The 121,896-nt window shown below is 42.2% G+C and overlaps 1 protein-coding gene and 1 pseudogene across 2 annotated transcripts; one reads left to right on the forward strand and one right to left on the reverse strand.

Moving 5' to 3' along the window:
• Positions 1-8,030: 8,030 nt before the first annotated feature.
• CWH43 (cell wall biogenesis 43 C-terminal homolog) lies at positions 8,031-65,436 on the reverse strand. 2 transcript variants are annotated; one of them, XM_043572690.1, is made up of 16 exons: positions 65,332-65,436; positions 63,319-63,510; positions 58,989-59,109; positions 58,452-58,606; positions 55,745-55,946; positions 50,817-50,905; positions 45,241-45,498; positions 42,759-42,881; positions 38,447-38,526; positions 31,553-31,658; positions 30,348-30,483; positions 28,555-28,704; positions 22,778-22,922; positions 17,870-17,931; positions 11,568-11,723; positions 8,031-8,295 (listed from the first exon to the last, which is right to left on the reverse strand). In XM_043572690.1, exons 1-16 carry the CDS (start codon positions 65,372-65,374, stop codon positions 8,217-8,219), a joined length of 2,097 nt encoding a protein of 698 aa, XP_043428625.1. In that variant the 5' UTR covers positions 65,375-65,436; the 3' UTR covers positions 8,031-8,216. The 2 variants fall into 2 exon arrangements, with proteins under 2 accessions (XP_043428625.1, XP_043428626.1); XM_043572691.1 differs by lacking the exon at positions 65,332-65,436 and adding an exon at positions 64,942-65,236.
• Positions 65,437-77,250: 11,814 nt separating this feature from the next.
• On the forward strand, positions 77,251-119,708 carry LOC122469395 (annotated as a pseudogene).
• Positions 119,709-121,896: the final 2,188 nt, after the last annotated feature.

The raw sequence follows: 121,896 nt of genomic DNA on the forward strand, positions 1-121,896 counted from the left end.
CGTCATTAACACATCTTTTTATACAATGCTGGATTTGGTTTGCCGATATTTTGCTTAGGAATTTTGCATCTGTGGCCATGATAGAGACTGCCCTTTAATTTTACCTTCATTTAACATTCTTTTCAGTTTTATATTGTACTAGTCTGGGTTGTCCAGAGAACAGAACAATAGGAGATGAAGATGGTAGATAGATAGATAAGAGAGAGAGATGATAGATAAGAGAGATAATAGATAGATAGATAGATAGATAGATAGATAGATAGAATAGCCTATATGTAGCATACATACAAATAGATACAGATACAGGTATATCTGTATGGATTGGATGATGCCCATTAACAGGAAATAATTTTGGCAAAGCACTTGGCTCAATAGAGGGTCAATAGTCTATTTAAGTTACTTGTATCTAAATCTGTATCTTCCATTGTTTCTGTATCTCTTGATATGCCGTATTTTCACTACTATTTAGTTCAAAATATTTTCTAATTTCCATTGTGAGCTCTTCTTTGACCTATGGATTACTTAGAAATTTATTATTCAATTTCCAACATTTATAGATTTCTCATTATCTTTTTGTTATTTGTTTCTGACTTGGTTTCATTGTCATTAGAGAATATACTCTATTAATTCAGTATTTCGACATTTGTTGAGTTTTGGTTTTGGGGACAGCATAGGATCAGTTTAGTAAATATTCCATATGTAAAGAATGAATAATTTGAAGCTGCTTGTGGCACTGCTCTGCACATGTCTATTGGGTTAAGTTTTACAGTGTTGTTCAAATTTTCTGCTTGTTCTGTCATTTACTGAGAGAGGTGTATTGAAATCTCCACCATGGAAAAGCCATTTAAGATGTAAGGTAGGTCCTGTGGTGCCTGGGTGGCTCAGTTAAGCGTCCGACTTCGGCTCAGGTCATGATCTCATGTCTCGTGGGTTTGAGCCCCGCATCGGGCTCTGTGCTGACAGCCCAGAGCCTGGAGCCTGCTTCAGATTCTGTGCCTCCCTCTCTCTCTCTGCCCCTCCCCTGCTCTCAATCCCTCTCTCCCTCTCTCCCTCAGAAAAAAAAAAAAAAAAAAAAAAAAGATGTAAGTCCTGAGAGCTTAATGAGAAAGAAGGAGACAAAGAAAAAGAGATAATCTGATCTGCAGTAGAAATTAACAGATATCCTGGGTGAATGTGGAAATCAAAGAAGGTAAGCGGGAGATTCCTAACCTACATGATGTGGAGGAAACAAAAGATTTGTGAAACAAGAGAATATCTATTCCATTTGAAGATGTTTAGGGTTTCTATAATGTAAACTCCTCTCTCTTTCCAAATCTTCAGTAAAATACAGTATCCACTGAAGCACATGGTGAGACTATTTTACTTTGTTTTGAGGAAGTCAAGGGAAGAATCGAGTTCTATGTTTACTTGTCACAGTCCATAGGTGGCACTTGCTGTCAGTGTAGATCTATTTGCTCAGAACTTTGGGTAGTACAGAGCACCTGCTGAGTGCCAGGCACTGACGAGGTGCATTAAATGCACCCTCTCCTTGCATTTACCTTGCTTTGTAGCATAACCCAAGTGTCAGAAATGCAAGAGCAAGAGCATCTATGAACGGAAATGTGACAGTGGAAGACAAATGAGAGAGACCATAAAAATGTGAACTTTGCCTTTCAACCTCCTACAATTCACAGAAGTCTTGGGGAGGACGCTCTCTTCAGGAGGGAGTGGAATGTGGATTCTGGCCATCTTATCCAGAGCTGGAAGGGAAGGAGACCTCACTTGGCATCTAGGCTACATGACTTTGCAGTATTGCTGTCAGGAGATAGTGTTGATAAAGCACTTGGCTCAATAGACGGTCAATAGACAGTAGTTACTCTTCAAGATGTCTTTGTATCTTTCTGTCTCTCCAAATTGGCAGTTAGGATCCAGAGAAAAGGGCAATGTCTTTTGCAGTTAAGTGACACCTCCTACCACCACCTCATGCTAGCAGAGAACTATGGCCCTGACACTAATACATTTGCTGTTGTCGGGTTCTCAAAGTTCCCCCAACATGAATAGGTTCAAGGACTATACTTGTTATCTATTGATGCATAACAAAATATTGCAGTACATACGTGGCTTAAAACAATAGTTATTGTCTGTTAAGAATTTAGGAGCAGCCAAGCTAGATGGTCGGGCCTAGGTCTCTCATGAGTTACAGTCAAGATATCACCTGGGGCTGAGGTAGAGTTTGGAGCTTGACTGAGGCTGCAGGGGCCACATCTCAGGTGGTTCACTGACATGGCCTTTGGCAAGGGGCCTTAGTTCCTCACCACTTTTCCTCAGGGCCGCTCATGACATGGAAGCTGGCTCTTCTCAGATCCAGGACAGTGAGACTAAGGCAGGAGCTGCAATATCTCTTACAACCTAAGCTTGGAAGTCACAGGCCCTCCCTTTCGCTTTACTCTCCTCATCAGGAGTCAGCCATTAAGTCTGTCCCAAACTCAAAAAAGAGAATTAGGCTCTACGTTTTCATGTTTATTGATTTATTTTGAGAGAGAGAGAGAGAGAGAGAGAGAACAAGCAGGGGAAGGGCAGAGGGGAAAGGAGAGAGAGAATCTCAAGCAGAGAATCTGCACTGTCAGCCCAGAGTCTGATGGAGGCCTTGATCCCTTGAACTCTGAGATCATGACCTGAGCCAAAATCAAGAGTTGGACACTTAACCAACTGAGTCACAAAGGCACCCCATGGGCTCTGCTTTTTGAAGGAAATGCCAAATCATTTCTAGTAATTTTGCTTTTTACTTAATTAAAAATTTTTTTATCTGAGTATAGTTGATGCACGTGACATTAGTTTCAGGTGTACAACATAGTGATTTGACAAGTATAGGTTATGCTGTGCTCACCACAACTGTAGTAGCTACCATCTGTCACTATACAATGCTATTACATCATCAACTGTATTCCCTGTGCTATGCCTTTTATTCCCATGATTTATTCATCCTACAACCGGAAGCCCATATCTCCCACTCCCCTTCACCCATTTTGTCCAACCCCCTACCCCCTCTCCTCTGGCAACCATCAGTTTGTTCTCTATACTCCTAGGTCTGATTCTGCTTTGTTGTTGTTTATTCATTGCTTTTTTAGATTCCACATGACTGAAGTCATATATTTGTCTTTCTCAGTCTGACTGATTTCACTTAGCACACCCTCTAGGTCCAACTATGCTGTCCCAAATGGCATGATCTCACTCTTTTTTATGGCCGCATAATATTCCTGTGTGTGTGTGTGTGTGTGTGTGTGTACATATCACATCTTCCTTACCCATTTGTCTATCAATGGACACTTAGGTTGCTTCCATATCTTGGCTGTTGTAAACAATGCTGCAAATTTCAAATCAGTGTTTTCATTTTTTTTCATCAGAAAGTTTTTATTGATAAATTATATAGGAAGTATAGAAATGATTTGTTGTATTTAAATATTTTAGCTATTTTAGTTTATAACTTTTTTTTTAGTATGAAATTTATTGTCAAATTGGTTTCCATACAGTTTTCATTTTCTTTAAGAAAATACCAGTAGTAGAATTATTGGATCATATGATACCTCTATTTTTAATTTTTGAGGAACCTCCATACTGTTTTCCACATTGGCTGCACCAATTTACATTTCCATCAACAGTGCACTAAGGTTCCTTTTCTCCACATCTTTGCCAACACTATCATTTCTTATCTTTTTTATTTTAGCCATTCTGACAGGTATACATGATACTTCATTGCAGTTTTGATTTGCGTTTCCCTGATGACTAATGATGTTGAGCATCTTTTCTGTGTCTATTGGACATCTGGATGTCTTCTTTAGAAACATTCAGGTCTTCTGCCCATCTTTTAATCAGATCATTTTCTTGGTATTGAGTTGTACAAGTTCTTTGTATATTTTGGATGTTGGCCCCTTACTTGGATATATCATTTGCAAAGACCTTCTCCCATTTAGTAGGTTGTCTTTTTGTTTTGTTGATGATTTCCTTTACTGTGTAAAACCTTTTTATTTCGATGTAATTCCCGATAATTTGGTTTTGCTCTTGCCTTAGGAGACATATCTAGAAAAACATTGCTACATCTAATGTCTGAGAAATTACTGCCTGGGTTCTCTTCTAAGGACTTTTACAGTTTCAGGTTGCATATTTAGGTTTTTAACCCATTTTGAGTTTATTTTTGTGTCTGGTGTAAGAAAGTGGTCCACGTTCATTCTTTTGCATGTAAGTGTCCAGCATTCTGAATGCCACTTATTGAAGAGATGGTCTTTTCTCCGTTGTATATTCTTGTCTCATTTATTGTAAATTAATTGGCCATGTAAGTGTGGGTTTATTTCTGGGTTCTCTATTCTATTCCATTGATTTATAAATCTCTTTTTCTGCCAGTACCATATTGTTTTTATTACTACAACTTTGTAGTATATCTTAAAATCTGGGAGTGTGATACTTCTAGATCTGTTCTTCTTTCTCAAGATTGCTTTGGCTGTTTGGGGTCTTTTGTGATTCTATGCAAATTTTAGGATGATTTGTTCTAGTTCTTGGAATTTTGATAGGGATTGCATTGAATCTGTAGATTGCTTTGAGTAATATGGACATTTTAGCAATATTAATTCTTCCAATCTATGAGCATGGAATATCTTTCCATTTGTTTGTGTCATCTTCAATTTCTCTTATTCATGTTTTACAGTTTTCGGAGTACAGGTCTTTCACCTTCTAGCATAAGTTTATTCCTAGATATTTTGTTCTTTTTGGTGTAATTATAAATGGAATTATCTTTTTCTCTTTCTGCTACTCAGTTAACAGTGTATAGAAATGCTGTCAATTTCTGGGTATTAACTTTGAATCCAACAACTTAATTCATTTGTTACTTCTAGTAGTTTTAGGTAGAGTTTTTAGGATTTCCTATGTATATTATTATGTCATCTGCAAATAGTAACAGTTTAACTTCTTTACCATATAGATGCCTCTTATTTCTTTTTCTTGTCTGATTACTGTGCCTAGGACTTCTAGTACTATGTTGAATAAAAGTAGCAAGAGTAGTGGACATCCTTGTCTTGTTCCTGATCTAAAAGGGAAAGTTCTCAGTTTTTCACTATTGAGTTATTAGCTGTGGATTTTTCATATATGGCCTTTATTATGTTGAGGTATGTTCCCTCTGAACCCACTTTGTTGAGAGTTTTTGACGTGAATCAGTGTTGAATTTTATCAAACGCATTTTCTGCATCTATTGAGATGATCATATGTTTTTTATCTTTCATTTTGTTGAGGTGTTATATCACGCTGATTGATTTCAACATATTGAATCATCCTTGCATCCCTGGAATAAATCCCACTTGATCCCGATGATCCTCTTAATGTATTGTTGAATGCAATTTGCTAATATTTTGCTGATGATTTTTGCATCTATTTCATCAGGGATATTGGCCTATAGTTTTTTTGGGGGGGGGCGCGGTTTGTGGTGTCTTCGTTTGGTTTTGGCATCAGGGTAATGCTCACCTCATAGAATTTATTTGGAAGGTTTCCCTCCTCTTCTATTTTTTGGAATAGTTTGAGGAGAAGAGGTGTTAATTCTTTTTTAAGTGTTTGGTAGAATTCACCTGTGAAACCGTGTGGTCCTGGATTTTTATTTTTTGGTAGTTTTTTTGATTACCAACTCAATTTCATTACTAGTATTTGGTCTGTTCAGATTCTCCTACGGATTCAGTTTTGTAAGATTGTATATTTCTGAGAATTTATCCATTTCCTCTAGGTTGTCCAATTTGTTGGCATATAATTTCTTATAGTATTCTCTTATAGTCCTTTGCATTTCTGTAGTGTCATAGTTACTTCTCTTTAATTTCTGATTTTATTTATTTGGGTCCTTTCTCTTTTTTTCTTGATGAGTCTGGCTAAGGGTTTATCAATTTTCTTTATCTTTTTGAAGAACGAGGTCTTGGTTTATTGATTTTTTTCTATGTTTTTTTTTCATTTCTATGTCATTTTTTTCTGCTCTGATTTTTATGATTTCCTTCCTTGTACTCACTTTGGGATTTCTTTGTTCTTCTTTTTCTAGTTCCTTTAGATGTGAAGGTTAGATTGTTTATTTGAACTTGTTTTCTGAGGTAGGCTTGTATCACTATATATTTCCCTCTTAGAAGTGCTTTTGCTGCATCCCAAAGATTTTGGACCATTGTGTTTTCATTTTCATTTGTCTCCATGTGCTTTTAATTTCTTCTTTGATTCCTTCATTGATCCATTGGTTGTTTAGTATTATGTTTCGATTCCATGTTTGTGTTTGTGCTTTTTCCAGGTTTTTTCTTATGGCTGATTTCTAGTTTCATACCATTGTGGTAAAAAAAGATGCAGGTATGATTTCAATTTTCTTGAACTAACTGAAGCTTAGTGTGTGGCCTAACTTGTGCGATCTCTTCTGGAGAATGTTCCATGTACACTTGAAAAGAATGTGTATTCTGTTGGTTTGGGATAGAATGTTCTATATATATCTGTTATATCCATCTGGTCTAGTGTGTCATTCAGAGACACTGTTTCCTTATCGATTTTCTGCCTGGATAATCTACCCATTGATGTAAGTGGGGTGTTAAAGTCCCCTACCATTTTCGTATTACCATCAAGTTCTCTCTTTATGTCTGTTAATATTTGCTTTATGTATTTAGGTGCTCCAATGTTGGGTGCATATATTTTTGTAACTGTTATTCTCTGTTGTTGGATTGATCACTTTATAATTATGTAATGCCCTTCTTGTCTCTTGCTACAGTCTTTGTTTTCTCTGATTTTGTCTATTTTGTTTGATACTATATATTTTTTTTCTGCTTTCATTTTCATGGTAAATGTGTTTACATCCCTTTACTTTCAGTTGGTATGTGTCTTTACATCTGAAGTGAGTCTCTTGTAGGAAGCATACAGATGAGTTGGGTTTTTTAAAATATATTTTGCCACCCTATGTCTTTTGATCAGACCATGGAGCATTTAGGCCACTTGTATGTGAAGTTCTAGCAGACAGGTGTGAACTTATTGCCATCTTATTGTTTTCTGATTGTTTTTGTAGTTCTTCTCTATTCCTTTCCTCCTCTTTTGCTCTCCTTCTTTGTGACTGATGAGTTTTTGTAGTGTTATGTTTGGTTTTCTTTCTCTTTATTTTTTTGTCTATGTCATTGGTTTTGGGTTTGTGTTACCATGAGGTTCATATATAGCATCCTAAGTATATAGCAGTCTAAATTAAGTTGATGGTCATTTAAGTTCAAATGCATCCTTAAAAAAAAATTCTTGGGTATTCTACACATTCAGAAAAACTGCTCTAGTAATGAACTATTGACGTGATCCCTGAAAGTATCATGTAGATACATTTTAAAACCCGAGGGACATAATATTTTGAATATGGCAGTGTGCTCAGTACATGTTTACTAAATAGATGTAAGGAAGCCCCTTAGATTGTGACATAAAACCTCTGAATTTCTCTCTCATATTTTTTGATCTCTATCCCAAAAGATAAAACAAGATTTAGGGCCCTTTCCAGTTCTAAGATGAAATGTGCCCCCATGAACATTTAAATTACTATTCCCCACAGAGATGGTGCTGTTGGGCTGAATTCTCTCCATCACCTACCTGCTTGGTTCTAGGGAAGAAAATGCATTCTGTGGGACCTGTGTGCTGAGGTGTGCTCCTTGACAGCCGGGGCCTGACTGCAGATAACACCACAGTGTGTCACGTACAGCCATGAGAGAAAAGACAGATGATTCTATCATAGCTCCAGCAAGAATGGTGATGGGCATGCTTCTCCTGATGAGTTAACAACAGTTATATGGACACATTATTCTTCTAACAATTAGACTTAATCGTTAAACATTTTTTTCCTTGCTTTGTCCCAGGAGGAAAATAAGTCTGGGTTTAATGTTTGTAAGTAGTCCTTCTAGCTCATCAGTAAATCAATTTTTCTATTTTAAGCATTAAAAAGGTAAGGCATTTTTTATTCTTTTGTCTCTAGTATTAAAACTTTCTATTACCCCACATTCTATATTTTATCAGAAATTTAAGAAAAGCAATTTGGAGAAATGCTTTTATTTAGTAAGATATTTAAATAAATTGATAGAATTTCCCACTGCATAAATACCATATTTTTTCAAAACTGAGGTTCTTTGTGTGTAGTTTCCCATTTTCATGCATCTCTCTTCTTATATACTTTTGTTTTCCACAGACTTGTTCAGTCAATGAATCCTGTTTTAAATAGGTCATAAAAAGTATTTGGGAGTACTCATATGAAAATGGTGATTGTTCTCATAATGGTGTCCTTCTTTATAGGATCCAAATCTAAAAAACAAAAACAAACAAAACAAACAAACAAAAACACATGTAACTGACATGTAAAAACCATTCATGAAGGTACATTCTTATATAAAATTTCAACCATAATCTACTTTGGTTTTACTTACCTATCATAAAACCAAGAGAGATGTGATCAATTTACAAATCAGTAAATGAAGACATAAAAAAGGATTCATGCATATGGGAAAGGCAGACTAAAATTTTAACCTTTGAAGTCCTCTTTCCATGTATATGAATCATTCCAAAAGCACAACCATTTAAGAATTATTAGTTGATAACATTGGCCGAAAATAAGCCTGGATTTTCTCTCTAGTGTTCAGTTTGCAAAATATCCATTTTATGGATGAGGGGATCATGAAACCTGAAATGTTATTCGTGTTACATTAATGCACGTGCAATCTACTTGCAATTTCAACTTCTTAGTCTTCTACAGGTGCTACAGAAGAACAGCTTACTTTACTGATGAATAATTAATTCTATAGCTCTTGTTGGTATGATGAAATATAAAAGGCACTAGAAAGGAACCTAAGACATGAGCAAATGAAGCCACTGACTTCCTTTTCTTCATCAGCAATCACAGCATCCAAATAACCTTCATAATACAGGAGATAGGAGGTCTGTTTAATTTGTAATCTCAAAACAATAATAAGGAATATTAAAATAGCACCTCTGATCTGCGATGACTAGAACTGAGTCCTAAGGAAGTAATCAAGGATGTGCCCAAAGTTCTAATTAGGAGTCCCCAGAAGACTTCTTATAATAATGAAAAGAATAAATGAGCAAAAACAACTCATTTGGTTAGCTATATTTGGTACATCCATATAATGGAATATTATGGAAGCATTTACAAATATTTTCAGAAGAATATATTGCTATGGAAGGAAGCTCATCATATAGTGTTTGGATGAAAAAAATCAGGTTAATACATAAAATGACTATACAGACATATGCACATATACATATATGATTCATACATTTATAAAGTTGGGATAATTGTGTGATATATAGATATATATGCACATAAAAAGCAGAGATGCACCAAAACTATTACCAGTGATAACCTCTGAATTGCTCGTCTCCCCAGTAGAACATAAGCTCCATAGGACAAAAATTTGGTCTTATTCACCATTTTGTCCTCAGTATCTAGCACCAGGCCTGGCCTCAGGCCTGGCAATGAGTACTTGTTGACTTAAAGAATGGGATTTTTGGTGAACTCAATATTCGTTGACTTTATTTAATACATCTTCATATATATATATATATATATATATATATATATATATATACACACACACACACATATATATATACACATATATATATATACACATATATATATGGAATTTTTAAATTAAGACACGCTTTCTACTTATGCTTCTGTTATTTTCATAATTAAACTGAGTGCGAAAACAGATCTAGCTCCCTTCACAGGTGGTTTGGATCAGTCTGCAGTTGTGATTAGCTAAAAATATTTTATTTGGACTTCTCCACACTCCTGGTATATGAGAATAAGGAAACAGGGAGACCTTTTTCCTTCCTAGATTTTCTAGCTTCCATATAAGAAGCCACCTCAGTTGACAAAAGGAAGAAAACTTCCTATTTCACTTCTACTGCGACTACTATAAATATTACTGTTGCTATTGTATCTACTGCCTAATAAGCACTCACCATGCACTATTTTTTTTCTAAACAATTTTATCGAAATGTGCCAAGAGCACACGGTCAGCACAAATGTATGAACAGGAAAAAACCCACATGTATCACCATGCACTATTCTAAGAGCTCTAGGTGTCGGTCAGACCTCAAATAACCTTAGGAGGTAGGTGCTACGATTTTTCCCGTTTTGCAGGTGAGAAACTTGAGGCTTAGAGGGATTAGCCAACTTGCCTGCAGTTACCCAGCTGTTTCTGACAAAAGTGAGGATTGGAACCGGGTAGCTTGACCCCAGAGCCCATGCCGTTCATGAGCACATTTCACACACTAGGGAAGAGATCAAACAGTAATGCAAGCAATCAAGACTTGGTTATATGGAGCGCCCAGGTGGCTCAGTCAGTTGAGAATACAACTTTTGATTTCCGCTCCGGTCATGATCTCACGGTCGTGAGATCGAGCCCCAGGTTGGGCTTTGCACTGGGTGTGGAGCCTGCTTGGGATTCTCTCTCTCTCTCCCTCTATCCTTGCCCCTCACTCTCTCTCTTAAAAAAAAAAAAAATAATAAAAAAGACTTGACTGTAGCTCTTCTTACATGTGTTCCCTATACTTCGGTACAGTTTTTTCTTGTTGTAAGGAGAGACAAGGAAGAAAAAGAAAATGGATAAATTCCATCACCAACACCACACCCCCCCACCCAGGCAAATAAAATGAAGTCTGAGAAGTTTCCATAATGACTAGCTGGTAAAAGTAGTATATATATCAAATAATAATAACATATATAGATATGTTCTGGCTTTGGTTTTATGCAAACATTTCTTCTCATTATCTAGTCATAGGAAGAAAAAAGAGCACATACTCCAAAGCACATAGTTTGCTGCAAGTAGATTTCTCAGATAGCCTCTATTCAGAACTAAACAAAATCCAATATATTTCACATGCTAGAATCTCTGTGGTGAAAACGAATTATCCACTCTCCGCAGGCTCAGTCTTAATTGTACATCTGAATAACGGGGAACGATTTTGTAAAACTCAAAGCTGACACCACCAAGAGGTCCTGCTGAGTCGGTCTGGGTGGGGCTCTCCACGTGAGTGGCACGTGCAGCCAGAGCTGAGAATCTCAGCAACCTAACGATGCTAACAGGCTTCCTCCCCAGTTGTTAGCTCTGTCACTCGCTAGCTATGTACCCTAATGAAGTTACTTCATGTTCCTCAGCCTGAACTTACCTATAAAATGAGGACAACAAGAGTACCAACCCAATGACGATTAGTTGAGGTAATACCCAAAGCACATAGAACAGGGCCTGGGACACAGAACACTCACAGATTCACTCTTGTGATAGTGTTGATGGTGATGGTGATGAAGAGGATGCCAATGTGATCTTTTTCACCTGAGCCTGAGACCATAACATGTTTCTCTATCCCAGAAAGCAGGGACCATAACTTCAAACCAAGTGGGATAGTATCTTTTTTACCATGAGATCCCTTACCTTGAATGAACCTCTAGAACCATACATAATTCGGAGCTCATTGTGAGATAGTATTTAGGTCTGTAAAGGGGATGTGGTGCCTCAACTGTAGTCAACAACATGAAAGAATTCACTCACCTAGGATTGAAATGAATTTCCTTAGGAACTGCCCTCTGGTCTGTGACTACTTTCTGGTTGTCTCTATAATTAATGGGGTCATCAGGGATCCTAAATTTGGCCACCTGAATTTCAGAGTCACTCAGTTCAGCACGGGAGATTCTTGCATAGCCCAATCTGTGGCAGAAATAGAAATGGTTTGCAAAGGTTTTATCACCAAATAGAAATCTGATGAGATCTAATAGATAACACCTGCATTATTAAGCCAGTTTCCCATTTATAACTCTACTCTGTACATCACTACAATTAGCTTGATTTATTACTCCAAATATTTATCAAAACATTGCTTTTACTATATAAATGAATCAGGAACATGCACCCAGGCTTAATTAACTAAACATACACTAATGAATATTCTGTCTCTACAAATTGCCTATCACACGATTATATTTTGCATCGAGAAAAGAAGTTCTCCACAATGACAGCAGCATATGCCTAAATTCTTTCTTACCTTTAAAATTCAAATACCACATGCATATTTTCATCCACATTTACAAGTCTAATAGAAAAGATTTTGTATGTCTGAAAAAAACTGCACATCCTGTTTTTGCTTAGAGTTGTCAGTTCTTCAGGAAATCAAAGCATTTTATAGGTATTATCCAAATAGTTACAGAGAAGCCCAGATGGAAAAATGAGGGAACCATAAGCAACCAAGAATTCATTTTTATTTTATTTTATTTTATTTATATCTGGTCTCTCTAAAAAATACCCTATCAGCTTCAGTTATTCACTTATTCGAGGAACAAAGATGTATCGAGTCCCTACTACATACAGGCATTGTTCCAGGTATTTGGGATAAACAGTGAACAAAACAAGGCCCTTGCCTTCATAGAGCTTTCGTTCTAGCTGAGGAGGACAGATTAAATATGTATGTGTACACTCTATCAGGTGGTGAAAAGGCCGAAGTCCCCTAGGGGGCTAAGCAGAGTAAAGAGGACAGGGAATGCTCAGTGGCAGAGGCTGCTATCTTAGAGTAAATGCTCACAGCATACTGCTCTGACCGAGTGCCATTTGAGCAAAAGTTTGAATGAAGTAAAGGAGCAACCCCGTACGGATACTGGAGGATGGGCGCTCTGGGGAAAAGGCATAGCAAATGCAAACATCCCGAAGGAGAATGTGCCTGGCTTTTTTGAGGGCCAGTTCCACAATGACCAGAGTGGAGTGCCTACGGGCAAACACCTTGGGGGTGAGTTTGCATGGGTGCTGGGGATAGTAGACGATACAACTTTCCTTGCAGACCACTGGAAAGACTTCAGATATTTTTCCGACAGTGAGATGGCAATCCAAGGCATTCTGTGCAGAAATGCAGTGGCTACTGTGTAGAGGATAGACTCCAGGGAAAGGGGGAAAGAAGGGAGACCAGGTAGGAGGCCACTGCAATAATTTCGGTGAATGCTGGTGGGGGCTTGAGCCAGACTAGTAGTAGGAGAAACATTTAAAACAAAACCCGTACCTACGTACAAAATAGAGGCAGGAACCCAGAGCTGAGACAAGTAGAGGCAGCAGGTCTGCGCACCACGAAGGGTACAAGGAGAGCCACGGCAGCATCGGAATGGGGTGGAAGCTGTCTGACAGGCTGACGTGTTTACTAAGCTCAGGTCCCAAATCCGTGCGGTACCCTGTAATTCTAGGTCACTCTGTCCAGTGAATCTAGGGTTTTTTATTGCTCAAATATCTAAGATCAACGTTCTAACTCCTTTCATGGACACTGCCTTCAAGGTCCTTCTAAAAGTCCTTGAAGATAAGGAACCTGACAACCAAATCATCTACTAAAACGAGGGATTTCTCATTGTCCATAAGTTTTTATTAAGTGCTTGACTGAGTGATGATTGAGATAACGTTTACAGAATTGGTCTTATGGACAGAAACTGAAAAACAGTAATCTCTAACTTCATTAATTTGGGTATTTTTTACATTTTAAAATCCAGGATGGTTAACATACAGTGTAATATTAGTTTCAGGTGTACGATCTAGGGGTTCAACACTTACATACATCAGCCAAGGCTCATCATGACAAGTGCCCTCCTTAATCGCCATCACCTGTCTAGCCCATCCCTCCTCCCCCAGCCACTTCCCCTCTGGTGACCATCAGTTTGTTCTCGATAATTAAGAGTCTGTTTCTGGGACTGCCTTTCTCTCTTTTTTCTTTGCTTGTTTTTTATTTGTTTCTTAAATTCCACATATGAGTGAAATCATATGGTATTTGTCTTTCTCGGCCCTCTAGCTACATCCACATCATTGCAAACGGCAAATTTCATTCTTTTTATGGACGAGTATTATTCCGTTGTGTATATACACCACTTCTTTATCCATTCGTCTATCAATGGACACTTGGGCTGCTTTCATAATTTGGCTATTATAAATAATGCTGCCGTAAATATAGGGATGCATGTATCCCTTTGAATTAGTGTTTTGTATTTTTCAGGTAAATATGATTACTGGATCGTAGGGTACTTACACTTTTAACTTTTTGAGGAGTCTCCATACTGTTTTCAGAGTGGCTGGAAACCAGTCTGCATTCCCACCAACAGTGCAAAAGGGTTCCTTTTTGTCTATATTCTTGCCAACACTTGTTATTTCTTGTGTTTTTTCTTTTAGCCATTCTGACAGGTGTGAGGTGATCATTGTAGTTTTGATTTGCATTTCCCTGTTCATGAGTGATACTGAGTGTCTTTTCATGTGTCTGTTGGCCATCTGGATGTCGTCTTTGGAGAAATGTCTGTTCATTTCTTCTGCCCATTTTTAGTTGGATTATTTGTCTTTGGGGTATTGAGTTTTATAAGTTCTTTATATAATGTTTTGGATACTAACCCTTTATCAGATAAGTCGTTTGCAAGTATGTTCTATATCTTCTCCCATTCAGCAGGTTGCTTTTAGTTTTGTTGATTGTTTCCTTTGCTGTGCAGAAGCTTTTTATTTTGCTTCTATTTCCCTTGCCTCGGGACACAAATCTAGAAAAATGTTGCTATGGCCAAAGTCAGATAAGCTCCTGCCTGTGCTCTCTTCTAGGATTTTTATTGTTTCAGGTTTCATATTTAGGTCTTTCATCCATTTTGAATTTATTTTTGTGTATGGTATAAGAAAGTGGCCCAGTTTCATTCTTGTGCATGTCACTGTCCAGTTTTCTCAACACCATTTGTTGAAGAGGCTGTCTGTTTCCCAATGGATATTCTTTCCTGTTTTTTTGAAGATCAATTGACCATATAGAGTTGCGGGTTCGTTTCTGGATTTCCTGTTGTGTTCCATCGATCTATGTGTCTGTTTTTGTGCCAGGACCATACTGTTTTGATCACTACAGCTTTGTAATATAACTTGAAGTCTGAAACTGTGACGCCTCCAGCTTTGTGTTTCTTTTTCAAAACTGCTTTGGCTATTTAGGGTCTTTTGTGGTTTCATATACATTTTAGGACTTTTTTGGTTTTAGTTCTGTTACATTTCCATCTGTTATAGACTAAATGTTTGTATCATCCCCTGAATTCATATGTCAAACTGTAATCCCCAAGATAGCCCTATATGGAGATGGGGTTTCAAAGGAAGTAGTTAAGTTAAATGAGGTCACAGGGGGTGGGACCCTGATCCAATAGGACTCTCATTCTTTTAAGAAGAGACACCACACAGCACGTGTGCCCACTCTCTCTGTCTCCAGAACAGTGAGAAAATACATTTCTGTTGTTTAAGCCACCCAGCTATATTTAGCATATATGTGTAAATATTTATATATAAAAATCTGCTCCCCAACTCTTCCAAGGAAAGGTGATAAAGGTCTTGGGCCACAAGTATACATAGCCAAATGATTAGCTATTATGGGCACTGGTATTATAAACAGCACTTTTCCTTGGCAACTAACAATATTACAACTTCAATTTATACCTATTTCGGTCTATATCATAAACTGTTTTCTAGAAATTCCCATGAAAACAACCACTTTGATATGAATGTAAACAGAAACAATGTTTTCAATCTGATATACATGTTACAAAACTAGTACTTTAGCATCTCCCTCCCCCACCTTAACCCTTTGGAAACCCCAAAATAATAGTCGACCTGTCTGTCCTGCAGCCATGTGGGCATGTTCTGGGCCTCTTGGACTTTCTGAGTTATTAGTGTAACCAGAATGATCCTGACATCTCAAGCATCTCCTTGTCTCACCCCAGTAAGCATATGAACCCGTAGAATTGTTCAGGACCTAATAAAGGTCACCATTATATTAAGTCATGGCCAAAGTTCTTAATTAGAGTCCACAGAACTCGTGACCTGCTGCCTTCCTCCCTGCCCATATACTCCCCTTACCTCTTCTCCCACCTCCATTTAGCTACACACACTCCAGCCCCACTAGCCTCACTTTTCTTTAGATACATCTGGCACTCTGTCTTTGGGCTTTTACACTAGCTAGTCCCTGGAGGGGTCTTCTCTCAGATAGCCACATGGTCCACTGCTTTAAATCTTAGCTCCAGTGTCACTTTCTCAGTAAGACCTACCCAATCCCCTACTTATAATGGCACCCCACCTCCATACTCTGGATGCTCTTTACCCTGCTCAATGTTTCCCCACCACACTCATCACTTCCTAAAATACAACATCATGGAATTATTGTGTTTCTTTCTCCTGCCAGGGTACAGATCTTTCTCTGTCTTATTTACTACTTATACCCCTGGTGTTCCGCATACATTATGTTCCACCAATACTTGTTGAATGACAAATAAGGTAAAGAACAGTTGGACATAATGGTTTGCTTTCACCAGACTATGACTCATAACTGAACAAGCCATGTCTCCAACGGGAGAGAAGCTGACCCTGTGATTCTGTATCATCCCTAGAAGGCAACTGTTTTCTTCCATAAATGTGGACCACAGATCTTAGAATGTTACTTAGGGGTGATCAGTTCAACATCGCCCCTAACTTCACCAGGTAGCCAATGCCAGGACACCTCTGGGTGATGAAGTGCTCTGTGCGGAGGAGGGTCAAAGGCCCAGGGAGGCCCATTCATAGAAGCCCACACCAGAGTTCCCAGCACTTTCCCAAGGAGGGTAGTTAGGGACCTCGGGCCAAATATCTCCAAACAGATTGTGTACTAGCAGGAGAGAGCTGTGAGCATCGGGGACTGTCTCCAGCATGTTCCCTCCACTGAAGAACCCTGTAAGTGGAGGGACCTGTGAATCGATCCGCTGTCCACAGGATCTGTCCCCACTTACCTCTCTCATGTCACCTCCCATCTCTCTCTATTCTAGCCACGCTGGCCTCCTCACTGTTGGCAACCAACACCAGGCATGTGCCACTCAAACTTTTGTACCTGCTCTTCCCTTTGCTGGCAGTGCTCGTCACAGGATATACGCAGGTGACCTTCCTCATGTCTTCCAGGCTGCTGCCCACCCTAAAGATCACACCACAGCCACCCCTCAGCCTGCACGCTCCATCCCCATCCTTCTTACCTGGCCTCACTCATCTTTTCGTCACATTTACCACCACCTGCCCTTCTCTTTCTTCGGTGCTTACCTTCTGTCTCCTTCCACTGGAATGTAAGCTGTATGGTAGTCAAGGGTTCTGTTTGGTTCCCGTGACAGCCTCACTGCTTAGAACAATGCCTGGCACGTAACAGGCATTTAATAAATACTTGTTGAATAAATGAGTGAATCCAAGAATAAATGACTAGTCCCTTTTTTGGTATTAAAACTGCTTCGGCTTCTTTAAAGGAAATACTACTTTCAAAACGGATTTACAAAGTTCCATATTTGAATTTTAAGATCCTTCAGGTATGTTATTTTGGAATATACATACCCTAATATATGCATATGTGGATAGTATTCACTTTTTGATATGGGGTGATTTTTTAAAAAATATAACTTACCTAGAGATCTCACCACAATATAGTAGTGATTCCAACAAGTGAGTTAACCTATCCCAAATTACATGATTAGAACTTGGCAAAGCTGGGATTCAACTTATTCCATGGTCCATGATGTTCCCACCATGCAAACAGTCAAAACTGGGAGCATTCCTAACATGTGTTAATATGTGTTTCTCATGCTTAATAACTTACACAGTATCCTTTTTATGCAATCAAGCTTAATTTACTCTGTCATGTATTCTTTCTTATATCATTAGACCATGCCTTGAAAAAATGGTTAAACCGTGTAACTAGCCAAATCAATGTGTCTAAAAAGTCACAAAATGACGTCTGTAAAGTTTTTTCCTTCCGGGATAGACCCAAAAGATCGCAGTCGTAATAGATAATAAAACAACAACAGTCAAAAACCTATGCTCACCTGATCAGCCCTCGATACATAATATATTCACACCATCTGTCTCGATCTGTGCTGTCAATATCCTACATAAAGAACAGAGAAGAGAATGTTTAAAGCATAAAAAACAGTGCTCTATTCTGAATTGCCAAGGAAATGTGTGAAGGACAGTAATAAATATGCTTTTGTGCATGCTGTTTTCTCTGCCTCACTCCTAATGATCTGTCAAGGTCCAAATTATTTATTCACCCTACAGACATTCCTGGAGCACCTACTGGGTGCCCATCTAGGCCCTCTACTGGGTGCTGGGGGCACAAAGGTGAAGGTGGTCTACAGAGAGGGTTAGGCAGGTGAATCAGCAATACAGGCACTGGCTTCCTGTGGCTTTCCACGTCCTTCATCCCAAGCAGGATTTACCGCATCCTCATCGTTCATGCCCTGCAGTACTTTATACACACCAGCTACACCATTCTGGACAGTTATTCGTTTCTAGGTCTCCACCCTCCCCTTCCTGAGCGGAGGGACCCTTCATCACGTTGCCGCCCTGGTACTTAGCACGAAGCCTGGCATTCGGCAGGAGCTCAATCTGTGTTTGTTAAATTGAATCATTGGAAATAAACACATTTGGGGAGTAACCATGAGTCTTTTAGATGTTGAAAGCTTAAGACCAGTGTTATTTTCATAGAGAAGCAGAACATAAACATATTCTTTTTCTGTAATGTGGTGGGAAACTAAATATGGAGCTTTTATACTGAACAAATTTCCATCTCCTTCTTTTTAAAAATCCTATCAATAAAAAATATACGTCACTTTTGATCATTTCTCAATTTTACTATTAAAATTTAACTTAAAATATGTTTTTAAATCACTGAAAGAAAACACATTTATTACCTATTTCTTCATTTTTTTCATAAGCTTAGTGGTGAACACATAGATGCTTGTTAATCTTTACTATTATTTATATGCCACACTCAACCCATTTACATGCCTTTGCATACATGGAAAAATTATACTACATTTTAAAAATTAAACGTTAAAATGTTAATGATGAAAAAAGCGGATAAAATTGAAAGAGTACTGTTTGGTTTGTCTTGGAAAGAAATAAAAATTTAGTCATTCAGCTGTATATACTGGGAACCATAAACTATGAATATGTTTAACTGTCATGTTTTTTATTAGATTTTTAAAAAGATGCTGTCAAATTTTAAGACTGCAGAATTCAAATACTCATTTCTTAAAGAGAAAAATCTGTTCATCCAAGCATTTATGATTAAAACTCCTCTCCGCATTAATAAACTTCCTAATAGAAAAAGCTATATGAGAATTCACTGCCAGTCTTGACACAGCTTTTGACCATGATAGTGGTAACCAACAGAGGATTAAATAAAAATCAAATAAAATGCCTCTTCCTTAACACCATCCATATCCCTTACACACACACACACACACACACACACACACACACACACAGACACACACACACACACACACACACACAGACACACACACACACTATACGAATTCCTTCTCTTATTAGGACCCAATTGTTTCTTAGACTTGCCCAATATGGTCATCTAACATTCTTTTATACTTTATAGACTATGTACTCACACGTTTATCTTATCTGATTTAATGCGTACAGCCAGATGCACATAGTACATATACATATACAGAGCTCCCACTTCCTGAGTGCCCCCTACATACAAGGTTGAGGGCCCTGCAGACATTATCTTATATTTCATCCTCATATCCACCCTGTGATACAACAGACATTACTCTCACCACTTTACAGATGTGGCCACTGAGGCCTGGAAATTTTAAATAGCTTGCCCCCAGGTCACACAGCTGGTAAATGAGGCACCTGTTGGGCTAGTGAGACCACATGGAGAGAGAGGCCCAGCCATTGACCAGCACTGAAGCCCCAGGCATGTGAATGGGACCATCTTCGAACCTTGGCCACAGCCACCAGCTGACTATACGAGTGAACCCAGGCAAGAACAGAAAACCCACAGAATCAAAGGAGTCTTAAACTACTGTTGTTTTAAGCCACGAAGGCTTGAAGTGGTTTGTTACACAGTGCTAAGTAATCAATACGGCCTCTGACTCCACACGTATCAGGATTTCCTTTTTTTCTTCTGACCTCTCTTTAATCTCTCTTCTGAAATAAACTCCCTGGGGCACCTGGGTGGCTCAGTCGGTTGAGCTGGGGTCATGATCTTGCAGTTTGTGAGTTCAAGCCCCACATTGGGCTTGCTGTTGTGGGCTTGTCGGTGCAGAGCCCTCTTCAGATCCTCTGTCCCCCTCTCTCTGCCCTTCCCCCACTTGCGCGCTCCCCAAAATAAATACATCTTTGATAATCTCCCTTCTCTTCTCTCACCATCATCCCCATGATAGCTACATCAGTGTTTATTTATTTTAGAGAAAGAGAGAGAGAGAGAGAGAGAGAGAGAGAGAGAGAGACAGAATGCAAGCAGGGGAAGGGCAGAGAGAGAGGGAGACACAGAATCGGAAGCAGGCTCTAGGTTCTGAGCTATCAGCACAGAGCCCAACAAGGGGCTCGAACTCAGGGACTGCAAGATCATGACCTGAGCTGAAGTCAGACACCTAACCGACTGAGCCACCCAGGCACCCTGATAGCCACATTAAATGCAACTTTATCAGAGGTTCTCTGGCCTTCCTTTTACACTTCTCTAACTTAGTAGCCGTATCATCCACTTCCGAGGCTTCCACGATTACCTAGATGGTGGCAGTTCCTTAATCTATTTTCTAGTCCTGACTGTTCTCCTCAATTCCAAATCCATATATCCAGCTGCCTGTTGGACATCTCCATGAATATCCCACAGATGCCTTGAGTTAGCCGAGAGCTAAATTTATTATCATCTTTGCAAAGCTCTTCTTCCTTCAGTATTCTCTTTAATAATGTCACCATCATAAACCCTCTGACCAAAGCCAAAATCGTGGGTCCATCTTGACTCCACTTCCTGCTTTATCCGTTGTCACAGAGATTCACTCATCTCCCCGATATCTGACTGTCTTTTTCCCCAGCTTGTAGTATTTTTAGCTGCTGGGTGTATCATCAAGATTTAAGAGTGTACCTCCTGACTTCTTATACATCCAGTCAATGAAATGTAAGTATGGTGTTGGAAGTCAGTTTCCTGGAATTTGCACTCTTAGCCCCTTCTTAATCCCTTCCTCTATCTTGCTAGCTAGAACATGGATGCTGCCATCGTGGACCATGAGGCAAATTTGGGAATAGAAACCTTGTAAAGTGATGCCACAGGATAGAAGGAACACATTCCTGAAACCATGGAGTGCACCAGGACTGGATCACCTGCCCAGAATTTTACATAAAGAAATACAGTAGTAAAAAATATTTTTAAAAAATTTAAGGGGCACCTGGGTGGCTCAGTCAGTTAAGCATCCGACCTTAGCTCAGGTCATGATCTCGCGGTTGTTGAGTACAAGCCTCGCATCAGGCTCTGTGCTGACAGCTCAGAACCTGGAGCCTGCTTCACATCCTGCGTCTCCCTCTCTCTCTGTCCCTCCCTTGCTCAGGCTTTGTCTCTCTCTCTCTCAAAAATAGATTTAAATATTAAAAAAATAAATAAATAAGGGGTGCCTGAGTGGCTCAGTTGGTTAAGCATCTGACTTCGGCTCAGGTCATGATCTCACAGTTCGTGAGTTTGAGCCCCACATCAGTCTCTATACTGACAGCAGGGAGCCTAGAGCCTGCTTCGGATTCTGGGTCTCCCTCTCTCTCTGCCCCTCCCCTGCTTGTGCACGTTTTTATCTCTCTCTCTCTCATTCTCTCTCTCTCATTCTCTCTCTCTCAAAAATAAACATCAAAAAAAATTTTTAAACATGTTTAGAAAAATAAAAATTAAAAAAAAGAAATACAGTTCTCTGCTATTTAAGCCACAGTAGAAACCCTATTCATACTATGCTCTTTCTCATGTCTTTCCAAGCACTTGGTAACATAGGTAAGCTTTTTTCTCTGCAAATATCTCAAGAAGATGAAGTTGAAAACAAAATGTAAAGGACCAAGAAATCTACACAGGACTTAATGGAATATAACAATTATATTTCTCATTATAAGTCACTGCATTTATTAGCATTCTAGTGTATGTATGTCTCAAGGATTTGATTTGTGTGTCAGTTCCCCAGAGCATGATTATATCTGGGTACACTGACAAATTCAGGTTTTGGACCCAAACAGGTAAGGACTAAATTCAGTTAGTGAGGCCCTATATAGCTGATCAGCCAGCCTCTCTATATATTTCATTCTATCTTTTACACTCAACATCATAATTAACTTGCATAATGTGTCAGATTATAGTTCCTAAACATGGCTACGATAACCCACTTTCCATATGGTATTCTTATAATGTGACTTTGATTCTCCTCCCATGGAGATGATGGGATTTCTGTTTCTCCTCCTTGAATGTGAGCCGGCTTCTGATGATGGCAGAGGTCACACTATGTAACTCAAGGCTAGGTCATACAAGGCAATACAACTTCTTCCTGGTTCTCTTTGAAACACACTCTGAGAACCCAGCCATCTGCAGGGAGGAAGCCCAAGTTAGCCCATGGAGAGAACCCAGGACCTCGCACCCAAAGCCTGAACTGGGCTCCTGGTCAACAGCCAACAGCAACTTGCCCCCTGTGAGTCATCTGCAAAGTGGATCCTCCAGTCCTCAGTTGAGCCACATCTCTATATGAAGCACAGATAGGCTATGCCCTCCCAGCCCTGTCCAAACTGCAGATCTGTGAGCAACCGAGGACTGCTGCTGTTTAAAGCCCCTATGTTTCTTGGTTTTCTATGCAGCAGTATATAATCAGAATACATATTAAATTGTTGCACTGGGGTTTTTTTTAACGTGAAGAAGAAACATTTTAGTTAGGAAATCAGAAATCCTATTAAGATTATGTTACCTTCACATTGCCGTGTTCAATGAGCTGTGTATAATCCCTGGAACCAGGTGCTGAAGTGATATATCCCAGAAATATCACTTGATTAGAGCTGCTTTTCAGTAGTTTTGAAACAGCAATAGCCTGAAGTTTCCTATCAAGGTCATCTCTAAAATGCAAAAAAAAAAAAAAATGTACTTCTTAAAAAAATGTACTTCATCACTGTACTTGCAAGACCATTTTTTAAAAGTACTAGGTATCTAAGTTCCCAAAGAGGATCTTCAAACAGTACACAACCCGAGTGATTCCTACTTGGGCAAATGACTGAATGTTATGCCAATGAACAAGACAGAGACCCAGTGCTTCAGCTGGGTAGGCTGACAGACTTTGGACTAAGATCATGATCTCTCCCCACAAACTAGTTGGAGTCAAGTTGATTTAAATACCTATTCTAAAATAGCGTTTGCTCAACTTTTCGTCAGAAGAAGTTATGTCAGTAATCTGAGACCTGATCACCAGTATTACTGCTAAAGACTAGGAGGTAATAATAATAATAATAATAATAATAATAATAAAATAGAATTTAAAAAGAGCAAGAAGTACTGGTAAGAGAGAGAATCCTAACACTCACAGAGCACACCAGGCTTATGTAACCTACTCAGCTCCATCAACTGAACACTTACTAAAAGCCTCCCGAGTTTCTCCTGGTCAAATCCTGGCTAAACATGAGGCTTCTATTAGTCTACGCACCGCTGATGTGTAACTGAGATAATTAGGTAGGTACATCATGCTTTTGAGGGTTTTACAGTTGGTCTGTTTGGGGAAAAATAGGGATATCATATTTGACATGATCCAGCCAGGAAACCTGAAACCACTCTAGGTGTTTCGAACAGGGTGAATTTAATATAGGAAACTGGTTACCTAGCTGATAGGAAGCAAAACAGGAATCAGTGAGGCAACCAGAGTTTAGCAACCAGTACCACTTGTTGGGCTAGAGGGACAACAACAGGAGATGATATTCCCAGCGTCTGCAAGCCAGCCATGGAGGAGGCAGCCCAGAGGTTGCTGGGGCTATCTAAGGAGGAGTTAGAGTCACAGGAGAGACTCAGCTGCAGCCAGAAACAATAGAGAAAGCAGAGAGAGAGAATGAGAAACACCTCTTCTTCTCTCCTCCTCCTGCTCTCCAGCCTTGCACTAATGTCTTCCATTAGCTAAACCTACCCAGCAGCCAGAAGGCAACAGACTCTGGGAAATGTGGTTCCCTGTGATGTGTAGCCAAGAGGGACACGAGCCAGGAATGGATCCAAGAGCAAATAGGCAGCAGAACCAACACAGGCATTTATAGAGAAAAGTAGCTAATAAATGACTGTTCGGTTAAAAAAAAAAAAAAAAAACAGGCAAAAAACAGTGACAAAGGCAGATAGACATCACCAAGTACTGAGAATATTGGAGAAAACTCATTGATGTAGGAAGGTAGGATCTGAAGGCAGAACTAAGCTTAGATAAGAATGTATAGACAGCTGAGTACCATTCAAAGATACCTTAAGAAATAGAAGAGTGAGGGGCGCCTGGGTGGCGCAGTCGGTTAAGCGTCCGACTTCAGCCAGGTCACGATCTCGCGGTCCGTGAGTTCGAGCCCCGTGTCGGGCTCTGGGCTGATGGCTCAGAGCCTGGAGCCTGTTTCTGATTCTGTGTCTCCCTCTCTCTCTGCCCCTCCCCCGTTCATGCTCTGTCTCTCTCTGTCCCAAAAATAAATAAACGTTGAAAAAAAAAAATTTAAAAAAAAAAAAAAAGAAATAGAAGAGTGAAAAGAATGACCATTTATTAAATATCTTTGATACTGAATATTCACAATAACTGAGACGCAGGCATTAGCTCTATTTTTTTCTTGTTTTATATATTAAATATAATTTATTTTCAAATTGGTGTCCATACAACACCCAGTGCTCATCATTAGCTCTATTTTTAAATGAGATTAAGTAACACGCCCATGGTTATTTTCCAACTGCCCTGTCTGGATCTGTTCTCAGTCCTTCTCTGTGCCCTGAGAAGCTAACCCAGGCAGATTTCATGTCCTGGGCTCCCTTTTCTGCTGATTTCCAGTTAGGTTTGGTCAACTACAGGCACCAGTAGGAGATAAAAAGGAGAGAGAAGTTGTGGTATTTCTTCCCCATTAGCTGCATTCTTTTTGCCTGTGGCCCCTCTTCCTGAATACTATAGTATCTCTTATCTCTTCTTTTGATCCTTCCAGCCTCTTGGTAAATAGTCCCTTATTTAGGTCTGCAGTGAATTCTGTTCCTTCTGATACACACAACTGGGATTCAAATCTGGTCTACAGAATTCCAAGGTCACTGTACCATTAGAGAATTCCAAGGTCACTGTACCATAGATAGTGTTTTCATACAAATATATTAGCAATATATTGGGAAATAATCTATGAATTTGGTTTCATATTTTCTCAGTCGATAAATTTTATCCAGTGATGATAATAAAAGTAAATAGTATATGTATGAGTACAAAGAAAGGAGAGGAAAGGAGATGGGGGAGAGAGAGGGAGAGAGCAAGAGAGAGAACACATTTTATATTTCCTTATCGGTTAATATGTGATCAGCCCCAAAACCCTATAATGTGGGCTGGAAAAAATAATTTCATCCCATTCAGAAATAAAAGGACTGGAACTCACTGAGGTTATGTTACAGCAGGACCAAAAGTATAACTACAGACTACCGGTTCTGTACTCTTTCTTCTTTGTACATTTCTGATGTTACAGAAAACAAAGTGGTGATGGACTGGTGGCTCAGTTAATTACATAAAACAACATTGATTTTAGTTAGGGTGTATACCTAAATGCTTCTAAGGAACGCTGCTATTTCCTATTTATTGGTTGTAAAGAGGTATTTGTGTAGTCGATAATTTTAAAAATCCCGTTGAATCAGCTAACAACATGCATAAGCATTCCATAATTCATTCCTAATATGACTTCGTGTTTCTATGCCATAATCAGTAGAGAACGAAATCTCTAAATATTTACTCACAGTAAGAATTTTGTATCTAGTATTGTAGAAAACAAAGGCAAATGAAAATATGGAATGATGGCTTCACGAATCCTTCAATGTATGAACGTCTTCATGTCACCTGTTGGAAGGCTACAGGGTTCATGGACAGGGCTTCTAAGGAGTGACACAGCACTGTGGCTCTAAGGGGAAAGACTGCAACTAGCACTGTGCCTGGGACACGGCAGATGCTTGATCTGCGTTTGATGAATGAATTCTTTTTTTAGCTGCCCAACACACCTTACACTTAGGGTTATCTGATTTGGCTTAATAACAATGGCCAGTATTAATGGAGCACTTGCTATATTCATGTAGTTTGCGTGAGATAATATTTCTCACAAGAACCCTATAATGGATTATTGCCCCTGATTTACAAATGAGAAAACTGATGCCCAAGGTGATTAAATAACCTGGTGAAGGACACACCTTCCATTAGTACTCAAACCAGATTGTCTGATTCCAAGCTCTGGAATTTCATGCTTTTAACCACTCAAACACACCACTTCCCTCCCTGGTGCTACATGTCCTCAGTAAATGTTAGCGAGCTTTGTCACTGCTGTCATTGTCATTGTATATATATGTGTGTGTGTGTGTGTGTGTGTATTAGTAAATCAAGTGAATAAGTGAGAACATGTGAAAAGTGTGGTTTTGATTAGAGAGCTTTAAATATGCACTTAATAGAGGGCGCCTGGAAGGCTCAGTTGGTTAAGTGGTTAAACATCTAACTCTTGGTTTTGGCTCAGGTCATGATCTCACAGTTCGTAGGTTCAAACCCCAAGTTTGGCTCTGTGCTGACAGTGCAGAACCTGCATGGGATTCTCTCTCTCTCTCTCTCTCTCTCTCTCTCTCTCTCTTTCTCTCTCTCTCTCTCTCTCCCCCTCCCCCACTTACACAAGTACTCTCTCTCTCTCTCTCTGCCCCTCTCCCCTGCTAGTGCTTGCTCTCTCTCGAAGTTTAAAAATTTTTTTTAAAAATATGTAGTTAATAGAAAGTTAGAAAAGGTAATCCTTTCCTCCTCTTTTCCAAACACATTCTGAGGGCTATCTTTAGTCTTCTCTTTCAAGTCTATTCTTTACATGTTGGAGGTTGGAGGGGGTTGAAGAGGGCAAGGGGGAAAAGCAAAGGAAAAATGGGAAGGACTTTATTCAACTGTTTCTCAGGTTAAGACCTTGCAACTTTAATCATAAAAGTGCTATTTTTTAAAAGCTAAGCCCAGGGCAATTTAAGGTCAGTGGAATGATTTTGGAATGCCTGTGCTTGCTACATGAAAATTATTGAGAGAAACAGAGGCATTTCTTCAAATAGCTTTCTAAAGAGACATGGACCATCATCTATATCATCTGTCCTCTGAACACCCTTTTTATTTCTAAGACAAGCAAGAGTCTGGTGAGTGAATGGCTCACATAATTACATTTGGATGGTTTGTTTGTATTGCTAAGTCTGATTTCGTTCAGAAAATATTCAAGTATACCTTCACAGAGCCACATGATGCTGTGAGAAAAAAGCGAGGTAACAGGAAAATAAAGGTAGCAGACACATTAGTTTTGTTTAGGTGAAACTTATAGTACAACCATGTTGTTCTAATGTACTGTATGTGACTTCAAAGCTCTGTGGCCTCTTGTCATGAACGTGGATAGGACCTATATGCCCTGTATTATAGTACTTTATGTTACCGTTTTCAATTATTATTACAGAATGTTTAGTATGGCAGAGTACAAATTATATACTTTTATCTTTGTTTTTAGATTACATTGTTAGCATCATTCATGATTTATTCAGTACTAAGTCACTGGTTGTAAATGTTATCCTTTGGGGATAAAATTCATTCCCCATTCCTCATGTCTCCTTATAGAAGGACTTGCTTAGAAAACCATGTCTGGCCTCTATCTCCCACCTTTTACACTTGGGGAAAACTTTCCTAACTAGTTGAGTTTGGCAGAATTAACTGGGCATGCTTGTCTCAAGTCCTTCCTCTCTCTTCTCCTTGGAGCCTGCCAGTTTGCAGACAGGGTATTTCTGGGATATTCTCTCTACCAAGGGGAGAGTTTGACAAGGCAGACATTGCACCTGCTGGTGGGTCGGCTGCTTTGGGGCAGTTTCATGTATTATTGGCGGATGAATTAGCAGGTCCACATAGACACAACTAAGCCATGCCATCCACATAAGTTTATCAGAATTAAGAGATACTTTGATGTCCCTGCCAAATTCCTCTACCTACCCATCAGTGGACTCTGAAAACATGAGGAAAACAGAGTATCATTTAGTACCCTCAAATCCTAACAGTACTTCCAACTGTAATAATCCTGTAGGAAAAGAATATTTCATTTTTCTGTAGTCCGGTTTACTACATGGTCCCAAGTACAGGCAGGCTCTGAGTTAGGTCTACCTAATGCCTCACTGGGTGACACTCTCAGACTAGTCATCTAACCTCTCTCAGTCCACAGTCTTTATCTGTAAAATGGGGCTATAATGGTACTAACATTATACAGAGTAAAGACTAAATGCAATAATGTACTTAGCACAGCACCTGCTCGGCCATTGCTGGCTAACACAGCCATCATTGCTGTCCCGTACCATCTCTAAGGACCACCCACAAATGTTTTATGCTTCATTTTTTAAAACCAGCTACATAAGGAAAAATACTTTGGGAGGAAAAAAAAAAGAAAAGTCACTGCGTTGAAATCAAAGTAATGTACTAATAATATTTCTTGGCATTTGTGTACTATTAGAAAGACCAAAGAAACCCACTCATGATTCCCAAAATGTGTCACGACAAAATCCACCAGTTTGTCCGAGATGTTAACAGTCATTGTTATAGCTGGTGCGATCTCGCCCTCTGGTGATGGAAGAAGGTGGTGCTCTGACTTCACAATTGGGTATCGGGACAAAACCATAATCCTGCATTGGAATGAAAAGAAACATGTGCATCATTATTGGTCCCACCATATCATGGAGACAGGACTAAGCACATGTGTTAAAAAGGGATGTGCTCAAAGCACTAATATGGCTGTCTGAGACAATACATTGCATCTCTGCTATTTAGCATATCTCTTTATGTCGCTAAGCACAATGCCATCAACTCCGTTTTATTAAATACTATGGAGACACAAAAAGGGCAGAGTTAGCAATACACAAAATCTATTTTCCTTAAATTGTTACTCTGGCAACATATTTGCATAAATAGTTCTAATATTAATCAACACATTTGGGAATGTACAATCCTGCCAGCAAGGACACAAAGTAACAATTTACAAAATTAGGAATTATAAACTGTCCAATAAAGATATGAAAACATGTTCTACCTCACTCTAAGTCAAAGAACTATATATAAAAAGGATGAGCAGAGCTCAGACCTCAGCCAGGTCTCTTCCCTGGTCCCTGGCTGCATGCACTCTCTCTGGCCCCTCATGGAGCCCCTCCAACAGGATGACCTCTACAGTGATGTCACCTGAATCTGTGCACATGTCCAGCTTACCCTGTCCCACTTGGCCCTCCATGCTGCACAGAACATCCTACTAGATGTCACTTGACTGTCCACAGGCATCTCAAATTTAGCACAATCTGTCTGCTCTGCCTAGTTGTCCTCGTCCCATTAAACAACATGTCCTATCAGGTATTTGGGTAACAAACATAGATGTTGTCTTTTATCACTTCCTGGCCCCTGACATCTAAACCATCAGTAAGTCCTGTCAGCTCTGTTCCAAAGTAGGTCTTAAATTTGCCCACCCCCCTTCTCCCCATGACCACGGCTCCTACTGTCATCTCTCACCTGTGCTAGTGCACCTACCTCATCACCTGTCTCCCTGCTCGCTCCCATCCTTGCCCCCAACGAGCTGTTCTAGGAACAGCTAGAAGGATCTTTTTGAAATGTAAATCAGATCAGATGGCTCCCATTTAAAATGCAGCCAATGGTTTCCCGTCAAAATTGAATTCCTCAGTCCCCAGCATGGATTATGTGACTTTCTAAGATCAAGGGCCTGCCCTTGACCTCATCTCTTACTGGTTCCCCCTCAGTGTCCACATTCAGGCCCACCAAGCCTAACCCTGCCTCAAGTCTTTGCACTGGCAGTTCCCTCAGCACTGCCCACGGCTAGGTCCTGGGTCCTCCTCATGGTGAGGTCTGCAAAGAGACCTTCCTGACCATCCCTCAGCATCCCCTGCCCCTCCTACCCAGTCATGTTCCTTTTCTACATAGCCCTTATCACGATGTCAAATTCCTATTTATTTCCATGTGTACATATTGATTTTCTGTTTCTTCACACCAGAATGTAAGCCCCGTGAGGACAGCATCCAGGTCAGACACGCTTAGCTAACCCTCAGCTCCTACACTGAATGGTTTATAATGCTGAAGAACTGAAAAAATCCAGCAGCTGGGCCACCATGAAAAACAGTCACGGAATATGCTATCTTCAGCACCTTCTCATCCCTCCCAGGAAGCACCCCTAAGGCATATTCATAGGACAAAGGAATGAGAACATCAACCTTCCGCTCTAAGCCCAAGCTTCCTGGTCTTCAGGGCTGTGTTCCCAAAGTACACTCACCCCCACGTGTGATCCCTTGTGCTTGGGCCAAAGTCGGTATAGAAACCCAACTTCTCCCCTAGCCACATGGTTAAGTCATTGTTCCCAATATAGGGCTTAGAAGCATCACTCTCCAAAATTGTTATGAAATCTGCACCTATTCAGAAAAAAAAAAAAAAGCATGTAGTGATTAACCACAGCTATGCAAAAACAGTTAGTAAAACTTTCTTCTTCAACCCTTTGCCTTTCCTCATAAATCAAAAAACAAAGTAATTTCTAATGAGTCACTAAAGTGAAATGGGTCAGGCCTGAGCCATAAGAGGAGTCTTCCCATGTTTAGAATGTAATTAAAACATGGGACACCTGGAGAAAACACAGAAAAGGATGAAAATGTATCTTTTACATTTTCAAATATTTTTAACATCTTTCCCAAGATTTCAAATGAGCATAATGTTTGTTTCAAATACGCAACTTATGTTCAGAAATACAAAGTGGTATGTAACAGCATTTTATTCCTGGGAAAACACTTCCATGGTATTGGCACAGAAGTAAGTTTACTGGTTTTCTCTGACTCGGACCAGCTGTCCCGCAGGGCCTATAGTCAAGAAGAAAGGCCACGGAAATTCCTTACTGGCATTAGAATCATATAGACTCTCAGCATAAGTATGTCTCAGGGGACATGCTTATCATTAGGAGCAACCAGAACAGTTTAGACCCTCACAAACCTTGCTCCACGTTCCACAAAGTTGATCTAAGAACCAAATACCCGCACCTTTTAAAGGATGCTTCATACAAAGAGGCGCACCCCAGGGCACAGAAACTTTAAAACTGGCCCTTAGGCTCTTGAAAGCAATGTGCTTCACAAATGAGCCCTCACTCTGACCCATTCTGCCTTTTGATCCGACTGCTTTTGGGTCCCCCATGGTGGGTCCCCAAGCAACAGAAAGCACCAGGAAGAGTATCTCTTGGAGCAGGGGCCTGACAAGAATTCCCTGCAGATACTCAGTGTGAGGCTTTGTTCAGGATCAACTGAATTGACTGCTCTCAAAGACAGATGTGGTTATGGTAGCTTAATCCTTCTGCAGCTGCCTACCAAAATGAAGCCTTTTTATGAGATTAGTTTATGATCCAGCAAAGCCTCCTCCTGTTCCTTATGATCTCGTTCAAAATAAAAATAACAACAGCAGTTTCTCAAAACCTGGAACTAATTCCGGTAAAAGGCTTACCTGTTTGACTGAGCAGCTGAGCCGATCCTTCTAGATTGGACCATCCTTCATTGTCATAGCCAAACCGAAAAGGCCAGATGGCAGCAGAGACCTCTGTGGCTGGTCCCTGAGGAGTAATTTTAATGGTAATTTACAATGACTAGGAACAATGGCGGTTCCAATCACCCAGCTTTCTCCACCTCTCTCTACCAAAATTCATATTTCAGCAAAGGAATTTTCTTGGTGAATTTTCCCACATTTAATTCATAAAACAGGGAGCTATTTGCTAGGCGATATTCTAATAATAAATCTTCTATGAGCTTCCAGCTTAAGCTTGGAAGTGAGGAGGAATATTTGGAAAGTGAGCATTTATAATAAGCATCATTTATAATAGCAAAAAATTAGAAGCAACCTGGCTGTTGTTTCAATAGGAAAAATAGGAAAATGGATAAATAAATGGTGTCACAGACCTACAATGGAATACTACCCAGCCCTAATAAATGAGACAGGGATGAATCTCATGAAAGTGATTTTAAGTAATAAGTTGCAGAATGTATATGTCAAATGTCATATAGGTGAAGTTGAAAACACGGAACAAACGATACTGTCGGGGGTTATCTCATAGGTAAGCACAATATAAAGAAATGTATGAAAAATGATAAACACCATATTCCAGATGGAGGTAACCCTTGCACAGGAGAAGAATGAGATCACAGAGGGATATACAGAGTCCTTCCACGTATTTGTAAAGCAGCCTGCTCATTCTGAGTTATACACATTGTTACTCCTCTATGGCACTGACAAAGCCAATATTCAGGAGCACAGCCGCCTTTGAGAGTTCATCTTTTGGGCTCATGGGCTCAGTCAGAGAATCACTGCCCAACCCTCACCATCCATCTTAAGCAAATACCTCACTGATCTATAACAGGGATCCTGAGGAATAGTATGGCTGCATTAGAACAAATCTATCACCGCAACTGGAAAAGCAACTTCGAGTGAACCATACAGGTTGAAGTTGGGAGGATGATAAGTAGCAACCTCTTGCAACGGAATGCCACCATGTAAACACTGGTGACTTGGTATGCTACCAGCAGTAAGCTGGGCTTTTCATCTTCATGCAAGGAAAATTATTCAGTTTAGTGAATGCCATATAGAGAGAAAGGAGCCATCATCAGGGATTTCAAGAGGCATGATTATATTCATTACACTATCCCTTTTCATGTAACTATGTAACTATAATTAACTCTGGATTTTACCACTCCAAAACCTATTATTCTCTCATTCTTCCCATGTCAGTAAACGCCACCACCCTCCATCCAGTTGCTCAAGCCAAAGACATCAAAGTCATTCTTGATTTCTTCCTTCTCTTTATCGAGCAACATCTAATCCATCAGGAAATCCTGTCAACTCTTTCAGAATACCTTTGACTCTGGAACAACACGAGAGTTAGGGGCTCTGTCTCCCTGCACAATTGAAAATCCATGTATAACTTTTGATTCCCCAAAACCTTAACTACTAATAGCCTACGGCTGACTGGAAGCCTTACCAATAACATAACAGTCGACTGACACACATTTTATACATTGTATACATGTATTATGTAAGGTATTCTTATAATAAATATAACCTAGAGAAAAGAAAATGTTATTTAGAAAATCATAGGGAAAACAAGACATATTTACAGTAGTGTGCAGCAGTTATCGATGCTGTAAGTTTGTATCATCTGTTTACAAGATGAATCTTGTGTGTCTTGTGTCTATATCAACATGGTCTTATATGATACAAAACACTATAGGTATTATACATATTACTAAGAGCAGACATCAAAAATGAAAAGATGAGGTGAGGGGTGCCTGGGTGGCTCAGTTGGTTGAGCAACCGACTTTGGCTCAGGTCATGATCTCACAGTCTGTGAGTTCGAGCCCCGCGTCAGGCTCTGTGCTGACAGCTCAGAGCCTGGAGCCTGCTTCCGATTCTGGGTCTCCCTCTCTCTCTGTCCCTCCCCCACTCATGCTCTCTCTCTGTCTCAGACATAAACATTAAAAAAATTTTTTTAGATAAAAAAAAGAAGGATGATGTGAAAAAGAAATTCATATTTACTTCCAGCTATAACAATTCATGCATTGATAATGAAGAAGCAGCAATATGTTTGCTTTATGGTAACCTAGTATAATCGATATGACAGCTTCATGCTAGCCTAGCCTATACAATTAATGAATGAATCATTAAAAAATTTTTATGGCATACAGTATTATAGTCATCGTTATAATGCAATTTTGGAAACACTGTTCCATTTTTTTTAACCACTTGTCTGTAATGATAGGCTGATACACAGTTTCTCCAATTATAAGAGAGAGGCATACTATATGCTAATATAAGTCTTTGAAAGCAGAGTTATAAAACAGTGGGAAAACTAAGACGTGATTAATTTTACATTACATACACTCACCTTATGCCTACGTAAGGATAGGCTGTCCACCTCCATGGGAGTCTTGCACAGAGTGTTCTGCATGGTGAATACTTTGATGACAGGGACACCAAATGTCTAAACAGTTCTTGCCGTACAGGTGGTAGATTTTCACAAAGACACACACACACAACAGACAGGTTTATTAGGTGTACAGCGTGATGATTACTTACAATTCATAAAGTGCAAGTGGATCATCATCAAGGTCTTCATCCTCATTGTGTTCATGTTGAGTAGACTGAGGAGGAAGAGGAAGGGGCGGGCGGGTGGTCTTGTTGTCTCAGGGGTGCCAGAGGAGAAGAGGTGGAGGAAGAGGAAGGGGAGGCAGGAGAAGCAGGCACACTTGGTATGCCTTTCTGGAAATGCACCGTAATTTCTGTCTGACTTCTTTTGCGTTTTCATGTCTCTAAAAATGTTTCTACATGGTACCAGTCCTTCTTCCACCGTGTGCTTTAGGTTCGGTGCCCTTATCGTAGAAGGGTCCGTGTCGCAAAAGAAGTCAAAAGCAGTCTTGACTCATTGGACCCCTTCTGCTAGACTGTCTAATGTCAGTTTGTCTTCTGACACTGCGTCCTCTACATCTTCCTCATCATCTGGCTCTGGTTTGGAAGCACTCATCTCCAGTGGGTCATCTGTTCATTCCTCTGGTGTGGTGTCTGTTACCTCTTGAAGTTCTCTAAGATCCGTATCTTGAAACGCTTCAGCCTCCACTTTTTTTTGCCATTATCCACAGTCCCTTTCGTGATTCCCTTGATTGGCTCTGTCATAAATCCTGTGAAGTCATGCACAACATCTGGGCACAGTTTTCTCCATTAGGGATTTATTGTCTCGAGCTTGATGGCTTTCGTGACTTCTTGTAAACAACGGCATCTTCAGTGATGTAATTCTTCCAGACTTTCATGATGTTCTATCTGTCAGGGCTCTCCTCCACAGCACTGACAATTCTTTCATAGAATATTGTGTGTAATGAGCCTTAAAGGGCCAGAGAACTCACCGATCTAGAGGCGGAATCAGCAAAGTTGTGCCTGAGGGCAAGTAGAGCACTTTGATGCCTTTGGTGTTGAACTCATGGGATCCTGGGTGGTCAGGGGCATTGTCTCATATCAAAAGAACTACAAAAGGCAGTCCTTGCTGGCAAGGTACTTCCTGACTTCAGGGACAAAGCATTAATGGAACTAATCCAGAAAAAGGGTTCTCATTGTCCAGGCCTCCATGTTATACAATCAAAAGACTGGTAGCTGGTGTTTATCTTTTTCCCTTCAAGGCTCAGGGTTAGCAGCTTTATAGATAAAGACAGCCCTGATAATAAATCCACTGCATTGGCACAGAACAGTGGAGTTAGCACATCCCTTCTACCTTAGATCCTAGTGCTCGCTTTTTTTCCATACAAACAGGTGTCTTTTGTGGCATTTTTTTCCACAATAGGGCCCTTTCCTCTGCAAGAAAAACCTGTTCAGGCTAATATCCTTTCTCCTCAATGATTTCCTTAATGGGGTCTGGGAACTCTCTGCTGCCCCCTGGTGGGCAGAAGCTGCTTCTCCTGTTATCTTGACAGTTTTTAAGCCAAAACCTTTCTAAAGTTAAATTCCCCAGCTTTAGATCCTTCCCCTGCCTTTTGCGCTAAGTTGTTACATAATGATCTCGCTTTTTCTCAAGTCGTAATGGAGTCTATAGGTATGCCTCTCTTACAGCAATCCCACACCTACCTAAAAGCTGCATTTTCAGTATGACATAGAAAGGTATTTCGCAAAAAAAAGTGTGAGGTTTTCACGCCTGCTGGTGTGGCCGCAGCGACAGCTTCATGAATCTCCTTTTCTTTTTTCCTTTTTCTTTTTACACTGGATCTTTTATTTCAAGACGGCTGGTGAATGTAGCTGCAGACCCCAATCTACAGGATATCAAGCAATTCAACGCTTTCTGGTCATGACTTTTCTCTGCTTCTTGGGAGCACTTCTAGCACCACTAGAGGCACTTCATATGAGTCCCATGTTGATGTTCAAGGTCTACAGTATTGTTTACAATCAAAACCACCTGGGAACCACGAGAGATCACTTTTTACTGTAATATGAAATTTACTAGGGACAAACTGCTCACCTGGAGATCAGCATCACACCGAGTTTTAAACTGATACGACGCTTGAGCTCGCCGCGATAGCCGCAGGAGGTGCGGTAGTACAGTATGGACTACGGGTAATTTGATGCAGTTATGATTTAATATTGCATCTGTATGTTTACATTTCTCTCCACTGCAAACGAGCCAGGTAGCCAGGTGCAGTCTGTGTGTGTGTGTGTGTGTGTGTGTGTATGTAAGTTTCAGTACATTGTAACTTTTGATAATAAATCTACTGACACTTTCTGGTAGTAAATGACAAAACAGACCAGTCTCTACGTATATATTCCGCATTCACAACACACCTTTTTCTTAATTTTTTCACTATTTCTACATTGTGTGGGTGGCCTGCAAGTATTTGCAAATTGTCACAAACCTCCAGTATACTTTCTTTTTTTTTTTTTTATGTTTATTTATTTTTGAGAGAGACAGAGACAGAATGTGAGTGGGGGAGGGGCAGAGAGAGAGGCAGACACAGAACCCAAAGCAGGCTCCAGGCTCCGAGCTATCAGCACAGAGCCCGCTGCGGGGCTCAAACCCACGAGCCGTGAGATCACGGCCTGAGCCGAAGTCGGACACTGAACCGACTAAGCCACCCAGGCGCCCCTCCAGTATACTGATTGAGAAAAGATCTGCATGTAAGTGGATCAGCACAGTTCAAATCCACACTGTTCGAGGATCAAGTCTATCCTCTAAGTCTGCCCACTTGTCTCCAATGGCACTGCCACCGCACCCATCCAAACCTCCATAGTCTCTCTCTTGGATGACTGAAAATGCCTTGTCACTTATCTCCTTGCTTCTACTCTACAATCCATTCTTCACAGAGCAGCCAACCTGCTCTCACATTTCTTCATGTTCCTGCTTGAAACACCCTATGGCTTCTACTGAAAGAAAACTAAAATCAGGACACCTCACTGTGCTCTGTAAGGCCCTGTATGATGTGACCCTTCCCGGCCTCCCCATCCTCATCTTCTGTGACTCTTCCCCTTACTCACTAAGCTTCAGCTGCACCAGCCACCTTGGTGGGCCTCAAACATGCCCCACCCGTTTCCCCTCAGCCCTTTACACACGTGCCCTCTGCCTGAATCCTTTACCCCTAGCTCTGTGATTAACTGGCTTCATCTCAGCTTTCAAGTCTCCACTCAAATATCACCTCCTCAGAGCAGCCTTCTCTAACCACCCAGTCCCGTTACTCTCTACTCCCTAATCCTCTTTGCTTCCAAGCAGCCTGATCTAAAGTGACAGTCTATTTCCTCCTCTGAATACCGTCTTTCTTCCCTACTAGAATGTAAACTCCATGAGGGCAGGGGTCTTGTCCAAATTGTTTATGTCTGTACCCCGGGAACCAGGCACACAGGAGACATTCAGTATGCATTTATCAGATGAATGAAGGAAGGAAGGAAAGAATGAAAAGAACAGGTATTAAATCTAACTGAAATGACTCCTTTTGAAAAGAGGAAGATTAGGTATCTTCATTTGACCGACATGCTGCAATGATAACAAGTAACAAAGGACAAAAGAAAGGGACCACGTAATGAATTATTCACTTACTAAGAAACCATTACTGAGTTCTGAGTGTGTGGCAAGCCCTTTGTCAGGTGCTGGACGTGCAAAGGTAAATAGGAGACGCATGCTCTCCGTGCTCAGTATAGCTTTTTATTTTCATGAAAAATTTGCCTGGTTGATGCAGATTACTAAAATTCAGAGCTGACCCTCAAATTCTGTTTTAGCCAAAACTGTAATTCTAACTGCATTATGAAGCACATCACACTTCATCAGCGCAGAAAGCAAGCACAACATGGCAATAACTTACTTTTTCTTCTACCCACCTATCTAGAAGAGAAGGGGACAATAAAACATTTAAACCTGTCGACCGCAAGCAGGGAAAGGAAGAACAGGAAAACTTCCATGACTCATCAATACACAAACTACCCATAATCTTCAAAATCAAGAATTATCTAGAAGATTGTTTTTAAATCAAAGGCTCTCATATTGTTGCCTTCAGCAATATCTGCCCATAAAAAAAGCCCATTATAAAGTAGTTCTTTACTTCATAGTTTAGATATATTAAATGATAGAATGGCAAAGATAACGTCATACAACAAAATTTTGAGCAGCTTGCCTTTAATAAACGGGTCTATCCTGTCCCAAGAACCCAACTTCATGAAATAATTCCATTATATTATTAGCCTGTGACCTAAGGGTTAAAGAAATGGGGTTCAGGGCCCTGAAGTCATGAGATCCAGATCTACAGTTCAAACACAATGATAAAGTGTATAAATATATGCATATACGTACATAACACATAACATTCTATATCCAAATTTTTCATTACTTACCCCTTTGCCCAATTTCCTCTCATAGGTTTTATGCCGTAGTCCTAATCCCAGTAGCCCCACACCAACAAGCAGCCACAAAACTAAACAAAAAGAAGAAATACTTTTTAAAAGAAACTAAGTTTGTCTTTTTATAAACAATTTTTTAAATAATGCTGCAATAGGGGCGGCTGAGTGGCTCAGTCGGCTAAGCGTCCGACTTCAGCTCAGGTCACAATCTCACAGTTTGAGTTCGAGCCCCGTGTCAGGCTCTGTGCTGACAGCTCGGAACCTGGAGCCTGCTTCGGATTCTGTGTCTCCCTCTTTCTCTCTGCCCCTCCCCCGCTCACACTCTGTCTCTCTCAACAATAAATAAACATTTAAAAAATAATTTAAAAATAAATAAATAATGCTGCAATAAACAGAGGGGTGCATAGATCTTTCCAAATTCATGTTTTCATTCTATTTGGGTAAATATCCAGAAAAGGAATTACTGGACCATATATATGGTCATTCTATTTTTAATTTTTTGAAGAACCTCCATACCGTTTTCCACAGTAGCTGTACCAACTTGCATAGATGAATGGATAAAGAAGATGTGGTATATATACACCATGGAATATTACTCAGCCATAAAAAAAAATGAAATCTTGCCATTTGCAACAACATGGATGGATGTAGAGAGTTTGATGCTAAGTGAAATGAGTCAGTCAGAAAAAGACAAATACCATACGATTTCACTCACATGTGGAATTTAACAAGAACAAATCAAGAAAAAAGAGACAAACCAAAAAACAGACTCTCAACTATAGAGAACACACTGATAGTTACCAGAGGAGAGGTGGGTGGGGGATGGATGAAATAGGTGAAAGGGATTAAGCATACTCTTGTGATGAGCACTGTGTAATATAAAGAATTGCTGGGGCACCTGGGTGGCTTAGTCGGTTAAGCATCTGACTTCAGCTCAGGTCACGATCTCGCGGTCCGTGAGTTCGAGACCCGCGTCGGGCTCTGGGCTGATGGCTCAGAGCCTGGAGCCTGCTTCCGGTTCTGTGTCTCCCTCTCTCTCTGCCCCTCCCCCGTTCATGCTCTGTCTCTCTCTGTCTCAAAAATAAATAAATGTTAAAAAAAAAAAAAAGAATTGCTAAATCATTATATTGTACACCTAGAACTAATATAGCACTGTACGTTAATTATACTTGAATAAAAAATAATTTTATGAAATTATTAAATCTATTAGGCAAGGATTTTGTGCAAAGGAGAAATGTCTGATTCCTGGGTTAATTTTCATATGCGACATGCATGTACAACCCATACTTGAAACTCAGGCTTCAGGGAATCTTCCCTGAAATGTTCCAAGGACCATGAGCTTAAGGTAAAAATAAATCATAAGTATGTACAAGAAATAATACACAAGAAAACAAGTCTCCATGGGCAGACTCCAGCAGGCAAAAAAATGATCCTGTAGAATCAAACCCACGAATACTTCAGATGTTGAAACTTCTAGAATCAGAATATAAAATAAGGATGCTTAACAGGTTTAGAAAAATAAAAGCGGTTATTCAATAGGATGATCAGGAACATGTGTGAAGAAATAAAATAGACTTCTAGAAATAAAACTACAAACTCAGTGGACAAGATAAGTAGCAGCAGACAAAGCTGAATAGAGAATTAGTGCAAGGGACGGCTTAAAAACAAAGGTAGATAATATGGAAGAGGTTAAGGGACATGGAGAGATAATAAGAAGATCCAACACAATCCAACTGGATTCAAAAAGGAAAAAGAGAAAGAATGGAAAAACAGCAATATTTGCAGAAATAAAACTGAGAATTTTCCACAGGTGATATAAGACATGACTCTTCAGATTCAGAAAGCCCAAACACTAACAAGCAAGGTGGAGGGAAGAAGGGGAGGGGGAGTGCAGAAGCAGGAATCCACATCCAACATATCACAGGGAAACTCTGGAACACCAAAACAAAGAGAAATCGTTAAGCGCTGCCAGGCAAAAAAGACAGATTATTTCCAAAGGAGCAAAGATTACACCGACAGCTGACTTCCCAATAGCAAAACCTAAAGCCAGATAACAGAGTAGTATCTTTCATGTGCAGAGAAAAAAAATAACATCCAAGTACTAAAAGAGCAGAAAGTGAAGATATAATTTCCAAACTAGAAAGAGGAGTAGGGAGGCGGAGGATAAGAAAAAGAGAAAAGGAAAACCCAATCCATGCAAAAGCAAGCAAGAAGAAAAATAGGGGGAAATCTACTTAAAGTAGAAAAAGCAAAAGCAAAGTAAGATGACAGAAATAAATCATAATGCATGAGCAATCACAACAAAAATAAATTACATTTTCAAGTTAAAAGGCGAGACTGACAGTCTAGAACAGGCACAATGGAGGCTGTAAAAAGATGGGTAGTTGCCAGGGTTTGGAGGAAGGAGGGAAGGATAAACAGGTGCAGCACAGGGGAGGTTTAAGGAAGCGAACCTATTCTGCAGGATACTGTGATGGTGGCTAGATGTCATTATACCTTTGTTAAAACCCACAGAACATACAACAGAGAGTGAACTCTAATGTAAACTATGGACTCAGTATCGGCTCATCAGTCGTAACAAATACACCACACTAATGCAAGATGTTAATAATGGTGGAAACTGTGGAGGTGGGGGTGTGAGGGGGTGTATGAGAAGGAACTCTATACTTCCTGCCCAATATATCTGTAAATCTAAAACTGTTCTAAAAAATAAAGTCTATTCTTTTCTTTTTTTTAAAGACAAAGTAGTTGCCATTGGTAGAGGCAGGGAACGATGAACAGGCAGGGCACAGGATTTTAAGGCGGTAAATCACTCTGTACGATGCTATGATGGTGAATACATTTCATTATACATTCATCAAAACCCACAGAACATACAATACCAAGAGTGAGCCCTAAAGTAAACTAGGGACTTTGGGTGACAGTGATGTGTCAGTATACATTCCTCAGTTATAATAAATGTAATAATAAACTCTGGTGGTTACTGGTAGTGGGGGAGGCTGTGTGTCTGTGGGGCCAGAGGGTATATGGGGAACCTCTATACTTTCTGCTCAAACCAAAAGCGGCTCTAAAAAATAAAGTCCACTTTTAAAATTTACACAAAACTGTCTAAATAACTTTGTAAATAAACTGTTCCAAATGCCTCAGTTTGATGAATGAACTAAAGAATTATGGTTCTTAATACTCTTACTACTACTACTAACAACAACAGCAACAATAGAGACAAAGATTGTCAGGATTAAAAATAAACAAACAAGGGGTGCCTGGATGGCTCAGCTGGTTAAATAAGCGTCTGACTTCGGCTCAGGTCATGATCTCCCGGTTCCTGAGTTTGAGCCCTGCACCGAGCTCTGTGCAGACAATTCAGAGCCTGGAGCCTGATTCAGATTCTGTCCCTCCCTCTCTCTCTCTGCCCTACCCCGTTTGTGCTCTCTCTCTCTCTCTCACAAAAATAAACATTAAAAAAAAGTATTAAAAATAAGCAAACAAAACCTGCCGACCTTAGTTTAAGAGACCTACCTAAAACATAAGAGCAATAAAACAAAACTCTAAATTTTGAAAACATCCCCTAAAGTTTAGTACAATCTTTTCAAATTATGATGGAACAGTATGAAGGTGTTTACATAATGGTGGTGCTGCTTTGTGGCATTTCTTTCAGAAATACATTGAAACTTTATTTAGCTTGTTTTCTATCTCTTCACACTAATATTTTGTCTTCTTTATACAAGTATCAAGTCACTCAGGGTGGAGACCTGTTTTTACATGCCTTTACATCCGACATAATGCTACGTAGTTCGGTAGTGTATTGTATCCTAATACACTACCTGCAAATGCAATCCTTTCAATAAACATTTCTATTTAATCTAGTTCATTTGAAATCAGTCAGATTGAATAGTAAACTGACTTCATGTTTGAGTTTCCAGTTCATCAGTATTCCCAATGTTAACATATTTAAGCTCCCAAAAAAGAACAAGAAATTAAATAAATAGTTTGAAATAGAAAATAGTTCTAATGAGAACAAAGCATCTTGGAAATTCTACCTGTTAACTAATCTTATCTACATGAGAAGTGAAGCAAAACTAACAACAGAGTATTTGTGCTTGACATGAGAGGCTACCAGAGATTTGCTTCAAAGTGTTTCACCAAAACAAGTAAGGAAGACAGCTGTTAAGGATACTGGCAAAATGTTAGTGATTCTTGAAACTGGGTGAAGGGGGCATATGCGGGTGCACTATACTCTTTAATTTCATACATGTTTGAAATGTTATTACAATTAAGTGATTTAAAAAAAGAAAGCAAAACTTACAAAGTTTCATATATTTTTCACTCTTTCTGAAAAGCACTTTAGGACTGTTTTTTGTTTGAAGAAAGTCAAGGCTTTTCTTAGGACTAAATAGCATATTTAGTCCAATAATTAGCATCACTGTCCCTGTTAAAAGAGAAAGCAAGAATGTATTACATTCTAATCCAAAAATCCTCCCAATGGTAAATTTCAGGTTCCTAGATTTCATTTCAGTGGACATACCCAGAAAATTCAGTGATTGTGTTAATTTATCTCAGTACCTAAGCAATTACTCCAGCAGTGTTTTTTGATAATTGGAATTGATCATAAGAAATTGGGGGGACGGGAGGTTCTAGGAACCCTGCTTCAAATGAGAAGACTCCAGCGTTTTCTTGATGAGGAATGTCTTTTAATTTCCTGAGTGTTTCTTCGTTGTTAGGTTGGTAATGGGTATCGCTGTCGATTTTGCAGAGGAGGGTGGAGCCCAAGAGAAAGGCGCCTTTTGAACTGCCCTAGGGACTGAGTTTTCTCCGTTGAAAAGACCTCAAATGCACCAGGTTGAGGAACTCGAAAGGAAGATAGGTGAACTCTTACTACAGCCGTGTCTGGGACAATAATTCTGGCTTGGGATGTGGGTCCTCACAGTGGATGCACGCTAGAACCAACCACACGTGCCGATGCACGCTAGAACCAACCACACGTGCCAATAAGGCCAATCAAGACAAGCTCCATTCGGATGCATTACGATGTAACTTATATGTAAAGTTTACATACTTCTGAAGTTGTATACAATGAGAATGGAAACAGAATGATTGAACGGTATGTAAGTTAGAAAATGTCAAGCAGAAGTTAAGCTTAGGCAGAAGGCTAACAAAAAAACATTATATGCAATTTTCAGGAAATAGCTGGAGTAACCTTGACAGGAAGTTTATTGCTAGTTTCTGATTCAATACAGATTCTTTTCAATTGTATTAAAAGCTACACTGAGCATTACCAACTCTCCTTAGTTTTTGTGGCCCTATCAGTATGGCAGTCTTACTTAAAAAAATGTTTAGTTGTATGCAGCTTTAAAAAAAAAAAGCACTCTCTGCAGTTTCAGGGGCAGCAAGCACTCAAAAAGCACAACTTCGTAACATTCTGAAGAAATAAACATATGCTTAGAATGGCTCTTACTGTTGTTCGTTTTCTCCACATGGCAGACCCCTAAGCAAGCTGGAGTAAGGAAAAAGCAGGGCATTGGACAAGGAGATAGAGCAGGACAGAGTACACACACCTGAAAGAAACCAGAAGAAACACAAAGTTTGCAAAGCCAAGGTTCTTGCAAAGGAAATGCAGCAATTTATGCCTCCAGCTGGATGAGTGCATGGGTGTTTACCCGAAATAGCAAATTCTCAGCTGTTTTAAAATATTTCATATAATTTAAAAAAACATATCTTCCAAATCAGCCTGTCTTGCTAGATGTCTAGCTCAGGGAGTAGAAAAGTTTATGCGAAAACGTACAGTTACCGTAAAAATACCAAGGGCACAGGGGGACGGACAGGTAGAAGCCTAGACCTCTGTGCAGCCCTCACCCCCAACCATAATTCTGTAAGGATTTGTCTAATTTTATGTATGGTGTTTCCCCTACTACAAGTGCCAGATGGGCAAGGACCCTATGTCTCTTAAATCTCCAGCAAATGGCACTGTGTCTGGAAGATACAGGCACCCAAGATTTTTTTTGAATGAACGAACGAACAAAGCGAAAACTGCATTTGTGAACACAAAAGAACCGAATCCCTAACTGACATGTTTTGTCTCCTGAATTTTTCACAATTTTTATCCTGGAAGCATTTGACATGTTTTACTTAAACTAAAATGATAGGCAACATTTGATTTGTGGATGCCTGTATACATCAGTAATTTCATCACTGCCAGAAGGCAATTTTTGAAATACTCAACTGAGCTAAGTCTACGAAATTTTAATTGGGTGCATGGAAAATATTTATCCTATGATTTGGGAATTTATCATTTAGACTAAGATTCATATATATATAATATATTTTATTGGTTAAAAATATGGTAAATAAAAATCACCGGTAAGACTTGGGAGAACCAGAAAAATCCCAATTTCTTTATACGTTTATGAGCAGCACTCAAGTAGCAACATGAGCGTCATGATCATACTTTTCCTAGCCTATCGTGTAATACAACTGTTACATAGTACCTCTTTATACTTTACTCAGGATTAAACTTGGGTTTGTTTGTTTTTTTACAACTGATTTACCTAAAAGGCCTTTACAGTAATGAGTATTACTGAAACTCACTGATGAATTAAGAAATCTTTTAAGTAGTAATTTAGACATTCCTCCAGTTGTTTTATTTTTATCAAGAGAGTCTATTTTAATAATAATTAAAAAAAGACACAATTATCCTATTTAAAGTAGGTCACATAAAGTGCTAAATCCTAGTCAGCCTGACGGGTATTTTCAAGCAGTTACTTTAATCCAGACCTTTCAAATATACTCACCCAAAAGCAAATCAGATCTTTCTCTAGCGTAGACACCTCCTGGAACAAACTTAAAAGCCGTGCACCATGCACAGAAAAGTATCTCCAGGAGATAAAATACCATGGCAATGGTCATGGCTTTCCCAGGGCCCGACCCTGAGCTAATAAGATGTCCAAGCACTTGAGGCCACATGGACGCTGTGAAGACAGCAAGCACACAGCCAGAAACGGCAGCTGCCCATGTGGGGAGGTAAAGAAGGCCCGCAGCTGAAGTTGCTCCTGTTTGTGACAGAGAAAGAAAAGAATCAGACAGGAAAAGCAGAAGAGTCTCTCCCATTTTCTTAAAAAAAAAAAAAAAAAAAAGGAATAATGGGCTCATAGGATGACCAATTTATAGCTAGCTATTCAGAGCCAGAAGGGACCTCGAGGGCATCCTGGTCCAATTTCCAGACTGATGAGAAACTGAGGTCTAGCGAGGTTAACGGGATTTGCTCAAGGTCATGCGGCTAGTTACTTGCACAGGTGGAGGCAGAGTGTGAATCTAGTAAATCTCAGGGCTATTTCTTCCGGAAAGGCAGGGGGAATGAAATGGCATTTTTAGCTTATTTGTGTTAAGACCCTAATAGCAAAACAAAACAAAATAAACTTCTAAAGTGAAGTTTTCTGTAATACCAAAACTGTGTCCATTTAATTTAACCAGCCGGATCCAGGACATTGGAAAACACATAAGGTCAGCGCGGCTTCTAGAACATTTTTGTTAAGGAATTTTCTTGAGGACTTTCCATCCACTTAAACGCTGCCCCTTGTCCTACAATATGTAAGTTGGCTTTCCCAAGCTCACATCCCCAAAAGATGTGACTGAGGGAGGGTTAGTGGGCTTGCTGCTTTAGCAATGCTGCAGTCAGTTCATTCGTTACCCAATAGCCTGGTAGGTGTTGAAGTCTATGCCACATGCCCAGGCCACAGCAGGCACTTAGTAAATGTTTGCTAGTTTGCTGAGCTAAACCTGAGAGTATAACGTTCGTCCCAATTCCTGGGAAATCAGTTCTGAAACAGCACATCAGGGTCTCATGGCACCCCACTTTCAAGCCACCTGTGTAACACCTTTCTACAGAATATGACTTTTTATAGACAATTCAGTCAATTTTGTTAGAAGTGTGACCCACCCTTCAAGGACGTCTCCCGCAGGCTCCTCGCTGCTGGGGTGAGAACTGCAGAAAAGGAGTAAGGAACAGGAAGTGGTTCCAGCCAGCCTCTTGGTGCCCCGTGGTGCCCATCCATCAGGAAGTTCTACTTGTACCACGACAGGGCAGTGCCACGTAACCGCCTATCCTCCCCACCCCTGCTTCAAGATCATCGCTAAGATCAACGTGAGGACCAGATTCCAGAGCCCTCTACAACCCACAGAGTTTAACCTCACAGTGAGACCTTAAAATACTTAGATTTCATAATGGCTATTTTCATAACAAAAATTTTTTTCATTTTGAAATAAATAAATGTAATGACCAGTTACCGTAGAAATTTTAAAAATACAGAACTGTAAAGAAGCAATTAAGAATTGTTGGGGCGCCTGGGTGGCGCAGTCGGTTAAGCGTCCGACTTCAGCCAGGTCACGATCTCGCAGTCCGTGAGTTCGAGCCCCGCGTCAGGCTCTGGGCTGATGGCTCGGAGCCTGGAGCCTGCTTCCGATTCTGTGTCTCCCTCTCTCTCTGCCCCTCCCCTGTTCATGCTCTGTCCCTCTCTGTCCCAAAAATAAATAAACGTTGGAAAAAAAAAAAAAAAAAAGAATTGCCAAAAAAAAAAAAAAAGAATTGTCTAAGACTGAGCTGATCACAGCCAGTACTCCTATGTATTTTCCCTTAAGTCTTGTTTTATGTACATATGAAAATATTTTTATACTAACGGAACAATACCACTTGTTGAAGATTATATTCTTCTTTTTATGTAACATTATACTGAGAACATCTTCTCACATTATTCGTGTTTTTTTCTAAATCATTTTTATGCATATATACCATCCAGTAGATAATCCACAATACAAGCAACCATTTTCTTATTGTTGGCCATTTATGAAGCTTCCAATGCTGTGAGGAATATCTTTCTTTTGTTAATAATCTCTTACTACATCTCCACTCATTTCCTTAAAATAGTCCTTTAAAAAGAGTCTAAAAAGTACAAGTACTGGGGTGCCTGGGTGGCTCAGTCGGTTAAGTGTCCGACTTCACCTCAGGTCATGATCTCACGGTTCACAAGTTCGAGCCCTGCATCAGGCTCTGTGCTGACAGCTCAGAGCCTGGACCCTGCTTCGAATTCTGTCTCTCTTGTGCGCTCTCTCTCTCTGTCCCTCCCCCACCCACTCATCCTCTGTCTCTCTCTCTCTCAAAAATAAACACTAAAAAAAATTTTTTTTTGAAGTATAAGTACTGTGTTAGGAGGTAAAAGCATTTTAAAGAATCATTAATTATGGGCAACTGCTTTTGTGAAAGGTTAAGAAACCTTGCTGGGGCACCTGGATGCTCAGTTAGTTGAGCATCTGACTCCTGGTTTCAACTTAGGTCACGATCTCACAGTTCGTGAATTCGAGCCCTGCATCAGGCTTTGTGCTAACAGCACGGAACCTGCTTGGGTTTCTCTCTCTCCTTCTCTCTCTCTGCCCATCCCCTACTCCTCCCTCCCCCCTCCCCAAGTAAATAATAAATAAATAAACTGTAAAAAAAAAAAAAAAAAAAGACTTGCCAGAAGTCTCACCTTTTGAACCCTGCAGAATTATTCCTTTCTAAAAATCTTTACCAAATTAAAGATGAGAACAGTATCACATTTTGAGTTTCACTTTTCTAATGATTAGTGAGAGTGACTTTTTCCTGTTTACCAGCTTACAAAGGCTATTTTTTAAAAACAATGATTCCTGAGTTCATATTCCAAACGAAAGACATTAGAATGACTTTGTTGTTTCTATTACAAAGAATTGTCTGGAGGGAAAGAAAACATCTTCTCAAATTCCCTTGACTATTACTGTTTTTATTTTTAATTTATATTTTTAAATAGGCTATATATATATATATTTTTTTAACGTTTATTTATTTTTGAGACAGGGAGAGACAGAGCATGAATGGGGGAGGGGCAGAGAGAGAGGGAGACACAAAACCGGAAGCAGACTCCAGGCTCCGAGCTGTCAGCCCAGAGCCCGACGTGGGGCTCGAACTCACGGACCGCAAGATCGTGACCTGAGCTAAAGTCGGACGCTTAACTGACTGAGCCACCAGGAACCTCTATACCAGTGGTGGCATATGACCCACACTGTTGGTCACTTTGCCTTCTTCACTTACCTCTATACCTTAACTGTTTTGTGTTGGAGACTGAGTCCTTCCAAATAACGTCCTCCAAATCTTTACAACATCTAAGACACCAAGCAGAATTATTTTTTTAAGTTTATTTACTTTAGAGAGAGAGCAATCAGGGGAGGGGCAGAGAGAGAGAAGAAGAGAGAGAGAATCTCAAGCAGGTTCTGCACTTCCAGCTCAGAGCCTGATGCAGGGCCCAAGGCCACGAACCATGAGATCATGACCTGAGCCGAAATCAAGAGTCGGATGCCTAACTGACTGGGCCACCCAGGTGCCACGACACCAAGCAGAATTAATAGTAACTGAATATTCCAGTACTATTTATAATAACTAACATGTTAGTTTTCAATAGATCAGATTTTTCATACAATAAAATTATAGGAACACTGTAAAATACACCGGGGTCCTATCAATACGTTTGGCACATCTGTTTTTTCTTTTAATAGAACTTTGATTTTAGTAATTTAATTGCCACCAAGATTTAAAGCCCATTAGAAGCTTCAAATCTGCTTGGCCCTGAAGTCTTTTAAACTACTTTTTAACACTTCAGAGAGACAGCAAAACTACATTAGGTTTGACTCTACTTATCTCGGGAAATAAGTATAAGCATAACACTATAGGTTCACAGCTTTTCTGTCTTTTAACTGACAATGTAGGTTTCTGGGGCCCCCAGTTTTCCATGTTTAAAATTAAGCTGCCAATTACCTACCCAGTAAGCATTTTCCTTATATTCCATGAAAATAGGCATGACATCAGGGCTGAACAAACCTCCGATGTATTTCATGTTCCTTTCCCCAACTGCATAGAGATTAAGAAGCTATATATGCTCATTGCAAACTCAGCATTTACAAAAGTATCTGGCCCTTTTCTTGAGGAATCTCATGAGGCATCTCTCTGATAAGAAAGGTTACTCTTAAATTCTATTCATACTAACTTCCACAGACGCCATAGAGAATGCCTACCACAAAACACATGTGCAAGTAAAAAGGGCTCAACACGACTACAACACTTTGCTCGTGACGCTCCAGGACGACGAGGACCTGGCTAACTTCATTAAATGAGCCAATCTATTCAAATTACACATATGTCAGGGCGCCTGGGTGGCTTAGTCGGTTAAGCGTCCCACTTTGGCTCAGGTCAAGATCTCATAGTTTGCGGGTTCGAGCCTTGCGTCAGGCTCTGTGCTGATAACTCAGAGCCTGGAGCCCGCTTCAGATTCTATGTCTCCCTCTCTCTCTGCCCCTTCCCTGCTCACACTCTGTCTCTGTCTCTCTCAAAAATAAATAAACATTAAAATATAGTTTTAAAAAAATGAATTACACATATGTCTCCATCCAAGAGTAACGGCACTTAGGACGTAAAGAAATTTCCTCATTACGTTCGTCGATCCACACCTTCTATTACCAATCCACAGTCTCGAACCCACACAGGGCATCCAGTGCAACACTCTGAATCACCTGGTTAATGAACATGTAAGAGGGCATCTCTCTTCACAGAGACCAAGTTCACTGCTCTGTTACAGAGTGCGGAGTTTTTTATTGAACACTAAAACCAACTCTAACCACTTTCTGCCTTTTAAGGGGAAGGGAGAGGAGTGATGTAATTCAGGCATAGTAATAAAATAGTCAATCATAAAAATAAGTAGTTGCTCCTAACATATGATGGCTTCCATCAATATCCTGTAATCCTAACCAGTGTGACTGGGAGTGGAGGGTCCCAGCCTTGAATAAGCAAACGTGGACCCCAAAGGTAAGTCGAGAGGTGAGAAGCTCAGGAGGGCATTCCTGAAAACCAGAGAAGCAGGGAATCTTGGAGAGGGCAAGAGGTCTGGCAATGCGGTAATGTCTGACTTCCATCTTCTCAGACCTGCAGTAGAAACAGGGGCGCCTGGGTAGCTGGGTCGGCTAAGCCTCTGACTCTTGATTTCGGCTCAGGTCATGATCTCACAGTTCTTGAGTTTGAGCCCTAAGACGGGCTCTGTGCTGACAGCGCGGAGCCTGCTTGGGATTCTTTCTCTCTGCCCTTCCGCCCTCAGGCGCACGCACTCTCTCTCCCTCTCTCTCAGAATAAATAAATAAACTTAAAAAAAACTGCTACTGACACACATGCCTTGTTTGGGAGATGGGGGAGAGTATGTGAGCACCGTGAGGTGGCAGTATGGCCGCTATAGGAGGAGAGAGGTAATGAAGGAGGAGGAAGTAAATTGTCAACTGAGCGGAATGCCGGGCACAGACACGTACAGGTAAACCCACGTACCTGTGACCCACCAGAGTAAACTGGTACCAGGAAACCATGAACAAGCTGAGAGCATCAATCCGCTCGCCAAGCTCAGCAGAACTGCACCTCTGTAAGAAAATAATGTGCTGTAGGACATCTACCATCATTAATATTTTATTGTCCCAAATAGAAAATACATCTCCTACCTCTGGGTACATCCAAGAGATAATATGAGTGTGAAAAAACCCAGTGAGATAATGAGAGCTCATTGAAAACCAATATTATATCCAGTCAGAACATTGAGGGGTAGCCGGGTGGCTCAGTCGGTTAAGTGTCCAACCTCAGCCCAGGTCATGACCTCACCATTCCGGAGTTCGATTCCCCAGCCGGACTCTGTGCTGACAGCTCAGAGCCTGGAGCCTGCTTTGGATTCTGTGTCTCCCACTCTTTTACTGCCACTCCCCAGCTCAGGTGTGCACGCATGTGGGCACGTGCTCTCTCTCTTTCCCTCTCTCTCTCAAAAATAAATAAAACATTGGGGCACCCGGGTGGCGCATCCAACTTCGGCTCAGGTCATGGTCTCACTGCTTGTGAGTTTGAGCCCCACATCGGGCTCTGTGCTGACAGCTCAGGGCCTGGAGTCTGCTTCAGATTCTGTGTCTCCCTCTCTCTCTCTGTTCCTCCCTCACTCCCATTCTGTCTCTCTCTGTCTCTCAAAAATAAACATTAAACGTTTTTAAAATAAACAAACATCAAAAATCAAGAAAAAAGAACACTGAAGTAATAGCAACTCAGACTTGAAATAAATGATATCTTCGATCTTTCACGGCGATTGAGTATTCTCAGACTATTATAGCCCATATTGGCCCTGTAACATGTGACATGTGACAACTCTGCCGAAGACAAAGAGAAAAAGTCACTGGGAATCGTTTCTATTTAGTTTGCCTCTTTTTCCTTCCTCTGCCTCAAAACAGTCTGGGCCTTTCTGGGACTGCTGTCAACTGTATAAATAATCGACAGTTGTGTGAGTTTTAAAACAACCACAAACTGCTTCATTCTTTTGCTACTTCGGCAAAAACTTGCAGGAGGAGGAATCAAAAAATGTAACTCCACTTTAGGGGAATATCCAGAAGCAATAATAGCTACCACGTGGCACTCAATTAAATAGCTACAACATAAACTAAGCTAAAAAACACAGCACTTACTACCTCCCATGCACTGCTTTAAGACTTTTGCATCTTGGGGCGCCTGGGTGGCTCAGTCAGTTGAGCGTCCGACTTCAGCCCGGGTCACGATCTCACGGTCTGTGAGTTCGAGCCCTGCGTCAGGCTCTGGGCTGATGGCTCAGAGCCTGAAGCCTGTTTCAGATTCTGTGTCTCCCTCTCTCTCTCTAGCCCTCCCCCGTTCATGCTCTGTCTCTCTCTGTCTCAAGAATAAATAAACGTTAAAAAAAAAAAAAGAGACTTCTGCATCTTATTAGGCTCTCAATCTTCCCAAGTCTCTAAGGTAGATGCTCTTATTATTCCCATTTTGCAGAGGCAGACACTGGGGGAAAGAGCACTTAAATAACCTGTCGGAGGTCATACACAGCAGCCCTGCTAGGACTCAGAAACCAAAAAAGGTCATCAGGCCCTGGAGTGAGGCTCTCGGCTACTATCCTGCCCACCCCCACTTCCAAGGTGAAGGATCACCCTGGGTCTACAGAAGACCAGATGTGAAAAAAGGCGGTGGAGGACACTGTTGATTTTTTTGTATCCCCAATTCAACGACAAATGTTTACGAGGACCTACTATGTGCAGGCTGTGTTCTAGGGGCTTGGGATACATCCATGAACAAACATCCCTTTCCTCCCGAGGGCTCCCATTCCAGTGAGGGAGGAACAGACAGTAAACACAATTAATAAATAATTCAGGATATCAGAAGGCGGAAAGCACTAGTGGTAAGAGTCCCAAGGCCGGGAGCACTGGGGCGGGCTGATGGGAAACTGGAAGCATGAGGAAGACACAGTTTATCTAGCTCCCTCATTCTCTCGGGGTCTACCATCAGCACTGATCCTTCGGCTTCCCAACGTCCCGTCAGTACGCTCTGGGCCCCTCCCTCACCCTTCTCCCATCCCTCACCTCTTTACCACATCAACACTTACCTGGGATGCAATCTCTTATGGATTTTAGAAAGCGATTTCTACTACGATGGTCATGACTCATGAAAGCCTAATGCAACATTTCTCCAGCAGGGTTCTGAGAAACACTAATTTTATGAGATGTTAACAGGTGTTCTAAAAGAGGAATTCTACTTTTTTTTTTTTTTTTTTTTTTGGAGGGAGAAAGAGAGCGCACACAAGTTGGCGGGGGGGAGCAGAGCGAGAGAGACAGGGAGAGAGAATCTCAAGCAGGCTCCATGCTCAGCGGAGCTTAGGAGCCCTACGTGGGGCCCCATCTCACGACGGTAAACTCATGACCTGAGCCAAAATCGAGAGTCGGATGTTTAACCAACTGAGCCAACCAGGTGCCCGGGAATTCTATTTTCAAATAAGTTTGAGAAACTCCCAGGAGGTCTCTCGTCTGCGGATGTGCATTGTGAATCACAAAGAGAGGAATACGAAGTGCAGATTTAGGAGACAGTTGCCTTTTTCTCTCAGGGTATCTATCAACATCCCAAGACACCAGTGTCCCACAGAACACAGTTGGGGAAATGCTGGTCCCATGAGCTACATCTCCATCTTCAATGCCTCCCTTCAACAGACAGAATTACAACACGTCTACCAAAAAAGCCCCTCATTCTACAGGTGAGAAAAACAAAGCCAGGGACACGACGTGACTCGTCCACAGTCGAATGATGAGTTACTGTTGGCTGAGCAGGACTCCAGCCCTCAAGCCTGGCCTCGGGGTCCTGGCCCAATTCTCCCTTTGCTGTTTCATATAACCAATGCCTATTTTTAAAGGGAATTTTCGAAACAAAGCTTTGATGCATGGGAAGAAACCCCTTCCCTTCTCTTCCTTTGTGCCTTTCTTCCTTCTTTCCCTTCCTCCCAAATATGCGAAGGCATCCAGGATCAAAAGATACAAACTGTGAATGAGCTAACATATGGAAACTTCCTGGCTCCATGCCTGACAGAGTTAAATCATAAATAGTAGTTCTTTTTCCCATTCCCTGCCCTCAAGTTGCTTACTGTCTAGCAGGAAGATCTAAAATAACTGTAATGGTCTTTTTTAAATTTTTTTTATTAATGTTTTTATTTATTTTTGAAGGAGAGAGAGAGAGAGAGACAGAGCACGAATGGGGGAGGAACAGAGAGAGATACAGAATTTGAAGCAGGCTCCAGGCTCCAGGCTCCAAGCTGCCAGCATAGAGCCCGATGTAGGGCTCGAGCCCACGTACTGTGAGATTATGACCTGAGCCTAAGTCAGATGCTTAACTAACTGGCTGAGCCACCCAAGCGCCCCTAACTGTAATGTTTTTTAAAATTGTAATACACAATAATAATAAAAGACAGAAGAGGGTAAGGGTGGAATTTAAGGTAGTATGTAGCATAAAGGAACCCTTGGGATAATCAGAGAAGACTTCACAGAGCAGATGCTTGAGCTGGGTTTAGAGGGGTGAGCAAGAGCTTGCCAGGACACCAAGGCATAGAAGGCAGCCAGACAGAGGGAAGAGCACATACTTGCAGACAAAGGCCTGGAACAGTCCAGCACTTCTAGGAAACTGGAAGTGATTTCAGCCCAGATGAAGCATGAGGATAAGGTAGGAAGTGTCTGTAAAAGTAAGAGGGGTAGGGGAACAGATCCTGTCTCACATGACCTCGTATGGAAACACCACTTAAAGGTTCTAAGCCAGGGAGTGATGGAGTTAGATGTGCATTTCCGGAGAGTTCACTGGGGGCGGGGCTAGTGGGGGCAGTGCAGAGAAGGCCACACTGAAGAGAGACCATGAAGAGGCAAGAGAGGAAGCCTAGATGAAAGATGGTGAGGGCTCCACAGAGGCAGATAGGGTGGGGATCGCAGGGGAAGGGATAGATCTGAGAGAAGTAGTAGAATTGACTAGACTTAATGCCAAATAGACACAGAAAATGAGAAAGACACAGTTGTAGGAGTTTCTGGCTGGGATGGTTTCTGGTTCCTGGTTTCTGGCTTGGATGACGGAGTGATAGCTAGGAAGGGTGAAGCAAGGCATGGAGGAAGACGAACGTGTTTGGGGACTGGGGACTTCTGAGTCCAGACCTGGACACCTGGGGGTATGCTCTCATGTCTGCTGGGGAAGGATCCACCAGGCATTTGCCAAATGTGGGAACCTCCACACTGTAAGAGCAAACAGTTATCTGAGGCAGATGTTTTAAAGGTTCCTCCAATCTTTGTACATGAAAGGCTGGGCCTGAACACAGGAGGAAAGACATATCCCAAAGGGTAGAGACGGGGTTAATGAGGACCAGGCATATGCTGGTTCCGACACTTAATCTCAAGACTGCTGACTCCCTGGGTGCCCCATGGTTGGAGCAAGTCCCAAAATATCACAGGATGCAGAGATCTCTCTGGGCGTCCCTCCCTCGCAGAGAATAGAGATCGATGCCCAGGCTGCCAACCTGTTTTCTCTCATCAGGGCACCGTGGTCTCGTCCCATCAAATGCCCGTAAGTAAGGAGGGGTCTGAAGGAAATGGCAACAGCATGTCTTCTCTGCCCCTGAGAATGCTCCCCCATGTGGAAACTCTTCAGAGCACCCAAGCAGGAGCTCCCAAAACCTTACTTGGCCGGGCACAACCTTCAGCCCTCCATCGTCTGCTTTCTAGCAACTCTTCAGCACCGGGACAAACACCCTCCACAGTACGCAGTAACGTCATGCAACATTGTTGCTATCTAGGGAAAGTGGAATATGAAATACCTGGCTGGCGCAGATCTAGCTGCTCAACAAAAGAAGTATTTCTTCCTTCAACTTTAATAGCCAATTCCTTGAGGGCTTCCAAACCGACACTCACCCAAATGGGTTAGGATCTGGTCCTGGATGGGGGTGCCCACTCACGGCCCATCTGGAAACAAGCGAGACCTCTCCAAAAATCCAGTGGGTGAGGAACACGAGACTGCCAAAGGCAGCCCCTGCCAGGCACCAGGTAGGTCTGGAGGCCACGCCCTTGACTGCCACTCCAGTATTTTTCCCCTCTGGCTTACTGCAGTCGCCATCTAGGATAAAAAATGGGAAATGGTCAATTACATGAAAATGTACCCTCTATATTTCACAGACTTGCAGCAAGCAAGAAATGGTATCTGGCTTCAAGGAGCTTATTTTAGAAGGGAAGACGAGATGTGGCACTGTAATACAAAGCGGAACGTGCTGAGAGCTAGTTGGTGTGAGAGATGATTTCAGGCAGGCTAGATCAGGAATGCTTTGGGGAGAACCAAGCATTTTGGGATTTCACAAGGGAAAATGCAGTGAGTTCTCTACTTCATGTGAAGTTAACAGTGTGAACAAAAACATATACAGGAAGGGGCACCTGGGTGGCTCAGTCGGTTAAGTGGCCTACGTTGGCTCAGGTCATGATCTCGCAGTCCGTGAGTTTGAGCCCCACGTCAGGCTCTGTGCTGACAGCTCAGAGCCTGGAGCCTGTTTCAGATTCTGTGTCTCCCTCTCTCTGACCCTCCCCTGTTCATGCTCTGTCTCTCTCTGTCTCAAAAATAAACGTCAAAAAAAAATTAAAATATATATACATATACAGGAAAAGTGACTGGTATGTTGAGGGAACAGATGCAGTCCTACTTGAGTGGAACATATTCAGGACACCAGGCCATGTCCCCGCCTTCCCCCAGAACACCAGGCCATGTCCCCGCCTTCCCCCCACCCCCAAAGAGGGCTCTCACCTACCCCACTGTGCACCCAGGGTAATAGTCGTACACTTACTGAGCAGTTCCTGAGTTTCAGGTCTCTTCCTAGCCTTTGATAGGAACTCATTTAATCCTCGCAACAACTTTACAAGGTAACCTATGTTACTAGACCCATTTAGTAGATCCAAAAACTGAGGCCCAGAGAGAACAAGTCACTTGTCCAAGATCATACAGCTGGTAAAGAGAGCTTAGGCAGACCAACTCCACCACCTGTGTCCCTAACTATTCCCTACTTCCCAGGGCTGTTTCACCAAGAGGTCTCATTTCACTGCATCAATGACTTCACACACAAAAACGCAACAACCGGAGAAAATGCTGGCAGGAGAATGTCTTTGTAAGAACAGACAGCCTGCTGGGCTGATGGCCCGTGCTACTGGGAAGCTCTCTGCAGGACAGAAGAAAGTCTTAAGGTCTGTTTCATGAGGAGGAGGAAAGCCATTCTGCCAATAAAGGAGTCAGAGGGAGAGAAGCAGAGCTGTGACCCACAGGGATGATGGGAAGGGTGGTGAAGACAAAGGAGGCCAGGGCCTAGAGACTGAGCAGTCTTTGGGTGGGGAAGAGGGAGACCTAAACTGAATTTGCGGAGCACCACTGCTGTGGACTCTGGTCGGGGACCCCTCTCCCAGGACCCAGCAAATCTTCACGAAAACTACAAAATTGCCTGGTGTGATCTGATATTCTGGGGAAACTGATGAGGAGTCTGGGGTTTTGTAAATGAGGTACGGGGCAAAAACAGGAAGGGACCAACAACTGGGTCACATAAATTAAAACAGAGGTGAGAAAAAAGAAAACTCAAGTCAGGAAATGTAAATGATACCCTGAAGTTCAGATCCTTATCAGCCTGTACCTGTGAAATTTGCTGCCTGAGTTTCCACCTTTCAATGTTAGTGTTTTATGAAACATAAAGCATATTAGGGCACCAGACTGAGTTCTAAATGTTCTAATAGTAATGTCACTTGACCAATATCCTTGAATGATGTTCCCTTGTTCTCACTGTCCCTGTTTCATGCCAAAATTGGGGCGAGAGGCGGGTTATACAAGCACTTTGTTCATGCTGAGCCAAAACCCTCTAAACTTCCATTAATCTGTGAGATTTCTCCTTGTATTGACAAAAGAACAGTGACTCACTGAGACTCACACAAAAAGCCAGGTGCAAGTTAACCAGAATCTAGTAACACTTCTCCCTTCTTTTCAGAAGGATCTCAAGTTAGCATATGGGGTAAATATGCAAGCTGGGGATGTGTATGTCTCTGAGAAAGTCAGCTCCAAAGAGAGACAGGTGATTTGGTACAAATATGCAAGATTTCCTTTCTTTTGCAATCTTCAGACTTGGAGCTTAAACATCTTCAGACTCCCAGAAAAGAAAAAAAGAAACAAAAAACAAAAAACCCAGATAGTTCCCAGAGCCCCTGCTCATGAATAACTTCTCAGTGTTAGACATATACTGGGGTCAGTGTGGAGGAAGAGAGACGAAGGGTCTCATCCCTCAGCCCCATCCAGAGGGAGAGGGGAGAAAGACAAACTGAAAGCCAGCTGGGAGTCTCAAGCCTGGTTTACTCTCCCACTCCGCACTGATACAAGCCAGAAATGGCTTATTATTTTCATCCTCGGTTCTGGCAAGGAAAAGGTGCCTTCTGCTTAGATAATAATCCACTGGCTGTGCTGGTTACTCTTTCAGAGGGAGCAAAAAATTGAAACAGAGGCAAAATGCAGAAAGACTTCTTATCTTTTCAAGATGTGTTCCATTCAGATATAAGTAAACTATGCAAGAGAGCAGATCCCTAAATAAATTGGGCGTACGCTTACCTGTGTAAATGCGATCAAGTGTAGCTATGGTACTTAATGTCAGTATCACTCTGTTGGACATCTGATAACTCCAGATTGGATTTAGTGAAGTGTACCATATGCGGAGAACAAGAAGAAGAATCTGTCCTAAGATGAATCCCCAGATTCTGAGGTACCTGTAAGAACAAAAGTATTTTTAATAACTTTTTATGTGCTTTCAATGTACCATGGTCAGAGTGAATTTCATAGTTTCATAGAATGAGTCTATAAAGTAGCCCTGTTGGTAATTTTCAGTAATGAACATGCCTTCATCTTCAGTCTTTATAAAGCCCATTACCTAGGCAACTTGTTGCAATTTCCTAATTCTCAAAACATCGTGGAGACTGATGGCAAGTATTCGCATTCCGATTTTGTGAAAAGGGGGAAAAAGTGAGACTTCTAGAAGCTGTATGCAAAGTAAAAACTATCACTTAAATTCCTGGTCCCAACTTTCCCTTTGGTAAATGATCACACTTGTTTAAGATACGAACCTTTGTCGATGGATATAAGATACCATACCTTTGTAAGCCACTTCCTGTCCACCATGTCACAGCTTGTACTATCAACGAGGAAGACACTCCAAGGGCAAGGACCACTAGCCGAACTCTGGCATTTGGAGCCTGGAAGGAGGCGATGCTGCCTACAAACAAATTAAGGAGAGCTCAACATTTCCGGCAATCATGCACTGGAACAAAATGATCTGCATTCGATAACTGTTGCATCTGACACCATCTCTACACCCAGACAGATAAATATGGACTTGTGTGTATAAATTAAACAATTTTTAATTTTTTGTGATGTCATTCTTAACAATACGTTCACTACGTTCAAGTGTACAATTCAATGGCTTCTAATATATTCACAAAGTTGTGCAACTATTACCACTAATTCCAGGATATTTTCACCACCCCAAAAAGAAACTCCCTTTTCCTCCTCCCTACTGCCCCAGCCCCTGGCAATCACTAATCTACTTCCTGTCGTATAGATTTTTCCCATTCTGGGCATCTCATATCAGTGGACTCCTATACTAGGTAGCCTTCTGTGACTGGCTTCTTCCACTTAATCAGAATATTTTCAAGGCTTATCCATATTATAGCATGTATGAGTACTTCGTTCCTTTTTATGGCTGAATCATATCCACTGCATGGATATACTACATTTCATTCATTCATCAGTGATGGGCATTTGGGTTGTTTCCATTCTTTGGCTACTAAGGATAATGCTGCTAGGGGTGCCTGGGTGGCTCAGTCGGTTAAGTGTCCGACTTCGGCTCAGGTCATGGTCTCACAGTTCGTGAGTTCAAGCCCCACGTCAGGCTCTGTGCTGACAGCTCAGAGCCTGGAGCCTGCTTGGGATTCCGTGTCTCCCTCTTTCTCTGCCCCTTCCCTGCTTGTATGCATGCGTGCTCTCTCTCTCTCTCAAAAATAAATGAACACTATTTTTTTAAAATCAGGATGCAGAAAAAACATTGACAATTATTAATTTTATCATTCATTTATAAATATATAAATCATACACTGGAGGCACCTGGGTGGCTCAGTCAGTTAAGCAACTTCAGCGTAGTTCATGATCTCGCAGTTCATGAGTTCGAGCCCTGCATCGGGCTCTGTGCTGACAGCTCAGAGCCTGGAGCCTGCTTCAGATTCTGTGTCTCCTTCTCTCTGCCCCTCCCCTGCTCACTCTCTCTCTCTCTCTCTCTCTTTCAAAAATAAATAAACATTTGTATTTTTTTTTGAAAAAAGAATAATACTGCTATAAACATTTGTGTACAAACAAGGTCTTATATGAACATAGGTTTTCGTTTTTCTCAGGTATATACTGAGAAGTGGAATAGGTCATATGAGAACTCTGCTTAACGTTTCAAGGAACTGCCAAACTGATTTCAAAAGCAGCTACACCATTTTATATTCCTACCAGTCATGTGTGAGGGTTCAAGTTCTCCATATTCTTGCCAACACTCATCACTACCTATCTTTTTGATTAGAGCCATCCTAGTGGGTCAAAATTTATCAGGCAAGAAAAAACCTAAACCAATAGGAATATGAACTAGTTTGTTGTTAAGTACATAGTAATTAACCCAAAACATCTGAGGTGCCAGATGAGGTGATAGCATGTAACACCCAGATCTTCTCTGTCGTTATATAAGGATTCCTTAGGACTTTGTCTTTAAAGACAAAGTTGTTTCATTTCCTTAGCAGCATCTGAAGGGAGTTTTAAGGTAAACCACGGCTTACAGCAGCCTCTGTCTAGCATCAGCAGAGCTCAGTGACTACCCAGAAGAGGATCTGGCCAAAACAGTCTCTTCATCCTCAAACTCGACATCACTTTCCTACCTACTCCATTTTCTCAAATTGAACTCCACCTCAACTCAAGTGATGGATCGGCAGAGAGGAAGGAGGTGAAATGGGAACAACAGGAAGCTTCCCAAATACCATACACACCCCAAACTTATTAATATCAACATCCCTTACAGCCACCAGAAGTTACTGGGCCAGAAGTGGATTTAAACAATCAAAACACCACCCCAGTAACTCTCAGTCAATAGCTCTGTAGATAAGGCTTGACACAGGCAGCATTGAGCAAAGGCAACAAAGAAGTGCCACTGACGAGACCACTCCCATAAAGCCAACCAAGGAGCGTGAGGAGAAAATGAAGCCTGCAACACTCAGGCCACAGTAATTCCTAGGAGGGTACTGTAAGCCGAAGGCAGTGTAGCTGGGCCACTATACCCTCAACTCAGGGTAGAACGCCTCATTTCTATTATTTCTGGAGCTGACATTTTCACATTTGATTGGTCTTTCCATTTCTCTGGACGTCGTCTGCATAAAGGGTGCATTTTTCAGTGGTCTTTATCACTATCCTTTCGGAGCCCAAGATCTTGAGAAGCCGAGTCCTCCACCCTTGCGGGTATCCACAGAACTCACTGCCCTGACCTCATTCTGCCTTCTTCGGGGACTGGCCCACAGAAAAGCAGAAGGCAATTTCATAGTAATTCCTGTCACTGTTTCTGAAAAAAAGTCAAATGACTGTATCCAGAGAGAAGAAATACACGCCACTTGGAAAACTCCAGAGAAACCGGCTGCACTGCATTGTAACAGAAGAAAGAGTGAGACATCTGGAGTTTTCAGCTACACATTCAACCAGATCACAGTCTGGTGTTTTTGTTTTCTAAACCTTTTCTTCCATGACCCCACCCTCTTACTTTTTTACTCCCAGTGCTTCTTCAAGGTCTCTCAATATTTATTTATATTAATAATCTCAATTCCTTGGGACAGTAAGTGTACATTCAAAATTTTTAATTGATAATTGCTAATGGCGACATAACACACTCAAATTCAGAATCTAAAAGATACCAAAGGTATGTATTGCAAAGCTTCCCTTTTATGTCTGTGTCTAGATACCATTTTCAAGTAACTAAAATGCTATCGGGATTTTGTTGTTTTTTTTTAAATCCTTCTAGGGCCATTTAATGCATTAAAAACTAAATATATTTCCATCTAAACTTTCTTACACAAATGTTAGTATTCTGCACACACTGTTTAGTGATTCCTTTTTTTCACTTAATAATATATTTAAAGACTATTCCATTCCTTACATAATGTTCTCATTCTTTTATATAGCTGCCCAGTATTCTACAGTGTTCCAATTTTCAAAACCATAATTTATTTAACCAATCCCATATATAGGACATGTAGGTTATTTCTAACCTTGCTATTACAAATATTGCTATAATGATTAACAGCCTTATAGTTTTACCATTTTTTAAAAAAAAATTTTTTAACGTTTATTTCTTTTTGAGACAGGGAGAGACAGAGCATGAATGGGGGAGGGTCAGAGAGAGGGAGACACAGAATCTGAAACAGGCTCCAGGCTCTGAGCCGTCAGCCCAGAGCCAGACACGGGGCTCAAACTCACAGACCGCGAGATCATGACCTGGCTGAAGTCGGACGCCCAACTGACTGTGCCACTCAGGCGCCCCAAGTTTTACCATTTTAAGCCATATGTAAGTATATCTGTAGGGTATATTTCTAGAAATGGAATTGCTGAGCAAAAGGGTATATACGTATTTGTAATTTTGATAAATGCTGATAAATTATCGTCTGCAGAACTTGTGCCAATTTACATCCCCATCAGCAATGTCTGAGTACCCACTTTCCCATCCTTACAATACAGTGTTACCCGACTTTGTTCTTTGGCAATCCAGCATATGAAGCTACATACAAATATGTGTGTATGTGTAAGTTGTATTCTACACATTTTAATTTTAAAATACATATTTAAAAAATTACATTTTTTCCCAGTAAACTGATCATATCCTTTGCTCTGTTATCTATCAAATTGTTGTTCCTTTTTATTATTGATTTGGAAAAACTCCATGTTAGTGATATTAGCCCTTTGACAAAAGAGTTACAAATATCTTTCCTAATTTGTTTGACTCTGTTTACTATAGTGTTCATTGGGCATAATTTTCCTACTTTCATGAAGTATCATTCAACAAATTTTAATGGTTGCTGAGTTTTCTGTCATAGTTGGAAAAAAAGTACACAAAATTTTCAAGAGTTGACCTGTTCTCCCTCTTGATTTCAGTGACTTTTTTAGGCTTTTCTGATCTGACAGAAAAGTTAGAAATATAAAAGACATTGGCTCTTGGTCTAGTCTTCCAGTTCTAGTAAAACTCTTTAAGACAGTAGTAAGAGAGTGATCTTTGTTTTTCATTTAATTATTTAGCATACAAAGAACAGTGTACATACTTTCACTTGATTTTGAAAAAAAAACAAAAAACAAAAAACAAAAAACAAAAAACAAACACACACACACAACACCTTCAAGAAGCACTTTTAAATCTTACCAATAGTAATTATCCGCAACAGGATTAGCATCCACTTCTTGTTAGCCAATTTCCAGAAAGGAGTAAGCGTTAGGAATATTGGAGAAAGAAACACTATGCCAAAACCTTCAAGCCCAGTGAGTTCTAGAGTTTGCAGGGGAAAGTAATAAATCATCGGTCCCAGGCCATGGCAGAGAGACCAAGAAACATACCCTAGGAAAAAAAAAATGATTAAGGAGAATGTGTAAATGTGACTTTGTTTCAAACAGTAGCCCTGCCCCTCCACTGTAAGGGCTCCGGCTGACCACCCTCCTTCACGATTCTGACCCTAACTGGGTTCCTGTACAGAATTAATTCCTCCCCTTCCTCCGACAAGAAGAGAATGTCCCAGGATGAAAATGGCTTCCTGCTGTTGTGAGTCCCTTGACACCCCTTGTTTATTCCTTTAACCTTGTTCACACCCACACAGGTCGTCCCTTTATTGAAACCTCTTCATTTGAGCCATCTAGGTTGAAATTGATAAAATTTTTTTACCTAAGTCAACCATTCTATAAAGAGCAATATCATGAAAATCAAAAAGAGGAACTAACAAGGGTGTCCAGCTGGCTCAAAAGGAGGACTATGCCACTTTTGATCTCTGGGCTGGGTGTAGAGATAACTACCAAAAAAAAAAAAAAAAAAAGGAACAAACACCAGGTGGCCCCTCCTTTGCTCCCACTCCAGACTACATCCAAAGGCAGGTTAGTCAGGCAACAATCATTTACTTGTAAGTAGACTTTTTTAAACCTAACCTTATAAGACAGTATGGCGTAGTGAAATTCCAGGATCTGGAGTCAGGTTCACCTCTGCCAACTACTGACTGTATAATCTTCTACAACAATAATTAACTAATGGGCACTTACTATGCGGCAGCATCTGTGCTAAGTATTTACAGAGATCTTATTCCTCCTACAGCTCACGTCCTATGAAATGGACACTTTTTACTCCCCTCTCACAAGCGTAAAAACAAACAAGAACAAAAAAACTTCTGAGATTCAGAAAGTAATTGTCTAAAGTTGAAAAAGTGGCAAACGGCAGAGTGAACTTAAACCCACGCAGACTGGCTCCAAACGTAGCCATCTAACCATCACGTGTAGTAACTTTCTCCCGAGGTATTTCTCGGGCTCCCTTTCTGAACCAGCAAAGTAGTCCTTTCAGCCACCTCACCGAGTTGCTAAGATTAAATGAGATCAAGTACACAGAATACCTAGCACCCTGGGTACTTACTGAACGTAATTCACTTTACACCGCTGTACTTAACACATTTGAAGCTAGGGGGAAAAAACAGTGGGGGGTACCCTCCCGAGTATTACCAGCTCCCAGAAAATCAAGTTCTTAGGAAGGTGCCCCTCCCAAGCGAAAAGAGTGTTTCATAATGAACACCGAGATTATAACACTGTCCCAAACATTTGGGAAATCTGACTTTAGTCACACGACTCCGAGAGAATTGCCCAATAATTGTCCTTGGGGCTTTTTGCAAAGCTTCGAGGTGCGCACACGGGACCCCAGTTCGACGCTTTTCACGCAATGCCCAAACGTGCAGCCGCCACCGAGGCCACTCGTGCGGGGCCAACACAGGCAGCAGCTGCCTCCCTGCGTGCTCACCTCAAGCCGCTGGGGGACACGGGGACCCCTTTCCTTGTGAAAGTTAAGGTCCAGTACTGAATCTTACTAACGTAAAGGTCGCGGAGGGGGCCGGTTCGGGAGCGGTCCCAGCCGCGCGGGGTCAAGGTCGACACGTGGAGAATAGAGCGCCATCCCAGGGTGGAGTGGAGCTCGGAGGCACCGTCTCCCCCACGGAATCCTCGGCTTCCGAACCTCAGTCTAGGTCTCGTCTTTTTTGACGGCGGTAGCAAAAGTTCCCAGAGGACTTCTGCATCCTGGGCGCGCGGCGCGCTCCCTCCCGAGCCCAGCCAACCGGCCGAGCGCCGCGGCTCCGGGCCGAGTGGGGGGCAGGCCCCCGCGAACGCGCGCCCGGGGGCGGCCTTAGCTTACCCAGGAGGCTCTCCAGGAGGATTTCTCGCCACAGCCAGGACATGGCCGCGACGCGCAGCGGCGCTTCCCGAGAAAGCAGCGAGCGCCTGCCCCGCCGCGCACGCCCCGCGCCCGCCGCCGCGTCCTCCGGAGCCGGGTCCGCGCGCACGTCCCCTCGCCGAGCCTGCTGCCACCCTCCAGCCCCGCGGCCCGCGCGCCGGGCCGGGCCCAGGAGAGGGTGGGGCCGCTGCGCGTCCGCCCCCGCCCACCACACCCAGCCCAGCCTGCCCGGGCCCGCACCACCTGCTCGCTCCGCCGCCGCACCCCGGCCGGCCGCCCCCGCCCCGCGCCGTGGCGCCAGGCAGACTCGCGGGGGCCTGGAACCCCGTTGTCGGGGCGAAGGCGGGGTTGCCCGGCTCGGCCGCAGAGCAGCGCGGGGATGGAGCGCTGCCGGAGCCCCGGAGGACGGGCGGCTGGTGCGGGGTCTAAAAGGAGCCCCACGGTGGTGCGCTGCGAGGCGCAGGCTGGACGGGAGGGGGCCTGCAGGACGGGCTCCGGCGCCCGGGGCCATCAGGTGCCAACAGGACCGTGGGCCTTCTTTAAGCCGGGGCTAACGCTTGGGAGGCGGCATTAGCCTCCCGAGATTGAGCTACTTCTCAGCCGGGCGGTAAACAAACTGCGCTCTGGAAGGGTGGTCCGAAAATCCCAGAGGCTCCAGGATTTTCGATGGCTTGTAGAGACCTTGCAACACTTGCTCAGGGGAGAGGAAACAGGTGAGGTGAGTGGAAACTCTGCCCTCCTGAACTTCATGAATAATGATGTCTGAGAGTGCCCATCCCGAAGGGGAAAGGGAGAGGAGTTCCAATCAACAGCGGAGCCAGTGAAGAAGGCCGGTGGTTTCTCGCTCACATATTACCACACCCCAGAATGTCTTGAAATTTTTTTTGAACCTTCTCAGAGCAATTTATTTTAATTCGCTTTAATTTTTTAGAAGAGTTTATCATTTATCACTGCTGGAAAGTTTGCTCTGAAATGAAACAATGATGAGTTGCCTAAAAGCCTCAGAATCCCTTAAGAGCAGTTGTTGCTAAAAGTCCATAGGAGATTTAGGCAAAGAGTTCCAAAATCACTTAGTTACTTCCTAGTACTCCTGTCACAAGGATAGCATATACATCAATGGAATAGAACTGAGAGCCCCAAAAGGAATCCTCCCATTGGGGTCAGATGCTTTTCAACAAGCTTGCCAAGACAATTACATGGGGAAACGGATCGTCTTCAACAAATGGTTCTAGGACAACTGGATAGCCACCTGAAAACGAATAAAGTAGGACCCTTACCTCACATAATATGCAAACACTAACCCTAAATGGATCAAAGCCCTAACGGTAAGACATAAAACTATAACTCTGAGAAGAACTCTGAGAAGAGTAAATCTTCAGGGTCTTAGGTTGGGCAGTGGATCCTTAAGAATGACACCCAAAGCCCAAGTAACAAAGACGTAAGAGGTAAGTTGGACCTCATCAAAATTAAAAGCTTTTGGGCTTTCCATTTTTTAATGTTTATTTATTTGTTTTTGAGAGAGAGAGAGCACATGCACAAGCTGAAGAGGGACAGAGACAGACAGACAGACAGACAGAATCCGAAGAAGGCTCCAGGCTCTGAGCTGTCAGCACAGAGCCCGATGAAGTGCTTGAACCCATGAACCATGAGATTGTGACCTGACCCAAAGTCAGATGCTCAACCTACTGAGCCACCCAGGCACCCCAAAAGCTTTTGTGCTTTAAAGGACACTATCAAAAAAAGTGGAAAAGCAATGTACATATTAGGAGACCGTGTTGTCAAGTCATACATCTGGTAAGGAACTGGTATCTAGAATATGTATTAAAAAAAAATACAAGTGGGGCGCCTGGGTGGCGCAGTCGGTTAAGCGTCCGACTTCAGCCAGGTCACGATCTCGCGGTCCGGGAGTTCGAGCCCCGCGTCAGGCTCTGGGCTGATGGCGCAGAGCCTGGAGCCTGTTTCCGATTCTGTGTCTCCCTCTCTCTCTGCCCCTCCCCCGTTCATGTTCTGTCTCTCTCTGTCCCAAAAATAAATAAACGTTGAAAAAAAATTTAAAAAAAAATACAAGTCAACAGTGAAAAGACAAATAACCCAATTTAAAGATGAAGAGATGTGATAGACCTTTCTCCAAAGAACATATGCAAGTAGCCAATAAACAGAGGCAAAAAATATTCAAATCATTTCATTAGGGGAAGGCAAGTCAAAACCACAACGAGATGCCCCTTTACACTCACTAATACGGCTGTAATCAAAAAGTCAGACAATAACAAGTATCGGCAAAGATTTGGAGAAAGTGGAACCCTTCTACATTGTCTGTGGGAATATAAGATGGCGTAGCCACTTTGGGAAACAGTCTGATAATTTCTCAAATGACTAAATAGAGTTAACATATGACCTATCACTGCTCCTGAGTATGTATACCTAAGAAAAATGGAAGTGCAGAATTTGTACACAGATGCTCACAGAAACAGTATTCAGAATAGCCAAAAAGTGGGAAAACCCAAATGCGCGACAACCGTTGAATGGATAAACGAGATGTGGTATGGCCAAACAATAGAATAATATTTAGCAATAATGGAATAAAGTACTGATATATGCTACACGATGAATACAGCTTGGAAACGTTACACTAAGTAAAAGAAGCCAATCACAATGTAAGCCACATATTGTATGATTCCATTTAAATGAAATTTTCCAAACTGGCAAATTTATGGTGACCAAGAGTAAATTAATAGTTGCTCAGGGCTGGGGGCCAAGTGGCAAAGGAAAGGGAATTAGTAGGTATATGTTTCTTTCAAGGGGGGGATAAAACACTCTAAACTTAGATTGGGGCAGTTGCACAATTCCATGAATACACTAAGAATATTGCATAATACTCGTTAAATGGGTGAATTATGGGTGTGTGAATTATATCTCAAGAAGATAGTTTTTTTTTTTTAAAAAAAGGAGACAGTTTTTGAAAATGCAATTCATTCTGGTTATCTTATTTTGTAAAAATGTTTTGGCTGAGTTTCAGTCATTTGGTATCAGCCATTCTTCAACATGTGAGGGACTTCAGTGAATATAAACAGCAGACACTGCATTTTCCTCCCTTTTTGCCCACATAGGTTTATTTCTCTTTTTTTTTCTTTTATTTATTTATTTTTTTTTTAATGAAATTTATTGACAAATTGGTTTCCATACAACACCCAGTGCTCATCCCAAAAGGTGCCCTCCTCAATACCCATCACCCACCCTCTCCTCCCTCCCACCCCCCTTTTTTTCATACACCCATATGAAAAGCATCTAACCTAGTGCTCTGTGTGCCATGTAGGTTTCAAAGCTAAGCTTTAGGGAAAACTTTGCTTCTATTAAGGATACACTGTGTTTTCTCTTCCACTCAGAGCTCAGTTTTTAGTCTTAGTATTTTCTTTTCCTCTTTAACTGTTTGGTCACAGCTAACTTCAAGAGAATCTGGAAAAATGCAGTCTAGCTGTGGGCCCAGAAAGGAAAGAAACCAAGTTATGGTGAGCAGTTGTCTGTCTTTGCTATAAACACCTACTTTATACACAGTGTTGACTTGAGGTTTAAATAGACCTTGTACTAAGGCACTCAGCACATCGCCTATGGTATTCACGGTATTTAACAAATGGTAGCTTGCATTATTGTTTGTATATTCCTTCATAATATTTGACCTCATGCTAAGCATATGGTAGGTAAGTACTCATTTGACCATTACATCAATAGCCTCTCCATCCTGAGCTCATGTTAATTGCCTTTTCTAGGCACTCTCCAATATATTCTGAATTTTTTCCAACTGCAGAGAGAAGAATGGCGTCAGTATGCCAATGAAAATTTCATCAAAGGTTTTTTTCCCCTTACCCTCTACAAAGGGATAATAATATTTCGGTTGTGTTTGCAGTAATTTTTCTGATTTACCATTTTGTCCCTCTGTGGCGCATTGTGGGAAAATGTATCATGATTCCTGATCCTTTCCTATGTAGCTTGTAAGTGTAGTTTGAATTATTGTTCCCTTAGAAGGTTAATTATGAAGTTGCTTTTAATTTCACTCCCAAATACCATAAGTCAAATAGAATGCTTATATGAACTTTTAATTAGCTTGCTCTCCATTGAATTTCATTGGTATTTAACTACTGTTATTATATAACTTTTACTAATCACATACAGAATATGTTACTGTATAGCTGATATCAGCACCATTCAGTTTGACCTGCTCTGTGAATGCATCTATTATATATAATTCTCTGCTGCTGCCTCACATTCTGTATTTACAATCTGCCTGGCTTTAATTTAATTTCAAAGGCCATGGTCTTTTCATTTTTGTCATTATCTCTTCTTTGACCTCCAAATGCCATTTGCATTCTTATTTTACATGGAAGTGAATGAAGCCCATTATGGCATTGCCCACTGCTTCTTTCTTCTTTCCCTATTACTTGGAGCATGAACACATCAAGGTCAGTCTGAGCATATTGAGACTATTTTTATCAGAAGACAAAAATCTCTACTAGAAGATAATACTTTTATGGAATAATGAAGATCTTCTGGTCTAACAAAAAACAGAAATGATTTTCTTTGAAGAGCCAAAATAAGAAGAAAGTCCTTCATGTCACTTCAAGCTCTCAATTATGCTCATGATTTTTTGAAAAGGGTCTGTGCTTCTCCATATAAGGCAAGTTCATGTTTTACAATGACAAATGTTTATTACTCCCTCACATCACATGTCCATGGTGGGTCGGCTGCGGCGGCTTCCCATCATCAGGAATCTGGGACTCAGGCTGAAGGAGCAGCGTCTATCTGTGGGTCTCATGGAAAACCACATTTCTTACAATCACACTCAGCAAATACAGTGGTCAAGCCGACCTCAGTGGGGCAAAGTCTGTACAAAAGAGGCAGGAAGGGTTTTGAACAATAATGCAATCTATTACAGCATGGATACACACGTACATGTATATATACATATAAATATATATATATACACATAAATATATATATATACACACACACATAGAGTATGCCATATACAGAAAATGTATAGTTCTGTTAGTCCTTTACATTTTAATTAATAATTGATTAGTAGTTATTTAATTATCTTTGATTATTTGCTTCTTTTTGCCTAATACATTGAGAATATTTTCTCCTGTCCATAAACAGTCTTCTGCAATGTGACTTTAAATGGCCATATGTTATTTCATAGGATGGTTATATATCATTTACTTAACCATTCCCCTTTTGATGGATATTGAGGTTGCTTTGTTTATGATAGTATTCAATAAACAGATTCCCTACCTAGAAAACATGAGAAGAGAGAGTTTACACGTCCCTAACAAAATGAAAAAAGTAATGAAGTTCTCTAAGAAGCTGATGATCTTTGGCTTTGCTTTAGCCAAAGTCTTCAAGGCACTGGATTTTACTTGAGATTAGCTGACTTCAACTTGTCCCTGTGAAGAAACAGAGTACTCGTTGCCTGCCTCTCTCCACTTTGGACGACTAAGTTTCTTACCTTGAATGGAAGCAAAGTGGAAGCTCTCCATGGCAGAGAAGGTTGGCTATCTACCAGACATTCCTGTCTGTCCTCCGCTGTCCGTAGGATAGTGTTGTTACTGGAAAGGAGCTGCTAGCCAGAGGCTGCACTTCTCAGCTCTCTGGCATCTCCACGGGGTCTTGTGTGACTGGTTCTCATCAGTGGAATGTGACCAAGTGACATGTGTCACTGCCAGACAAGGAGGTTGAAACGTGCTGCCCTCTCCCCTTCTCTCCTCTTCTGCTTGTGATAATGAGGCCCCAGGGAAAGACTGAGCCACAAGAGGAGGGGGGCCTAGGTCCTTGACTCATTACAAGGTGGAAAACTAGTCCATTGACTGGGAACACCAACCTTGAACTGGTATATGTGATTAAGCCACTGAAATGCTGGGGTTTATTCATTAGAGAACTAGCATTGCCCCAACCAATATGCCCACATATTGGTTAAGTGGGTATGAAAATTTAAGGGAATGCCATTGAGCACTCATCCTGTGCCCTTCTAGGCACAAAAAAGAGAACGAGGAATAATCAGGTTACAAAATGTGAGTGTGATGTTTGTACTAATTTGTCCTCTAAGAATTGTGATGCTGCCCCTCATGAATATTTGGTCAGTAAACACTCTCTAGGGAAATCAGTCTCCTCAATCGCCAGAGTCTTCTATCAGATTTTCAACTAAGGTTACCTATAAAATCATCACATTCGTTTGAACTGGAAAAATGGGAACCATAATACAGTTTTTAAGAGTGGGGCTTTAGGAGCGCCTGGGTGGCTTGGTCGGTTGAGTGTCCAACTTCGGCTCAGGTCATGATCTCACAGTCCGTGGGTTCGAGCTCCATGTTGGGCTGACAGCTCAGAGCCTGGAGCCTGCTTTGGATTCTGTGTCTCCTTCTCTCTCTGCCCCTCCCCTGCTCATTCTCCCTCCCTCCCTCTCTCTCTCCCCCCCCTTCTCTCTTAAACACAAATAAACACTTAAAAAATTTTTTTAAATGGGGCTTCAGAGCTAAACCGACCCGTATTCAAATCCCAGCTCACTCATAGACTAGCCCACAGCTAACCCTCTGGAAACAATAGCCAAAAACCAAACTGCATTACTGATGTGCGGAGAAAACCTCTGCTACCCTGGGCAGTGATGCCACAGGTTGCTCCGCTGACATGTCCATGCCGGAAACCCAACTATCCTGCAATTGCTCCTGCTACCGGCATCAGAGCCACCATGGCCCCCAGATCATCCCTTTCTGGCTGTCGTATCTGCCAGCACCTCCAGAGAGGGTGTGTCCGTTAATGTCCCTAGGGAGGAAGCACACACCAGGACAGAATTGGAAGTGAAAGATACTTGTCGCATACTACGCGTCTGGGGTGCTCGCTTGTCCAGGAAGAGAGCAGACACAGAATTGAATATGAGAGAGGCTGACGTCTATGAGGAGACAAAAGCCCCAAACAGGGGTTTCAGCTCCATATTTATTGAGTGCTTAAGATCTTACACACACGGTGAACGTGAAGAAAACAATCAGATAGTAATCAACTTGTGTGTGTAAGAAGCAAAGGGTCTAGGGGACAAGTGGAGTTTGTGACCAAATACAATAGTACATTGGTGTCAGATGGAAAGTAATTCCCTGCAGGTGATGTAACAAGCTACTCATGATTCCATTATAATATCTCGCTAGCTAACCCCGGGCGCTTTTGCCCCGTGGTGGTGGCTTTCCAACCTAAGCTTTTTTCTAACCCATTTACATAAATACAACCTATTTCCCCATAGATATTTATGAGGGAAATACTCATGAAAAACAACAGGGGAGGGAGCAGGGGTAGGCAGAGGGAGCCTTCAGAGGGTGGTGCAGGTCTGACACTCAGGAAAAGAGAGCAGGTGGGAGGGAGGATGGGGTGAGAAGAACCTAAGACTGCAGTGACCACTGCGAAAGTCTCAGCCGGATGGAATAGGAGCCTGTTTCAGGATCCTGCATGGGAGAGGAATAGCCCAGCCCCCCTGTACACCCCTTTTCCCCTCTGTTGAATGGAGTTGCTTGGTTAGAGACATGGAATCAATGCCTCAGTGGATGCCAGAGGCTGTCTGCTAATTGTACTCCTCACAGCAAGATTCTCTTGAAGGGTGATCTGAGGGGCACATTTCCCTGCTGCCAAAGAAGCGCTCCCATCTTTTCCTCTGGCATCACTGGCTCCTAAGTCAAAGTCTGATTGATGGAGATTAGACCACGTGCCCTTACTGCAAGGCAGCCCAGGGGAGCAAGTGACTGGCATTTTCAGCACCAAAGGAGGAAAGAGTCTTCTTGGATATTGGTCAAAACAAATGAGTGTAAAATATGCAAAGCACTTTGCCCAGTGCCTGGTGTGTAACAGACCCTGGATGGATGGAAGCTGATTTCCTCACTAACCACACCAAGGATGTCAGGGAAGGTGATGGGAGGATTCGTTGTTAAATCAGTCTCTCCCCGGCTCAGATCTTGACTCCAGATTTCCAATGAAATTAGGCAAGTGATTTAACCTTCCTGAGCATCAGTTTCCTCATCTGTAAAGTGTCCTTTGCAGAGTCATTGGGAAGATTTGCGTTACTATATAGAAAATGATTGGCCCAAGTAGGCTCTGAGAAAAGAGCAATGCTATAGTTACTTTGTAGTGAACAGAGAAAGGAGCACCAAAATTAGAGTATACACTCTGGGGGGGGTGGGCACTCTGCCATGTTCATCCTTGGAGGCCTGGCACTCAGTATGAACCGCGGCATATGCCAGGCCCTCAATAGACACTTGTTGATGAATGAATGGATAAAACTATTTTTTCTTATGGATAGATAACAAAGACAAAGCTACATAAATCTTTTTTTTTTTAATTTTTTTTAATGTTTATTTTTGAGACAGAGAGAGACAGAGCATGAATGGGGGAGGGGCAGAGAGAGAGGGAGACACAGAATCGGAAGCAGGCTCCAGGCTCTGAGCCATCAGCCCAGAGCCTGATGCGGGGCTCAAACTCACGAACCGTGAGATCGTGACCTGAGCTGAAGTTGGACGCTCAACCGACTGAGCCACCCAGGCGCCCCAACATAAATCATTTTAAACTAGGATTTTATTTTGCAGATTATTTTTCTTATTTTTTCCCAATATTCTCACTCAACCTCTCCAAAGAGCATAGGAATTATATAGTCAAATCATTTTATTTCATTAATTTGATCTTTATTCTTATCAAAGTAATAGAATATATGGTTTTTAAGAGTCACATGGGGCGCCTGGGTGGCACAGTCGGTTAAGCGTCTGACTTCAGCCAGGTCACGATCTCGCGGTCCGTGAGTTCGAGCCCCGCGTCAGGCTCTGGGCTGATGGCTCAGAGCCTGGAGCCTGCTTCTGATTCTGTGTCTCCCTCTCTCCCTGCCCCTCCCCCGTTCATGCTCTGTCTCTCTCTGTCCCAAAAATAAATAAAACGTTGAAAAAAAATAAAAAATCAGAGTCACATAGTAAGGACAAAAGATCTTTCCCCTGGTGCACCCCTCCCCACCCTTGATCCGCATCCCTCAGAAGCAACCAGTTTCAACTCCTTAGCTAGTTTTTTTGGTATTTACTTTCCTATTTCTATTTCTTGATTTTTTAAAAGATATTGGACACCGTTGATTTTTTTATTGTAGAACATGGGGGCTTAAATCTCTTCTCCCTATGTACATAGACACATACATACACACACACACACACACACACGCACGCACACACACATAATTCTTACCTTCTATCCAGTACAGTTGTTACAGTGATTTCACAAACTTTTCATAAGTTAGCAGTGTGTTTGTTGTATTAGGATCATGTCACTGCTGAGCCTTGTAGAATACTGCAATTCTATTTTATTTCTCCTATAGTTTTTGTGTCCTCTTTAGTTTATAATTGATTGATTTAATTTTTTTTCATTTACTTACCTGTGACAACCACAGATAATTCCCAAACTATCCTCAGAGTCGTAAAACTTCCTGAGAGTCAAACCCATGAGATATCCTACCAGTTCCCTTCTTCCCCTGGAATCATCTCTCCTGGTTCCCTCCACTCTTCTGCTCCAATCATGGCAGGCTGCCTTCCAGGCTTCTCCGGGGCTCTTGTCCCGGAGCTTCCCATCAGCGCCATGGGAGATACTCCTTTTATCTCTCTTCTGTGTTGGACTCCTTGTTCCCAGGATTCCATGTCTTCCTCTTGACTGGTTTGCTCCAGTGACTTCCTGAGAAAGAGGACATAGAAAGCACGTAGGTTTTTTGAGGCTTTATCTGCAAATGTTATTATCCACCCTGCCAGTACAATCCCCTGAGATTGAGAAATTATCACAATAGGAAACATATCATTGCAATGATTCATCCCAAGGCTTGACCAAAAATGGCACAAATTCCAAAATAGCAGTGCCTTCAACAAGTTGGGGTTTTGTCTGTCTCACATGAATGTCAGCATCAGTAACCCTGGGTTCGTTTGATGGCTCCACAGTCATCAGGAACCTAGGCTCTATCTTGTAGCTCACCATCCTCAATGGGCAGATCCCACTTCATGACCCAGGATAACTGCTTCCGCTCCAGACTTCATATGCTCAGTCAAGCCAACAAGAATAAGGAAAGAGGAGAAGGAGAAGGAGAAACGATGGCCCTTGAAGGACATTCCCTCAAAGTTGCACCCACTGCTTCCGCTTACATGTCATTGACCAGAACTCCATCATATGATTGCATTGACATTCTTTGCTTATTTTATCCTGGTTTTTCACCTTATTCTTACACAGATTTTATTATACTTTATGTCTGCATCATGATTGTTATTGTATTTTAAGGACATGGTGTGAAGTAAACATGCATCTTAATTTTTATGACGTTTATATCTTCAATTTGCAACCCAGATGCTGGGTCTCACCAACCAGCGCTTCTGTTTGATAAGTTATACCCAATTTGAAGCACAATATCAGCACCACCCACAGATGAAAACCCATCCCACAGATTAATGACTTTTGAAGGCTGGCCTGTTGTCTTCCATGGGAATTCTGTCCGTGTTGGTGGCTTTAGGCTTCGGAATTAGTTTCATTGGTGGTGGATGTCACACAATGTAAGGCAGGGAAATGGTGCATGTCTCCCACCTTGCAGAAGAAAGTGCTTTGCACTGGGAAAAATGACCACATGAAAAGAAGGGCAGAGAAGAAAGAACAGTCTTGGCAAGTGTTCAAGTCCCTCATTATGTTTCTAAGATCCAGCTGCATGTATGGCTTTCCCATAGTTTGCTTGTTCAATGCGTCCATGGAACCTGTTAGACAATAAATCCTCCCATTTGCCCAAGCCAGCATGATTCAGGTTTCTGTCACCTGAAAACACAATAATCTTGACTAGCTCATATTCAAACAAAATACCTTCTTGTAATTGCAACAGAGCTTTCTCATTGTGCACGCTAGTTTCCTGGGGAGAGGTTAGGGAGTGATGGATAGGAGATACAAACTTTCTTTTCGGGGTGATGAAAATGTTCCAGAACTGGGGGGGGGGGGGGTGGGGGTGATGGTTGCACAACTCTACGAATACACAGAAAGCCATGGAATCATATATTTTAAATAGGGGAATTTTAGGGTATGTGAACTGTATCTCAATAAAGTTGTTTTTAAAAACCAGTTTAACTTGTAGAATTTCATTCTGTGCCTATCAAATAGTTAGCAATGGATTCTCGTTATATCTACCTGGAGCCAGTTTACACTCACTCACTCTTACACCTGTAAGATTACGATCATCCCCACAGGACCCAAGGCAGGTTGTGTTCCTGGAACAGCAGAGCAGGAAGTGCCCCTTCTCAGAGACCAGCAGAAACAATTACTGTGGCCTGGGACACGGGGGTTTCTCGAAGAGTTGAAAGGAAATCAGTCACGTTGGCCAAAGTAAAGAAGATCTGCCTGAGTGAACATTGTAAAAATACAATGAGAAAGTCTTGAGAAATAATGAGTTCACAATGCAATATAAGCATTAGGTTTTCTTTCAATGAAACTTAATCATCAAGAGCACTATTTTAGCACAGGTCACAAAGAAGACTTACTTAGGACACAGGCCTGGAAAGTCAAGAATACATTTTATACATTAAAAACATGTTTTTTGATGTTTATTTATGTTTTGAGAGAGAGAGAGAGAGAGGGACAGGGTGTGAGCGGGGGAGGGGCAGAGAGAGAAGGAGACATAGAATCTGAAGCAGGCTCCAGGCTCTGAGCTGTCAGCACAGAGCCTGACGCGGGGCTTGAACTCATGGAACACGAGATCATGACCTGAGCCGAAGTCGGACACTCAACCGACTGAGCCACCCAGGCACCCCATTTTATACATTTTCACTTATTCATTCTAGCATTTCCTGGAAGCCCTCTGTGTGGGAGGGGATGTCGTCATCCCCGAGTGCACAGAGGGCATCAAGACATAGTCCTGCAAGGGAGGAGCTCATGGTCCAGTGGTCGAGTGGAATTGCTCAAGTACTAACAGCCCAGGGTGGAAAGTGCTGCAAATCCTCACAGAACGGAGTAGGCCTGCAGACCCTTGGAGGCATGGCTGTTAAGAGTCTATTTACTTGTAGCATAATGTGATGCTCATTTACATGCCTGAGCCCCCATTTGCCCACCTACAAAGGTGAGCTCCCTTGGAAGACTGTGACCCAAAATAATAAATTTCCAGAAAGAGTTACCTAGTATTAGTATTGTCCAATTTGGATATCATATATTCATCCAATAAATATTTGTTGAACATCTATTGAGCCGTGCTTCTCAAACTGGAATAAACAACAGGGCTGAGCAGCAGTGTATCAGAGAATATGGAGACTCGGCAATTCAGTATCACACGTCTTTCATGACATGTAAGCATTTCATCACATTTTTATGTTAAAATAGATGTTAAAAACAGAGAAGGATGCAGAATGCTTATGAAGTTTCAGGATAGAGCACTTGAGGCTCATAGTAGATTTCTTTGTTGTGTGTCTTTGCTGGAGGAGAATTTGCTCCAGAATTTGCTCCAGAATTTGCTGGAGGAGGAAGGAGGTTTGTCCATTCTTTTCTGCCATTAACTGAACACTGGTTGTTAAATAAGCATCTCGGGAGATGCAAAATAACATCCCTGCAAGAGTATGTAACCTGAGCTGAAACAAAACACTTGAACAAATGAATCAAATAGAAATCCATAGGTGTGTCTTTTGAGAAGTGTAAGAGATCGCTTCTATGTCTATGAAATCACTTACTAGTAGACTCCTACACGACAGAACTATGAAAGAAACAATTCAGGGGCCCCACTAGAGAAACTTCAAGAAGAAAATGAAGTTCATGGGGCGCGTGGGTGGCGCAGTCGGTTAAGCGTCCGACTTCAGCCAGGTCATGATCTCGCGGTCCGTGAGTTCGAGCCCCGCATCAGGCTCTGGGCTGATGGCTCAGAGCCTGGAGCCTGTTTCCGATTCTGTGTCTCCCTCTCTCTCTGCCCCTCCCCCGTTCATGCTCTGTCTCTCTCTGTCCCAAAAATAAATAAACGTTGAAAAAAAATTAAAAAAAAAAAAAAAGAAAGAAAATGAAGTTCAAACAGGTAGCTCATTAAGGAAACAGATTTAAGTAGAGAAAAGAAAGCGTCCTCCTCACATAGAGCAAAATCTCACATTGCTAGGATGATCAAGGCAGATGGGCTTGCAGGTAGGAAGGGGATTCCAAAAGGCAGGGATTGGGAGAAGCCCATTCCAGATAAGCAGAATGACATCTAGAAAAGGGACAAAGTCAGGAAAAGCAAAGTAGTATATGGAATTCAGGGAGTGATCAGTAGATCTAAAACAGAAGTTTCACCAAGCGTGCCAGCACAGTCTAACGAAGAAACCTTGAACCCAAAGACGAAGAATGTGAAATGTACCTGCCACTGAACACAGGCTCAAATGAAGTTTGCTGACTTGCGTGAAAAGGACTAGACAGATGTGATAATGTACTCCACTGCTCCCTGGCAAGTTAAAACACGTTCAGGACCAGAATCGACCTGAAATAGTTCCAGTTTGTTGTAGATTCTGGGTCTGGAGTTCTTTCTTGTCCAGCAAGAAAGTGGGACGCAGGACTAAAAATGCGAGAGAGGCTAATGTCCGGGGGAAGACAAGAGCCCCGAGTAAGGGTTCTTGCTCCATTTTTATTAGGATCAGAAGGCTTACAAACATGGTGATGGATGTGCACAAAGAGACAGTGAAATCGGGAACATTAAGTCATGGGCGTCAGGGAAAGGGGGTTTTGAAGATATGTGGTGTTAGGGGTTTGGGTCAATACAAAACAAAATAGGGCAGAAGGTTGTTTAGAGCAGATGTGAGGCACCACCTCTGTTTACCTAAACTGGCCTAGGGGACAAGAAAGAGAGCATGCTACCTCAGGGTCAACAGGGCACCTATCTTTTGCTAATTAGCTCCACTCTGGGCAACTGTCTATAGCCCTATTTACCTGTTTACCTAATTTGGTCATTCCTTCCTGGGAAAGCAGCTTTCTTCTATAGTACTAAGTTGGGGGGGGGGGGGGCTTTCCACCCTGAATACCTAATCTTGTTTACCTCATATACCTACTGGACATATACCTTGTCCTACTGGGGCCTTTACCCCGCCTTACCTAATCTTATTTACCTAATCTTGTTTACCCAAACTTGGGTGTGAACATCCTATGGCTTTCTAATTCTTTATGCCTTAGTAACCCATTGGTTGCAGGCTCAGGGAATTCCTAAACTTATTCCTCACACCAGTTAGCTTCCTCCTCCTTTTCTCTCATCTCCTGTCTATTTTCTCCCATTCTAACACACACAAAGAAAATATTTTGCAACACTGCCCACACCATTAGCTTCATCATACACAGTTATGTCCAGGAGTAGCCCTGATGGCTCATCCAGAGGAAGAATAGCTCGTGCTGGTGGATAAAGGGGGAAAGAGTTGGGCTTGCTCAGTTTGGGGTGAATGTCACCCATGCAAATTTGTCATTTTTACATCTTCATAGTTCCTAGATTGTCCACTCACCTTGGGAAGGAACTCTATCTTGATTAATGTAGTTCCCTGTGTCTTGGCACATGGTGTGGAGGTTTGAAGGAATCAATAAATAGCACCATTTTCCCCCACCCAATACCTAAACCAACTGAGAAATACAAAGGAAACAAGCAGGTGGAGATTTAAAAATTAACGGCTTGATTACAGGTAAAAAGCTGAATGGGAGCATGTGGTTTAGATTGGCAACAACCCTAGATGTCTTAATAACAATGAAAGAAGTAGACAGACTCACCCACACAGCTACAAAGCACCCTAGGAAACCACAGGTCTCCACCCACCGGGCAAACAGAGCACCTGCTTTCTGCAGATTGATTCCAGAGAGAAAGGGAGGAGGAAGGACTGAGCATTGTATGCTAGGAACTCCTTCCCAAATCAATAGCACCTTGGAGACATTTGAGCAGGATGCATGAGAAGCAAGATGTGTTGCCTATTAGGTGTCCTGAGGGGCCAAGAAGTCCCTCCCCCAATATGTGGCATTATGAACCATGTGTGCACTGGATTGCCTATGTGACGGGGAACTTACCAAGGTCCACTTGAAATAAGAGGTCCATTGAACAGAGGTGCTCAGTTATTCTAGCTGATCCTCTCTGGTGATGGAAGCTTCAGTGCACCTTCTTGTCCTCAGGAAAATAATCTGATCATATGATATACATTGTCCAGGTGGCATTGGAGGAGGGCAAAGGGTGCATCAGAAAGAATGAACCCCAGCACTGCAACTCCCAGAGATCTCTAGAGTGCAAAGCAGGTTGCTGGAGAGAGATGAAACGAATTTGCACAATGAGCCCAGGACCTTCTGGGAGAGAATAAATCAAGGATCCAACATTTTGGCTATTTCAGAATAAATTCTGAAATCCAACATTGCTTTCAGAAAACCAAAGCCTTTGTATCCAAAATCTATAAAGAACTTATCAAACTCAACACCCAAAAAACAAACAAGCCAGTTAAGAAGTGGGCAGAGGACATGAATAGACACTCCTCCAGAGAAGATATACAGATGGCTAACAGACACATGAAAAGATGCTTAACATGACTCATCATCAGGGAGATACAAACCAAAACCATGATGAGATACCACCTCACACCTGTCAGTATGGCTTAAATTAACAACTCAAGAAAGAACAGGTGTTGGCAAGGATGCAGAAGGATCCTTGTGCAGAAGGGAACCCTCTTGCACTGTTGGTGGAAATGCAAACTGGTGCAGCCACTCTGGAGAACAGTATGGAGATTCCTCAAAAAAACTGAAACCATAACTACCCTATAATCCAATAATTGCACTATTAGGTATTTACCCAAAGGATACAAAGACATAGATTCAAAGGGTTGCACCCACCCCGATGTTTATAGTAGCACTGTCAACAATAGCCAAACTACGGAGAGAGCCCAAACATCCATTGGCTGATGAATGGATAAAGAAGATGCAGTATATATATATAAAAGGAGTATTACTCAGCCATCAAAAATAATGAAATATTGCCATTTGCAATGACATGGATGGAGCTAGAATGTACTTCGCTAAACGAAATAAGTCAATCAGAGGAAGACAAATCCCATATGATTTTACTCATATGTGGAATTTAAGAAACGAAACATGATTATAATGGGAAGGTGAGGGGAGAAGAGAGGGAAACAAACCACATGAGATTCTTAACAATAGAGAACAAACAGAGCTGATGGAGGGAGGTGGGTGGGAGATGGACTAGATGGGTGATGGGGATTAAGGAGGACACATGTTGGGATGAGCACTGGGTGTTGTGTGTAAGTGATGAAGCACTGAATTCTCATCCTCAAACCAATATTGCACTATATGTTAACTAACTAAAATTTAAATTAAAAAAGAAGAAAGAAGAAATCTGAAGATTTGCAAACTGGCTGGGTGAGGTGGAAACAGCATCAATCTTTCTAAGAGACAATACAATTTGGGAATGCAAAGCCGATTAAAGCAAAAGACTTTTATCTTTTATTTATTTTCAAAACAACATTTTCCCCTAGAAGTCTCATTATTTTTCAACAATACAAAAGAAAGTCTAATGAGACAATGATGTTTTGCTAGTACTGCTAATACTATATATGTATATATTTATTATATATATATATGTATATATATATATATAAAACATTCATTGGACAATATAAGTCACTAGTAATCACCATGGAACTGAGCTATAAGTAAATTGTGTACTATAACAGAAGAATCTATAATATTAAGATTGTGACCAAAGCAAATGTTTAGACCACTTATTATAACCAAAATGTTCAAGCTTAGTAGCACACAAATAAGAAATGATCCCCCTAATTATAAACAATTACTGCAAGTTCATTTTTGAGAAAAAGGTCTGATTTGTTCTCTTCTTAAAACAGCTCAGTGTATGTGTATTTATGTACATCAAGTTCACAGAGTTTTTGAGTTATAAAGGATCTTAGAAATCATCTAGTTATTTAGTTCAGCGGATACCCAAGTACTCTCACTTTACAGACGAGTAAAGTCACTTTACAGATGAGTCAAGGTCAAGTTGTTTCAGGGACAAAACCAGACCAGTCTCTTATTTTCTAGCCTATACCTTAAAATGTGTATTTAAAAATATTTCCTATTTCTGAATTTTCTCTACTTTAGCATGACTTTCCATCTACCTGATCTAAATTAAAGCAGTTTTCTGCACAGACAGGAACCGCAGAACAGAATCAGGAAGTGACACAAAGCTGTCCACACACCGTGGCACTTCCTGGGAACAGAAGTAATTACAGTAAGGTGTGGAGATTTCCAGTGGACCCAGTGACCCCTGCAAAGGGCCCCAGCAATGTGCTCTCATGGGCATACGTTTACATACAATTTGCAAAGATAAACTATTTTTTTTTTAACGTTTATTTATTTTTGAGACAGAGAGAGACAGAGCATGAACGGGGGAGGGGCAGAGAAAGAGGGAGACACAGAATGGGAAGCAGGCTCCAGGCTCTGAGCCATCAGCCCAGAGCCCGACGCAGGGCTCGAACTCACGGACCGCGAGATCGTGACCTGGCTGAAGTCGGACACTTAACCGACTGAGCCACCCAGGCGTCCCAAAGATAAACTATTTTAACCACAGTTGGTGCAGACAGCCCACTGTCCCTTTCCAGTCCAACTTCCTGTCTGTCACATTTCCCTGCTGCAAGGGTATTAGAGCATCTGCAAGAAATTTTGGGATCCCGCTAAGGAGGAATTGAGTGGGGAATATGTCGTGTCACTTGCAATTTGGAAAGTGTTTTGGAAAGTTTCAGTAAAATGAGTAAGACACAACAGATATCATTGGACTTCTTATTTATTAAAGAACCAGAAGAGGGGCGCCTGGGTGGCGCAGTCGGTTAAGCGTCCGACTTCAGCCAGGTCACGATCTCGCGGTCTGTGAGTTCGAGCCCCGCGTCGGGCTCTGGGCTGATGGCTCAGAGCCTGGAGCCTGTTTCTGATTCTGTGTCTCCCTCTCTCTCTGCCCCTCCCCCGTTCATGCTCTGTCTCTCTCTGTCCCAAAAATAAATAAACGTTTTAAAAAAAAAAAAAAAAAGAACCAGAAGAAAAAAACTGTCTAGCTTTATTGAGGTGTAATTGACAGATAAAGCTACATAAATTTAAGGTAGACAGTGTGATGGATTGATATATGTAGACGTTGTGAAATGATTGCCCCAATAAATAAAGTTACTTAACATATCCCTCACCTCACATAGTTTTTCTTTTGAAAGAAAATTCAGATTAAAAATTTATTTATTTATTTATTTTAAATTTTTTTTTCACGTTTATTTACTTTTTGAGACAGAGAGAGAGACAGAGCATGAATGGGGGAAGGTCAGAGAGAGAGAGGGAGACACAGAATCTGAAACAGGCTCCAGGCTCTGAGCTGTCAGCACAGAGCCCGACGCGGGGCTTGAACTCACGGACCGCGAGATCATGACCTGAGCTGAAGTCAGCCGCTTAACCCACTGAGCCACCCAGGCGCCCCCAGATTAAAAATTTAGAAGAATATGAAACAAAACTGGTTACTATGAAGAATGAAATCAATGGAAATTAGTCTGACGTTGAGAAGCAAACTTGTGACAAAAAATTCTTTTCAGCATCAAGAGAAAAAGGTAAATTTCAAACAGAAGTAATATATAGGTTTTCAGATCGTTTAACAATCCCACGAATGAAGAGGAACAGAACCATATGTGAATTGGAAAGATATTTAAATTTCTTGCTAACTTGTCATGAAAGAGTGGCATCTGAAAAGATCAGAAATCACAGTATACTCCCAAAAGGAAAGGCAGAGGATCTGAGGTGGGCTCCATGCTGACAGCAAAGAATTGGACACCGGGCTCGAATTCACGAACTGTGAAATCATGACCCGAGCCGAAATCAGATGCTTAATTGACTGAGCCGTACAGGCGCCCGCAACAGTATTTTATTTATTTTTTTTTAATTTTTTTTAATGTTTATTTATTTTTGAGACAGAGAGAGACAGAGCATGAACAGGGGAGGGTCAGAGAGAGAGGGAGACACAGAATCTGAAACAGGCTCCAGGCTCCGAGCTGTCAGCCCAAAGCCCGAGGCGGGGCTCGAACTCACGGACCACGAGATCATGACCTGGGCTGAAGTCAGACGCTCAACCAACTGAGCCACCCAGGCGCCCCCCGCAACAGTATTTTAAATTAGACACTGCACTGGGGTGCCTGGGCGGCTCAGTCGATTGAGTATCCAAATTCGGCTCAGGTCATGAACTCGTGAATTCACGCCCCATGCCGGGCTCTGTGCTGACAGCTCGGAGCCTGGAGCCTGCTTCAGATTCTGTGTCTCCCTCTCTCTCTGCCCCTCCCTCCCTTGTGCTCTGTCTCTGTCTCTCTCTCAAAAATATATAACCATTTTTAAATTTTTAGATTAGACACTGTACAAGAAAGCTAGAAAATTTCCTGAAATCATATAGCAGATATATGAACGACAGACTTCCCCAGATTTGACCACAAACCTCAATGTATACATGACATTACAAATGAATTGTGAAGCTGAGGAAAATTCTTCTCAACTGTCAGTAGTAAACAAATGTCATTGAGCCATGATGGAAGAAAATGTGAATTATCTTTCTACTCTCACATAGAAAATATTACAAAATCATTTTTTATGAAGAGACAAATAATTGTTTACATGTTGGGGAAAAGTGTTAAGAGAGGTGTATGAGACAGTTAATTAATAAAAAAATACATTCTTTTTCTGGATTGTGTGATGTTTGTAGTAGTTGTCCACTTTTTGAGATTTGTAACTTGTGATCATTTCTCATTTTTTTAAAATTTTTTTTTTCAACATTTATTTATTTTTGGGACAGAGAGAGACAGAGCATGAACGGGGGAGGGGCAGAGAGAGAGGGAGACACAGAATCAGAAACAGGCTCCAGGCTCTGAGCCATCAGCCCAGAGCCTGACGCGGGGCTCGAACTCACGGACCGCGAGATCGTGACCTGGCTGAAGTCGGACGCTTAACCGACTGCGCCACCCAGGCGCCCCCATTTCTCATTTTAAGATACTCTCTTCCGTATCTGATTTTGTATTTGTAATTTTGGATTCTTTCATCTTGAAGAGGGTCCCTCAAATTGAATGAGCTACAGGTCTCACAAAACCAGGACCTGGCCCTGGATTTAAGTTTAAATGGCAATAGGGGCACCCGGGTGGCTCAGTCGGTTAAGGGCCTTAGTTCAGCTCAGGTCATGATCTCTTGGGTTCAAGCGCCGCATTCGGCTCTGTGCTGACAGCTCAGAGCCTGGAGCCTGCTTCAGATTCTGTGTCTCCCTCTCTCTCTATGCCCCTTCCCCACTCATGCTCTGTCTCTCTCTCTCTCTCTCTCTCTGTCCCCAAAATAAAAACATTAAAAAAATTTTTTAATAAAACAAATTTTAATGGCAATGTATTTTCTTAATAGGAAGAAATGAGGGCCTCTTTTTGCAACCTCTGGGGAGCCCTCAGAAGCCCAACCCCGCGGTCCTGGGACGGTAAGTTGGACTGGGCCTTGACCAGCAGGTGGCAGTGAGGGAGAGCAATTCCAAATAACCTCAGCTGCCATCAAAAATAGCTGAAAGGTAACAGGTTATTTTTTGCATACTGCCTGGTACCAGATGTTTCCACTTTGGTGCTTCGGAGTATTTTAGAGGAAGAATTTTTAAGAAAGATATGAAGCATAAATATAGCCTCCCTAACCAGTTAAAATATACCAAAACAATAATATATTTAATAGCATGTAGACCCCCTCCCCCCGCCGTGTTATAATTATTTTGTTATACCTTGATGAGCACTGTGCTTCAGAGTTTTACTATACCCTGACCAGTTTCTCCTAAAAGGTGTCTTCTTCCTCATTACCCTGCAGAAGCCGCTGTTTTTCCACTTAAGAACAGCCTCTTCTAATCTGGAAAAGCAAAGATTAATTTACAACGTCTGTTACACGCAAAGCTAAGAGAACTTCGTGTTGATGAAAACCAGCCAAAGCAACCATAGCAGCAGCATAGGCTGGCGGCAGGTGGAAAGACTGTGGTCAGTTGAACCCCAGGGTTCTTTCCAGCGCTGACACCCCAGATCCTTAGCATAACAATTAACAGTCGCAGGAGAATACTTCCATGGGGCTGGCTCCGTGCCAGGCATTGTTCCAGGTCATTCACAGTGTTTATTCAGTTTAAATAATGCTCCAACAATCCTATCAGGTGGTCCTGTTATTACTCTTTGTTTTCAGATGAGGAAACGGGGCCACAGTGAGGTTAAATATGTTGCCTTCTGCCACACACCACGCAGGAAGGGGTAGGGCTGGGCTCTGAGCCTAGACAGGCTGCTTCACGAACTGAGGCACTTCAGCCACCTGCTACTGCCTCTGCTATAAATCCGGTCCTATTCGTATCCCTTCCAAAGAGAATCTCATTGTAAAACAGTCAGCAGGACATCCCCCTAAAACAGTAATATTGCCATATTCCCGTGTCTTACCAATGCTACAGAGGACGCTGCTGCTCAGTCTCACCCCCACCCCCCACCCCTCCATGCTCAGAAACCTGCATCGCCCAGAAGTGGGAGAGAGAGAACTCTACTTGCCTCACGTCTCTTCTGCAGTGACTGCCCCCGCCAGCTGCCAGCTCTGTCTGCAACTCCACACCGCATCTCCCTGGCATTTCTCCCCACGGGGTGCTCCCCTACGGTTATCCGGAGTCTCTGCTTTCCTAGCTGCGCACCGCTGACGGACTAGGCAGGTCCCACCTTGCCCGCCGCCTCATCACCCACTCACCCCCCGCTCCCGGACCCGGCTTCGCCCCATCCACTCCTGGGAAGCTGAAATTCCTGAGGTTCCCGAGAACCTTCAATCAGCCCAAACCGGGACCTGCCTCTTCCCTCGGCTCGTGTAACCTGTCTCCCTCCGGGCCTCCTCCCACCGCCCTGCCCTCCCCTCCTTAGCCCTGTGTGCTGATTCCTCCTCTGCCTTTTCTTCTCTTCACTTTTCTCTCCACCCCTCTCCCTGACCCTCTCATCCTTCTAACCTCACTGCCGCATGCAGACTGGAGCTGTCTAACCCTTCCTGGTTCCAGCGGCTCTCCTTTGCTCCCGTCTCTTATTTCCTGCGGTCCCTCCTACATGTCTTTTTAGATGTGTCCCCTGCAAGGGCCCCAATATTATCTTCTGCCCACCAACTGCATTCCTTCTCTCATACCCTGTTTCAGCCAATGGCCTCGTCCCTCACTCAAGCTGGAGATCCCAGCCCCATCTTGCCTCCCTTCCTTTCCCTCAAATCCTGCCCCATCCCACCCCCCGACCGGCCACCCTATCCCTTCCCACCCCCCCACCCCACCCCCGTCTCCCTGAAACAGACACTGCCAGCAGAGTCACTCTCCTACTCGAAGATCTTTGGTGGCTTCTCACTGAGGACCGTGTATGTTCCTCAGTATGTCATTTAGGGACCGCTGCAGGCTGGTTCCCGCTCTGGCTCCAGGGCCGGCTCTGTTCCCTCACTGGACACCCTCTGTGTCAGCCACACGTGGGCACTTAGCCACACAGCTGGCAAAGAATAGAACTGTGGGTCGATATCTAACTGGGGTCGATATCGAACTCCATCGCTTCTAGTTACATGACTGTCAAACTATCATTTCATCTTTCTGTGCCTCAGTTTCCTCATCTACAAAATGGCTGTGATGATCCTTTTCTAACAAGGATGGCTATTCGCTGAACAAATATTTCTAGAGTATCTCCTACATACCAAATGTTACATTCAGAACGCAATAAACATTAGTTCGTTCTCTCTATACCCACTTCCTCTTTACTTTTGTTAACGCAGCACTTTCTACATGAGCAGGAACCCCCCTCCACCATCCTCCAAGGCCAGTCCAATAGTTGTTTGTGACATTGGGACATTCACTGAGGGCTGAGCCTTGCCTTGAGGGCTGGGGGAATACGTGGAACCAGTGTTACACAGTGGATCTTGTTGGTTTTCTGGTGGGTTCTTTCTCTCTATAGACTGGGAGCTTTTTTGAAAGCAGGAAGGATGCTCTATGTATCCGCATCTGATGCATCTAAATATGTATGTCAATATATTCAGGAGGAAAACATTACAGTGTTACCTGGTGCTACCAAGACTTTATGACTCTTAGCATGATTCTCTGGAAATTAACTCTCAGTATACTGGTGTTAAAGTGTCTCCAACATTTTCAGACTGCCTTTCATATTGTGCCAAATAACTTCCTGCCTTGATATAATAAAGCCTTCTCAATATGACATATGAAGGACTAGAGAAAATAGGCTTTGATTGAACTGGGTTTGGATTTTCTATTTTTTGTATTAGAAAACAGCTCGTGATGAGTTAGAAAATAGGTCATTGTTAATGTGTATTATTTTCAATAAATAGTTTTGAATTAATGATGTTTAACTATACTTGTTTCTGCTAGTATTGGACACATTTCCGTTACTTAGGTTTTTTGGTGGTTGTTTTTTGTCTGTCTCTCCTACTGGAATGTACATGTTCAAAAATGTCTATCTTGTTCATTGCTGTATCCCCAGAATCTAAAGCAGTGCTTAATAATATTTGTTGACCAGACGATGAATAATGAATGCATATTCTATTTTAATTTTTAATAGAATATAAATTATTAAAATGTAAAATATGTGCACCAACATATTTAAGAAAGTCATTGAGTTCTAACCAGAGTGATCCAATATTTGTAGATCTCTCCATTTGTATGACCTATTAACACCTGAAGATCTCATGTCTCAATGTCTAGTCGAGTTTCCAACCCATATCCTACAGCCAAACCTTTTCCACAGTCCTTGGGAGTCAAATTCCATGCCATTTCTTTCCTCCTTTGAATACACTCTTGTTTCTTTCCTTACTTGAAAGTTTAGGCCATCTCTGTTGTGATCTGCTCAACTTCCTTCTTTTCTATTCCAAAGTTAACTCATCATCAACTTGACTTATGATCTGCTTTCCATGCCTCCCACTGTTCCAGCCTCTGTACACTTCCTTGTTTCCTAGAATTCTCTTTCCCACTCCATGTGCCTGAATCCTGCTCATTCTTCACTACTTACCTCAGAAACCGTTTTCTCCATGAAGCCTTCTGGGACCTCTCCATCTAGAAGTAACCCACCCCTCATCTGACTTTCCACGGCACTTTATGTACCTTTTCTTTAGGGCATCCTAACAAAAGCAAGACCTACTTTGCGCAGAGCATTGCAGGTGTTGGGCAGGTTAACAGAACATGGCTCCAGGCTGTGAGGAGTTTACTATCTAGGAGTGCAATGCAGTCCAATGAACAACTACGAAGTATTATCATCAAGAATATTTTAGGGGCGCCTGGGTGGCGCAGTCGGTTAAGCGTCCGACTTCAGCCAGGTCACGATCTCGCAGTCCGTGAGTTCGAGCCCCGCGTCAGGCTCTGTGCTGACCGCTCAGAGCCTGGAGCCTGTTTCCGATTCTGTGTCTCCCTCTCTCTGTGCCCCTCCCCCGTTCATGCTCTGTCTCTCTCTGTCCCAAAAATAAATAAACGTTGAAAAAAAAAATTAAAAAAAAAAAAAGAATATTTTAGATAGCTTTGAAGAATACAAGCTACCTAAAGCAGGTCTTTGGTTTTCTCAACTTTATATTCCACAGAGCACCTCGTATGGTGTCGTGCACTGAGCAAATGCCTGTTTCTAGGTTATTTAAGAAAATTCTGGCTTTCTGCAAAAAAGGGCTTGCCTGCCCTTCATACAACATTGTCCAGACAGGAAGTTCCCCACCATCACTCCCAGAATAAGGTAAGATTTCCTATGACCAGTCAGCAGACCCAGATGAGAAAGCCATGTGCTAAAAAAAAGGATTGTTCCTTTTTTTTTTTTTTTTTTTTTTTTTTTTAAATAAGCCTGGAAGGAATGGGGACTGGAGCAGAAAAGGGGAAAGAGGTGAAGGATGTGATCGTTAAGATGTGCTAAGAAGACCTGAAGACCTTCCAGCAGGCAGATGGTTATTTTCCATAAGAAAAAAGAGGGAAATAAGGAAGGGAGGAGAGAGAGAGAGAGGGAGAGAGAGAGAGAGAGAGAGAGAGGGAAAGAGGAAGCAGGAGGGGGCATGGGAGGGAGAGGGTAGGAGAAGGAAGGGAAAGGAAAGGAAAAGAGGAAAAGAGCCACCTTTCTGGGAAGAATGTGTTGTTATGCCCGTCAGAAGCTAATGAGAAGGTTCTGGGTTTTTTTTAATAATTTTTTAAGTTCATTTACTCATTGAGAGAGAGTGAAGGAGGAGTAGAGAGAGAGGGAGAGAGAGAGGATCCCAAACAGGCGCCACTGTCAGCACAGATCTCGCGACCCTGAGATCATCATCTGAGCAGAAACCAAGGTCCTTTTAACCTCTTAACCGAATGAGCCACCCAGGAACCCGGAGGTTTTTTTTCTTTCTTTTTAATAAGAAAGATAAATGTTTTTCAAAAACGCTTTCTTAATGTATGCTATAGCATGAATGAAACTTGAAAACATTATACTAAGTGAAAGAAGCCAGTCACAATAGGCCACACATTATATGATTCTATGGGTATGAAATATCCAATATAGGCAAATCCAGAGAGACAGGAAGTAGATTAGCAGTTGGGGGGAAGGGGAGGAAGGGGGGAGTAACTGCTAAAGGGGTATGGGGGGGGTTGGGGGATGGTGAAAACGTTTTGGAATGAGTATTCTTGGTTGTGTTATTTTGTGACTATACCAAAAACAATAACAACAACAAAAAACACGTCACTGAGCTGTACATTTTAAGAGGGTGGATTTTTTTTGGCATGTAAAGTATATCTCAATACAATTGTGCTCTTTAAGTAACTATCTTTGACAGTAAGAACTTTAATATCCAGGCAAAGGGACTCTCTCCACCACCCCCCACACCCTCGAAGGCCTTCACCACCTTTCCCTTTATCAAACCCTAAACAGCAGGAATTATCTAGCCAGTTGTAATGCTAATACTTTAAAATTAGGGAGACTTTTTTCTTTCCCCTTGAGAAACCATCCTTAAAGTCTGTAGAGACTCATTCACAAGTCTGTTCGTTTTTTAACGGAGCTATTTATTGATCTGTTTTGTAAGAATACAAAAATTTGTGGGGCATCTGGGTGGCTCAGTCAGTTAAGCATCTGACTGCGGCTCAGGTTATGATCTCGAGGTCCGTGAGTTGGAGCCCCTGCGTTGAGCTCTGTGCTGACGGCTCAGAGCCCGGAGCCTGCTTTGGGTTCTGTGTCTCCCTCTCTCTCTGCCCCTCCCCTGTTCACACTTTCTCTCTCTCTCTCAAAAATAAATAAACATTAAAAAAAAAAAAAAAGAGTTGGTGTGTGTGCACAGGAGGCATGACCTCCAGCCTTAGCTGGGCTGGGCTGGTCCCCTGGGTGAGCAATTACCCCTGGAGAAAAAAGACTTAGGGACACTTCCTTCTAGCTACCTCCCCTCCCCACAGTTCTCTGTAAAAGGATCTTAACATTTGCCTTCCCCCACAAAAAAAAGCCTAGCCTGAGAATCTGGGATTCCTCCAGCCCCACAAGTTTTCCCCATGTTGCTCCCTGCTGCCTAAAATCCCTTTAACTGGAATCGTGCTCTTCACGCACAATTAAGATAAAAAGCTCAATACTGCAAACTTGTCATGCCACAGGTCATGGACCACCCACCATCACTCAGATGGTACAGGAGGTGGCTCAGTGACCATGAACCATCATCTTCCTCTAACCTCTGGTCCTAATCCAGTGTTTCCCAAATCCCACGTGTCATCTTCAGAATGCTGGCTTATCCACCTGTTCTCTTATTTAATTTTTTTTAAACGTTTTATTTATTTTTTGAGACAGGGAGAGACAGAGCATGAACAGGGGAGGGTCAGAGAGAGGGAGATACAGAATCCGAAACAGGCTCCAGGCTCTGAGCCGTCAGCCCAGAGCCCGACGCGGGGCTCGAACTCACGGACCGTGAGATCATGACCTGAGCCGAAGTCGGCCGCTTAACCGACTGAGCCCCCCAGGCGCCCCTAATTTTTTTTCTTAAAATAACTCATGCTTCTTCTTAATAAGTGTATTTTAAGAGAAGATTTTATATTAGGTGCTAGTTTTAAATCACGGTTGAATATAAATATTAACATTTTCCATGTCCGTGTACCTAGGGGGTCATGTAAGGACCATTTAATAATGCAGAGCGGCAGGGGGGCCACGAACTAGCAGCAAAGCTCCTTCGATTCTTACCACCTGAGTGTCCGCCCCGCCCCGCCCACCTAAAATCATCCTGTGCACGGCCACACAGTGCACTTACCATATTTTGGAAACTCTGCGGCTGCCCGTGCTCATGCATTTGCTAATTTAATCTGCCTAAAACACAAATTTGATGTTATTTTCCTGCTCAAAAATATTCAATGCCCACTGCCCCATATTGCCTAGAACAGGAAGGCCAAACTGCTTAGCTCTTTGATTCTGGCATTCAGTGCCTCTCTGATGTGACCACAGCCTGCCTTTAATGTACTCATCTAATGGGTATTTATTTACCAAACACATAAATGTGTCCTTCCAGCTTTATCTTCCACTCCTGTCTTTAGCGGATAAAAAGTGCTACTTTAAGATATCTTAGACCCCAGCCACGCTTAAACCCCAGAACATGGCCTTCTTCTTCCCATCTTTGTTCCTTTGCTCATACTATTCCATCCCTCCCCAGTGCTGCTACCACCAGCCATCTCCATCTATCAAAATAATACACAGCTTCGGGACTCAACTCAAATGCTCTCTCATTCATGAGGCCACCCCATGTCCTTCGGGACCACAAATAGTCTCTCCCTCCTCTTCTTTCCCACAGCCTTTGACCATCCCCAGGGTGTTAAAATACATCATAGTTACATTCAAGCTAGACGTCACTCCCTTACAAAATGCGTACATTCCTGACAGCAATCTTGCCTGACTGATCCTCCCCTCCCCTCCCCTCCCCTCCCCTCCCCAGTGTCTTGTCCAATCCCTCGCATCATTAAATACTGTTTCTTGGAATCAATCTCACATGCAAACTGTCCCCTACCTATTCCATAGTGTCTCAAGTCTAAAAATACAAATTAGCCCTAGCACATATATGGACTGAGTTGTCATTTGTCCAGAGATATCTGTATTAAAATTTTTCCCACACTTTGGACCTGCTTTGCAAGCTATTCCATTGTGTTCCATTGGCTTGCACTTCGGGGTCTGGGTGGAATGTTTCAACAGGCAAGGAAAAGAAACTGTGGGGAATTGAAAGATCCATAAATCTTACCTGTGCCAACAAGTTGCAACTAGCACTCCCCGTAAAAGATGCCAAGAGGGAGAGTCCCTTGTGAGTCAGCCATGGTGCCCATGAAAACAAGGGAAAAAACATTTCCAGATGCTTGGCCATCAGGAAACAGCACCGTCATCCCCTCTTAACTTCTAATATAGCTGGAAAGGCCATAAAGTGCTTTGCAAATTTATTTCTTGGGCTTTCAGCCATGTTAAACTTTTACCCTTTGTATTTTCCCTTCTCAGTTAAAAACTATAAAATTCAGCTCTAATGAGGCCTCAATAACGTGGCATGACATTTATCCAGAACTTCTTAAATGTGCACCTGCCTCACAGTTGGGGGGGGGGGGGGGAGGAAATCCAAAAATTCATGGGAAAAACAATATAAGTAAAACCACCATCCCTTTTTAAGGCGTTGAACTCTTGAAATTGAATCTTTGACTCTCCAGGTGGGACACCAGGGAGTTTCATTTCCCCTTAGAATTCTTTTGCTTTGATTTCTACTGCCACCCCAGTCCCCATGGCTTCCAATGTCTGCTTGCTCCACCTTTAAGAACTTGTTTTGTGCATATCCAAGAAACATTTCCTTACCCCTTAGCACAGCTGAGACAGGACAGAATTTTGAGGAAGACCTTATAAAATGCCAAAGGTCAAACAAGGGAAGTAAATACAAAAGCATAAGAAACAGTCTAGCTCAGTGGTTCTCAAACAGGCTTGCCCAGGGGACATTTGACAATGTCGGGAAACATTTTTTTTATTGTCACACCCAGGGAGGTGTTATTACTATCCAGTGAGTAGAGCATTCAATTTCTCCCTGCTTTCAGTACCTACAAGTATGATTCTGCTAACTCTCCTAAAATGCCCACAACAGCCCCCTGCGGCAAAGAATTATCCAGTCCAAAAACCCGGTAGTGATGAAGTTGGGAATCCCTGGTCACAGGTTAGGAAGCAGGAGAAAGAAGAGGTCCCAGCCCTTTGGAATCAGAGGATAGCTATCTCAGATGACAATGACAATAAGATAGGGCTGGGACTCAGACAGAAAGTGGCCACATGGAGGGTGTCATGTAAAGACATCCTTCTCAAAGTCTCTCCGTAATCATCTTGACATCTCAGTGATCACGTCCAAGAGAAAGAAAGACCCTGGGGCACCTGGAAGGCTCAGTCAGTTAAGCATCTGACTTCGGCTCAGGTCATGATCTCAGGGTTCCTGGGTTCCAGGTTCGAGCCTCACATCGGGCTCTCTGCTGTCAGCACAGAGTCCGCTTCAGATCCTCTGCCCCCCTCCACCGCCCCTTCTCTCTCTCTCTCAAAAATAAATAAACATTAAAAACACAAAAGAAAGAAAGATCCCAATTCTGTTACCCCCTTACACTTCTCTCACCCAATTCTGGGATCAAGGTCTCTTGCCTAGTTGATGACACAATGAATTATCTTACCCTTTAGGCATGACCTCACTCCTTATCACATGACTGGATTTACCTATGTCCAACAGTATAAACATACATTATGCAAAACAATTATCATCACATTGACATAACACCAATGCTCCATATATGGCCCTCAAGCATATCATTCAGGCACAAGTAACATCCAACATGAACAGTTCTAGGAACTAAGGAAGAGTACCCCAAATATTATCATGGGTTGGAAGTCATTCAAGTCTTGGTGCCAAGCCCTGGGCTAGGTCCTGGATATAGCACACTGAGCAAGACAGATTTGGATGAGGGGGGAGCAGCCAAGATGGCAGAAGAGCACGGGAGTTTTTTTTTGTGTCTCACATCCATGAAATACAGCCAGATCAACACTAAACCATCCTGCACACCTAGAAAAGTTACTTGAGGATTAACACAACAATCTGCACAACCTGAACCACGGAATTCAGCAGGTACGCAGTGCAGAGAGGTGAACTTGGAGAACAAGAAGCCACAGAGGGCAGGGAGCTGTTTTTGCTTGCAGAGAGAGGACAGAGATGGGGGGGAGAAGCACCCCTTCCAAAAGCAGCTGGAGAGAAAGTGGAAAAGTGGAACAGCCACAGGGACTGAACTAAAAAGGAAGAAAGGAGAGAGTTTAAATTCCATTAAGACTCTATAAACAGGGGGAATGCAGAGTCTAAAACTCCTCAGCTCAATACCTGGCAGTGCTCTGGTGAGAAGGGCAAATCCCTAGGAGCAGAGTGAAGTCTGGGGATCTTCGGGCCACACAGGGAAAGGTGGTTCCCCTGCTGGGAAGTCATCTGGTAGAGGCTGTGTGGCCCCCCACAGGCAAAACCCCAGTGGACCCAGGAGAACAACCACATTCTGGAACAAGGTCGTTGTGGGTGAAGTGTGGTGCTGGATATGTGTTGTGATTTTCCATAATCCTTGAAATGCTGCTACTGCATGATTGCATGAACTTTCTCTGGGATGGGCTGGCACCCAACTGCAGTCTCTGGGCATCAGCAGCAGCACAGTCCTGTGAATGTTCCTGGGTGTGGCTGGCACCCAGCCATTGCTCAGTGAGACCCTCCTCCAGAGGATCTGAGCAGGTCAAAGCTGCAGTCCCTCAGAAATAAGGGGCCGGGAAAAATAACTGCATCTGAGATAAAATGCAGGAGGGAGATGCTGCCTGGGACTTGGTCACAGACAGTGTAAAAGCAGGGAGCAGACAGAAGCCAAAGACAAAGGACAGGCACGCAATTGCTGATCGGGGAGAATAGAGTTCGGATACTAGAGACTGAGTAGCTGGGAGACGCCATTTTCACCGCTCCCAAGCATGCACATACGCACCTAAAAGTGCCACAACAATCCACCCCCTAAGCTAAGCAGCCATCTAGTGGAGAATAGAGCCATTACACTAAGCCCCGCCCAACTGGGTCAACCTCACTCTTCAGGAACACAAATCTCTCTGCCTGCTTAGTTTATGGACTATAAAGCACTTCATAGTTTGACTTTCAGGGGAAAATGAAGTAATTTCAATTGTATTTCAGTCTGTTCATTGGTCCATCTATTGAATTTTCTTTTTTTTCTTTTTCATTTCTTTTCTTTTTCTTGAATACAGAAAGAGAAACCTTTATTTTTATTTTCAATTTTTATTAAAAATATTTTTCCTGGGGCGCCTGGGTGGCTCAGTCGGTTAAGCGTCCGACTTCAACTCAGGTCACGATCTTGCGGTCTGTGAGTTCGAGCCCTGCGTCGGGCTCTGGGCTGATGGCTTGGAGCCTGGATCCTGCTTCAGATTCTGTGTCTCCCTCTCTCTCTGGCCCTCCCCTGTTCATGCAGTCTCTCTGTCTCAAAAATAAATAAACGTTAAAAAAAAAACCAAAAACCAAAACTATAAAAAAAATTTTTTTTCCTTAATTTTTTTCTACTATATTTTTTACTTTTGTGTAAATTTTTTCAAATTCTATTTTACTTCCTTCATTTCATTTTATTCTTTTTCAGTGTATTCATTTTTTCAAATTTTCAAACATTTTTTTTTCTTTCCCCTTTTTTCTCTAATCTGTCAAGCCCCTTTCAATACCTGGAACCAAAACACACCTAGGATCTAGCATCATTTATTTGATTTGTGTGTGTGTGTGTGTGTGTGTGTGTTGTTTTTAATTTTTTAATTTTAATTTTTTTAATTTTAATATTTTTTTACCTCATTAATTCCTTTTTTCCTTTCAACATGACAAAATGAAAGAATTCATCCCAAAAGAAAGAACAGGAAAAAATGACAGCCAGGGACTTAACCAACGCAGATACAAGCAAGATGCCTGAACCAGAATTCAGAATCACGATAACAAGAATACTAGCTGGAGTCAAAAATAGATTATAATCCTTTTCTGTGGAGATAAAAGAAGAAAAAGCTAGTCAGGATAAAATTAAAAAATGCCATAACTGAGCTGCAATCTCAAATGGATGCCACAGTGGCAAGAATGGATAAGGCAGAGCAGAGAATCATTGATATAGAGAACAAACTTCTGGAGAATAATGAAGCAGAAAAAGAGGGGGAGATTAAGGCAAAAGAGCACAATTTAAGAATTAGAGAAATCAGTGACTCATTAAAAAAGAACAACATCAAAATCACAAGGGTTCCAGGAGAGAAAGAGGGAGAAATAGGGGTAGAAGTGTTATGTGAGCAAATCATAGCAGAAAACTTTCCTAACCTGGGGAGAGAGACAGACATCAAAATCCTGGAAGCACAGAGGATTCCCATTGGATTCAACAAAAACTGACCACCAAAAAGGCCTATCATAGTCAAATCCACAAAATACTCAGGCAAGGAGTATTGCTTTCATGAAAGCAACAAGGGGGAAAAAAAAGTCCTTAACCTACAAGGGAAGACAGATCAGGTTTGCAGCAGACTGATCCCAGAAACTTGGCAGGCCAGAAAGGAGTGGCAGGATACAAAGTACTGAATCAGAAAAATATGCAGCCAAGAATTCTTTATCTAGCAAGGCTGTCATTCAAAATAGAAGGAGAGATTAAAAGTTTCCCAGACAAGCAAAAATTAAAGGAGTTCATGACCACTAAACCAGTCCTGCAGGAAATTTTAGGGGAGAAAAGATGATAATAAACAAACAAACAAACAAACAAGCAAATAAACAAATACCAAAAGCATCAAAGACTAGAAAGGACCAGAGAACACCACCAGAAACTCCAACTCTACAAGCAACATAATGGCAATAAATTCATATCTTTCAGTACTCACTCTAAACGTCAATGGACTAACTGCCCCAATCAAAAGACGTAGGGTAATGGAATGGATAGGAAAACAAGATCCATTTATATGCTGTTTACAAGATACCCACTTTAGACCTAAAGACACCTTCAGATCGAAAGTAAGGGGATGGAAAACCATCTATCATGCTAATTGTCAACAAAAGACAGCCAGTGTAGCCATACTTATATCTGAAAACCTAGACTTTAAAATAAAGATAAAATAAAACAAGAGATGAAGATGGGAATTATATCATAATTAAGGGGTCTATCCACCAAGAAGACCTAACAATTGTAAGCATTTATGCTCCAAATGTGGAAAGCACCCAAATATGTAAATCAATTAATGACAAACATACAGAAACTCATTAATAATACTACAATAGTAGGGGACTTCAACACCCCACTTACAACAATGGACAGATCATCTAATCAGAAAACCAACAAGGAAACAATGGCTTTTTTTTCTTTTTAAAAATTTTTTAACGTTTTATTTATTTTTGAGACAGGGAGAGACAGAGCATGAACAGGGGAGGGTCAGAGAGAGGGAGACACAAAATCCTAAACAGGCTCCGGGCTCTGAGCTGTCAGCACAGAGCCCAACGCGGGGCTCAAACTCACGGACCGCGAGATCATGACCTGAACCGAAGTTGGCCGCTTAACCGACTGAGCCACCCAGGCACCCCGGAAACAATGGCTTTGAATGACACACTGGACCAGATGGACTTAACAGATATATTCAGAACATTTCATCCTAAAGCAGCAGAATATACATTCTTCTCCAGTGCACATGGAATGTTCTCCAGAATAGACCACATACTGGGACACAAATCAGCCCTCAACAAGTACAAAAAGATCAAGATCATACCGTCCATATTTTCAGACCACAACTCTATGAAACTCGAAATCAACCACAAGAAAAAATTTGGAAAGGTAACAAATACTTGGAGACTGAGGAACATCCTACTAAAGAATGAATGGGTTAACCAAGAAGTTAAAGAGGAAATTAAAAAGTACATGGAAACCAATGAAAATGATAACACCACAACCCAAAACCTCTGGGATGCAGCAAAGGCGGTCATAAGAGGAAAGTATATAGCAATCCAGGCCTTCCTAAAGAAGGAAGAAAGGTCTCAGATACACAACCTAACCTTACACCTTAAGGAGCTGGAAAAAGAACAGCAAATAAAACCCAAAACCAGCAGAACACAGGAAATAATAAAGATTAGAGCAGAAATTAATGCTACTGAAACCAAAAAACAAAAAACAAAAAACAAACAAAAAAACCAAAACGGTAAAACAGATCAATGAAACCAGAAGCTGGTTCTTTGAAAGAATTAACAAAATTGATAAACCACTAACCAGTTTGATCAAAAAGAAAAAGGAAAGGACCCAAATAAATAAAATCAAGAATGAAAGAGCAGTGATCACAACCAACACAGCAGAAATACAAACAATAATAAGAGAATACTATGAGCAATTATATGCCAATAAAATGGGCAATCCAGAAGAAATGGACAAATTCCTAGAAACATATACACTACCAAAACTGAAACAGAAAGAAATAGAAAATTTGAACAGACCCAATACCAGCAAAGAAATTGAATTAGTAATCAAAAAATCTCACAAAAACAAGAGACCATGGCCAGATGGCTTTCCAGGGGAATTCTACCAAACATTTAAAGAGGAGTTAACACCGATTCTCTTGAAGCTGTCCCCCAAAATAGAAATGGAAGGAAAACTCCCAAACTCTTTCTATGCAGCCAGCATTACCTTGAATTCAAAACCAGACAAAGATCCCACTAAAAAGGAGAACTGCAGACCAATTTCCCTGAAGAACATGGATGCAAAAATCCTCAACAAGATATTAGTCAATCAGATCCAACAATACATTAAAAAAATTATTCACCACGACCAAGTGGGATTTATACCTGTGATGCAGGGCTGGTTCAATACCTGCAAAACAATTAACGTGATTCATCACATCAATAAAAGAAAGGACAAGAACCATATGATCCTCTCAATAGATGCAGAGAAAGCATTTGACAAAATACAGCATCCTTTCTTGATAAAAAACCCTCAAGAAAGTAGGGATAGAAGGAGCATACCTCAAGAGCATAAAAGCCATATACGAAAGACACGATGCTAATATCATCTTCAATGGGGAAAAACTGAGAGCTTTCCCCCTAAGGTCAGGAACAAGACAGGGATGTCCACTCTTGCCATTGTTATTCAACACAGTGTTGGAAGTTTTAGCCTCTGCAATCAGACAACACAAAGAAATAAAAGGCATCCAAATCGGCCAGGAGGAGGTCAAACTTTCACTCTTTGCAGATGGCATGATACTCTATATAGAAAACCCAAAAGATTCCATGAAAAAACTGCTAGAACTGATTCATGAATTCAGCAAAGTTGCAGGATATAAAATCAATGCACAGAAATCAGTTGCATTCCTATACACCAACAATGAAGCAACAGAAAGAGAAATCAAGGAATTGATCCCATTTACAGTTGCACCAAAAACCATAAAATATCTAGGAATAAATCTAACCAAAGAGGTGAAAAATTTATACATTGAAAACTATAGAAAGCTTATGAAAGAAATTGAAGAAGACACAATAAAATGGAAAAAGATTCCATGCTCCTGGATAGGAAGAACAAATATTGTTAAAATGTCAATATTACCCAAAGCAATCTACATATACAATGCAATCCCTATCAAAATAACACCAGCATTCTTTACAGAGCTAGAACAAAAATTCTAAAATTTGTATAGAACCAGAAAAGACCCCAAATAGCCAAAGCAATCTTGAAAAAGAAAACCAAAGCAGGAGGCATCACAATCCCCGACTTCAGGCTGTATTACAAAGCTGTAATCATCAAGACAGTATGGTACTGGCACAAGAACAGACACTCAGATCAATGGAACAGAATAGAGAACCCAGAAATGGACCCACAAACCTATGGCCAACTAATCTTTGACAACGCAGGAAAGAGTACCCAATGGAATAAAGACTTTTCAGCAAGTGGTGCCGGGAAGACTGGACAGTGACATGGAGAAGAATGAACCTGGACCACTTTCTTACAGCATACACAAAAATAAACTCAAAATGGTTGAAAGATCTAAATGTCAGTCAGGAAGACATCAAAATCCTCGAGGAGAAAGCAGGCAAAAACCTCTTTGATCTTGGCCGCACCAACTTCTTACTCAACACTTCTCCAGAGGCAAGGGAAACAAAAGCAAAAATGAACTACTGGGACCTCATCAAAATAAAAAGCTTCTGCACAGAGAAGGAAACAATCAGCAAAACTAAAAGGCAACTGACAAAACGGGACAAGATATTTGCAAATGACATATCAGATAAAGGGTTAGTATCCAAAATCTGTAAAGAACTTACGAAACCCAACACCCAAAAATAATAATAATAATAATAATCCAGTGAAGAAATGGGCAAAATAGACACTTCTCCAAAGAAGACATCAAGATGGCACACAGACACATGAAAAATGCTCAACATCACTCATCATCAGGAAAATAAAATCAAAATCACACCTGTCAGAATGGCTAACATTAACAACTCAGGCAACAAACAATAGATGTTGACGACGATGCAGAGAAAGAGGATCTCTTTTGCATTGCTGGTGGGAATGCAAGCTGGTGCAGCCACTCTGGAAAACAGTATGGAGGGTCCTCAAAAAACTAAAAATAGAACTACCCTACAACCCAGCAATCGTACTACTAGGTATTTACCCAAGGAATACAGGTATTTCGAAGGGACACATGCACCCCCACGTTTATAGCAGCACTATCAACAATAGCCAAAGTATGGAAAGAGCCCTAATATCCACCAATGGATGAATGGATAAAGAAGATGTGGTATGTATACACACACACACACACACACACACACACACACACACAATGGAGTATTACTCAGCAATCCAAAGAATGAAATCTTGCCATTTGCAACTATGTGGATGGAACTAGATGGTATTACGCTAAGTGAAACTAGTCAGTCAGAGAAAGACAAATATCATAGGACTTCACTCATATGAGGACTTTAAGACACAGAACAGATGAACATAAGGGAAGCAAAAGTCATATAAAAACAGGGAGGGGGACAAAACATAAGAGACTCTTAAATATGGAGAACAGAAGGTTACTGGAGGGGTTGTGGCTAAATGGGTAAGGGGCATTAAGGAATCTACTCCTGAAATCATTGTTGCACTATATGCTAACTAACTTGGATGTAAATTTAAAAAATAAAAGCTTATTTACAAGAAGATAGACATGGATGATAAAAATAAAGCAGTTATTGGTGATTATAGTTAACTGCGTGCCAGGCACAACGCTGTCTGGTTTATGTACATAATTTCAACTAATTATAACAATAATCCCATGAATTGGGTGCTTTAAAGTTGAGAAAATAGGGGCACCTGGGTGGCTCAGTCGGTTGTGCGTCCGACTTCAGCTCAGGTCATGATCTCACGGTTCGCAGGTTCAAGTCCTGCGTCAAGCTCTCTGCTGACAGCTCAGAGCCTGCAGCCTGCTTCGGATTCTGTGTCTCCCTCCCTCTCTGCCCCTCCCCTGCTCATGCTCTATCTGTCTCTGTCTCTCAACAATAAATAAATGTTATAAAAAAAAATTAAGCTGAGAAAATTGGGGCACCAGGGTGGCTCAGTCAGTTAAGTGTATGACTCGAGGGGCACCTGGGTGGTGCAGTCAGTTAAGCGTCCGACTTCAGCCAGGTCACGATCTCGCGGTCCGGGAATTCGAGCCCCGCGTCGGGCTCTGGGCTGATGGCTGGAGCCTGTTTCCGATTCTGTGTCTCCCTCTCTGTCTGCCCCTCCCCCGTTCATGCTCTGTCTCTCTCTGTCCCAAAAATAAATAAACGTTGAAAAAAAAATTAAAAAAAAAAAAAAGTGTATGACTCGATTTCGACTCAGCTCATGATCTCACAGTCCTGGGATCAAGCCCCGTGTCAAGCTTCATGCCTAGCATGGAGCCTGCTTGGGATTGTCTCTCTCTCTCTCCCCCTCTGTCCCTCCCACGAATGCACTCTCTCCCTCTCTCAAGAAAAATTAAAAATAATAATAATAATGAATTAAATAAAATAGGATCTGAGGGTTGGATAACTTTCCCGATAGGCATGCTTTTTTTAAGTTGTGAAGGCAAGATTCAAGCCCAAATCTGTTTGAGGCCATACTCTAAGCTCAAAACCCCCTCATGGGAGTGGGGGGGGGGGGGGGTGTCAAGAGGCACTTTTTAGAGCACAAGCCTCCTGTCTGGGTCGCACAAATTTTACACCCCTTCCATGGCAATGACAAGAGGGGAAATGAGAGGGGTGCGCGCCCCTCACTCATGCTTCTCCTCGCTCCTCCAGAACAAGCACTGGGTCCTTTGCCCTAAGCATCTCTTTTCTGCACCTGAGGTTATATCCAGAGGAAGCAATTGAAGGCCTTCTCCCACATGTATCCATATCTGCCATCCTGTGACTAGCAAGAGTATAATGCTCTTCTGGAAAAGCCAGAAGATAAGAAATGAGGACGTCTTTAAATGACGATCAGACTCAGACAAGAGTAGAAATATAGTAGAAAAATATAGAAATGAATCAGCTAGAAAATAAATTAGTTAAATGTAACCCAAAAGGGGGCTACAAAACTCCATTTTCACAAATGTTATGGAAAGGATCCAAGATAATCATCTGTGACATGCAGCATGGAGCCTGCAGGTCTGTATGCTGTTTAAACTCCAATGCTGTGCTCAGGAATGGTTAATCCTGTAATCTGGACCTAGGCACGGTGGTACAATTATTTCTGGTAATTGGGTAAACGCTTTTTCAACCCTAGAAAAGATTGGAATTGAACACAGATGAAGAAGTAAATCAAAGCTATACATAACAGCTTTATATTCACTTTAGGAATCAGTTTTATAATCACTAAGACTATCTGCAGGTGTTATTGGAAAGTTTCGTGGGGCGCCCGGGTGGCTCAGTCGGTTAAGCGTCCAACTTCAGCGCAGGTCATAATCTCACAGTTTGTGGGTTCAAGCCCCACGTCAGGCTCTGTGCTGACAGTTCAGAGCCTGGAGCCTGCATCAGATTCTGTGTCTCCCTCTCTCTCTGCCCCACCCCCTACTCACGCTCTGTCTCTCTCAAAAAAAAAAAAAAAAAAAAAAAAAACATTAAAAAAATTAAGAAAAGTTTCAAAAATATGGCAGATTCAAACATCTACTGGATTATGCTTGTGGCTTCAATTTGAAAGGTGTAACTGGCTTTTGACCTGTAATTTTAAGTTGAAAAGCAAAAGAAAACTTGAAGAGATATTTAACCAGTAGTGAACTACTTAAGAGAATAAAAAGATAACTACGTTTACAAATTTAATTTATTGAATGTACAAGAGTTATCCAAATGCTTAGAAAGCTTTTGCTTGCTAGGTGATAAATTTGCCTTGTCAGACACTTGAAGTACTTAAGAAAATTAAGTATATTACATATATAAATAGAGTTGAAAATGTTTAAGGGAATTTAATTAAATTTGTAAGTGGGACCAATGTTTGGGGGATATTAATCTATTCAAATTGAGTTAATCGAACATTAACCTGATCTTATTTTATTAGGTTTATAAAACGTCTAACGAGATTTCTAAATTTAACATAAAGGCTTAAGAAAACGAAGTTTTAATATTTATGACTTTTAAACAGTTGGAATTTCAAATACAGAAACAAAACAAAAACCTGTAAATAGTCCTCTCCAGACAAAAAGACCACTCCCTGAACATTCAAAAACTCAGGGAACAGGGGCACCTGAGTGGCTCAGTCCACTGAGTGTCTGACTTGGCCCAGGTTATGATCTCACCGTGGGTGAGTTAGAGCCTTACATGGCGCTCTCTGCTGTCAGCACAGAACTTGCCTCAGGTCTTCGGTCTCCGTCTCTCTGCCCCCCACCCCCACCCCCACTCTCTCTCTCAAAAATAAACATTAAAAAAAAAAATTCAGGTAACAGATCATGATGAGGAGGAGTGCTCTAGAAGGATGGGTGGTAGTGGAGATGGCCAATTCCACTCTCTTTGGATTTTTTTTTTTAATCCAAATAGATTTGGCATTCCATTCCATAATATTTTTTTTCCATACGAAAATTATTTTTCCTAAAAACGCTCTAGGAAAATTGACATTCCAATAAGAGGCATCATGCTTATGCTGTAGCTTCATGCACTTCCTCGCATTCTTCTGGATCCTTCCAGGGGACAAGCACCCTTGTTGGAGAAGCAAAAGCCTAGGCCATCCGCCCAGCTGTGCTGGGGAACATCATTCACGTGAGCGCCCCCTAACGGGTGCTCTCTAGCTCCACCCCCCACGCCTGTAGCTCATCCCGGGGCTCTATTGCAGGAGAAATCTGTCCTCTTCCGATGAACTTGGATCATGGATCTCTGCTTAGAGCAAAAGGGGAGTTGAACATAAGCCTCTCACGTCCCCATCCCCAGCCACTGTCTTCCAGACCTTCAGATGAGCTTGGGCTTCCCCGGCTTGCAATGGAAAACCATCTGTGCTGGTTATTAAGGCGTTGCTTCTCTGTTCCAAACCCGACGGTTCGGAAGCGGGAATGCGGAGGCTGGACTGTACCAACGAGATTTTTCTTTTGCCTGCTTGCTCCTCTGGTTCTGCCATTAGAGGGCACTAGAGAGACTGGAAAACAACCAGCGGCCTTCTGCCCCAGAGGCTGGAGTGGCTTAGACTCCAGCTTTTTCCAACCTGCCTGGAAACAGCCTCATTTTACCACCCTCGGTGGTGCCAGCACCACGGGGACATGGCTTCTAACTCAGAGATCTACATCCCAGCTCCCAGAGGCCCGTCCTCTGAATTTCTGGGTTCTGGCAACCCCCACCGCTCCCTTTTGTTCCAGCCGCCCTTGGGGGGAGGGGGGTGGGGTACTACTTCCTGTAGTTGCTCTGTGTTTAAGGCCCGTGTGCCCTGTTTGCTCCTTTAGCCCTCCCACACGATTCTCTATATTAAATTCTCTCTGTTGTAGCAGCCAACGTGGCTTCTGTTTTCCTGCATGAATCCGGCTGTTACGTGAACTCCACTCCCTGTCGCCCATCCCGGCTGCTTCCACGAAGAGGCTCCAGAACTAGCCCTATAAGGTGCAAGGAAGAGGAATCCCAGGCTCAAGAGTGCGCATGAATCTAAACTCGCGAGGGTACCACGGCCTGTTGGCACTCGGCAGACAAGCCCCAGTGGGTAGCTTGGTGCTCTGTAATTTGTTTCGGTCTCAGGGGAAGTACTTTCTGTATATCTTCGGGAATGAAAGCAACTGTTTCATTCAAAAAGCGATATAGTCGGTGTAGAAGAATCCTTGTGAGGAAGCTTGCTACAAGTCCCGGAGCTTATATTGTCTTAACATGTCAGTCTTCGTATCTGGTTTTTATAACTGGTTTGGAGTCCCCAAAATCCCATGAGGGAGGCAGGGTGAGCGTTATCATCTCCAGGTTACCGGGAGGAACCTAGGGGGGGGTTCTCTTTCCTGCGATGCGCTCCCCGAGAGCGACCAGTGGCAGAATCACATCCCTTTTATTTCTTCTCTGTTCCCTCTCCAGGATATGTTTAATGCAATGATATGGGTTTCTTCTTCTTTTTCTTTCTTTTTTTCTTTTTTTTAATTTTTAATGTTTATTTTTGAGAGAGAGAGAGTACAAGTGGGGAAGGGATAGAGAGAGGGAGACAGAATCCAAAGCAGGCTCCAGGCTCTGAGCTGTCAGCACAGAGCCCTAAGCGGGGCTTGAACCCACGAACCATGAGATCATGACCTGAGCCAGAGTCGGGCACTCAACCGACTGAGCCACCCAGGAGCCCGTAGGTTTACTTTTCTATTGCTGCACAACAAATACCACAAGCTCAGTAGCTTAAAACAACACCCATCTATTAGCTCAGCAGGCCTGATGTGAGGAAAATTTGTTTCCAAGATCCTTCTTGTCTTTGGTGGAGTCAGGCTCTTGCCATTGTGGGACTGGGGTCCCTGTTTCAGTGCTGTCAGCTGGGGGCCCCTCTCACTGCCTAGAAGCTGTCCATACTCCCTGCTACTGCTTCCTCCTCAAAACAGCAACACCACCACAACCCTTCTTGTGCTTCTGAGCTCCGACTTCCTCTCCTGCCACCAGCCTGAGAAAACTCTCCATTTTCAAAGGGTTCATGTGATCAGGTCCGGCCCACCTGGATAATCAATTGTTCGGCATAATCTAACGTAATCACGGGAGTCAAATCCACCTCATTCACAATCCTGGGATCCTGCTGGATGCGTACCCCAAAGGCAGGACATCCGGGCAGCTTCTCAGGATTCTCCCATCACAGTGTTGTCTGCGGACTCCTGCATTAGAGTAACCTGGGATACTCATTAAAACTGGAGATTCTCTGGTGACACCACAGACCCCTGAACCACTCTCTGGGGGCACTGGGTCTAGGAGTCTGGATTCACTTCTCAGATAATGCTGATGCTCACTCCGATTTGAGAATCTAGGGGCACCTGGCTGGCTAGATCGGTGGAGCATGCGACTCTTGACCTCGGGGTTGTAAGTTCAAGCCCCGCGTGGGGTATGGAGATGACTTAAAAATAAAATCTTGAAAAACAAATTTTTGAGGCTTTAAAATCTGAGCTTAGCGTTTCATCAGCCTGGGATAAAATACAGCACCATATCCACTTTGCTGCAAGTGAGGGCTACGTGGGCTCTAATGAATGGTGTGCTTGAGGGGTGCTGAGCATCCAAATGCTCAGTTATGACCTGGGCACTCATTTCCCCAGCTGCGGAGAGTGCTGGCCCAGGACCACTCCCAGCTGAGACCCTCTGCGGCCATTGCCCTCCCGGGAAGTGAAGGGAGCAGCCGTGCCCAAGGTAATGTCCTCCCTCCAGCAGCGGCCCCCTTCCAATGACTGCTCCACTGAGAGAACAAAGACCTACACCTTCCTTGCTTCAATTGGGGACATATCACAGGGACTATCTCAGCTTTGGTCTTCCTCTGCAATTGCCTGAGACCATTGCTGTAAGTGTGGCTCCACTTCTCTGTCTGCCCTACTCTATGCTCCTCACTTTATTTATTTTTGAGAGAGAGAGAGAGAGAGAGAGAGAGAGAGAGAGAGAGAGAGAGAGAGACAGAGGATGAGCAGGGAAGGGGCAGAGAGAAAGGGAGACACAAAATCCAAAGCAGGCTCCAGCCTCTGAGCTGTCAGCACACATCCTGATGCAGGGCTCGAACCCACGAACTGAGATCATGACCTGAGCCGAAGTCAAATGCCCAACCAACTGAGTCACCCAGGCACCCCTTATCTATGTTCCTCAGTTTTTCATGGGCTTTCAAGAGCACCCCTCAGGCAAGTCCTGCCCCTGAACCTCCACCTCAGAATCTGTTTCCAGAGTCTAACCTAGGTAGCCTGACATCATTTGCTTGAGATCTGTAGCTCTGCTTCACATTCTATCCGAGATCTGCCCATTTCTCTCTGTCTCCACTGCTACCACTCTTATCCAAGGCACCACCTCTCTGTCTCAGTCATCTCTGTCTGCAGTCACAGCCACTAGCCATCCCTCCTCCCTCCCCCATCACATTCCATACTCCACACAGCAGCCCCACCGAATTAGAACAGCCCTGGTTACTTTGCTTGTGGTCTGTTTCCTCCATTAGAATGCAAGCTTGTGGAGGGCAGGGATTGTTTTTGGCGGTTGAACTTCTTCACCACTGTATCCCTGGCATAGAGGAGATGCCAATAAGTGCTTGTTGAGTCGATTAGTAGATTAAAGCACCAACCTCCCACAGATAACCAAAAGACACCGTAAGATACCCAAGTACAACAAATTAAGATTAGAAAATGGGCTTTGTGCTTTCTTGCCCGGAATTAATGATATGAAGTCCACAAAGTTGCTTTCATATCAGGATTTTCTTCTGGAAACTTCTCTTAAACACCTAGGATTTTAGGTTACTGCTGGAAAACGTCAGAAGAAGGAAGAAACTTGGGCCTCTGAGTCACTTTGGATCCTAGTATCCAACTGTCATACCTTTTCTTTTTTATAATGGTCATATTCCAGCAAAATAAGTTATAGTAGTCATATCTGAATAGGAAATCTCATTCTCTCAAAGCGTAGCAAAATTAGTGGCATATTTCTTGGGTGGGTTGGAGGAATCATTTATGGATAGATCCAACAGAACACTCTTCAGGAAGACACGTGAGCCCCCTCTTACATAATTCTAGAAATTTTAACTTAGCTATTGTGGGTTTATTTAAAATGGAGTGTATCTGAATAATGTAATTTGCCAAGAACTTGAGAAATTAAAAACACTTAACTCGTCTTTACTGATGACTTCCTTTTTGGAAACATGTCTGTCTCCAGTGCAGTCATTAGTCAGGAATGGGGCACACACTCTCTAAACTAGTCATTCCTGAAACAGGATTTAGGACAGGACAGTTTTGTGATACAAGTGCAATTTTGGGATGCCTATTATTAAGGAAGAAAAAAATGCTCTCTGGGTAGTCAGGATGATTCAGACTCCAAAAGTATCACATGATTTATAAGTAGTCATTTGCCAGCATTCGCTTCCTCAGGAGGGAAAAATCCTTGAGGAGGGAAAAATCCTTGAGGAAAAATCCTTGAGGAGATTATGCATATATATATATATATATGCAACCTATATATGTAACATAATATACAATTATGTTATTATATATTATAATTTTATATATATATATATATATATATATATATATATACACGTAATACCTAAAAAGTACGTGAAATCACCATCAATTTAAAAGCAAAAATTTGAGATCATGAAAAATAACTAAAACCCATTTATTGACCAGGGCAATCTTATGCAAGACATAGAGAATGAAATCCTAGTGTTTGGAGGCATCCAGTGCTCACAGAGCATCTTCCTCAAGTATTACAGCGAGTTACAAAGTAACAAATAACAGAAATATACATCCTGGTGTCACATGGACCTAGTTTTTCCTGCCGAGGTGCCAACATCAGATTAAAAAACAACAACAACAAACAAACAAACAAAAAACATTGAAATTTATTAGACCCAACACCCACGGAAGAAATTGAAAACATTTTCAGAGAATTGGCTGTATCCATGGGCTTTAACACCAAACAGTCATACTGCCCACACTCTCACACTTTCAAAGGACAATTAATTCCAGTGCAATGTATGTTGCTCTGGCAGATAAAATAGAACTACCCAATTTATTCTATAACATAACTGATAGCAAACCCTGACGTGACTAACCCCCAAAATAAAAAAAAAAAAATGAAAACAGCATTCCTTCCGGAGAGCCTTTTGGTTTTATTAGCCAAATGAAGAATGTGTGTGCCCTCTGACTCAGAAATTCACTGCTGAGCATACGTCCTGGGGACATTCCCACCCAGGCCCATGAAAAGACATTGTAGGTCACTGCAGCATAGTAGTGGCAGGGAGCTGGGGTCTTGGGCATGCATCACTGGGAGAATGAATGGGGAAACGTGTGAGCAAACGGGGATGATTTTGCAGCAAGTAGAAGCAATGAATTGGACATATTTACAGCAGCATGGGTTGATCTTAAAAACATAGTGCTCAGTGAGAAATTCAGGAAGCAGAATAATACAACATCACTTAAATAAAAACTATATTACACAAGGCAATAATATACATTTTTCAAAAACACAAAATAGGAAGAGATATAAACAGGGGCACCTAGGTGGCTCAGTTGGTTGGGCATCTGACTCTTGGTTTCAGCTCAAGTCGCGATCTCGTGGTTCGCGAGTTTGAGCCTCACATCAAGCTCTGCTCATGTAGCGTGTAGCCTGCTTGGGATGCTTTCTCTCTCTCTCTCTCTCTCTCTCCTTCTCTCTCTGCCCCTCCTCTGCTTGCACGCCCTATCTCTCTCAAAATAAAAATAAATACACTTAAAAAAATAAATGTACACATCAAAAGGGTAACTTACTGGAGACAATAGGACTGAGACATACGATAAAGAGAATACATACATGCAGGGCTACATTCTGATTTCCACAGGCCCTGGGCCCTTTGGCACTCGTGGCTCCTTCTGTCCATAAAAAAATTAAAAATCACATTTTTAGGGGTGCCTGGGTGGCTCATTTAGTTAGCATCTGACTTTGGCTCAGGTCATGATCTCACGGCTCGTGGGTTCGAGCCCTGCCTTGGGCTCTGTGCTGACAACTCAGAGCCTGGAGCCTGCTTCGGATTCTGTGTCTCCCCCTCTCTCTGCTCCTCCCCTACTTGCACTCTGTCTCTGTCTCTCAAAAATGAATAAACGCTAAAAAAATTTTTTTTAAATAAATCATATTTTTAATGACCAGCCCTAAAGCACCAGGCTTACTGTGCCCGATGATAAATTGGCTCCAGATAATGAATGACTGAATTAGAGAGGGGCCTTGTAGGAACCAGGAATAATCATGTGCTACAAACTGAGGAGTATGATTCATCCAGTCCTCTGCACCTGAGGTCCAAAAACTCTTCCTTAGTGTTGGGGGCCAGGCATTGGAATTAAACTACTGACTCACTATCATTTGATTGCTCTCTAAAGTCCTAGACCTCAAGGGATCTAGAGGGAAAATTCTGTAACCAATTCACTGCATAGTCATAAGAAAAACAGCAAATTTAGAACTGAATAGACTGTGGCTACGTGGGATTTTTCCACAGGCAGCACAACAGGCCTGAACTTCTGATGATAAAGTCTAAGGCTCAGTGGCACCTTCTCTGGAATAATGAGTGAACAACGTGTTCCAGGTCAGCTGAGGGAGGGACTGGAGAGAAAGGGGTCAGTAAAATCTGCAGTGCCTTCGAAGGCTAAGGAGCAGTATTACTTACACATTGGCCTAATGCAGGAAGAGGAAAAAATGGCTGAAGCCCAGGCTCAAAAGAAAAAGAAAAACAAACAAACAAAAAAAACCTTCTCAAAAAAAGTAGTTCCTTAGGTGAGAGCCCTAATGCCCTGGGATATTACTAAGGCTTAAGAAAAAAAAAACAGAAGGTTCCCCAAAAAAGGACTCCATCTAGGAAATGCTGAGTTAAACAACGTCAGGCAGATTTTCTCATCGTATGATCTATCATAACCTTTACTCTACACTATAATATGAATTGTGTATCTCCAAAAGGGGGGACACAGAGATTGGTATGTCGCATCCCCCAAAGCAATTGGACAATAGAATCCTTCTGCTCTGATGGTGGACGCACTGACAGCTGAGAACTCCCCAGGAAGCGTGGTCCACGTCAGGGCCTGTCCCCAGTTCAGGCAGGTGAATTCACTCACAAGAGTCTGAGCCCACAGCCTGGGCTGCCGTGGCCTGTCTGTGCTGCCTACCTTAGGGGAGCTGGACTACCCCTTGAGGGCAGGGGGCGGGTATGGCTCCCTTAGCCTCCAGATTGCCAGGACAATCCCTGGGGAGTGCTGTGACCATGCTGGGCACAAGGGCTAGGCTGCAATAGAGCTTGATTTATACTTTTGCAGCATTTAGAGATGTGGCATGCGGGCTTTCATTTATACTATTGAATGAGCCCCTCAAATATTAGGGGCAGTCCAGGCCTGATGGTTTTTCTAAGAAGGATGATCCTATTGTGCCACAACAAAACTTGCCTTGCATAATCAAAATCACCATCATTCAGTCCCCCAAGATCCTTCTCCCGGGTGCCGGTCAGCCCCCAAGATGCCTGGGCAGGTCAGCTTTGAGTATGCACTGCTTCGTGGACTCAGAACCATCACAGCATGTGAGTTCTGGGCCCTCCACCTCAGAAGTTCCCCTCTTTTCTCTCCCAGCCCAAGCCCCTGCAGGGAAACACACACACACACACACACACATCCAGGGACACTCACAATACATACAGAGACATACATCTACACCGACATAAACACAAAGGCATACATACACACACACACAGACGTACCTACACACGGACACACAGAGGGACACAGACATACACACACAGACACACACACACAGATACAGCCAGGTTACAGTTATGAAACCTATCTTTAAGAAAAATCCAAGGTCTAGGTTGAGCAATAACATTCGAGAATTCCCAGTGGAGATCAGAATTTCCCTAAATACTCTTACCTCAGGCACTGTGCTGATTATTCTCCACATGCCCCACCGAATTCATCTGCTGCTCTTTCCTCTTTTTTTTTTTAAATTTACTTATTTATTTTGAGAGAGAGAGAAAGAGAGCATGAGTGGGGGAGGGGCAGGGAGAGGGAGAGAGAGAATCCCAAGCAGGCTCCGCACTGTCAGCGCAGAGCCCAACTCGGGGCCCGAACTCACCAACCGAGAGATCATGACCTGAGCGGAAATCGAGAGCTGGACGCTTAACCGGCTGAGCCACCCAGGTGCCCCCACTGCCCTTTACTGCCATGCTCTGTGTTCCAGGGGGCTGACCCCTAGGGACTTCCCCACTGGGCTTCCTTGTCCATTCAGGCCTTCAGCTTTCGAGAAGAGTGCGAGGAGGGATGAGGGAAGAGAGGACACTCAAGTATCAGAGCGGTGGAGGAATCCCCAGAGTGCAGCTTTCACAGAGAAGGCACATTTATATCTACACTCTGGAAAGTGCTGCATTGAGAAATGTTTCTTTGCGTCACCAGACACTGCGGGAACCACTAGACCTCTCACCCTACCCATTTATGAACGCCTGATGAAAAGAGATGGAGTTATCTGGATTGAGCTTGGAACAACGCAACCTGGATTGGGTTTTTGATATTTCCTACACGCTTTTACTTTAGATTGAATAGACCAGCTTTTGGGAAATGTACTAAACATGAGGCCATGATAGGATTATGTTATTGATGCCATAGGGCCAGACCATGTTCTCCCGTACAGTTTCCCCAGTAAGAAATGATCATTTCCGATTCTTAATCATTCGTGCATAGAATAATCATCTGCAGCAAGTAGGCCAAGGACAGAAGTGAGGAAGAAGCTCCCATTTCTCTCTAGGGATGGGAGACAGTTGGTACGAAACACGAAGTGTTTAGAACCTCCGGTAGAGAGTGAGCTGCCCCCACCTAGTGCAGGGACATCTGGGATTAGGCAGGGACACTGAGTACTTTTAGGGAAACTGAGTCTTTCTGGTCTTTCTCTGCTATATTGCACATCCCTTTCGTTATTATCAAATCTCCAGGAAACTATCCTTAAAATAGAGGCATAGGGAATGAAGAGAGAGGAGTGTAAGCTGCGTTCCCTTCACCTGCTCAGAGTGCAGATGATATCATCAGTGAGTAAGAGAAGAGCACCTCCACCAACAGAAAAGACCCCCTTGAGGGTCAGCCACAGACAAGGTCACAGCAGGAGGAACAGGTGGCGAGGCGTGGAACGTACATCCTGAGGATGGCTCAGAAATCACTAAGGGACAGGCTGCGAGGGACTAATCTCCAGGAACAATAATGTGAGTTACAGGAAGGAAAGATCAATTCAGATCGCTGAGAAAGAGAGACACGTTGGTTATACCTAATCCTGAGCTACTCATTCAGTTTTGGGAATTAAACTTCAAAAACAGCACTCTCAATCACACATGATGGTCTTTTGTCCAGCGTTCACAGAATACAATTCTTAAATAGGTGGGCGGCTGTTTAAAAATTCTGTTCCTGTATTTGAAAAATGGGACAGCTTTATACTCCCCAAAGCCCACTTGCCTGGAAACTATAAAAAGAAACAATCTTTTCAAAATGTATCTACCTAAATCTCTCGGTGCTCCTGAGACATTAAAATAATCAAATGAGATTGTACAGCACCTGATCAATGGCCTTGCCCATAATACTCCTTCCAAAGTGCATTTGGGCTTGCAGCTGATAAGAGCCATGAATCACATGAACCACACAGAAGACTGGGCAAGGGGTAATTATATCAGGTAATCAAAGTGAGAAATAGCCAGCCATAAGAACTGGGAAGCTATTTTTGTACAAAGTACAGCCTGAAAGTACAGGACAGCCTGAAAGTGACATATTCAGGATGGAGCCATCTATGTAGAAGCAGCGAAAGTAGGAAAATCTGATCCCGAAGTGAATGTTTCTACCACATAAAGCCACGGAGGACTTGATGCTCAAAGCCAGCCCTGGTGTGGGATGGCATCCAGGAATAGCCATGCCATGCACAGCAACTGGCTGGGTGTCCCTAACAAGTCACTTAGCCTCTCTGGCATTCAGTCTCAGCTGCAAAAGAGGAAGTTGGAACAGATACTCTCTAAATGCCTTTCTAGCTCCAAATTTCTCTTTGTAATTGATACAGAACTCATTCAACACTTGGGAGACAAAATCAACCCAGAAATTGGTGTCAGCTCTGACTTAAACAAAGCTTATGATCAGCAGTTTTGATACTTGGTGTCCATCAAGTACATAGATAGACTTGTGAGATATAGTCCCGAAAATTCTGATTCTGTGCTTTTGAAGTGGGTATCAGGTGGTGGTATATTTCACAAATTTCTGGGATGATTCTGATATGCTCTGAAATTTGGGAACTACTCGTCTGTTAAGTCAGCAGTTATGGGAAGGCATGACGACCCGTTATAGGAAGGGGCTGAAAAGAAAAGCAATGTTTACTGAAAACTTGCTTTATGCCAATATTGACTACATGCTATCTCATTTAATCTTCTCAGCGGTCTTTGGTTCAGGAAGAAAGGACATCTTTCCTTAGGAAGAGAAACCAACCCCAGTTGAAAGTAAGGCAATAATGGGGTGCCTGGGTGGCTCAGTTGGTTGAGCGTCTGACTTCAGCTCAGGTCATGATCTCACAGTTTGTGAGTTCGAGCCCTGCATCAGGCTTTGTACTAACAGCTCAGAACCTGGAGCCTGCTTCCCATTCTGTGTCTCCCTCTCTCTCTGCCCCTCCCCTTCTCATGCTCTGTCACTCCTGTCTCAAAAATAAATAAACATTAAAAAAATTTTTTTTTAAAGAAAGTAAGGCAATGAAGAATCCTAGATAATCCCGATAAATTAATTCCCCTTATTGACTCTTGCCCAGTTAAATAAATGATGACACTAATGGTATGCATTCTTTGCACAATTTCTTTTTTTTTTTTTTTGAAGTAGGGTGATAAATAAAATGAGAAATAAAGTTCATAAATTCAACATAGTTGCATAAATATAACATACTCACTTTATAAGTAAACTAATTGAAACAGCAAAAAAAAACCAAAAAACCATCAACGAGAATTGAGACCTTCCTCGGGTACATAAAACTTGTCAAGCCATAATTTAAGTGTATATTTCATCTTGTGTATGCCAACCAACACTCTAGACAAAGATATTCTCAGCTGCAATAGAAAATGAAGGTCTCTTAGACCTCACACTTTACACATAAACTCTCTATTTAATGATGTTTGGGTTTCTCCTCTTAGATATGCCAAGCGCAGAGGAAGACTAATAAAAAGCTTTAAACCCCAGGTTGCTAGGTTACATTATCCATTTATTTTAAAGTACAAATCTCCATTCTTGCTCAGGCTGAGATGAATTATCATTACTAAGGAATCTTTAGAAATACAGTCCGTTCTCAAAGTACTTTCCCCAGAATATTTATTCAAATAGCACTGTTCTAGAAAGGCTCTATGTTCTTTATTCTTAGTAACTTGGGATGGTGTGCAGAGCATCCTATGAGTTAGCATTTGGTGAGACATTTACACCCTAGTGGTAGTTCACCCACCAGAGAAGGGAAATTTATAGCCATTTTGAAACTTCAGAGTGAAAACAGAATTCGGACCTTGGAAGGGTGGGGTGAAGTGAATGGAATTTTTTCCAATATTTATTTTTAGCATCCCTTCAGATCTAAAGTCATTTTGTCTGGGAACATAAAGATTGAATTATGATTAGCTTAGTTTACTTACCAAAGTATCATGTGTGATGTCTTCTATTTTAAAGTATAATTAATTTAGATAGTTTCAAATACATTACTTGGGTGTTCTTGTCAACATTCCAAATTGTTCCTACAGGTGGAGCCGTCCATTACCAAACCGAAAGAAATCCAGCACCTTCCGAATTTGCTAAAAGCAGGCCAAAATCTACAGAAGAGGAGAGAGGAAGGAAGCATTTTAGGGTGCTTACTGTTTGCAGGCACGGTGCATAGGTAATCTCATAGGTCATGTCAGAATCCGGGGGAGGTGGGGATTGTTGGCCCATTGTACAGGTGAGGAAGGTGGGGCTTAGAGAAGTCACTCAGCTAGTAAGTGGTAGAACTGGGATGGAACTCAGTCTACCGGACCCCACAGACTGTGCTTTCTCTCTCTTACATCACTCAATGACTGGGGGAAGCCATTAGCCGCCAGGGGGCTGCAGACTGTGTGTTGCCCACTACCCTCACGCACCCTAGGAGGTACGGAAATACCACTAACCCTTTTCTGCCTCCACTGCCTCAGTGGCACCCATGAAAAAACTTGTGGGGGGCAAATAAAGAGGCGGGTTCTGAAGTTCACCGTTGACTGCATCCACCCTGTAGAAGATGGAATCATGGCTGCTGCCAACGTGGAACAATTTTTTTGGGGAAAGAATCAAAGTGAATGGAAAAGCTGGGAATCTTGGCGAAGGGGCTGTATACCTTGAAAGGAGCAAGAGCAAGACCAGCTTAACTCCTGAAGTGACTTTTTCTAAAAAGTATTTGAAGTATCTCACCAAAAAAAAAAAAAAAATATATATATATATATATATATATATATACACACATACATTATATATATATATATATATATATATATATATATATATATATATAATAATGTTTGAACAATCAACATGCTTGGCTGCATGTAGTTGCTAACAGGAAACAGAGTTACCAAATACCTTAACCACATTAACCACAATGAAGAAGGGGAGGAAGATGGGATTAAAACTTGTTTACTTGGAACGTTTTGTATGAGTTCTTGAGTAAACGTGGAAACAAAAACAGAAACAAAAAAAAAGTGCCATTAACCCACCATCATGTATCATTGAGTTCCTACCATGTGATTCTGATTCTGTCATTCTTTTTTTAATGTTTATTTTATTTATTTTGAGAGAGAGAGAGAGAGTGCACACACAGGAGGGGCAGAGAGAGAGAGGTTGAGAATCCCAGTCAGGCTCTGCATTGTCAGTGCAGAGCCTGATGCAGGGCTTGAATTCACGAACTGTGAGATCATGACCTGAGCCAAAATCAAAAATCTGATGTTCAACCAACTGAGCCACCCAGGCACCCCTGATTCTGTAATTCTTTAATACAAAGGGCTCATTAGTGCAGGACAGTTTCCCTGCATGAAGAGAGCCAGTGCCTTAGCCCAAGAGCTCAGGGCAGTGTCTTCAAGGTAGCCCCACTCAGCCAGGGATGAAAGCTGTCACCAGTCCAGCTCCTGCCAGCAGCTGGTGCCTTCTTGCGTCAAGAGGCATCAGGACTAGAAAATGCATAGTAATGTGGTTCCAGGTAAGTGATTCTAGTTTCCGGCTCTACTATCTGAAAGTGTAACCTCACTTCTGATGTCAGGAGTGGGCCCATGACACATACCTGGCCAATCATAACCGCATTTCCCCAGGCACAACGAGTAATCCAGGAGTGGGTGATGCCTCAAATAGAGCCAGAGACTTTCCTGAGTCTGATACGTGGATAACGGGAAAGAGAAGTTCCAAGTTGGGAGGCTGTGACATTTTGGCTGCCAGCAACCATCTTCCCTATTATGAGCCTGGGGAGAAAATGTGTCTGCAAAATGAAATCAGAGATGAGAAACAGTGAGAAAACAAGAGAGTTCTGGTGGTGCCCCATCCCGGGAATAGGCACTACCGCGTACAAGCTTATAAACTAAGCCAGAACTGTCTCAGGTATGTGAACCAATATATTCTCTTCCGCTTTTAAACCAACTGGAGTGGATTTCTGTCCCCTAGACTCGACGCAGCTTTGATTAATGCATTCGGTTACCTTTCCCAGGGACTGAAATTCTCTTGGTTTACAGCCATGTCCTTGGCCTGGTTTAGTTTACAACTTCCCCCAATGAACTCCTTGAACATGAACCATATTGCCACGCATATATCCATCTCTTGAATCATTCAGCATTATAAATCATCCTGAAGAAACAGTGGCACTGTATTCCGGTTAAAATATTCAGGGATACTGATTACACAGGATAGCGATGCCATGCAATGGTGATTGATTGCCTGCGGAGGTGGCTAAATCCCAGATAGGGGATGACAAATGAGGGGCCTCTGTGGGGCCAGCTGCTTCTATTTCAGTGTGGAATCTGTCCTCATGGAATTGCAGCCTTCTTATCTGGTTTCACTTTTAGGATGGCACATTTTGTAGATGCCTTTACGGAATGTGTGCTGATTACTCCCTTTCCATATGTGTTTACGCCAGGGTTCCTCAGCAGTGGCACTATTGACCTTCTGGGCCAGGGGATTCTTTGGGGAGCTGTCCTGTACATGGTATGCACGCCCTAGCTGCCAGGTGCACTTTCCTCCATTTGTGATGATCAAAAATGTGTTTGGGCATGCCAAGTATCCCCTGAGGGACAAAACTCCTCCAGTTGAGAACCACTGGTTTAGAGAGATCACCAAGTTTGAACATTTGGTCTTTAAAAGATACCTTTTTTTCCAATCATTGTCCTGAAAAAGCACATGCTAGGTCCCTATTATTCTCAAATAATTGAGAATGTTTCTCTAGCAATGGCTAGACTTAGGCCATTATTTCAGGTGAGTTCCTGTAATGTGTTTGTACATTTAACCATGCAAACACATGTGCACGGACATTTTTCAGAGTTTTCATTCCACAGTCCTCTGATTGGACTACTCCGTGTTTCCTAATTGCCTCAGTCACAATGACTGTAGTTTATAACAAAGACTTCAGTCAAGGTCTGATTCTAGCACCCAACTTTTTTCCAACACTGAACCCTTGTACCCCCGTATTTATGCCTGAGCATCTGGCATTGAAGCCAGCTCACTACATGAGCTTCTTCTCTATTAAGGTTGCCAGATTTAGCAAATAAAAATGCAGGATGCCCAGTTTAATTTGAATTTCATACAAGTGATGCATAGTCTTCTTTTTAAGTGAATTTATTTATTTTGAGAGAGGGACAGTGAGTACAAGTGGAGTAGGGGAAGAGAGAGAGGGAGAGAGAATTCCAAGCAGGCTTCGTGCTTTCAGCGCAATGCCCAACTCGGGGTGTGAACCCACGAACCATGAGACCATGGCCGGAGCCAAAATCAAGAGTCGTATGCTTAATGACTGAGTGACCCAGGCGCCCCCTACAATGCATAATCTTTTAGTGCAAGTATCTTCCAAATGTTGCTAAATATCATACGATACATGGGACAGCCCTGACAACAAAAAATTATATCGTTTATAAATTGCATGAAACATACCTACATTTGATCTGGGCACCTTATATCTCTATCCACTCTGTCTTAAATCTGCTTGGAACCAGAAGGACGTTCCTTTGTCCAGAGCTGCCCTTGATGGTAGTGTGCTTGTCAGATTCTGGGTTACTCAGGGTCCAACCAGGAAACCAGAAATCAAATGGAATTTTAATATAGAGAAGTGCCTCTACAGATGATGTAAGAGGCTTGAGAAACAGAAAATAATGAAGTAACTCACAGATTAGTAAAAGGGTAACGTTTATTCCCATCCCTAGCCTGGAGGGACAAAAGAAGGGGATGGGGTTATTGAGGCCAAGGTCTGAGGTCATCTGGCAGACCTTACCTTGAAGAAGCCTGATGCAGCAGAAGCAGGAGACAAAAAGAGATACGATGCCTGTCTCCACCTAAGGAGAAAAGGAGAGAGAAATACTCTGGCTCCTCCCACCAGCCTATTTCCTACCAGTGCCTCCCACTGGCCAAACCTAGGCAGTAACTATCTAAGACACCTGAGAACTGCAGCCAGTCTAAAACAGTCTGAGCTCGCCGACCCTGATCTTCAGGGCCCCTTCTCTTCTCAGGGGTGGGCTGTCTCTTCTAGATCCACAGAGCCCAGGAGAGGTGGAATCGTCCTGTCTCTGGGATTCAGACGAAGTCTCGGCAGCCACCGCGTCATTCACCAGTGCCTACTCCAAATCTAGTAGTGAGAAATTTTGAACTGGTTTTTAGAAAATTCTGGGGCACCTGGGTGGCTCAGTTGGTTGTGTCCGACTTCGGCTCAGGTCATGATCTCATGGTTCACGAGTTCGAGCCTCGCATCCGGCTCTGTGCTGACAGCTCAGAGCCTGGAGCCTGCTTCTGCTTCTGTGTCTTCCTCTCTCTCTTCCCCTCTCCTGCTCACACTGTCTCTATCTCAAAAATAAATAAACGTTAAAAAAAAATTTTTTTTCAACGTTTATTTATTTTTGGGACAGAGAGAGACAGAGCATGAATGGGGGAGGGGGCAGAGAGAGAGGGAGACACAGAATCGGAAACAGGCTCCAGGCTCTGAGCCATCAGCCCAGAGCCTGACGCGGGGCTCGAACTCACGGACAGCGAGATCGTGACCTGGCTGAAGTCGGACACTTAACCGACTGCGCCACCCAGGCGCCCCTAAAAAAATTTTTTTTTAAGAAAAGTCTGATGGTGTCCACTAAGTCACCTACTGAGTTTTCCTGTGATGAGTCACAGTTTTGCTGTTCTAAGTGCTATTCTTTCCAGTTCTGCTCTTCCTGCA

The sequence above is a fragment of the Prionailurus bengalensis genome, chromosome B1 (assembly GCF_016509475.1).
Source record: "Prionailurus bengalensis isolate Pbe53 chromosome B1, Fcat_Pben_1.1_paternal_pri, whole genome shotgun sequence".
NCBI lineage: Eukaryota > Metazoa > Chordata > Mammalia > Carnivora > Felidae > Prionailurus > Prionailurus bengalensis.

Coding starts and splice junctions, on each gene's coding strand:
- CWH43 (XM_043572690.1), bottom strand. CDS start 65,374: ATGTCCTGGCTGTGGCGAGAAATCCTCCTGGAGAGCCTCCTGG. Junction 30,484..31,552: donor TCAGCTGCTCAGTCAAACAG/GTAAGCCTTTTA, acceptor TTTTCTGAATAG/GTGCAGATTTCATAACAATT. Junction 28,705..30,347: donor ACAAGGGATCACACGTGGGG/GTGAGTGTACTT, acceptor ATTCCAATGCAG/GATTATGGTTTTGTCCCGAT.